General features: G+C 42.1%; 2 protein-coding genes across 8 annotated transcripts in view; one reads left to right on the top strand and one right to left on the bottom strand.

The window, feature by feature from the left end:
• Positions 1-42510, bottom strand: part of LOC112265557 (roundabout homolog 2) — a 79997-nt gene extending 37487 nt beyond the window's left edge. For both annotated transcript variants that reach the window (XM_024442963.2, XM_024442962.2), the window contains exons 1-2: positions 41972-42510; positions 10283-10609 (exon numbers count right to left, since the gene is read on the bottom strand). In XM_024442963.2, the coding sequence (XP_024298731.1) occupies positions 10283-10609; positions 41972-42032 (388 nt within the window). In that variant the 5' untranslated portion in view covers positions 42033-42510. The remainder of the gene's footprint in view (positions 1-10282; positions 10610-41971) is intronic.
• A 15183-nt stretch (positions 42511-57693) lies between these two features.
• Positions 57694-125924, top strand: LOC112265556 (endothelial cell-selective adhesion molecule). 6 transcript variants are annotated; one of them, XM_024442958.1, is made up of 8 exons: positions 57745-57830; positions 58012-58215; positions 110982-111127; positions 114236-114437; positions 114777-114932; positions 124204-124326; positions 124421-124547; positions 124745-125924. In XM_024442958.1, the coding sequence occupies exons 2-8, from the start codon at positions 58161-58163 to the stop codon at positions 125628-125630; spliced, it is 1695 nt and encodes a 564-aa protein (XP_024298726.1). In that variant the 5' UTR covers positions 57745-57830; positions 58012-58160; the 3' UTR covers positions 125631-125924. The 6 variants fall into 6 exon arrangements, with proteins under 6 accessions (XP_024298724.1, XP_024298725.1, XP_024298726.1 ...); XM_024442956.1 differs by lacking the exon at positions 58012-58215 and having other exon boundaries at positions 57694-57830; XM_024442957.2 differs by having other exon boundaries at positions 57711-58215.
• Positions 125925-126263: the final 339 nt, after the last annotated feature.

The raw sequence follows: 126263 nt of genomic DNA, 5'->3' as shown, positions 1-126263 counted from the left end.
GCTTTTGTCATTGACGTCAACTTTTCTAAAAGTTTAAATGTCACTTCTGTTACCCATTTGTTTCAAAAGTAAAGTCTTGTACAGAACATTAAAAAGCTTGTCAGAATTCTTCATCATCAACTGGAGTTTTTTCTGTCTCAGATTGTAATACACCCACCACATCTGAATCTAAGATACACAAGGCCTATCAGCTCATCCAACTAGTAGGAGTTGCTCACCTACAGTCTGGGGTGAGTTAAGTACATAGGCAGGGGGGAGGTTTCAGGGGACATTTAGAAGCACGCGGGGCCTGGACATCTGTCCCTTCAGGGGTCTAACGGAACCCCGACCTCCCATCCCACCCACAGAACAAGGAGACCAACACAAGATCCCCCCTCTTAAGACGAGAGATGGATGAACTATAACCTGTCAAAGCACACACCCTTCCCAACAGTCTGTTCAGTAGTCCCAACTCAGCTGGCTGCTTGTTTGAAAAGCTTCAGATAGCTGAAGGCTAATTGAAAGTGGTGTATTATTTTTAGAGCTCAGTCTGTAAAGGGCCGGTGCAGAGACGAGACCGGGAGCACAGAGACCATCACTACCCAGCCATGTTGAGGGAACTGAAGAGAAGACATGGCTATAGAGCCAATGAGTTAATCCCTTTCATTTCACAGAATTCACACACTATTATAGTTTTATTAAATAATGATGGCACCACAGGAATCTCCTGATATTCTCAGACAGATGGCCAGGGAACTTCCTAAGGTAAAGTCCAAAACACAGTATTTCTACCAGACCTGATTCACACGGATGGTGAGTAAGTACTAGGACTTCCTGAATCTGAACTATCCCAACCTTACCTTACGGTGACAAGAGTGGAGAACGGGGCACCTAATGTCCTGGGCTGGCCTGAGGATAAATAAAACCCATATTCACCTCCTGCTATTATTTCAGCTCATTTTAAACCGTGTGGTTAAATGACTAACCATTATGCTATATGTTTACTACTATAATAACTGTTACATTTTAGTCATTTAGCAGACGCTCTTATCCAAAGCGACTTACAGTAGTGAGTGCATACATTTTTTCATGTTTCAGGGATATACAGATTAAGAGATTAAGAATATCCCCAGAATATTCACCACTGTATCTTTAAGTGACATTAATCTCAATATATAGTGTTTAGCAAGAGTGCAGCTTTAGTGCAGTCGAAGTGGCCATCTGTTAATGTTTTGAAGGGGGGAGTTGGGAGAGTAGTCATGGTAATAATGGGCTTCATAAAAATAAAGTAATGGTCTGAATTGCCGTGTGGCCCTTGTCAGTCAGTTCACTATGAACACCACTACACCAGCAGACTAAACATCAGTCAGTGATCAGATTCACTGAACAGTCTAAAGGCAGGATGGGAGGAATAGGGTGATTGAGGAAGAGTGTAGGGAGAAGGTGAGGTTGGAAGGGGACTCGAAAGGTGGTGTAGGGGACAGGGTTGAGAGGTTGGGCAGAGTTTGGGGGATTTGTCAAACGGGATGTTGGAGGGACAGAGTGCAGGTTGACTCTAATTGGGATGAGTCTTGTCCTTGAGGCAGAACTGAGAGATATCCGCTAGATGCAAAGTCAGAATTGTCTATATTGTAAAAAAAATAATGAAAAACAAAAAATTTGATTTTTGGTATTAATTTAAATATATATACTTGCTACAATTGTGATATGTAGTTGTCTCAACGAGATATCTTAAGATAAACACACTAATTGTAAGTCGCTTTTTGCCAACACTGCATACGACTATACCAGTCAGCTAATACAGGACTATTATAAGCCCAGTGCACTACAGGACTATTATAGGCCCAGTGCACTACTTCTGTGAAAAAAATATTTATTTAGTTTTTTTATATAAAAAAAACAACTGTATTCTGCTTTTTCAGGGCACCCTCAGCACCCCTACTTCCCAAGGCAGGTCCTAGAATAAAGTGACCTGATGGTCAGCCAGCCATTGTTCTTTTGTCTCAGTACAGTAGGAGTAAACCGATTAGAGGTGGTCTAATGCCATCTCTGCTACTGCTGTGTCATGGCTAATAGAGCCAGCGGGATTGATTTAATCCAGCCATTGTCTGTGTCTACTGAGGTTAAAGAGGGACTCAGGCAGTTCTAGGTCTCTTGAGCCCGTTGTGTTTGAATGCTTGGACGAGCGGTAAACTCATGCCTACAAATTCATCCTTAGGCACTTGTTAAAGCCAACTCGATTATTCAAAATCTTGAATCCTTTATGTAAATAATTATGACAAGAAAATGAGTAATGTAAAGTAGTATCCATGATATCTGTCCATACAGAAAGCATCTCGTCTGCATTTCTTCTTCAGGGTTTACATAAGAGACCGGTGGCAGAGTTGTAGTGTAGAAGAGGCCAAGAAACAAGCTGCAGCCAAAAATGTAATTCCTTCATAAAAAACCCCATCAGGAGAAGACGGACGTCTCTGTAAAGCCCTTTAAGCAAGTAAAAAAATAAATAATGTTAAACTTTATTTTTAATTCAGCTCAGATATTGCTACAATGGAAAGGCAAATACCTGTGGAAATTTGTGAAAAAAATTAATAATAAAATCACCCGATTAACTCTTTAGTCATGTCCCAGTTTACCCATTTGCTTATGGCCTTGCCTACACCTAGCGACTTGTTTTTTAATTATCTGAGCAAAAAAAAATATTACATTTGATTTGGAACGGCAAACCAGACGATTAAAAAAAAAAGGGTAGATTTATATAAAATAATATACATTTGAAGGGCAGAAATAATTACATTTTAAAGCATTAGACCTCACTAAAGGCTTCAGTCATACAAAATATATATTTACATCTGAACTGTTCTGCCTTATTATTATACGACCATGCTGGTCATTTATGAACATTTGAACATCTTGGCCATGTTCTGTTATAATCTCCACCCGGCACAGCCAGAAGAGGACTGGCCACCCCACATAGCCTGGTTCCTCTAGGTTTCTTCCTAGGTTTTGGCCTTTCTAGGGAGTTTTTCCTAGCCACCGTGCTTCTACACCTGCATTGCTTGCTGTTTGGGGTTTTAGGCTGGGTTTCTGTACAGCACTTTGAGATATCAGCTGATGTATGAAGGGCTATATAAATAAATTTGATTTGATTTTGATTTGAAATGGTTCTCTAGCAGATTAGTAAGAATGTCTCACCCCATGTTCAAGAAGGGCATTTACCCTTTGTTCAGATTACAACATTTCCCTTTCGGTTATTTGAAAATGAAATACTCTCCAAAATGTCACTATTTTTAAAACAAGCCATAGAAAGTTGGTTGCAATTTCAGGTTAATCCACCAGAAAAGACAGAACAAATATTATGGTTAAACTCAAATATACTAATTGATTAAAAAAAATATTAAAAAAATAATAATAATTATACGGTATAATCTTTGTAAATTATATCTTAAATAGGACTGGTGGAATTGTCACACATGCAGCTTACAAAAATATGGATGTGTGTCACGCCCTGACCTTAGAGAGCCGTTTTATTTCTCTATTTGGTTAGGTCAGGGTGTGATGTGGGGTGGGCATTCTATTTTTTGTTTTCTAGGTTTCATTATTTCTATGTTTTGGCCGGGTATGGTTCTCAATCAGGGACAGCTGTCTATCGTTGTCTCGGATTGGGAATCATACTTAGGCAGCCCTTTTTCCCCTCATTTCAGTGTGGGTAGTTAACTTTGTTTGTGGCACTTAGCCATGTAAACTTCACGGTTGTTTCTGTCGTTTGTTGGCGAATAAAATAAAATGTACGCTCACCACGCTGCACTTTGGTCCACTTCCAACGACACCCGTGACAACATGTCTGATCTACCCAAAATGACATTTTATGAAATATATTAAATGAAACAAACCAAAAATTCAGTGTGTGTAAAACCACCACACTAGAGCAGATAGCCTAGAAACAGTGCATTCGGAATGTATTCAGACCCCTTGACTTTTTCCACATAGGTATGTTACAGCCTTATTCTAAAATTGATTAAAAACATCCCCTCAGAATGCTGCCACCACCATGCTTCACCGTAGGGATGGTGCCAGGTTTCCTCCAAATGTGGCGCTTGGCATTCAGGCCAAAGAAACCAAATCTTGGTTTCATCAGACCAGAGAATCTTGTTTCTAATGGTCTGAGAGTCCTTTAGGTGCCTTTTAGCAAACTCATTTTTTGTTACCCTTCCCCAGATCTGTGCCTCGACACAATCCTGTCTTGCTTTTTGCTCTGACATGCACTGTCAACTGTGGGACCTTATATAGACAGGTGTGAGCCTTTCCAAATGATGTCCAATCAATTGAATTTACCACAGGTGGACTCCAATCAAATTGTAGAAACATCAAGGATGATCAATGGAAACAGGATGCACCAGAGCACAATTTCAAGTCTCATAGCAAAGGGTCTGGGAGGGATCTTTACTTTACATTGTAGAATAATAATGAAGACATAACTATTAAATAACACATAAGGAATCATGTTATAACCAAAAAAGGGCGATCAAATCAAAATATATTTGAGATTCTTCAAAGTAGACACCTTTTGCCTTGATGACAGCGTTGCACACCCTTGGCTTTCTCTCAACCTGCTTCATGAGGTAGTCACCTGGAATGCATTTCAATCGACAGGTGTGCCTTGTTAAGTTGATTTGTGGAATTTTCTTCTTAATGTGCCATTTGAGCCATTCAGTTATGTACAGTATACAGATGATAGCACTATTTGGTAAAAGACCAAGTCCATATTATGACAAGAACAGCTCAAATAAGCAAAGAGAAATGACAGTCCATCATTACTTTAAGACAGTCAATCTGAAAATTAAGTATTTTGAAAGTTTCTTCAAGTGCAGTCGCAAAAACCATCAAGCACTATGATGAAACCGGCTCTCATGAGGACCACCACAGGAAAGGAGACCCACAGTTACCTCTGCTGCAGAAAATAAGTTAATTAGAGTAACCAGCCTCAGAAATTGCAGCCCAAATAAATTCAATTCAAGTTCAAGTAACAGATAACATCAACTGTTCATAGAAGACTGCATGAATCAGGCATTCATGGCCGATTTGCTGCAAAGAAACCACTACTAAAGGACACCAAAAAGAATAAGAGACTTGCTTGGGCCAAGAAACACGAGCAATGGACATTAGACCGGTGGAAATCTGTCCTTTGTTCTGAGGAGTCCAAATTTAAGATGGTTTGGTTCCAACCGCTGTGTCTTTTTCAACAAGACAATGAACCAAAACACACCTCCAGGCTGTGTAAGGGCTATTTGACCAAGAAGGGGAGTGATGGAGTGCTGCATCAGATGACCTGGCCTCCACAAATCACCCGACCTCAACCAAATTGAGATGGTTTGGGATGAGTTGGACTGCAGAGTGAAGGAAAAGCAGCCAACAAGTGCTCAGCATATGTGGGAACTCCTTCAAGGCTGCTGGAAAAGCACAGCAGGTTAAGCTTTTAATACATTTGCAAAATAAATCTAAAAACCTGTTTTCGCTTTGATATTATGGTGTATTGTGTAGATTGAGGAAAAATATATCATTTAAATCAATTTTAGAATAAGGCTGTTACCGAACTAAATGTGGGAAGAGTCAAGGGGTCTGAATACTTTCCGACTAGACTGTATCAACAGAACACAAACAGATATAGAATTTTCAGGAGTCTATGACAGTATGATAGGTATAGTCTTTTAAGCAGGCGTGTTGACTAATTAGTCTGGCTGGTGGTATTCATGAGATTTGGGTGGACAACAACAGCCTTTAACAACCCTGAAAGCCAGCCATCCTAGTAGCTCCTCAGTGATTTAAGCCACAGTGTAACAGCTGCAGCAGTACTAATTACTGCTCACACTTCTAACACTATCCTCAACCCACCACAACCTGGTGGGGAGGGGTGAAGCTAAGAACACCAGTGATGCTTGTTTTTCTCTGGAAACTGTTTTGCTCTAATATTTGATGTTCTTCTGTTTATTTGTATTTATTAAAAGGATCCCCATTAGCCGTTGCCAAGGCAGTAGCTAATCTTCCTGGGGTCCAGCAACATTAAGGCAGTTATGAGTGTGGAAATATCACTTATTATGGAAGCTGAACTAAAGCTGGCCCTATTTTTGAACATGTGCTGTGATGGAGGTCAGTGAGCCATGAGCAGTTAGAGAGGCTGAGGTGGCTTGGCTGGCTTTGTGCTCTGATGAAAGACAAGATGCAGGCAAATTGCTGTTTTGTGTTTTTAACAAGGAGACATTCCCTAATCTGTTACGCTCGTTTTTTCTAATCAACACACTCCGCTAATCCATTTCCTAATGCCAGAAAGGGTCTGCATTCAGCCCAGTGTCACGCCACACTGACACAATTACAAGGGGAAAGAGAGAAAACAGCATACCAAAGTCGTAATTGGCTTTATCAAATCAAATTTAAAAAAACATTTTTATTTATTTAACTTTAGGGTAAGGCATAAGATTAGCAGTGTGTTTAATGTTAGGGTTAAAAACAGATTTTAAGAAGAGGAAATGTAGAAACAGGCTGGGTTCATGACTGTGTGTGGTAACTAGTGACAACTACTTGAGACTGAGGGCCATGATAATAGTGGGGAGGGCCATGATCATAGTGGGGTGGGCATGTAGCCTAGTGGTTAGAGCGTTGGGCTAGTAACCAAAAGGTTGCTGGATCAAATCACCGAGCTGACAAGGTAAAAATCTGTCATTCTGCCCCTGAACAAGGCAGTTAACCTACTGGGGCGGCCGCCCCACCGAGACCTGTTGCCGAAAGAAACAAACACCCACAGGTCATGAGCAGTGGTGTAAAGTACTTTAGTACAAATACTTGAAAGTACTACTTTTACTTCACTACATTCCAAAAGATAATTACAGTGCCTTGCGAAAGTATTCGGCCCCCTTGAACTTTGCAACCTTTTGCCACATTTCAGGCTTCAAACATAAAGATATAAAACTGTATTTTTTTGTGAAGAATCAACAACAAGTGGGACACAATCATGAAGTGGAACGACATTTATTGGATATTTCAAACTTTTTTAACAAATCAAAAACTGAAAAATTGGGCGTGCAAAATTATTCAGCCCCTTTACTTTCAGTGCAGCAAACTCTCTCCAGAAGTTCACTGAGGATCTCTGAATGATCCAATGTTGACCTAAATGACTAATGATGATAAATACAATCCACCTGTGTGTAATCAAGTCTCCGTATAAATGCACCTGCACTGTGATAGTCTCAGAGGTCCGTTAAAAGCGCAGAGAGCATCATGAAGAACAAGGAACACACCAGGCAGGTCCGAGATACTGTTGTGAAGAAGTTTAAAGCCGGATTTGGATACAAAAAGATTTCCCAAGCTTTAAACATCCCAAGGAGCACTGTGCAAGCGATAATATTGAAATGGAAGGAGTATCAGACCACTGCAAATCTACCAAGACCTGGCCGTCCCTCTAAACTTTCAGCTCATACAAGGAGAAGACTGATCAGAGATGCAGCCAAGAGGCCCATGATCACTCTGGATGAACTGCAGAGATCTAGAGCTGAGGTGGGAGACTCTGTCCATAGGACAACAATCAGTCGTATATTGCACAAATCTGGCCTTTATGGAAGAGTGGCAAGAAGAAAGCCATTTCTTAAAGATATCCATAAAAAGTGTTGTTTAAAGTTTGCCACAAGCCACCTGGGAGACACACCAAACATGTGGAAGAAGGTGCTCTGGTCAGATGAAACCAAAATTGAACTTTTTGGCAACAATGCAAAACGTTATGTTTGCCGTAAAAGCAACACAGCTCATCACCCTGAACACCCTATCCCCACTGTCAAACATGGTGGTGGCAGCATCATGGTTTGGGCCTGCTTTTCTTCAGCAGGGACAGGGAAGATGGTTAAAATTGATGGGAAGATGGATGAAGCCAAATACAGGACCATTCTGGAAGAAAACCTGATGGAGTCTGCAAAAGACCTGAGACTGGGACGGAGATTTGTCTTCCAACAAGACAATGATCCAAAACATAAAGCAAAATCTACAATGGAATGGTTCAAAAATAAACATATCCAGGTGTTAGAATGGCCAAGTCAAAGTCCAGACCTGAATCCAATCGAGAATCTGTGGAAAGAACTGAAAACTGCTGTTCACAAATGCTCTCCATCCAACCTCACTGAGCTCGAGCTGTTTTGCAAGGAGGAATGGGAAAAAATGTCAGTCTCTCGATGTGCAAAACTGATAGAGTCATACCCCAAGCGACTTACAGCTGTAATCGCAGCAAAAGGTGGCGCTACAAAGTATTAACTTAAGGGGGCTGAATAATTTTGCACGGCCAATTTTTCAGTTTTTGATTTGTTAAAAAAGTTTGAAATATCCAATAAATGTCGTTCCACTTCATGATTGTGTCCCACTTGTTGTTGATTCTTCACAAAAAAATACAGTTTTATATCTTTATGTTTGAAGCCCGAAATGTGGCAAAAGGTCGCAAAGTTCAAGGGGGCCGAATACTTTCGCAAGGCACTGTATGTATGGAGTAAAAAGTACATTTTCCCTGGCACCCAAAAGTACTTGTTACTTTAAAAAAAATGGTTAGCAGGACAGGAAAATGGTCTAATTCACTCCCTTATCAAGAACATCCCTGGTCATTCCTACTGCCTCTGATCTGGCGGACACATGCTTCGTTTGTGAATGATGTCTGAGTATTGGAGCGTGCCCCTGGCTATCCGTAAATTAAAAAGAAAAGAAAATGGTGCCGTCTAGTTTGCTTAATATAAGGATTATTATTTATACTTTTAGAAAACGCTAATTACATTTAATTATACTTATACTTAAGTATATTTAAAACCAAATACTTTAGGAATACCTATGTGAGAATGCTGTTCATCGACTACAGCTCAGCATTTAACATCATAGTACCGCCCAAACTCGTCATCAAGCTCGAGACCCTGGGTCTCCACCCCGCCCTGTGCAACTGGGTACTGGACTTCCTGACGGGCCGCCCCCAGGTGGTGAGGGTAGGTAACAACATCTTCACCCCGCTGATCCTCAACACTGGGGCCCCACAAGGGTGCGTTCTGAGCCCTCTCCTGTACTTCCTGTTCACCCACGATTGTGTGGCCATGCACGCCTCCAACTCAATCATCAAGTTTGCAGACGACACTACAGTGGTAGGCTTGATTACCAACAACGACGAGGGTCCTCGGAGTGTGGTGTCAGGAAAATAACCTCACACTCAACATCAACAAAACAAAGGAGATGATCGTGGATTTTAGGAAACAGCAGAGGGAGCACCCCAATATCCACATCAACGGGACAGTAGTGGAGAGGGTAGTAAGTTTTAAGTTCCTCGGCGTACACATCACGGACAAACTGTGTGGTGAAGGCGCTGTAGCGCCTCTTCAATCTCAGGAGGTGGAAGAAATTTGGCTCGTCACCAAAAGCACTCAAACTTTTATAGATGGACATTCGAGAGCATTCTGTCGGGCTGTATCACCGCCTGGTACGGCAACTGCTCCACCCACAACCGTAAAGCTCTCCAGAGGGTAGTGAGGTCTGCACAATGCATCACCAGGGGCAAACTACCTGCCCTCCAGGACACCTACACCACCTGATGTCACAGGAAGGCCATAAAGATCATCAAGGACAACAACCACCCGAGCCACTGCCTGTTCACCCCGCTATCACTCAGAAGGCGAGGTCAGTACAGGTGCATCAAAGCAGGGACCGAGAGACTGAAAAACAGCTTCTATCTCAAGGCCATCAGACTGTTAAACAGCCACCACTAACATTGAGTGGCTGCGGCCAACATACTGACTCAACTCCAGCCAATTTAATAATGGAAAAATTGATGTAGAAATGTATCACTAGCCACTTTAAACAATGGCGCTTAATATAATGTTTACATACCCTACATTACTCATCTCATATACTGTACTCGATACCATCAACTGCATCTTGCCGATGCCGTTCTGTACCATCACTCATTCATATATTTTTTATGTACATATTCTTCATCCCTTTACACTTGTGTGTACAAGGTAGTTGTGGAATTGTTAGGTTAGATTACTCGTTGGTTATTACTGCATTGTCGGAACTAGAAGCACAAGCATTTCGCTACACTCGCATTAACATCTGCTAACCATGTGTATGTGACAAATAAAATCTGATTTGAAGTTGGATTTTACAGGGTGACTTTCACTTCTACTAGAGTCACTTTCTATTAAGATATCTTTACTTAAACTCAAGTATGATAATTGGGTACCTTTTCCACCACTGGTCATGGGTGACATATACAGCAAGTAAAATGACAATGACTTACTGGCTACTTCCAGCGAAGCGTTGTGACTGACAGCCTCTCCTAGGTAGTTACGTGCCACACAAGTGTAGACGCCCTCATCTGGTTTAGAGCGTCGTCCGTGGACGATACGCAGGAAGAAGAGGGAGCCGCTGGGAAGGAGCATGCGGTGAGACCGAGGGTCATCCTGGTCTGTTTCCACCCGCTCACCGTCCTTGTACCACTCCACAGTGGGGTTAGGCCTCCCCTCTGCCTTGCAGTTAAGGGTGGCGGGCTCCCCCTTGGACACGATCAGGTCAGAGGGGTTCTCCACGATCCAAGGTGGGCCGTCCTCAAAACGTGCCCGGGACCCTGCAAGGTGAAATAAGGTTACTATCCATATAGCTGTCTATTAGTCATTCATACTGTAGCCCAAACCTGCCTTCTCTGAAAGAAAACATCACAACACAATGTAATCCCATTGAGAAAAAAGGCAATAGAAAAGCCCTGACAGGCAAACCCAAATCCATCATCTCCACTGACATGGACGTAAGGATGCATGAAGTCTGAGGGAGAGGCAGATGGGTTGGACAAGAGAGAAATACATCTGTCGCTCTCCACTGAGATCTGCTACTGATGCACCATGATAGTAAAGCTGACAAGGCTCAGAACTTTAGTACTGAAGATCTCATGTTTCTCCCCAGGGTGGATTTTGACTCCGTAGAGATAAATCACATCTTTATTTCACCTTATAGACCTCTATTATTCTACTATTTAATTAGACACCTTTTCAGACAGCCCCTTTAGCATAGTTAAGGAAGTATCCTTGTATACTGTTCACACCGTAATGACTACATCATACCATATAGCCTTTTAACCACATCCATTGAGATGTCAATTGTCAGTAATGGTAGGTACGGTAAATCCTGCAGAAGAAGACAGGTTTATTCTGATGGGTATTTTCAAAAGGAGGAAGAAGCCACAGGAGATCTGGCCAAACTTCTGAGATGGTAATAGCCAATCTCAATGTCAATCAGGATTTCAGCAGAGAAGACATGAAGGCCAGTGAGACGCTAACTAAAACAGAGAGAAAGCCAATAGAGAGTGAGAAATAGAAAGATTGAGAAAAAGAGAGAGCACTCTCCCATATCCCTCCCTCTTGAGATCCATTACTGTTACCCTCTGCTGTATGGGAGACGAGTACTTCTCCAAGCCAAGGGCTTTAGCTAAGCTTTTAGAGTAGATGCTCTAACAATGTGCACTACAGTTGTGTCTGGAATGTGAATCATTAAAATGAAGTAAAAAGGCCTCCAATGTGCTGTGTATGAACAGATTGATTGTAAAAAAAATCTCAATGGTTCACCTTTGTTTAATTGTGATCTTATGTTTTCCTGTCCATTTGTTTTTTGCTTACTTGTTTGCCTGTTTATAAAACTTCTTCAACTGAATAGACCAGCAATGAAACAGTTAAGATTTTCTGAATCCAAAATGTTCACCATGCCATTGAATATCATGAGTTATTTTTACTGCAGTCAGTCTATAATCTCCAGTGAAGTGAACATCTTCCATTACCAGAAGTATTTGGTGGGGAGGAGCATACAGCAACATATTGACATACAGTGAGCTCCAAAACTATTGGGACAGTGAATGTTTTGTTGTTGAAATTATACAATGAGTAGGAGGTCAAAGTGCAGACTGTCAGCTTTAATTTGAGGGTATTCATCCATATCGGGTGAACCGTTTAGAAATTACAATACTTTTTGTACATAGTCCTCCCCATTTTAGGGGACCACGTATGTGTGTACCCTGTCGTGTCTTTGGCTATGTCGGATGAAGTGATATGACATGCTATTCTATAAAAATAATTTCTCCGTCATTGATATTACCTGATTGAGCTAATCATGTAAATGTAATCAACTAGAGTCGGGCACCACAAAATAATATTTATCTTCCGAATAAACTCTTAAAGACCGAGTAATATTTTACATCAATAGCAGTCAATATTAATCGTCATCGTAAATCAGTCTCATCTGAAAGTTGTAAATTCTTGGTTATCTGCACGAACCCTGGCTAACAAGTGGAATCAGCAATACAAAAATTGGGTTTAATTATTTATTTACTAAATACCTAACTAATCACATAGAATTACACATACACATATTTAAATCATAACTTGATTACAAATTACGTCATAAAGGAAAACGGCCCTAGCGGGAGGAACAGATATGACAGCTGGTTACACAAAAGGGGCTGGGTTTGAGTGAAAGAGCGGGAAGACTGAGGAACTGAGGGCGAAGCTGTGCTATCGTAAATACAGTATCTTATGCATTCTAAATTACCGCCCATTTGGAAAAGGAAAATGCAATAAATATTTACTCTGAGCTGCGCTTCGGTAGGTTGGTGGTAGATGGTTGGGCAACACGGCCTTCCGAGTCCTTTGTCCTTTGAAGAATGTCTCTGCTGGTAAATTGAATACGTTGTAGTAACGTCGTTGTGTTGTGGACGGGATACTCTGTCTGTTCTTTCCTAACCCTCGTTTGCAGCGGCTGTTGCTAACTCAACGGCTAGGAGGTATCACTTCTGTAGTGAATAAGAGTTCAAAGTTCATACCATTCGCAACCAAAGCTCACGCTGATGTTGGCTTCGTTCTGTAGTTATTATCGGAACCATTCTGACATCGGACCCTTGTCCTCACAACAGGAAGTTATATTTTCATCAAGGGCTTATATAGGAAGGGAGAGGAGGGCGTGTTTGAAAAGTGTTATACCCCATGTACCTTCACAGGGGCGGGCCACTGATTGAGCCCTACCTTATGAAAACCCAAATCTCACATTTTAGAAGCTAAAATCACATTTCATCCCATCACAAATAATTTCATATTCAAATATTTAAATTGAACAACAATTCCATGTGAATCCGATAACTCTGATGTGTAGACTTTCCACTGTAGAGTTCGTCATCGTATCATTGATGAGAATGTCTCAGATGACAACCGAACTGACATCATATTCATTAAGTACCACCGCATATGTTCCATTGATAGGATTACCAGGATTACCAGAATATAGTTAATTTCCCCCCACCTTCTGATGTTCCCAGAATCTATGTTAACCAAGGGTTTTGCAAATGTAACATCAGTAAGGTAGAGAGAGGAAAAAGGGGGAAGAGGTATTTATGACGGTCATAAAACTACCCCCAGCCCAACGTCATGACAACCCACATAACTTTTGACTAAGTATTTAGTCACATTTTCATAGCACACAATGACTACTACATCAAGCTTGTGACTACAAATTTGTTGGATCCATTTGCTGTTAGTTTTGGTTGCGTTTCAGATGATTTTGTCATTGTGCCAAGTAGAAATGAATGGTAAATAATGTATTGTGCCATTTGAGTCACTTTTATTGTCAATAAGAATAGAATGTTTCTAAACACTTCTACATTAATGTGGATGCTACTATCATGATTATGGATAATCCTGAATGAATCGTGAATATCATCCCCCTCAAATATGCTAACCTTCCCAGTTATTGTAATGGTGAGAGGTTAACATGTCTTAGGTGTATGATATTTGTGGGTCTATAACTTCCTCACTCATCATTATTCACGATTCATTCAGGACTGTCTGTAATCATGATAGCATCCACATTAATGTAGGAGTGATTAGAAAACATTCTATTCTTATTGACAATAAAAGTGACTAAAATGACAATAATTTACGAATCATTTCTATTGGGCACAAAATTATCTGAAACAAACAGCAAATGCATCCAACAAGTTTGTAGAGTGACAAGCTTAATGAATTATATATATATATTTTTTACCTTAATTTAAAAACAGGAAGTCACCATTGAAACCAACATCTCTTTCGCAAGGGAGCACTGCACATACAGTTCCTAGACAAAAATAAAAAAAACAGCACAACAAACAAAGCAAAAAAGCCACCATTCCTCAACAAATAGTTGGCCAATCAATATTTTTAAATTGCTCAAGAAGCATCAGAGCGTCCAATTGCAGTGTATTTTGCAGTTTGTTCCAGCAATGAGGTGCATTAAAACTAAAAGCAAATTTACCTAATTAGGTGGAGACCCGAGGAACCTCAAGAGTTAACGAACCCTGTGAGTGGTTTTAGTATTGAATTTTTGTTTTAAAAAAAATACTTTAACAATGAAGTCAAGTAAGGGACACTTGTGTAGTAGGGCTTTGTAAACAAAAAGGGAATAATTAAGTGATCTGCGAAAAAAAAAGTGCTGTAACCGGGCCGCTAACCTTAGCTTTATGACTAGCAGCATAGCTAGCTAGCTAACAAAGTTAGTCCAAGATGATTTGCACTGGAGCCCCCTGTCAGGAGAATTAAATTAGCAGTTCCAGCTGTATCCATTACACTATGTTTTGGGACAAACTGGATAACTCAGAGTTCCAAAGCGGCAATTGTTTGCTTGCTGAGGATTATAGGATTGAAGTGGAATGTTTCCCATTTCTACGCCGGTGGCTGGACGGCGTTCACGCTTGATGGATGTATCTCGGCCTTATCGTTTGTCATCGTCCGGAGTTCGTTCGCCAGGTGAGCCATCTCCTGCCTCTCTTTTCCCATCTGATAGCAGAGTTGAAGGAGCACAGCAAGAGGAACATGCCAATCAACGATGGTCGCATGTCACGAGCTGTGGAAGCCGAAGACTACGGCATCCTGCAAAGCAGGCTACACTCCCAACGAGAGGCCTGGAGCGGATACAAACGAATAGTTGCCGTCCTGGAGCCTGATCTTCCTGCACCTTTGACACTTTAAGTACCTGTGTCTGCAGCCACTGTACCTACTCTGTCCCCTCCGATTTCAAAGTCAACGATGGGATCCTTCCGTCCCTGCTCTGGATCAAGCGGGGCTTCTCCATCTGTGGGACGGCTACACCGGGAGATACGGGCTCAAGTTATCATGCCTCTTGCCCGTCCTTAAAGGATTAACAGAATCCTGTGAAGAGTGGGAAGATTTTTTCCAGCTGTGATTTTGGGCAGCTCGATGGTAAGAAATGCGACTGTTCCTGGTGCAAAAACAATGTCCTATCCCGGAGTGAGAGTAAAATTACATTACTAAGCTGCTCCACGCCAGAACATGGGAATCAATTCCATAGAAGTCCATGTGGATTTTATTGACATTATGAAGGGCAGCTCTGAAAACAGTTGAAACTGGATTTTAAAGAGCTGATTGATTCTCTGCTAGACACTAATGAAAAAGACCCATCATATCTGGCCCTGTGCCCTCTCCGAATCGTGGCATTGAATGCTTTAACAGGATCCTTTATCTTCACAACTGGCTATGTGATTATTGCAGCTCAAATGGGAGTTACTTTTGTTGACAATTTCAATACTTTTTGGAAATAAAACACGTTTTATAAGGAGGATGGGATCCACCCGAATAAGTTGGGTTCCTGGATCTTTTCACAGCTGTGTTGAGTCAATGACTATACAGGGACCCAAGCCCAGTGCAGTTAATCCCTACCATTGTGTCACCGAGTTGTGATAATGCGTCAGCAAATGTACATTATACCTGGGGCATTGATAGACAGAATGTAAGTAACCTAATGTATGTCCCTTTAAAATGTCCTGAATGTCTCTGCAGATCCTACAGCTATTGTATGCAGTAATCATGTGCCTATGAACCAGAGTTATACTGTTAACAATGAGGCGGTGTGCCTTAGTAGGAAGTCCACCGTCTGCAGCTCACCATGCACTAACATAAATAACATGAGCATGTCTACTTCTGCTAAGCTTCTGTCGTGTCTTTGGCTATGCCGGATTAAGTGATATGACATGCTATTCTATAAAATCCTTTTTCTGTAATGAATATTACCTGATTGAGCTAATCATGTAAATGTAATTAACTAGAAAGTCAGGGCACCACAAAATAATATTTATAGAGCTTTTATCTTCCGAATAAACTCTTAAAGACCTAGTAATATTTTACATCAATAGCAGTCAATATTAATCTTCACCTTATTTCAGTCTCATCTGAAAGTTGTCAATTCTTTGTTATCTTCACAAACCCTGGCTAACAAGTTGAATCAGCAATACAAAAATTGGGTTTAATTACTTATTTACTAAATACCTAACTAATCACACAGAATTACATATACACAAAATGAATCATACCTTGATTACAAATATCATGAAGGAAAACGTCCCTAGCTGAGGGAACAGATATGACAGCTGGTTACACAAAGAAAAGGGGCTGGGTTTCAGTGAAAGAGCGGGAAGACTGAGGAACAAAGGGAGAAGCGATGTCTCTATCATAAATACAGTATCTTATGCATTCTAAATGACCGCTCATTTGGAAAAGGAAAATGCAACAAATATTTACTCTGAGCTGCGCTTTGGTAGGTTGGTGGTAGATGGAAGGCCGTGTTGACCAACCGAGTCCTTTGAAGAATGTCTGTGGTGGTAGATTGTATACATTGTAGTAACGTTGTTGTGTGGTAGATGGAATACTCTGTCTGTTCTTCCCTAGCCCACGTTGGCAAGCTGCTGTTGCTAACTCAACGACTAGGAGGTATCACTTCTGTAGTGAATAACAGTTCAAAGTTCATACCAGTCGCAACCAAAGCTCACACGGAGGTTGGCTTAGTTCTGTAGTTGACATGTTAGTCCTTTTAACGTATGGACCGTCGTCCTCACATCCTCGGAAGAGGAGGTTACATTTTCGTCAAGGCTTTATATAGTGGAGCAAGAAGGGTGTGTTTGAACATTTTTATAACCCATGTCTCTTCACAGGGGCGGGCCACTGATTGAGCAGAGCCCTAACTTTATGAAAACCCAAATCTCTCATTTGGAAGCTAAAATTACATTTAATCTCTTCACCAATAATTGTATATTCAAACAATTCCATGTGAATCCGATAACTACAATGTGCAGACTGTCCACTGTAGAGTTTGTCATCCTATCATTGATGAGAATGTCTCAGATGACAACCGAACTGACATCATATTCATTAAGTTACCAGAATATAGTTTATTTCCCCACACCTTCTGATGTTCACAGAATCTCTATGTTAACCAAGGGATTTTTAAATGTCACATCAATAGGGTAGAGATGAAAAAGGGGGGGGGGGTAGAGGTATTTAGGACTGTCATAAACCTACCCCCAGGCCAACATCATGACACTTCCCAGTAAAGCAATAAAAATAGCCGACATGTACTCTGACTAATCGCTGAAACGCGCTTAGATAATACCTTTGATTATACAGTTGTAGCAATAACTGGTTATAACATCTACAGAAACGACAGAAATGCCAAATGGTGGCAGTGTGGCTGTTTAAAATCAGAAGCACATTCTTGTAAAAGCTTAGAGAATACAATGTTAAATGCTGTTGAAGTAATACAGCTACAGGTTTCTCTACCTCATCTAAAGCCCATTCCTGCTATAGAGCACCAAGTGCTAACAGTCAGTGCCTGGATAACATGTGAAATACTTGATAAATGTATGTGATTAACTCTACCCACATGTACAGTCGTGGCCAAAAGTTGAGAATGACACAAATATTAATTTCCACAAAGTTTGAATGAGTAGGCCTGTCAAAACCTTTGACTGTTACTGGAAATAGTGAATTAGAGCAGTGATGACTGCAGGTATTTACTTCAAAAGTAGCTACAAATATTAAAATGTATTCAAAGACTTTCCAAATGTATTTAACCTTTATTTAACTGGGCAAGTCAGTTAAGAACAAATTCTTATTTACAATGACAGAATACCCCAGTATAAGGTATATATACAGTTGTGGCCAAAAGTTGAGAATGACACAAATATTAATTTTCACAAAGTTTGCTGCTTCAGTGTCTTTAGATATTTTTGTCAGATGTTACTATGGAATACTGAAGTATAATTACAAGCATTTCATAAGTGTCAAAGGCTTTTATTGACAATTACATCAAGTTGTTGCAAAGAGTCAATATTTGCAGTGTTGACCTTTCTTTTTCAAGACCTCTGCAATCTGCCCTGGCATGCTGTAAAAGTAACTTCTGAGCAACATCCTGACTGATGGCAGCCCATTCTTGCATTATCAATGCTTGGACTTAGTCAATTTGTGGGTTTTTGTTTGTCCACCCACCTCTTGAGGATGGACCACAAGTTCTCAATGAGATTAAGGTCTTGGAGTGTTTCCTGGCCATGGACACAAAATATTGATGTTTTGTTCCCGAGCCATTTAGTTATCACTTTTGCCTTATGGCAAGGTGCACCATCATGCTGGAAAAGGGCATAGTTCATCACCAAACTGTTCCTGGATGGTTGGGAGAAGTTGCCCTCGGAGGATGTGTTGGTACCATTCTTTATTCATGGCTGTGTTCTTAGGCAAAATTGTTAGTGAGCCCACTCCCTTGGCTGAGAAGCAGCCCCTCACGTGAATGTTCTCAGGATGCTTTACTGTTGGCATGACACAGGACTGATGGTACTGCTCACCTTGTCTTCTCCGGACAAGATTTTTTCCGGATGCCACAAACAATCGTTAAGGGGATTCAGAGAAAATGACAGTCACAGTCCTCAGCAGTCCTATCTCTGTACCTTTTGCAGAATATCAGTCTGTCCCTGATGATTTTCCTGGAGAAGTGGCTTCTTTGCTTCCCTTCTTGACACCAGGCCATCCTCCAAAAGTCCTCGCCTCACTGTGCATGCAGATGCTCAGGAATGGCAGCAGGCAGGTGTGAGTGCAAGCTCTGTAATGGTGTTGCCCCGATCCCGCAGCTGAATCAACTTTAGGAGACGGTCCTGGCGCTTGCTGGACTTTCTTGGGCGCCCTGAAGCCTTCTTCACAACAATTGAACCGCTCTCCTCTTCTTGATGATCCGATAAATGGTTGATTTAGGTGCAATCTTACTGGCAGCAATATCCTTGCCTGTGAAGCCCTTTTTGTGCAAAGCAATGATGACGGCACGTGTTTCCTTGCAGGTAACCATGGGTGACAGAGGAAGAACAATGATTCCAAGCACTACCCTCCTTTTGAAGCTTCCAGTCTGTTATTTAAACACAATCAGCATGACAGAGTGATCTCCAGCCTTGTCCTCGTCAACACTCACGCCTGAGTTAACGAGAAAAATCACTGACATGATGTCAGCTGGTCCTTTTGTGGCAGGGCTGAAATGCAGTGTAAATGTTTTTTGGGGGATTCAGTTCATTTGCATGGCAAAGAGGGACTTTGCAATTAATTGCATTTCATCTGATCACTCTTCCTAACATTCTGGAGTATATGCAAATTGCCATCATACAAACTGAGGCAGCATACTTTGTGAAAATGAATGTGTCATTCTCAACTTTTGGCCACGACTGTATAGATTACCTCGACCAACCGGTACCCCTGCACATTAACTCTGTACCGGTACTCCCTGTATACAGCATCGCTAATGTTATTTTACTGCTGCGCTTTATTTGTTAATATATTTCTTATTTTTAAAACTGCATTGTTGGTTAAGGGCTTGTGAGTAAGCATTTCACTGTAAGGTCTACACCCATTGTATTCAGTACATGTGACAAATAAAAATGTTTTTGATATCAATAGAGAAGTATATCTTCTGGGCAATTTAAATATTGACTGGCTTCAAATCAAATTTTATTTGTCACATACACATGGTGTAGCGAAATGCTTGTGCTTCTAGTTCCGACAATGCAGTAATAACCAACAAGTAATCTAGCTAACAATTCCAAAACTACTACCTTATAGACACAAGTGTAAGGGGATAAAAAATATGTACATAAAGATATATGAATGAGTGATGGTACAGAGCGGCATAGGCAAGATACAGTAGATGGTATTGAGTGCAGTATATACATATGAGAAGAGTATGTAAACAAAGTGGCATAGTTAAAGTGGCTAGTGATACATGTATTACATAAAGATGCAGTAGATGATATAGAGTACAGTATATACATATGAGATGAATAATGTAGGGTATGTAACATTATATTAGGTAGCATTGTTTAAAGTGGCTAGTGATATATTTTACATAATTTCCCATCAATTCCCATTATTAAAGTGGCTGGAGTTGAGTCAGTGTGTTGGCAGCAGCCACTCAATGTTAGTGGTGGCTGTTTAACAGTCTGATGGCCTTGAGATAGAAGCTGTTTTTCAGTCTCTCGGTCCCAGCTTTGATGCACCTGTACTGACCTCGCCTTCTGGATGATAGCGGGGTGAACAGGCAGTGGCTCGGGTGGTTGTTGTCCTTGATGATCTTTATGGCCTTCCTGTGACATCAGGTGGTGTAGGTGTCCTGGAGGGCAGGTAGTTTGCCCCCGGTGATGCGCTGTGCAGACCTTACTACCCTCTGGAGAGCCTTACGGTTGTGGGCGGAGCAGTTGCCGTACCAGGCGGTGATACAGCCCGACAGGATGCTCTCGATTGTGCATCTGTAGAAGTTTGTGAGTGCTTTAGGGGACAAGCCGAATTTCTTCAGCCTCCTGAGGTTGAAGAGGCGCTGCTGCGCCTTCTTCACGATGCCGTCTGTGTGGGTGGACCAATTCAGTTTGTCTGTGATGTGTACGCCGAGGAACTTAAAACTTACTACCCTCTCCACTACTGTTCCATCGATGTGGATAGGGGGGTGTTCCCTCTGCTGTTTCCTGAAGTCCACAATCATCTTAGTTTTGTTGACGTTGAGTGTGAGGTTATTTTCCTGACACAACACTCCGAGGGCCCTCACCTCCTCCCTGTAGGCCGTCTCGTCGTTGTTGGTAATCAAGCCTACCACTGTTGTGTCATCCGCAAACTTGATGATTGAGTTGGAGGCGTGCGTGGCCACGCAGTCGTGGTTGAACAGGGAGTACAGGAGAGGGCTCAGAACGCACCCTTGTGGGGCCCCAGTGTTGAGGATCAGCGGGGTGGAAATGTTGTTGCCTACCCTCACCACCTGGGGGCGGCCCGTCAGGAAGTCCAGTACCCAGTTGCACAGGGCGGGGTCGAGACCCAGGGTCTCGAGCTTGATGACGAGCTTGGAGGGCACTATGGTGTTAAATGCCGAGCTGTAGTCGATGAACAGCATTCTCACATAGGTATTCCTCTTGTCCAGATGGGTTAGGGCAGTGTGCAGTGTGGTTGAGATTGCATCGTCTGTGGACCTATTTGGGCGGTCAGCAAATTGGAGTGGGTCTAGGGTGTCAGGTAGGGTGGAGGTGATATGGTCCTTGACTAGTCTCTCAAAGCACTTCATGATGACGGAAGTGAGTGCTACGGGGCGGTAGTCGTTTAGCTCAGTTACCTTAGCTTTCTTGGGAACAGGAACAATGGTGGCATGTGGGAACAACAGACTGGGATAGGGATTGATTGAATATGTCCGTAAACACACCAGCCAGCTGGTCTGCGCATGCTCTGAGGGCGCGGCTGGGGATGCCGTCTGGGCCTGCAGCCTTGCGAGGGTTGACACGTTTAAATGTTTTCCCCACGTCGGCTGCAGTGAAGGAGAGTCCGCATGTTTTGGTTGCGGGTGGTGTCAGTGGGACTGTATTGTCCTCAAAGCGGGCAAAAAAGTTATTTAGTCTGTCTGGGAGCAAGACTTCCTGGTCCATGACGGGGCTGGTTTTCTTTTTGTAATCCATGATTGACTGTAGACCCTGCCACATACCTCTTGTAGAATCTCAATTCAATGGCTCAGACACTTTGTCTCTATACTGACCCTTAGCTTTCATCAAGCTGCCCACTCAAGAAAAAGCTTCAAACTGTAACCAGTGCCTGAAACCTGGTTCAGGTTACCAGTAAACCTACGAGGGTAGTTACAAACAGCACAGGAATGAAAACATGTATTAATTACATCTTTACTAATGCGCTTTTAAGCAGTATCCAAATCCATCAGATATAGTGATCAATGCTGAGCCTAATATAGTTTATAAGAAGTCATACAATACGTTTTGTAGTGATAATGTTGGTCTGTGGTGTGTAATGAGGTTCAACCAGATGCTGTACTTGACACATTTATGAAATTGCTTATTCCAGTAACTAATAAGCATGCACCCATTGAGAAAATTACTGTTAAAACTTAAATCCCAGAGGATTGATGAGGAATTGAAAAATGGTATGGCTGAGAGGGATGAGGCAAAAAGAATGGCAAATAAATCTGGGTGCACAACCGAGTGGCAAACGTACTGCAAATTGAGAAATCATGTGACTAAACTGAATAAATATAAGTTTCTATACTACGAAACACAGAAATTATATAAAGAATGATAGTAAAAGCTCTTCTGCATGTGTAACGGCTCATCGAAAAAGGACACAGTGCCGTTCTTTCACAGATTATTCTGCAGACATACACACAACACAATGTGTAAACTTCAGAGCAACTGCAAAATCCGTCATGAAATCTCCTTCAAAGTTTAACAACTCTTGCTTTTTATAATCGTTGTAGATATCAAATCATTACATCTGTAACAACATGACTACAGAGGAGCGCTCAACTTATGACTCCATCTGCCATAACACAGCACTACAGCACATGGGCTTCATGTGTACAGTAACATTGTTCCATAACAGTTTGGGAGCACGTACCTGCAGACATACACAACACAAACACATCCAATCACACAACATATAAAAAGGTTCATTTACAAGAAAACCAACATTTGAAGTATCCCAAAAGGATGAAGTGGAAGGAAAGTTGGCCAAACTCTCAAACCAACTACTGGCTGTAGGAGGCCTTTCTACACATCTACACTGTGTAGTACTAGACATCACCAATAAAGTACAATGCTCATGTAAAATAATGGAAACTGAAATCTTCACTAAACGATTGTGTGAGTCACAACTATAGTTTTGCTTAATCTCTGAAGGCTTGGATCAGTAACTTCCAAATATTTGCTTGAATATTAAGATCAGGGTCACTTAGTGTAGATAAATATGTTGACAGGTTTGACGATTTGCCTAACTGCACTAGGATTGTCGTTGTGAGTGTAAGTCACTAGTGACAGTAAACTGAGTCACTAGGCTGTTCAGACTGTCCAATGGCAGCAGAAAAGCGTGTCTGATCACTGGATCTCTTCTTTATCGGAGTCTTGAGACCAGTGGTTCTGAGGTCACACCTGAAGAAGATTCCTCATCTCTACTAACTGGTAACTGTATTATCCAATCTCGAGTTCTTCCTTCAGAGTCCACAAGTTCCTGACCAGGTAAAGAGTTCTCGCTCGTTCAGAAATGGAATTCATTCTCTCTTCTGCATAGGTCTGCTCCGCTTTCCTCTTTGTGATCTGATTCTCCCTGTGTGACACCTTGTTCAGATACGTCCCGCTCCATTCCAGATAGTGAATCTTGACTCTCTTCTTGAGGAAAGGAACTCCCTTGTCTTGTTTGATACTGAATCAATCATCACATTTTGAGCACCGGAACTTGGAGTCAGGCCAACGGACATGGATGAAGAGAGGCCAGAGACTGCACTGTCATCATCTACTGGGAAGAAGTTGACCAACATGATCAGGTTAAGATGAACTACTTTTTCCCTTTCCAGTGGCTGCATTACATATTCTGTATGTGTGAGTGACTGGATTCTTGTCCGACCACAGTATAAATTGTTGATTCCCAGCGATCCGCCACTTTCCTGTGTCTTTGTTTGCCAATAGTACTCCATCACCGACTTATTTGGCAGGCCCCTTGACCTTTCTGTTGTAGATCTCAGTTTGTCCATTTTGTGCTTTTGCAGCATGTTCCTGCGCTATCACCATAGCATCCTTCAGATCATTAGAGATCGACATCACATACTTGTTGTAACTGGTAACAGCTGGATCGTTCAGAGTGTTTCTGAAAAGCACATCTACTGGCAGACAAGGCATCCTTCCATACATCAGGTAGAAGGGGGCGCACCCTGTTGTCTCATGGGTGGTGCAATTGTACATGAACGTCAATGTCTGCAGGTGTCTCGGACAGTCTTGCTAAGTGTTCGGTGCTAGAGCTCGGATCATGTTGCCAAGTGTCCGATTGAAACGTTCCACGCTGCCATTCCCCATCGGGTGATACGGTGTCGTGTGTGACTTCCTCACACTAGAAACTCTGAGTAACTCACTGATCAACGGACTCTCGAAACTTGCCCCGTGGTCACTATGAATTCTCTCAAGAAATCCATACACAGAAGTATCGGTCCCACAGGATTCTTGCCACCTGCTTAGCGGATTGGGCTCTGTAGGGAAACGATTGAGCTATTCTTGTAAATTGATCTGTTATCACTAGTACATCAATGGACTTCTTGCTTGAATCTTCAGCAGAACAGAAATAGATACAAACCAGTCGTAGCGGCCTAGTCAAGGTGTTACTTTCCAGTGGAGCCCTGCCATCAGGCTCAATGGTCTTGCTGACAATGCAACGGTGGAAACCAAGGACATAATCCCTAACATCTCTGTCAAGGTGCAGCCAGAAGAATCTGTCTAGCTAAGTCTTCTGAACTGACCCTGATGACACCGTGATCATGAACACCTTTCAGGACTTCTGCTTTGAGAGACTCAGGAACAACGTACTGGAACCGCTTTGTCTTCGATAGCTGATCTTGTGAGACTCTGTACAGTATGGCATTACCTGACAACAAGCGTATCCCAGCTCTTCAAGTATCTGATGACTAACAGGATCTCTTGCTCTTTCTCTCCTAGAAGGCCTGCGTTGTCTCCACATTGAATAGCACATGAGAAAGGGTCCGGTCGTTGAGTTGCTCATCAAGAAGCTCCTTCTCAGAGTAGTCAGGTAAGGTGTCTTGACCAGGAGGTATCAGTTGAGGTAAATGATGAACCATTTCAACAGCACATGTTCTAGCTCCTGTTTCCCAGTTGTCATGTGACTGGAGTATGGCTTGACACCTCATCCTCTGCCAAGGACTGAGAACATGTAGACAGAAGTGGAAGTTCTGTGAGCTTACGCAGTTGAGGTTGCCTTTGAGACCACTGCATCACCTGAGAGCATCATGGACTGAAGTGTTTGACACTGCTTGAACAACGCTAAGGAGGTTTTCATAGGGCTCATGAAGCAACCTGTGGCCGACACCTTTGACAAAGGGCACTCAACTCAGAGCATCAGCAACCATATTGAGGACCTGGCATGTACTTGATATCAAAATCTTTACTGGCGAACTTGGCCACCCAGCACTGCTCACAACAGTACAGTCTCAGCTTGGTCATTAATGTGAGTAAGCGGATTGTGGATAGTCCAAACAGTAAAGACATGAGCTTTCAACCAGTGACTGAAATTGTTGCAGATCGACCACTTTGCCAGGAACTCTAACCGATGAGCTGGGTAGTTATTCTGAGACTGAGACAAGGACTTGCTAGCAAATATAATGGGTCTGGCACAAGTTTCTCCATCTTGCAACAGGACAGCACCTATGCCATCCAGGGACGCAACTGTCGACAACATGAACGAACGGGAGAAGTCGGTGTGCCAACACCACCGTGTTTACTAGAGATGTCTTAAACATTTTCGAAGGCCTGCTCATGTTTGGGTGTCCAGTCTGACTTTCGACGCTGTGAGGAGGGCTTTACTTTGACGACCCTTGGGTTCTCTTTGATCCAGTCGACAATGAGAAGAGAAGTCTGGCTATTGCGGCGAAACCTGGCAAAGTGTTGGTTGTAGTTGTTTACCATGACAAGGAACCACATCCATTTCTGTGAAGGAGTCACACCATCAAACTCCATCAGATCAGCACTGCTCATCTTAGAGATGCTGTTGACTTTACTAGGGTCCCCATTTTCATAAATTATGTGACCAAGGAACTTGACAGACTTCCTGAGGAAGAAGCACTTCTTTGGGGCCAACTTCATGTTGACTACGAAGCCTGCTAAAGACCATCTAAGTGTTCCAAGGCCGACTTCTCATCTGGGCCAAAAACCAAACAGATCATCCAAGTAACACAGCAAACTCATGAAGTTCTGATCTCTGAAGATACTTGTCATCATGCGCATGAAGCTTCCAGGGATGTTAGAGACCCTGAGGTAGACAGTTGTATTCAGAAGAGCCCCATAGCTGTTGTGAAGGCGGAATACTTCCTGTCATCTTCGTGCAGTGGCATGTTACAGAACCCAGAGGTGAAATCCATTGTGCTGAATAGAGTGTTGCCGCCAAGCGCAGCCAAGCAGTCTGCCTGGTGCAGGAGAGGATGTGCCTCCTTTAGGGTCATCTTGTTCAACCAGTAGAAGTCTGTACAGATACAAAATTGTCTCCATTTTTCTTCCAGATTTGCACCAGGGGAGCTGCATACTGTTACACCCCCCCTCACTCTCCCTGCCTCCTTCTCTGTGTTTGTGCTTTTATTTGCAGATTGGGGACACGTGGAGCTGATTGGGTTGTTAAGGTGACAAGTTGCACCTGGGTTTGGGATAACTAGAGATAAAAGTTCCTGGTGCCCAGTCCTGGCTCTCCCTCTCTCCACAAGCACCATTTTGTTTTGCGATCTGGTTGATTATGTTTTTTGATAGGTGCACCCTTCAACACATTTTACCTTCATCCATACATCTCCATTACACCCCTCACAGGTTAGTTTTCCTTTGTAGTTTTATACTTGGTTAGTTATTTAATAAATATTTTGTTACTCCTTAACTGCCAACATGTGGACTCCATCTAAGACCATCTAAGACCATCTAAGACCATCTAAGACCCAGGTTGTGACAATACTCACGTGTCGATTTCCGGATGAGATCTTTTTCCTCTCTCGCTCAAGACCTGGCGCAACTTCTAGTATTGACGTGGAGGCACTCTTCGGAACGGAAGCCGGAACAGGGTTATCAGTCATGCGGATTCTGTGAACAAATCCTTTAGCTTCTCCACAATCAAGATGGTGACATGAGAAGATATCCTCATAGCGAACTACTAGGTCAGCCATCTGACTTGCACTTCAGACATCACAGGAGCGAGATCCAAATCACTCAACTCGAGCAGTCTCAGTTTCTTTTCCGTGGAACATGTGTCTCATGTGGCCCGTCACATTGGCCTCAGACGTGGCTTGAGGACAGCCGACCAGGTGGACTGCATTTTGTTCTGGTTCGCCATCTTGCATTTCCTCCCTTGCTACACATGGGAAGACATCTGCAAGCTTCACATTGCGCTTCAGTCACACAGGACGGCCAGACATGTTGACCAGCTTCAGTGGGACCCATCAGTCTCCCCACAGAGGCGTAACAAGCCTTGACACCATGATCCCCTGTGGTGCTGAGCGAGACGTAGTAGGTTCTGTCATCACCAGACTGCCAGGAGACAACAGTGGTTTTCGTGATAATCACGACCAGGATCATGGCAAATGGCTGAGCTTTGATTCACGGAGGATGTGCTTCATCATGTTGACCTTCTACTACCAAGATTGGAACAACCATCTTACATCCATACATTTCCATGTTTAAAAAAACCTGGGGCATGCATGTCTCGTATGACCAGGAGTAAAACAGAGGAAGCACAGACACTCTCCCATGCAATGAGACTTGAGTGACTAGTATCATAACAGACCCTGTAGGCCTGTTCTCTGGTACGATGTTGAGACCTTGGGTTGTGTGCAAGGGAGATGAAGCACGGCTTTGTCACTGCACTTTCTCTAGCATTAGTACTAACATACCCATCATACGACCCATAATCTTCTCACCCGACTGCTGCTGTGCGTGTTGAACCAGGGCAGGAACGGCAGTGTGCAGAACTTGATACTGTTGACTGAGTTGGAACAGTGTGACACAGATGACGTTGAGCCGGAACAGGAGCAAAGGAGGAGTGTGAGGCATAACATTTTATCATTAGCTCTGTTGTGTGACATTGGGACATGCAGAGCAGTGGCATGACTCTTCAGCTGTGAAACGCTCCTTTGTTTCATTAAGGCTATCTGCTCCCTCTGGTACTCATTGATCCTCACCTGAACATCTCTGGAATTCCACTCAAGTGCTTTGCAGTTGAACCTGCAGGAGAGCTCCGGATCAGGGCAATGTTCCACAAAAATGCAGGCTACTTGTTGACTTATGTTTTCCATCCTCCCACCCTGTCTGTGTAAACCCTGTGTAAACTAAATCTGCTACTTTGTTGAGCCTGATCCAGTAGTCTACCGGGTCCTCCCTCAGTTTTGGCTTGGTAGAGTAGAAATCTTCAAGCGGTAGACATGATGACGTGTCACTAAAATAGGAGGATATGATAGATTAGATCTGGGTTCTGTTTAACATCCAACGACTTGTCACAAGCCTTTTTTTTGCCTTTTCAAATAGCCTGTCATATCAACCCACTCTTGAACTGTGTACTTGTCAGAGCTTATCACCTCTGAACACTCTGGGTTCTCTCTTGGACTTGACCTGGATGGTCACATGTGGAACTTCATGTCTTACTGAATCAGTTGCTGACGTTTCTCGTCATGCTGTACTGTGGAGCTCACCACTCGCATCTATGGCTCCTGCTGACAACAATCTGGCTAGTCCCCTATCTCCACTACTAACTGGCTTACACAATAAGGTGTAGTATGGCATCTGTATCGATACTGGGCGTGGACGTGTATGAACCTCCCCTCAAAAACGGACCCATAGGAGAACAACCTGGGCTCTGACCTTGTCCCGCTCGGCTATCACTCAGCTAATGACTGATGTCCCCACTCCCTGACCATGAAACCCACTGGGCTTCGCATTGCTACCTGTATGCTCGCCAAACCAAAACACCCCTCCCCTTTGCAATAGTAATATAAAATCGTCAACTATTTCACTATCAGTTGTAAATGTGAGCCATGACACCACCTTTAGATTAAACAAATGTAGAATAAAAAAAAGATGAACAGAAAAAAAAGAAACTCAACACTGAAAGTACAAAAACAGCAGTCCAAAAGGCCCCGAAACCAAACATCTGACCAGAAGAGCACACTTGATCTTCACTTCCCCCGGTGATCTGCTTCAGGCTGATCTTGAGATTCCAACGGGTCACGACACCAGTGTAACGGCTCATCGACAAAGGACACAGTTCTGTCTCTTTCACAATTAATTATGCAGACATACACACAACACAATGTGTAAACTTCAGAGCAACTGCATATGCCTCATGAAATCCAAGTGACATGAAATAAAAATGTACACTTCTAGGTGACACCTCATTAGCAAGGAAAGTACAGGACGGACACTAGCTAGCCTTTAGTGTACAGCAACGTGCTAACTTTGCAAATGTCAATAAAATTGTAAATACAGGACAACGCTAACATGTCAACATCGATAGTGATAAAACAATACAATTTTCAACCTAACATACATAAGATGGAAACTGTGTGATCACGTGCACATATATGCAGTTGCACAAATAACACAGCAGTTGGCTCCAAATCTATATACAACCTGGCTGCTTAATTATGACAAAACTCATACAACTAAGAACGTCTATTTCAACCCTGTTACACATGCTCGTCGTCACCAGGGTCTTGACCTGACTGGAGCTCTGCGTCATAACCGACTTCAATGCTCAACGTCGATGGCCACTGACATGCTGGAGAAGTGTGCTCTTCACGGATGAATCCCAGTTTCAACTGTACCTGGCAGATGGCAGACTGCATGTATGGCGTTGTGTGAGCGAGCACCCCATGGTGGTGGGGTTATGGTATGAGCAGGCATAAGCTACGGACAACAATTGCATTTTATCCTAGGCATTTTTGATGCACAGAGATAGTGTGATGAGATCCTGAGGCCCATTGTAGTGCCATTCATCAGCTGCCATCGCCTCATGTTTCAGCATGATAATGCACAGTCCCATGTTGCAAGGATCTGTACACAGTTCCTGGAAGATTAAAATGTCCCAGTTCTTCCATTGCATACATACATACATACTCAGACATGTCACCCATTGAGCATGTTTGGGATGCTCGGGATCTACGTGTACAGTCGTGGCCAAACGTCGAGAATGACACAAATATTAATTTTTAAAGTCTGCTGCATCTGTATGATGGCAATTTGCATATACTCCAGAATGTTATGAAGAGTGATCAGATGAATTGCAAAGTCCCTCTTTGCCATGCAAATGAACTGAATCCCCCAAAAACATTTCCACTGCATTTCAGCCCTACCACAAAAGGACCAGCTGACATCATGTCAGTGATTCTCTCGTTAACACAGGTGTGAGTGTTGACGACGACAAGGCTGGAGATCACTCTGTCATGCTGATTGTGTTTAAATAACAGACTGGAAGCTTCAAAAGGAGGGTGGTGCTTGGAATCATTGTTCTTCCTGTATCAGCCAAGGTTACCTGCAAGGAAATATGTGCCGTCATAATTCATTGCTTTGCACAAAAAGGGCTTCACAAGCAAGGATATTGCTGCCAGTAAGACTGCACCGAAATCAACCATTTATCAGATCATCAAGAACTTCAAGGAGAGCAGTTCAATTGTTGTGAAGAAGGCATCATGGCGCCCAAGAAAGTCCAGCAAGCACCAGGACAGTCTCCTAAATTTGATTATGCTGAGGGATCGGGTCACCACCAGTACAGAGTTTGCTCAGGAATGGCAGCAGGCAGGTGTGAGTGCATATGCACGCACAGTGAGGCGAAGACTTTAGGAGGGTGGCCTGTTGTCAAGAAGGGCAGCAAAGAAGTCACTTCTCTCCAGGAAAAAACATCAGGGTCAGACTGATATTCTGAAAAAGGTACAGGGATTGGACTGCTGAGGACTGGGGTAAAGTCATGTTCTCTGATGAATCCCCTTTCCGATTGTTTGGGGCAGCCGGAAAAGAAGCTTGTTCGGAGAAGACAAGGTGCTAACAGCAGTCCTGTGTCAAGCCAACAGTAAAGCATCCTGAGAACATTCATGTGTGGGGTTGCTTCTCAGCCAAGGGAGTGGGCTCACTCATAATTTTGCCTAAGAACACAGCCATGAATAAAGAATGGTACCAACACATCCTCCGAGAGCAACTTCTCCCAACCATCCAGGAACCGTATGCCTTTTCCAGCATGATGGAGCACCTTGCCATAAGGCAAAAGTGATAACTAAATGGCTCGGGGAACAAAACATGGATATTTTGTGTCCATGGCCAGGAAACTCCCCAGACCTTAATCCCATTGAGAATTTATTTGTGGTCAATCATCAAGAGGCAGGTGGACAAACAAAAACCCACAAATTGACTAAGTCCAAGCATTGATTATGCAAGAATGGGCTGCCATCAGTCAGGATGTGGCACAGAAGTTAATTGACAGCAACGACTGTGTGTTCCAGTTCCCACCAATATAGAGAAACTTCGCACAGCCATTAAAGTGGGACAACATGACACAAATCAACAGCCTGATCAACTCTATACCAAGGAGATGTCACCCTGCATATGGTGGTCACACTAGATACTGACTTACTTTCAGAAACAACGCCCCTACCTGTAATTAAGGAGGCATCTGTCAAACAGATGCATATCTGCATTCCCATTCATGTGAAATCCAAAAATTAGGGCCTAATGAATAGATTTCAATTGACTGATGAACTAACTCAGTAAAATATTAGAAATTGTTGCGTTTATATATATTTTTTCAGTGTATAATCAGGATGTTTGAATTATGAAGAAAGGGAAAGCTGCACACACAGAGCTCAGATGCAATAAATGTTTTCCAATGTTGTTTAGACCAAGTTGTCTTCATCAGGGTATAATGACAAAAACTGCAGGTCACCACTTTATATAGGGTTTCAAAGGACACACAGGTTTCTGTTATCATGGCCGGCTGTGGCATGATTTCATTGGTCCATTTACAAATAGTACATATAAAAAGCATGAATGGATAACATACGATCATGGATACAATTAGGCTACAAACACAATATTATTTCTAATTGATAGCAAAAACACAATAACCCCAGGAATGATTTCATATCAAAGTTCTGACTGAAGGGAGCGAGGGTCTTTAAATTAAAAGATCCAGGCGGCTTCACCTCTCCTAGGTTGGTTGACGTGTTTGATGCCAATATAGCGAAGGGACAAAACAGGGTAGTTCGCTTCCAAAATGTGGTCAGCGACTGGGTACGTTGAGTTTTCACCTAATGGTCCTACGATGCGCAAATATTCGTACTTTTAGTTTGTGCTTCATTTTGTCCACTTTTTTTTTTTTTTTTTTTACCAAGGACAAGTTACAAGATAAATAACTGCCTTAGTGGAGGGTGTGATAACACCTTTGAATGGTATCTGTTTCCCCTGTTTGAAGAATCTACATTTGTAAGTGCCATTGCATTGAACACTTGTAGTTTCCATCCAGTAGAGGGGCAAGGAGAAGTTGTGCAGGTGTATTTTGGGGTGGTAAATCGAAGTTTACCAATTGATCTATGAGATTTCTGCCCTACAAGAATACGACCAAGGGAGGGTCTGAAAACACATTAAATAGAGACTATCATGAGATCTTATAATGTGCCAACATTTGAACGATTCCCTATATTTGTTCAGAGCACTTTGAATAGTGCGTAGTGAGAAAGCAAAGATGGTTATTTTTTTCAAAACTGTCTTTGAAAGGAGATCAGTCTCGATTTGTTTAGGATTTTCTCAATGGCAGTATTGATCTGACAATTTTTGTACCCCCTTTCATAGAATTTTCTTTGCATCTCAGCCATGTTTCTGCAGCTTTGTGATTCTTTTAATTCGACAGAATTGGCTGTAGGGCAAACCGTTTTTCAAGGGAAGAGGGTGACAGCTATCAGCCCTCAAACTGTTACATCAGTGGGTTTCTTGTAAAGATCGGTGTATAGAACATTATCCTCACAAATAATCAAAAGATCAAGGTAACTGATTTGACGTGTGTCAGATTGCATAGTGAATCTCAGGTGCTCATAACAAGAGTTAAGAAAAGTATGGAATGTCTAGAGCTGTTCTGCATGCCCCTCCATAGAACAAAAATATCAATGTACTGTTTACGAATAATAATGTTGGGCAAACAAAAAAATAAAAACAAAGAGGATTGACAAGACTGTTTCTTCATGTAACCCACATACAAATGAGCATAGTTAGGAGCCATAGGGGATCCCATAGCAGTACCCTTCATCTGGATAAAGAAATCATTTTGAAACATAAAGGTTGTGAGTACTATTTCAGCCAATGTTATAATGCATGCACTAGAGGGTAGTTCATCTGGGTCACATTGTAAGGCTGCTTTGATGTACAAAACCAGGCTATTTTTGATTTGTGGCAAGAACATTGTGGGTGGCAGTTGAATGCACCTTTCAGACACAAAAACACTAGCAACCAATCATGTTTGTGACAAAGAGAAAAACCTGTAATTGGCCATGTCGGAGGGTTCTATAAAGTGGTACAAATATTCAGCTAATGCTCATGGCCAGTGGCGATTGAAGAATGTAAATCTTGGTGTGGGAAAAAATATATATAAAAAACTAATTTGGGGGGGGCCATGCCATCCACTACAGTAAATAATACATTAATTGCACTATAAAACCGTGACAAACTGTGCCCACAAACTGTTAGGGCCTACATAAAACAGCAGAGTCGCAGCATCTTACCACTGCTTCACCTGGCTATCAGCGGAGCCTTGTTCGGCACCGAATGTTAATTCAGCCTCATTTACTGGCTTTAAAACAAAACATAGCTGACTTGCTTAAACAAATGTGTTTTTTACTGACAGTTTAGATGTACAAACTATGGCATAAGAGGACAACAAGCATATAAGAGGCAATCCGTAATTTTGATTAAGACATTAATGAGCGAGCTTGGACAGATGTAGTCAATATAACAATTTGTTCAGCATTTTTTAAATGTATAGCGACAGAATTCAGATCATGGGCCATTCTTACAGTGTTCTCCCTGTACACCAAGTCAGAACCGTAGGGTTAATAAAGGGGGCATGAGCAGAAAATGAAAGCTCTTACAATATTAGATCATTAAATTTTTCTAAAAACAGGTTATAGGCTACATGTGCACGAAAGTCAGAACAGTAAGCGAAATTATGAGGGGAAAAATAAAACAAATTATTAGGGTGAGGCACATGGGCTACTAACAGCTTACTACACAACATACACTTAGTATTACTTTCTTATCTACAGTATGCATATCTCCCTGGCAGATTACATAATTTATGCAGCAGCATACAAGACATTTTTGGACTTCGTCATCAGTCTGGCATTCTCTGGATTTATGGGGCTTTCAAGACAACTGGGAACTCAGAAAAAGGTTGAATTATGACATCAGTGATCTTCAGGTCATAGTTCTAGAAAAGAGGCCCGAGTTCCCGATTTAGAATTCCGAGTTGGATGAGCTTGGGTCTGCACAACGCATCACCGGGGGCAAACTACCTGCCCTCCAGGACACTTACACCACCCGATGTTACAGGAAGGCCATAAAGATCATCAAGGACAACCACCACCCGAGCCACTGTCTGTTCACCCCGCTATCATCCAGAAGGCGAGGTCAGTACAGGTGCATCAAAGCTGGGACCGAGAGACTGAAAAACAGCTTCTATCTCAAGGCCAGCAGACTGTTAAACAGCCACCACTAACATTGAGTGGCTGCTGCCAACACACTGACACTGACACTGACTCAACTCCAGCCACTTTAATAATGGGAATTGATGGGAAATGATGTAAATATATAAACAATGCTACCTTATATAATGTTACTTACCCTACATTATTCATCTCATATGCATACGTATATACTGTACTCTATATCATCGACTGCATCCTTATGTAATACATGTATCACTAGCCACTTTAACTATGCCACTTTGTTTACATACTCATCTCATATGTATATACTGTACTCGATTTCAGCTACTGTATCTTGCCTATGCTGCTCTGTACCATCACTCATTCATATATCCTTATGTACATATTCTTTATCCCCTTACACTGTGTATAAGACAGTAGTTTTGGAATTGTTAGTTAGATTACTTGTTGGTTATTACTGCATTGTCGGAACTAGAAGCACAAGCATTTCGCTACACTCGCATTAACATCTGCTAACCATGTGTATGTGACAAATAAAATTTGATTTGATTTGATTTGAAAAGAGACCCTTAAACCCAGAATTGGGACCACACACCTACTCCACAGCAGGCTAGTGATTGCTTTGCAATGCTTGCAGTTAGCCACTGATTCCTTCCAAACCACTCATTGTTGAATTAGTGATTTCCATGTTGACATGATCAGTCCAATCAAAGCTACTGTAGCTATAATGTGATTTGATGTCATTTTATCGGTGGCCAATGACCTTGAGCCTTCTTGGATGGACACTTCTAATGTAACTATGGCAGCACACAAGGGGTTTAAATTGTTGAGCTCTACCCTTAGATTTGGCAGTTACATAGTGTCACCATGAGTGACAGAACACTAAGCCAATCAAGGCGCAACTAGAGAACATTACCAATACACTCTGTATTTTCCGCTGGCTGCACCAATACAGAAAGCACTGAGCTAGGCTGAAAATCTGCATTTTGGAGCTGCCTTACTCAAGAAAGCAAGACACGAAAAAAAGAGACCATGTTAATATGGGGCTTTATTAACTCAAAGATTTTTTGCAAACTGATATGTGACACGTATTAATGCCAAAATAACATGCAACCAAAACAGTCGCCACTGCTCATTTGGCCTGGAAAGTGTTCAACCACATGAAATAAATGGCATGTTGGGTCCACAGAGTTCAATGTGCATATGGAACTCTTGAAATGCTTTGGTGTGACTCGATTTGCCCCAAAATATGATTCTAGGTCAATCCTGTTTCCAAATTAACTAACAAAATAATTAAACACACTAAAGGATGAACAGCTAAGGGAAGGGCATATTTATAAACCCACATAAATGAATAAATTACATAAAACACAGAACAGAGAAAATTCTTAAATCTGTGCTGTCACAAAATGCTCCCATTGGTGTTGATCCAATAAGTGGTTATGTAAGGTTTATGTCATTGTAATATGACACACTGGAGAAATAATGTAGATACACCCATTTCACAATCAGACTAGTCCTTCACTCCACATAGCCCCTGATAGAAGAAGCTTTCAGTGCTATTAGGCTCCAGAGGTTTAAGGTACTGCATCTCAGTGCTAGAGGCGTCACTACAGACCCTGGTTTGATCCCGGGCTGTATCACAACTGGCCGTGACCGGGAATCCCATAGAGCGGCGCACAATTGGCCCAGCATTGTCCGTGCTAGGGGAGGGTTTGGCCGGGGTAGGCAGTCATTGTAAAATAAGAATTTGTTCTTAACTGACTTCCAAAGTTAAATAAAAATATATTAAAAAAGCTAAATTCTAACGCAGGAGCACAGGTTGTCCATAAGACAATTGTGGGCAACCTTGAAGTGTCTTCCAGAGGGAGGAGCCCATTTAATGAGAGGCTGTTGGCCTCAAACAAGGTGATCACGCTCTACTAGCCTCTTAAGGATATCTCCATGCTGTAGCGAAGGTTATGTACAGAGTATCTGTCTGGTGGACTGTATGGCTACTAAAGGTTCCTGTACAGTGGGGCAAAAAAGTATTTAGTCAGACACCAGTTCTCCCATTTAAAAAGATGAGAGAGGCCTGTAATTTTCATCATAGGTACACTTCAAATATGACAGACAAAATGAGAAACAAATCCAGAAAATCACATTGTAGGATTTTTTAGGAATTTATTTGCAAATTATGGTGGAAAATAAGTATTTGGTCAATAGCAAAAGTTTTCCACCATAATTTGCAAATAAATTCATTAAAAAATCCTACAATGTGATTTTCTGGATTTGTTTCTCTCTCATTTTGTCTGTCATAGTTGAAGTGTACCTATGATGAAAATTACAGGCGTCTCTCATCTTTTTAAGTGGGAGAACTTGCACAATTGGTGGCTGACTAAATACTTTTTTGCCCCACTGTATCTCTGGTAGGAAGGAAGAGGAAACTTAAAGCAAACAGCTAGCTCTTGTTATGGTCATACCTCATTAGATAGATGTTGTGTAGTTTTCCAGAATGAAGCTGATATGCTCTCCTCTTGTTAGGTTAATTAATAAACCACTAACATTTACATCTACTACTCACATACTGTGCAACGGAACCCAGAGAGCTAATCACATTATAGATAATGAGAAACTCATTATGCAAGGATGATGGGTCTAAATAACATCCATAGTCATACACTGTAGATTTACTAAGATATTAAAAGCTATTCATGGAGAACATGAAACATCCACAGGAGAGCAAGCAACATAGCCCTGTCGGAGTGACTGCGAAAGTAGCCAAGCACTGATAGCTTGTCTATTGAAGTGGCTCTAATTGCACCTTCAGACACCCACCCACATGTTGGTTCATGGCTTCTCAAACATGTCTGCCTTATTAAGACAGCAGAGTTAGCAGGAGGAGAGCTTAGGGAAAGATCAAGACCCATCTTTACAGCCCTGTTAATCCAGGCTATATTTGGCCTATGGCTGCTAGTTATGACATTACGTAATTGGGTTTCTTTCATTAATTAATATTTACAAATATTAAGTACGAGTCAGTCTCTTTCTTCCCCAAGGGCATAAGTGTACCCCCATCATGCTAATATGGTGTGAAAACAGCAAAACCAGAGGGAGAACTAGGTCCTGTTTCACTTCAAATCCTGTTGTTGTTCAGGGTAAGAGTAACCCTCTAGGTCTGCACTGGGAACACAACTCTTAAAACAGAGATGCTGCACCCCCAATCCTGTTCCCTATCTTTTTCACAGTATACAAAAATCAGGGGAGACAGAGTGTACCTGTTGGGTATGGGTAGTAGCACTAAGGAACTACTATACCTGGCACACAAGGATACATTGAGACACCAATCACACAAATTTGTAGGGGCTGCTTACCTTTGAAGCTGGTTGCTATGCACTGAGATTTATTCATGAAGCTTTCACTTCTTATACCATTTACATAATGGAGTGGATCCAAAAGCCCTTGAGAAGAATTTGAGAGTCATAAGGAGAAAGGTTTGGCTACTCTTGGCATGCTGTCAAATGGTCTTTAGATGGCAGACTCATAATAATGCTCTCAGTCCTAAACCTGTAGTCTTCCATTGACTCTTTGTGTGCATGTTATGTGTGCTACCGTCTCATCTAATATACATCTGAGACAGGGCCTTTGCCTGGCAGCTGCCCTTACAGCCCATGTCTCATCTCAGTGATGTCATCCACATGTCCCAGAAGCAGGACATTATTCAGTGATATGACTCAAGTCAGGCTGTGTACTGAACAGTAGTAGGCTGTGGGCAGACACTGTTGTGGTTTTATCATCCAGACCATAGAACATTTTCATTAAGTGCAGCTCTGAGAGGGTTTGGGCAAACCTGCAGCTATGATGTTCCACTAGCTAAGTAACCAGGGGGAGGAGGAACTGGACAAATATCACTGTAAGCTATTTCATTAACTGTTGCCTTTAGAGGGGTGTTTAGCATTGGATTAGTAAAACACCAAGCACACCAAGTGCTCTGAATTAATTCAACTTAAATGAACTGAAATAGCAGTGATTTGTCATTACAGAGAGTAAGCGGTTTAATTCCAACCTGTATCAGATTGATCAGTCAGTGTGAAACACTCTGGTGAGGCAAGTTAAGTGCCGAGACTGCAACCAATATGTTAAGCAGAGGCAGCTAGCTCTGGCAACTCTGTCTCGCTCAACCCCTGAGGCACACACCCTCTTTCTGCCTTCGATCAAATGCAATTTGTGGAGGATCCCTATTTTTTTTTACAGACTCAAACAGAGGCCTAGGAGGACACATTCAACACACTGTCAAGTTCAAAAACAACTTGGGAAAGTATTGGCATTGATAGACTCCAAAGAGAGATTGGAGACCATGCATTAACAGCCTGACTGAAAGTGGAGACCAAAGTCAACTAAGACCCCTGCTGCTAAAATGATGCAACACTGTCCTCAATGCACCCCTGTAATACACCAGCGTCTATCTATCATGTGTATGTAAAGTTGTTGTTTTTTATATTATTTTTGTTTAACATGACTGTGGTCTCAATTGTACCAGAGTAGTTCATGTTTTTGACATCAATCATCCTGTCTCATGGACATTAATTTCAAATATTGTAGTACTTATCCTCTGTAATCATTTCATCATAAGATTGCCAGTCTCTCAAAGGATCATAAGAAATCTTGAGGTCCTAAAGTAGCCTATGACATGGATCCTCACAGTGACTGAGGCAGCTGCATTGATGTTCCATGAGTCTGTTGTCCCTGTCAACAGAACACTTAAGACATCTGGTGGAAACATGCATAATAAAGAAACCTCAGGATATGTGAAGCATTTCACTCAATACACGTCACACCATATGGCACCAGTGTGCTCTGACAGAGACTCAAAAAGAGTTTGATGGGAGGGGTGTCTGGGGGATAAAATGTAAATTACACACAGGCACGCACAAACGCACGCCTATGACATCACTTTTTTTAAATAATTTAGTTATTTTTCATGGGTCGTAAAACTTCTGGATTTTTAAACGAAAAAATGTATATAGCGTAAAGCAAAAAAAGTGGAAACATATTTTAAGCAAAAACATGAATACTTGCATTGCAAGCCAAAACAAACGATATAAATGATTTTTAAAAAGGGAGAGCAATCTGCTCTGCTTTTTTCGCAATTTTTCCTCATCCATGCTTGCATTTCTTAGGTTTGAGTCACATTTCTATGGTTACAATCTTTTTCCCCCTATGCTTTTATTTTTAAACCCTGTTCATGTGTGGGTGGGATTTTGAAGAGGCACGAACTAAATTGGTTACTGTTGGTCAATACATTTGGAGTGACAGTTCAACAACCACATCCACAGTCCGTGAACTCAAAATAACAACTGTAGGTTTGTTCGAATTAATGGACTTGCCTAGTTAAATAAAGGTTAAGAACAAATTCGTATTTACAATGACAGCCTACCGGGGAACAGTTCAGGGGCAGAACGACAGATTTTTACCTCGTGAGCTAGTACCCACCCATGCTGGCAGCTACAGCCTGGCGCTAGTTCCCCTTTCATCTGTGGCTAAAACTTGTAAAAGGAAGGGGTAATTAACGTGTAATATTGGTCACCGTGACATACCAATTATTAGCTAACGTTACTGCTCAGGGGAAGCACGACAAGCCAGTGTGAATGACCAGTGCACCGGTTTTGTAGAGGTGCTTCCCGATGGCTGTTGCTTCCCACTGGGCAGCAGTATGGTCACATGTCGCCGGCAGTAACTATGACCAATTTGATTAGGTTGGCAGCCTACATGAGAAATAAATTGTAACATCGGTAGTGACCATCGAGGATGCAGTATACTGTTCAATGGGGGAGTATTGGTGCAACTGGGAACAGCAACAAAAAATGAGGACAAATATTGACGCCAGTGATCTTCAGTTCGGGGGTCTAGAAAGTTGCCAGAGTTTCCGATTTGGATTACTGTTCAAAAATATTTTTCCCAGCCAGAGCTCGTTTTTTTTCTCCTTCGGAGTTCCCAGTTATTTTGAGTGCGACATATGCACTGCAAGACGGCAGTTTTTCACCGTGGCACAATGCAATTCGCTTACGGAGCACTACTGTCCCGCAGTACGGCAAGTGATGTAGCTAGGTAGAGGGTGGAAAGCGTTGATGCGTTCTGTGGGTGTGGTCGTTGAACTCATTCTAAATGAATTGACCAATAGTAACCTATTTAGTTCTCCTAAACCCCACCAGACGTAAACATTGGTTCAAAAATAAAAGCGTAGGGGACAAAATATTGTGACCGTGGAAATGTGATTCGAAGAGTAGACTTGCGAAAAATAAGCATGGGTGAGGAAAGTTTAACAAAACGGAGCAGATTGGATGGAAACCTGCAATCTTTGTATGTGAGTAAAGTACATATCGGATAAAAAACTATGACAGGCCTGATGCAAATTTTCCAGAGAAGGTGAGCTCTTTGAATCGGTAAAATTAATAATGGGAGAAATGTCAGTGGAAACGCTTTTATGCGCAAGTATCGATATAATAACCATCGCATCACGCTATGACAAGTGTGGTACTCCCACTACAGCTTGTCGGGAAAAATGCCGTTTATTAAACTACAGATTAAATAAAGTTATGATGAACTTCACAGGGTGGTGTAAATTATGAGCTTGATGATCCTTTCCAATAAATATTTTGGGTCTTATATTGACATGATAATCGAGGCTTGGCACACAAAAAAAAACTAATCATGTAGGACATACAGTGCAGTTGGCTAAAAGGTTCTGCCTGGTCAATCCGAAATCTGCAGTGACCGTACAGCATTTACTGTGATAAAGCCTCCGCAGAAGTCAAAGCATTCATACTTATTGCGTTGTGGAGCAGAGCTGTTGTCAAGTGTAAAAGTATAGCATCCGTCCCTCTCCTCGCCCCTACCTGGGCTCGAACCAGGGACCCTCGCGCACCCATCTAACTAGCTGGCCATTTCACATCGGTTACACTCACCCCCCTTTGACCTCATTTTCCGCAACAACCAGTGATCCGGGTCAACAGCAAACACAATTACATTCCATAATTTGGTGTTATGTTGGTGTTAGAAAACACTGTTTCATGCACTGCTCCAGAATCTTCCATAAGTGTTCGATTGGGTTGATCTGGTGACACACACACTTTAAACCCCCCTATGCTCCTTTGAGAACCAGTCACAGATCTCTTGTTCTAGCCATGGTAGCCAAAATAACGGGCAACTGGTTTATTTATTTTTTAACATAACCCTAAAACATGTTGGGATGTTAGTTGCTTAATTAACTCAGGAACCATACCTGTGTGGAAGCACATACCTTGTATCCCTAATTTACTCAGTGTTTATTTTATTTTGGCAGTTACCTGTACTTGATGCATCGGCTACGCATACAAGTTGAGAAGATGAAAAGTTCATATTGTGGTTTCTCACTTACCTGATGCGGTACAGATGATTGATACCGTCAATAGCAGGACATGGGTGCTATGTGTCTCCATATTCTTGGAGTTTGTCAATTTTGCGTGGTGACAGGTTGGTCTATGTCCAAACTAATTTTCAACCCTCTGTCACATTCAGTATCCAAATGTATCAGAGGTAAACAATTAGTGCTTACTACGAACTCAGTTGGATTTTTTCAAGCGGTTAAAAATCGCCCCGCCGTACTTTGACAACAGCTCTCCGGACCCCATGCCAATTTCGCCTGAAGAAATGCATTGTAACATCACTTCGCCCCAACACATGCACGCAAAATCATAATGAAATCATCTTGTAGCTTAACGTCCTCGGCAAGTCTTTCTACCATAAAACAAGAAATCGATACGTAAATATATTAATCTTCTATAAAATACAAACAGGACAGCTTCGTCTGAGAAGTTGCGCTCCCGCTCGAATCTCTGTATGTGTGCCCTGTTCCTGGAATAAGAGATGACCAGTTTACGAATGTCAACTGACGCACATGCTGAACTGAGTAAACATATCTCCGCTCCGAAACCTTCGCCAATATAAGGAGGTATTCTTAAAGAGACAGGAGCAACATCTGTGCAGGCTCTGATCTGCCTGATCCCCCTTCTGCGCTACGCATGGCTAGATGACAGTGAGATGATTCACAACCTAAAGGTCTGCATTTCAGCCATGTCAATCTTTACAGTAATTGCAGGTGTCAGTTTCCTTAGAACCCAACTCATATGGTCCTAACATTGTATGGCAAAGCAATTATAGGTAATTCAATAAACATAATCATAGCCTGTCAATTGGCTGAAATGATTAATGTAATGTGTTGCCTTTAAGTAGGCTAACACAAATGGATGAAAACTACATCGCAGAGGGCACATGTTGTTATTGACCAACAGAACTGTAATCAAGGGGATAATTATGAGGATTGTTATGGTGGTGACTTCAATCATTTATTGATGATCACTAAGTTATTGTTGCTTCTCCTCCTGTTGGAAGATAATTCTAATCATACTGATGATGATAAAGGAGAATGTTATTCTGCTCCTGCTACAGTACATGTACCTCTGATGATGATGAAGATAGCCTTCCACTGTGATAAACAGTCCAGAACAACGCAGCCCTTTAACATTGCCTGCCACAGAGCTTCCACAGGCCCCAGATTCCATAGTGATTTATTAAACAGGTGCTGGTTCACACCCACTCCTTCCTCTCATTGATCTGCAATCTGCCTCTTGCAGAGCCTCTGATGCCTATACTCTCTGGGGAGGACACACTGCTCCCCAGGGCAGGCTCAATCTCTCTGCCCCCACCCTACTCCACCCCAGCCTCTGTGTGCCCCTGGCCCATGCCTTCTCAATGCATTGTCTATATGTCTCTTACGGAGAGCCCAACATGATGGAGAGTGCTCATGGACAACCAGGCGCCTGCTCTCCCTTTGTCCCCCTGAATGGGGCTGGAAATTGGGCTACAGATGAGAAGTCCAGACGCCTGTCCCGGCAAACGACACAAAGAGAGGCCACAACGGCATTAACCCCCAGCTCCAATGGAAGCATGGACCTTATCAAAGTCTACAAAAGCTAAACAGAGCAAATGGAAACATCTCATTACGAGTCCTAGTGGCGTCATTGGGTGTCAGTCTAGATTTAAACAACAACTGCCGCCAGTGGACACTGTCTTCAGGTGGCGGAGGTTCTTTTTTTACTTAACCAGGCATATCAGTTAAGAACAAATTCTTATTTACAATGACAGCCTACCCCAATTGTGCACCGCCCTATGGTACTCCCAATCACAGCCAGATGTAATGCAGCCTGGATTTGAACCAGGGACTGCAGTGCCTTAAACAGCTGCGCCACTTGGGAGCCCAATGTTATCAATGCACTCATGCCTAATTCTTATGGGTTTCATACATGATGCACTCAAAATAAATACATTACCTTTTGTGCCTTTGAGGGAAATGTATTCTGATTGGAAAAAGCTTATTTTTACTCATGCATTTAAAAAGAAAATCTCCCTTTACTCAACATTACCTGAGAGCTGTTATGGTTGTTTACTTAAGATTTAGAAATGTGCATTTTGGTAGATGCCATTTTTATATATTTTGATTTAACTATAAAATAATAAATGTTGTTAATTGTAATAACCAAGAGTCCCGCAGCATGGGGTAGAGTATGTGGATGGTGGGGAAAGTGTGCCAGGGTACAGATGATGGGACAGGCTAGTCAGTGTGACTCCGGTAAAGAATGTGAGGTTCAGTTGTCCAACCTCTGCCCAAGTCTTGATCTCATGTCTCTCAGATCACCGTTTGGCTCCATACCATAACCTGGAGACCCAATCCAGAGACTAGACTACAGACAACTACATTTTCCCTTTTAAACAAACTGTATATTCTGACATGAAATGTACAACTCAAACAACTCTAGACCCTGGCACTGAACCCATCACTTACTTACACTCACTAACCTAATGCCTGAAACTAGATCCCCTACATACTGGTCTTAGCATGCAGAAAACAAATATTGTGAGGATCTCTTCTGTACTGTTCAACCAATCCAGTAAATGTGGAGGAGGAGTTAAGATGGAGTGCCACCTTGTTAACGTCCAAAAGCGGAAGTTGTATCACAGGCTCTTTCAATTTCCCCTGAAAACTGGAACATCCGGTTGTTGGGGGCTCGGCAGAGGCTATACACTCACTACAACTGTAAATGTGAGCCTCTGATCATGGTTGGTGGTTCACTGTACAGTAAAGAAAACTCATTCAGGGATCCTAGTTTCTCTCTCCCTGCCTATACTGGGCTCACCTCGTCATGTTTCTCTTCTCGCACAGAGAGAGGGTCCTTAGCTGTCAACCTCTGTGGTAACTGATCAGCCAGTGTCATTAGTCACTGGTCCAGACCCTTTTGTCTTCCCCTCCTTGACTGCCTGGCTGTGCGAGGGACCTTCAGTCAGCCTGGAGGACTCAGCCTGCGTCCCAAATGACTCCCTATGTAGTGCATTACTTTTGACCAGGGCCCATAGGTCGGTCACTGGTCAAAAGTAGTGTGCTATGAAGGTAACAGGGTGCTATTTGGGACACAGCCTCAGCCTGGGGTTTATTTATAGACCTGGTGTCACCGCCATGCAGGGCCAGTGGCAGGCCATTTACATCCAATACAGTAGAGTGCAAAGGTAAGCAACTAATATTACAACTGCACTTGGTGCCCAGCCCAGCTTTTCCCATTTCAAGCCCTTCGATACAGACAACCTGAACGTACATTCTCTTATCATGCCCTCAAACATCAGTTGCAAATTGTAGGAGAGTTGTATTTGTATTGAGCCACCCCAGAGGGAGTGAGGAGCTTTGTATTACTAGTTCTCCTTTCTCATCAGTCTACCTGACCAGGAGTGCTGACTGCTATTGGATCTCCTCCACTATGTGTTAATGAGCCATGGAAACCACTTACTTGCTCTTTCTCTGGCACAAGTGACTGCAAGTCTTTCTGCTATATAGTTGTTCCAGCTTTGAGAGTATAATCTGTTGCACAAGGATTGCCTTGTATTAAAGTTGCACTCTCAAACGTTGTATAATTTCAGCCACCTGTGTACTATGTAATCCATTTTGTGTGATATGTTAAAGTTGACAATTTGTATGATCTATGATTTTTGCAATTCGTGTGATGTTAGAATCCAATTTGTGCAATATGATACACATTTGTTGTGCTTAAGATCAGAGTGCATTTTTAAGCAAGAGTGCAATTGCAGTCTCAAACTGTTCTTGCTTTTACAGCCACAATGCTGCAAGCAAGTCAGCTGAGGCTGTATGAGAAAGAAAATATGTTTTACAGGTTCAGCCATAGTAGTACAGCGAACGTGGAGCAAATTAGGGCACAAACATATTTTTCACCTTTGGTAGTGTGTTACTGGCCCAATTGCTCTAACCTCTAGGCTACCTGTCTGGCCTAGAGATCAGAGAGAGATCAGATGCATAGGGTCATAATGGGTTGTAGTCATCATCATCATCATGTCCTTTAGTGCTCTGCTCAGATAGATGGACATCTGTGTAGCACGTCATACCATACATTGCCATATGAGACTACATATGGGGCTAGTCAGGCCCAAACAACAGTTGAAAAAGATGTAGATCGGGATAGGGAGCAGGAGGGAGGGAGGGAGAAGCAGGGAGGATGGAGAGGGAGAGTAGTGGAGGGGAAATAAACCACTAGGATTACTCTCAAAGGATGTTCTCTTATGAAGTATAAAAGGCTCATAGTGCCCTCTACTGGCCATTCTGCCCACAAGCAGTCCTCTCATGATAAATTCAACACATTGCCTTGTCATGAAATGTGAATAGGTTCCGTATTATATTGAACAACACATTGTTGTACTGTACTTAAATTGTACTTATGGTTGGTTGTGGCTAAGGGGTTATGGTTGAACCAGCACTGCATCGCAGGCACTGTTGCAGCCGGCCGCGACCGGGAGACCGATGGGGCGGCGCACAATTGCCTCCTTAGGGGAGGGCTTGGCCGGCAGGGATGTTCTTGTCTCATCGTGCACTAGCGACTCCTGTGGCGGGCCGAGCGCAATGCACGCTAACACGGTGGCCAGGTGCACTGTGTTTCCTCCGACACGTTGGTGCGGATGGCTTCCGGGTTAAGCGGGCGTTGTGTCATGAAGCAGTGCGGCTTGGCTGGGTTGTTTCAGGGGACGCACGGCTCTCGACCTTCGCCTCAACCGAGTCCGCATGGGAGATGCAACGATGGGACAAGACGATGGATACCACAAAATTGGGGAGAATTAAAAAATAAAATAAAAAAGTTGAACCAGGATGCGGACATGAAGCTACTGTTAGGGTTGTGGTTGAGGCCAGGGTTATGTGGACATGAAGCTACTGTTAGGATTGTGGTTGAGGCTAGGGTTATGTGGACATGAAACTACTGTTAGGATTGTGGTTGAGGCCGGGGTTATGGGGACATGAAGCTACTGTTAGGGTTGTGGTTGAGGCTAGGGTTATGTGGACATGAAGCTACTGTTAGGGTTGTGGTTGAGGCTAGGGTTATGTGGACATGAAGCTACTGTTAGGGTTGTGGTTGAGGCCAGGGTTATGTGGACATGAAGCTACTGTTAGGGTTGTGGTTGAGGCCAGGGTTATGTGGACATGAAGCTACTGTTAGGGTTGTGGTTGAGGCCAGGGTTATGTGGACATGAAGCTACTGTTAGGGTTGTGGTTGAGGCCAGGGTTATGTGGACATGAAGCTACTGTTAGGGTTGTGGTTGAGGCCAGGGTTATGTGGACATGAAGCTACTGTTGTGGTTGAGGCCAGGGTTATGTGGACATGAAGCTACTGTTAGGGTTGTGGTTGAGGCCAGGGTTATGTGGACATGAAACTAGAGTTACGGTTTGTGTTGTGGTTGAAGCTAAGGGGTTATGAGGAATTTAAATTAGGGATAGGTTTAGGGATGAGTAACCCCGCTGGTAACTGACTAATCTGAACCGGGATATGTTATTTCTTTCATGGATTCATTTTTCCCACATAAGCCATCAGCGAGATCAACTCACCTGTAATATTCCAGTCTACCACTAGAAAGCATAATAACACAATGTTTGGGAACCTTTCTACCAAGGCTTATCATCACCAGAAGGATCAAAGTTTTAAAGGCTTGGTATAATGTTTACTTTGTATGAATAAAAATGAATAAATAATGTCATACACAAGTGGCAAAATAAAAACCGTAAACAGTCATAATACCATATGGGAGCAGAGCCATGGACCTCAGTGCTGCATGCAACAAATAACTCAGACTTTAGAAGGCTGAGCTGATAGGATTATATGAAGCTCCACAACAGCCGTGATGCTTTGATTCAAGGCTGGGGCATGCTGAGGCCTGCCTGAATAAGACCACACTCCCTGCCCTCCCTCCAGATCTAAGATCACATTCCCTCCAAAGCTAAGATCACATTCCCGCCGGATCTAATCTGCTGTGTAATGTCATGTCCCACATACACAGAGATTAGGCCCACACAGAAGGCCCATCTCTGTCAACACACAGTGGACACACAACCCCTCAGTGGCTGTCTGCCAATGTTTCTGATGCTGCTGCTGTCATGGCGACTCCTCTGGCTGCCCTCTATGCATCTGAGATGTGACTCTTTGGCTCTGGGGAATAGAGCTATAATAGATGTTAGCTAACAGACAGATGTATGCCGCCGGTCCATTTAGAGTGAGAATGTGGGGGCCAATTCTTCAACTCTACTGGGCAGATGGCAGACAGCCTGTATGGCGTTGTGTGGGTGAGCGGCTTGCTGATGTCAACGTTGTGAACAGAGTGCACCATGGTGGCGGTGGGATTATGGTATGGGCAGGTATTAACTCAGGACAACGAACACAACTGCATTTTATCAATGGCAATTTGAATGCACAGAGATACCGTGACGAGATCCTGAGGCCCATTGTCTTGCCATTCATCTGCCGCCATCACCTTGTGTTTCAGCATGATAATGCACAGCCCCATGAAAGGATCTGTACACAATTCCTGGAAGCTGAAAATATCCCAGTTCTTCCATGGTCTGCATACTCACCAGACATATCACCCATTGAGCATGTTTGGGATGCTCTGGGTTGATGTGTACTACAGCATGTTCCAGTTCCCGCCAATATACAGCAACTTCACACAGCCATTAAAGAGGAGTGTCCACAGGCCACAATCAACAATCTGATCAACTCTATGCAAAGGAGATGTGTCCTGCTGCATGAGGCAAATGGTGGTCACCAATGTTCCCTCTAAACTGCGCGTGGGCGTGCAGTAGCCCCGAGACTGCCACGTAGCTCCCCCAGGACTGCCATGCAGAAGAAATACTGTATCAGCCCACAGAGAGAAGCACCAGATTGAGCTTACCTCAACTTTCTAGAGTTTCCCCTGTTAATTAACACTATAAACGTTTCCTCTTACTGTGGCAATTGTGATCAATTCAATGCAATATTAGCCACTTTCAATGCAACATACCAAAAAATGTTGTATGCAGAACGCATTCAGCCTCTACTCTACACAGACCAGTGCCGCATAACCAATCAGAGCTGCAGTAGGCCTATATGCAAATAGACCATTGCCATATATGGATCTGTGCCATTTACTTTGAACTGGACTATGTTTACAGCGGTGGTCTTGAGTAGATGTGTTTGTTTTGAGATCAAAGCGAGAGCTTCATGTAGCCACGTGTGCACATTTTGTTCATATCCTTTGCTAGTTAGCGAGTTATTAGCCCAGTTATAGATAATTTGTAGTCAGCAATAGGGGAGGGATTGCTTCCTACAAGAGCATAACACGTGTACATTTCTGGACCTCTTTAAAAAGCGAGACAGGTAAAGAGCTTTTTTAATATCTTAAAGCGGCAGCATTGCATTTTGAGACAGGCTTGAATAAGCTAAGCAGCCAATAGGCAGAGGGTAGCAAAATTTGTCTGATTCTCTGTAACAATGGTATGTGAATAATAATGCATGTTATTTTGTAAACTGGTTTCTTGTATCAAACAACACCATTTTCAATCACTTCCTTGTCTGAAGGAGGATAAACAGATTAATGTCAAGCCCTGCATGGTTGGCCTACATTATGAACAAATAGCCACAGTAGCCTACTTGGCCACTTAAAATTGTAACTTAAAGTGGGTACAGCCTCAGTGTTCACAACGTTCAAGTTTGTGCTCCTCAGACCTGAAATTTGCACAGTCCTGAGAAAAATGAAAGGGAACATTGGTGGTCACACCATATACTGGTTTTCTGATCCATGCCCCAACCTTTTTTAAAAAGGTATATCTGACCAACAGATGCATATCTGTATTCCCAGTCATGTGAAATCTGTAAATTGCCGTTCATATGTATATTTGGTTGTTTTAGTTTGTTTTTTGAAGACAAGGAAAAGTGAAATATACATAAATTAAATAACTTCATTATTATTTGTAGATCAGTCAGTCAGTCACAATTTACCCATGATACATTACGGTTTGATGCTCTCGAACACGGCCATTATCGATCATCTGGTGATTGCTCACAAGCAGGTAGGCTACAGTAGTCAGGAATGATAGTAGTGTATGTGTAAAGGTGGGGAAGATATTGTCTAGATTAAGCGCACAGGGGAACATGTTAACGTGGATTGATGACAGAGACAGTCAGAGGTGTGAACATTTAGTTTTTCTCCTCTGTCTGACCTGTTGGAATGAGGGCAGGATGGTGGAAAGGGAGAACAAAGATACACATATTCAGAAGCCTGTGCATTGATATGTATTAGAGACATAGAACCAGCCCATGCCCTCTCCTAATAATCCTGGTGTTTCATTCATAGTCAAGTCATTCACATAGTCCCCTCCAGTCATGGCCTCGAGATCCTTCCTCTTTAGTGATCAAGCACAGGAGGCTGCTGATGGAGGACGGCTCATAATAATGACCGGAACGGAGCAAATAGAATGGCATCAAATACATGGAAACCATGTGTTTATGTATTTGATACCATTCCACCTATTCTGCTGCAGCCATTACCTTCAGCCCGTCCTCCCCAATTAAGGTGCAACCAACCTCCTATGGATTCAAGAATTGTAACCCTACTGTGACTGTGGGGTCTGTATATTACAGTATAAAATTACTGTGACTATAATGCTGTACACTAATACATTATGAGGGTGGTTAAATGCATCAGCATTGCCACAGATGATGAGAGATATGGATAAGATGCATTAAAATAGGCTGAAATTCTAGTATGTTTAACTTTGGGAAAGGCATGCCGCTAGCGGGACACCACAACATCCGGTGAAATTGCAGAGCGCGAAATTCAAACTACAGTATTATAAATATTTAACATTCATAAAATCACAAGTGTAATACATCAAAATAAAGCTTAAGTTCTTGTTAATCCAGCCGCTGTCAAATTTCAAAAAGGCTTTACGGCGAAAGCACACCATGCGATTATCTGAGGACAGCGCCCCACATACAAAACCATGAAAAACATATTTCAACCAGGCAGGTGGGACACGAAAGTCAGAAATAGCTATATAATAAATGCCTTACCTTTGATCTTCTTCTGTTGGCACTCCAAAAGGTCCCAGTTACATCACAAATGGTCCTTTTGTTCGATAATGTCCTTCTTTATATCCATAAAAACTCAGTTTACCTGGCGCACTTCAGTCAATAATCCACCCAGTTTCCCTCCATCAAAACGCATACAAAATGATTCCCAAATGTTACTAATAAACTTTTCCAAACAAGTTAAACAACATTTATAATCAAACCTTAGGTACCCTAATACATAAATTAACTATACAATTTAAGATGGAGAATCGTTAGTCTTTACCAGAGAAAAATACCAAAGAACACGCTCTCAGAACGCGCTTGGAAACACTACAGCCAAAAACTGTTGACAGTGGAATCCCTAGGAACTGCAATCTGGGAGGGCTTCGCCTTATAATAAAAGTGGGAGTTTGTCCTCGGGATTTCGCCTGCCATATCAGTTCTGTTATACTCACAGACATAATTTTAACAGTTTTTAGAAACTTTAGAGTGTTCTATCCAAATCTACCAATTATATGCATATCCTAGTTTCTGGGCCTGAGTAACAGGCAGTTTACTTTGGGCACACTTTTCATCCGCACGTCAAAATACTGCCCCCTATCCCAAACATGTTTTAAAATCAACAGGTTATTTTTTATGTAATCACGGAATCCAGAACCAAATCTCATGTGTGCTGGACATGATAGTCTGTCATGAGACAGACCGGTATTTGTGCAATTGACCTATTTGGCATCTGTCTGAATATTTTTTATTTTACATTTATTTAACTAGGCAAGTCAGTTAAGAACAAATTCTTATTCTCAACGACAGCCTAGGAACAGTGGGTGAACTGCCTTGTTCAGGTGCAGAACAACAGATCTTTTTACCTTGTCAGTTCAGGGATTCAATCTTGCAATCTTTCGGTTACTAGTCCAACGCTCTAACTACTAGGCTACCTGCCGCCCCAATAAATAAAATCCATCTTTCAGTGAGGAGATGCTTTTCAGAGAAAGATGTTGAGACTGGGGGTTCACACAAGGATTGAGAGGATTGGGGGATATCTTCCTCTCAATTTCTAATTAAAATGAAAACACTGCAGGATATTATCTGGTTGTGAAAACGGATGTGCTGCACCTCTTGACCACTAGATGACACTAATCAATCATACATTCATAACAAACTACCCGGTGATAGATTCTCTGATGCATTTGAGTTCCACTAGTTCAGAAAATGAGAAAGTGAACTGAGGAACAAAGCACAAAGTTTAATTGAGTCATTAATCATGTCAGACCAGATACACTATCAAAGCATGGACCCGACAGTCAAGGACAGAGAGGCTCATATTCCACCTGGCATTGAGATAAGGGGTTCTTCGCACTTGAACGTGTTTAACAAAGAACTTCTTCAGGAAGTCAACTGCAGCTCAAAATTAAAAGATGCCAAATAATTAGGGAGTGCATGCCATTGAAATAAGCTATTGCACAGAATGGATGGACAACAATGAAGTACTTCTTTTTAAAGTCCCAGTGTAGTCAAAAACATGATTTCCCTATGTTTTATATATTTCCACTCTATGAGGTTGGAATATATTGTAAACATGATGATAATGCCCTTTTGGTATAAGATCGTTTTGAAAAGAGTGCCTGAAAGTTCTGCCTGTTTTGGTGGGATGGAGTTTTACCCTTCTATGGATGGTGACATCACCTTGAGGTAAATTAGTTAAGACTAATTAGATAGTTCCAAACCTGTGTGCCAATAACAGCTCGTTTTTACTTTCCCCCTCCCCACTTAGACCACTCCCAGACAGCCCTTGCTAAATTCTTGCTTAAGAAATTGCCCTTTGCTAAGAAGTTGTTTTTGTTGATTTTTGACCAATTTAATTGACAACATTCACAGTTAGGTACTTACTTGTTACCCAGTAATGATCTGATATTGAGATAAAAACATCTGCATTGGACTTTTAATTATATTCACACAAAATATATTTTAAGGCAATCCAATTCCACAAATCAGTTGACATAATGTACATTTTGTGGTTCCTTAAACAAAGTAACAATGATATAGAGGCTAGGCCTAATCTATAAAGCTTGCCCCACAATTGGGAATATATGCGGAGTTAAAAAGAGTGCAGGCTTGGAATGTTCCCACTGTCCAGTTTGAGATTAGTACCTCTGTCCATATACCCACCATGAATTATCAATAATTTACACTAGCCATCAGCATCAAGTTTCCTTGGTATGTTAATGTGAATAAGCTGAGGGTGGACTTCAAATACTAGCTATATCTTTTCAGTAGGCTTTTCAGATATTCTTGGAGTTTTTTCCTATCTGGTGAGAGTAAAACATGAGCATCAGTTACATAGACAGGTCATGTTGAGGTCATGTCAAGCTCTCTCTCATTTACCTATACCTGTCTACTGGAGAATGATGCTCAGACAGTTACATTTCACTTCCATTCAGACTAGCGAGTGACTGACTGGTGTAACATAACAACTGATGTTATTAATTGAAGCTCTATTTTATAGCCAGTGAAAATCTTCTTTGTGAGCTATGACCTCAAAAAAATGCAGTCAAATTGGCTGACAATGTTAAAAAGCAGGAAAAGCAGGACCGAAAATATGAGGCAATGAAAAATTCAAGAGTCTGCCAGTCAATTATTAACTCTAAGTTCTGGAACACAGGTCTGATGTGATGAGGTAGTGGGTTGAGGTTAGCAGTGGTGGCAGTCATGGTCGTTGTGTATTTCACTGCAGGTCGAGGTGAGGACAGATCAGTCTTAAAGATGCTGGATTTGATATCATGTAATAAATCCATTACATCCAACAACTAAAACTACACATGGGCCCCGCAGACATTAATATTTCACCTGACAACCCATTTATGAGCTGAGGCAGGACCTCAGACTTACACTACAACTTAAAAGCCTAGCTCATGCTCCTGTCTGTCCTCTCACACAACTATCTGTTAATGTTTCCTGGGGATTTTTACATGCGAAAGAAGTGTGTCCTATATATAAACTTTTAAATGAGACTCAGGTAATGCACTTCAATTGATTTGGCATTGAATGAATTTCAGTATGAACTATATCCCTGAAATGTTTTATCTATGGCATTGACCTGATTATACATTTCAGTACAAATCAGGAATAATTGTCTCCATGCTCATTCACAGCGTTATTCCATACACCCTGTCCATTCTGTAGGCCTATACATGCCACTGCCATGCTTATCTTCTTAGCTTGTATCCCCTTAGCACTTGACCTTAAAGGTCCAATGAAGATGTTTTTATTTCAATATCAAATCATTTCTGGGTAACAATTAAGTACCTTACTGGGATCATTTTCAATTAAAATGGACAAAAAGAAACCAAAATAGCTTCTTAGCAAAGAGCAATTTATCAAGCAAGAATTTTGCTAGGACTGTCTGGGAGTGGTCTGAGTTGGGAGGGGACAACTGAAAACTAGCTGTTATTGGCAGAGAGCTTTGGAACCATCTTTCTTTTTGGTCTTAACTAATTTAATACTTGGTGATCCTGGCTGAAATTTCAGCAGGTCTTTTCAAACAGCTCTTACACTAAAAGGGCATTATCATCAATTTCACAGTATTATTCCAAACTCAGTGTAGAAATATACATAAAACACAGAAAAACACTTTTTTTTAATGCACTGGTCCTTTAACAACTTTCTTCACCGTTAATCAAATCAAAAGTATTTATAAAGACCATTTTACCTCAGGAGAGGTCACAAAGTGCTTATACAGAAACCCAGCCTAAAACCCCAAACAGCAAGCAATGCAGATGTAGAAGCACTGTGGCTAAGAAAAACTCTCTAGAAAGGCTGGAGCCTAGAAAGAGACCTAGAGAGGAATCAGGCTCTGAGGGGTGGCCAGTCTTCTTCTGGCTGTGCCAGGTGGAGATTATAAGAGTATAAGAGTACATAGCCATTAAGGCCAGATTGTTCTTCAAGATGTTAAAAAGTTTATAAATTACCAGCTGGGTGAAATAATAATTACAGTGGTTGTAGCGGGTGCAACAGGTCAGTACCTCGGGAGCAGTGAAGGCTGGTGACTTGAGAAATAGAGGAGGATGGGAGACCCATGGTATAGGTGCTTAACACACGGAGATGAGTGTGTTTCAAAAATTGTCAAAGACTAATTATTTTAACCTAAAGCATTTAATAAAGACATTATAGTACCATATTATGGGGAATGGGAATGAGAGGGCTACTTACACCGTGTTGGAAAGGGATCACAGCAGTGATTGAATGAGGGTATGAGGCATGAGTTGAGGTGTTCAGAGACTTGACCAGCGCAGGACGGTCAACACACTACACAGTTAGACAAAAGAGCTAAGAATTACTTAGTCCAAGCAAGGAGGAAAATCATTGATGTGTAATAATGTGATTGTGTTTGTGATTGACTCTACATACAGCAATGATAGAAAATGTATAGGGGTACTCACAGTGCTTGGAGGGGAAACATTCAATGTGCCAGTGGATGAACGGGCACATGAGATGTGGCTTCAGTTCATGTCAGGAGAAAGTTTACAAAGGTAGTGGAGTGGAGTAGTCATCACCTCTTAATCAGGGAACAGGAGGGGACTTAGCTATAAATACAAATAGCAGATACATTCCATTACAGCTGCGCCATTGTAGGTCTGGACAACGAGTTTCTCTATGAACTTAAACTCAGACATCTCAAAATTCATAAAGTCAAACAAACACATAACTGACAACTGCAAGCAGACTGGTTCCACCATAGGTCCCAGAGCGGTGGTGCAGTTTTCACCCCCTGGGACCTGGAGTTTTCACCTAACTAGGAAAACTCTGGACCCTATAAGGTATGACAGTGATTAATCAGTTGTAAAAGGGTTTAATATGGGCTATGATGGTACCAGTTTTTCCTAATCAGGTCACATTATATATATTTTTTACTCCTGAAAAAAACTATTGGCCCTGTCTAACTGCAGCTACCTTATATTTGTTCATATAAATTCTTTTTTCAACATTCACCTTCTGCTACCATTTCTGTCAAGCCGTCTACCATACAGTTTTACGCACACGTTCGATAAATCCAACGTAAGCACTACAGCGAACGCACTCCAACTGCCTCTGCAACCGAGTGCCGCAAGGCAAACGCAGAGTTTCATTGGCAATGAATGTAATTCTGGTGTACCAAAATGCAGTGTTACTGTCGGTGTGATAGAAGCGTTCATATTTTAATGGACGATGCGATGGAAGCTGTCAAATCATTCAGAATTGTTTTTGATATCCCAGAAAAGACAGTTGAACTTTCAGCAAGTAAAGCATCTTAGCGTGAAATTACCTCTGCAAGCTCCTTGTAGTTGTCCTTGTTGGCGGAACTTTCCATCTCATCCTGTCCTCTAAAAGCACATTCTTACATGTCCAAAAACGCAGTCAAGGCCAGCAATACAGGCAGCTTGATGAAAGGCTCCCTGTTAATCAGCTATACTTTTGATACCGGGTGATATTGAATGGCCTCACATTATCATCCTTCATGAAACTGATCTGAGGAAGAGGTCGACCCTCGCTTTTAATTCACACCTTTTCGGTGTACCCGAGAATGAAAGGGGTTCTTCAACAAAAAGTCCACAACATTTTCGGCAGCGTTGGCTATTCTACCATTCTGGCACAGAAAACTGCACACTCCCACTGGTACAGTTAGCAAGGCACATGTTTTAAAATTGCACTAACTGGACACAAAAATAAAGTTCTAAAACCAAGAAAACAATTTATAATATACCTCCTCAGTCTCCTGTCATTTGAAATATATATTTTTTAAATGGAATAATATCCCAAAAATGCTCAACTATCACTTTTCACTCTTAATCTCTATCCAACAATGTCACCATGATACTCAACACATAAAACCCCCAAAATGCTCTGTGGCACAATCCCAATACAACTCAATAGGTTAATTCTCTGACCCTATTTCTATGATTGGATGGACAACATGTCAGTTCATACTGCAAAAGCTTTGATTGGTTGAAGGATGTCCTCTGGAAGTGGTCATAATTACCATGTATGTCTATGGAAGGGGGTGAGGCCTACAAGCCTCCTGGGTTATGTATTGTAGTTAATGTAGCCAGAGGAGGATGGAAGCTAGCTGTCCTCCAGCTGCACCATGGCGCTACGCCAGACAGTGCTGTTGAAGTTACTGCAGGCCTTCGTTGCAAAAAAGTTTTATTTAATCAATTATTTGGTAATATATTTAATATAGTTTTATCTAAAAAGGATAACTTTTTTTATGTTTCACTATATTTATTTTTATGAAATTTCACTTAGGAGGATGGTTCTCCCCTTCCTCCTCTGAGGAGCCTCCACTGCTCAGGAGTAAATGTCAGTTGGCTTTTCATAGCAGAGTATTCAGAGGTCAAGACAGCAGGTGTTGTAGAGAGAGTCGAAAACAGCAGGTCTGGGACAAGGTAGCACATCCGGTGAGAGGGAGCATACTTAAATTCACACAGGTAGCATGCCCAGTGAGAGGGAGCATACTTAAATTCACACAGAACACCAGATAAAACAGAATTACACCAGACAAGACAAAACAGACTACATTACAAGCCTTATTTCATAGTAATTAATACTATAAATTATCAATCTTGTGTAGAGATGTCACACAGCAGACAGTACAAAAACCACCTGTGCAAAATTAAGCCATGCCCATAATGATAGGGGCGGGGCTTGTCATGTGCGCAAAGGTGCAGGCGGGTAGTTGGCAGATTGTAACGGTTCACTTCGAGGACGAGGAGAGGAGAGGAGAGGAGAGCGCTGTCTACATTTCAACTCTGGGAGCGAGGGGACGCCAGCACAAATGTAAGGATTTGTGGAGTGACAGGGGTAAACTCAAGGGAAACCGAGTTGACTTATCGATAAATGGTTACGTCTTTGACCGTGTACGGTGGAAGTGAACCAGCGATAGTGCTCTGCAATATTTTCTCGCAGGACGGGAAAACTGAAATAATTCATAAACCATTACCTTTCCATACTGTCGAAGTTCTGCTTCCTGCATTCACTTTCGCGAGATCCGAGCGGAGGACAACCCATCGAACAGGAGACGAACTTCAAAAAGACAACTGACGCCTACTACCAAATTCGCTGTTCGTCCTGTTGCTCGCACCGGGCACGTGCGTTTAATGTTGGGTGATGGCGATATCAGGGAGAGTCCGAGCGCTCCTATCATTGTTATGGTTTTTTCAAGGTAAGCTCATTTTGTTTCTCAACTAGTCAGTCTATTTACCATTTTTGTATTATGTAAACAAGTTTGTCACATTTAACACTATTTCAAACATAATTGTCGTTCCAGCTCTGCGTCATTTATTTACACATAGGCGGAATGGTCATCAAAGGCTTGTGGTAGAAGTTATTTTTTCACATTGAACTACATTTTAGTCATTCTGTGTAGCTTTCAGAAGATGTGACATTGGAAAATTCCTCAGGCGATGTCAAAAACATGTCACAAATTGTTGATAAGATTTGGAACTGAGAGGGATGTGAGGTAGGCTACCACCTGTTTTATAAACATGATTGCACCTATGAATACCTAAAATCAGGTGTGAAGACCTCGCGCTCTAGTCTAGGGTTCTAGCCTGATGAAAAGCATATCTTGGCTCCAAATCTACATGATTAGATATCAACAGATCTATTAGATTGATTAGAAATGTGGGAACAACTGTCTGTCCCAAAAGCATTTGCAGGGTTTGTTACAATAGTGTTATATATGTAATAGTGTAATCTAGTTTTGTATTTTTTTTATCTTCAAAAAGTCAAATTACCCCGTGAGATTTAGCCCCTGAAATGAAGTTATCTAGTACATGGAGTAATAAAATATATCCTACATGTTTTTTTAGGTTGCAATTATTTGTCTTGTTTCAAAGCACCATTGAACCATGTGTTGGTTTCCTCAATAGTTGAGGGGAGAAAGGTGTGGTTTGCTTTTCTTACCTATCTAACTGGCTACATACATTTTTTTAACCTGTCAGGACAGTTGCAACTATCAAAATGCACTGTGATTCTGATGGTAGAGATGTATATTTGAATCAGGTTTACTCACAGTTAGCCTATTGCAGGGATCATCGACTAGATTCAGCCGCAGGCCGATTTTCTTTTTCTTGAATGGAACATAATTACAAATCATTTGTAGAGCGCAAATGGATCACAAGAAGCTCAAATAGATATAATATCATTAAAAGATTTACAAAATTCAAAGCTGATATGCTGGTGTTTTTAGTCTCTTTAATCCCCCAAAGTAAAATGTAAATTATTTGGGGGGCCGAATAAAACCACCTGCAGGCCGCCAGTTGGGAAGCCCTGGCCTATTGTAACCCATGTTATGTTGAGGAACCCCCATACTAGATATGTGATTGACTCCCAGCAACAGTGAGATGAGCATTGTGGTTGTCACTAAACTGTCCAGACCACGCTGCTGAAGTCAAAGGAAGTTGTAATCCGCTGATTTGCCTTGGTGTTTTTTAACAAGGACAAGGTATAGTTTCACTGGCCGGCCTGCGTGGCGGTATAGCTTCACTGGCCGGCCTGGGTGGCGGTCTTGGCTGATGAGATTAAAGCGCAAGTGATGCTGACTGACTGGCTGGGACTGGTATTAAAATGGCAAACATGGCGTTAGAGGGGAAGAATGGAGAAAATAAGCAGTGGAACTGGCTTAGATGTCCACATTTGAATTTGAGGGCTCTAGGCCAGGGATTTTCAAACCTCTCCTCGGGGATCCACAGCTGTTCCATGTATTTGAACTATTCCACAGTTAACACACCTGATTGTAGGATAGCCAAGATTAGGGTGACTAAATCTCAATGGAGGCCATGGAAAAAAATGGTAAAACAACAGGAAAATACCATTGTCAGCTCACATTTGAACTCGTCATCTTTCTTCTCGAATCCAGAGGACATAAAACAATATAGAGGTTAGATAGATATTGATTTTGAGACATTATATTATATGCTTTATATGTTAATGCTAAATTCCTATTTTTCAAATATTTCTCAGAAAAACAAGCTGATCTCTGTGGAATGTCAACGGAGCTTTGAGCGTACGACAAGCTTTTTATTTTGTAACCCTTTTACATTTAATTCAGCTTGTATCATGCTAATTTAGCTTTTTGCGACCTGTGGAAAGAACTTTGAAGACGACCACCACAACATGTAATATCCCCAAAGTCGCTGCGAGAAGCAGGTTAGGTTACGAAATCTGACTTTTTGCATATAATGTTAATGATATGTTAGAGAAATACCCCACTGACCGATTCAGAACATGAAGAATCATATTTGTCTTTGTAAAATGCATTTTATAACATAAGGAAGGAACATTTCAGAATTAAAGCGTGTTTTCACCCACTCTAGGTAGAGTGGGTAGACACCCTCTATGTCAAACCATAACAGGAGATATACTGGACTGTCCTGAAATATGTGCATTTATGTTCGGTACACGTGAGCAATTAATCACTAAGTAATCGTAGTGTTTTATGGTAGGCAAAAATCTTTGGTAGCAAAGATGATTTGACAGTAGTACGGTTCCTCCCCTCCTGGAACGGAGGGAGCCAGTGCCTCAGAATTAGCTCCTCTCTCAGCAGAGATCATTAGCAAGGCTAATGCCCAGTTAGATGGGACAATTATATATATATATATATATATATATATATATACCCCCCACAACGCAGCCAGGATGTGTAGCACCTACGCAGTCAATATTTCACCTCATTAACTCCTACTGACAGTGAATAGCCGAACATCTTACACTGAGTTGTTTTAATATTTGTATTTGAATATTTATGGTAGACTCCTGATTCTTTCCATTCTGTTAGTTGTTTGAGCTCCCTTCAGAATAGCATACAGTAGCCTTATTTTATACACTGCCAATCTGTTGATGTGTCTGTCTGAATTAGCAGAAAGACAAAAGTAGCCTACAATGGTTGTGTTTTTAATGGGTTGAAAATAGGCCTATAAATAGGCCTGTCTTTGTGGCATGAATAATACTCAGTCGAACATATAGTACTGCGATTTATGTTGTCTGTCGAGTCTACTATGGTACAGTGTAACTTTGTGGGGAAGGAAACAGAGAGGTTCTGATGGTGAAGCTGAGTCTGACAATTGAGTGCAGTGAAGCGAGGCTGAGGCACACTGATTGACTGCCGTCAAGGTGGCGGTGTTGGTGCTGCCACAGCCTGACAGGAGCCCTTCACCACATCTCCATCTATATCCTGTCCTCATGTGACTAATGATGCAGTGGAGGGCAGGCAGGCATCAGGCAGGGGAGGGGAGGGTGGGAATGTGGGAGAGGGCAGATAAGGAAAGGCAGGGCAGTTAGTGCAGGCAGGGCAGGGGGGGGAAGGTGGAGGAGCGCAGGCAGGGAAGGTGGGGAAGGGCAGGCATCAGGCAGGGCAGGTAGGAGAGGTCAGGTTAGGGAGAGGGCAGGTGTCAGGTTAGGGAGGGAGACTGGAAGGCAGGAGACTGGAAGGCAGGAGACTGGAAGGCAGGAGACTGGAAGGCAGGAGACTGGAAGGCAGGAGACTGGAAGGCAGGAGACTGGAAGGCAGGAGACTGGAAGGCAGGAGACTGGAAGGCAGGAGACTGGAAGGCAGGAGACTGGAAGGCAGACATCAGGCAAGGGAGGGCAGGTAGGGAAGGGGAGGGGGGAACGGGAAGGCTCAGGTTGCCAGGGAGATGAGATGAAACACAGGCCAGTGAGGCCATGCCACTATCATCCCACTCTATCAATTACTGACTGAGACAATGTGCTCCTTGCTTTGGCCTCAATAGTCTTTCAGTTCATTTATTCACCTTTAGGTGTTGATTTTTATGTCATTAGGTTTGACTCAATTTCACTTTTCATACATTGATGTCCAGGGGTTAATAGTATCATATTGAAATGTTGGATGTTCTGGACATGTGACAGTATGTAGAGGTAAGATGTGTAGCATGCTGCACACCATAGATCAGAACAAAACCACATTCAGTTGAGATTTATATATATTTTTTTTGCAATTCATTAAAATCGTGTTGAATCTAGTGGGAGGCTGGGGTGTTCTAGTCTCAGCTTCCTGAATATGTCATTAAGATAGAGGATGTACAACTGTTATTCCCTTCTATCTCTCATGCACCAACACAAACAGCCCTTTGTTAAAATGGAAACGTCTGGAAAAGCATCTTTCATTTACATTTTAAAATGTCTTGCCATTGATTTCCAAGGCAGGTTACAAAGGTGTGAAAACCTGCCTTTATTCTGTTGGCTTTGTTGTACAGGTAAGAGATGGGTTACCGGGTCAAAGAGTAGAGTTTTGTAGTGAGTTGGTGGAAGATTATTTGTTTGTGTGTAATTGTAGAGCGATGGGATCCGTTGGTGTAATAGCAGAGGATGGGTCTGTGGTATAGAGCTGGTAGAGTTTGGTTAGCTCTTTAATGGTAAATGACAGGTTTGTAAAGCTAGATGGGTTTGTCAGGGGAAAGGGCAGAAGATGGCTGAGCTTGAACCGAGGAGGGGTTTTGGCTATGGGGAGATGAGAGATTAGTATTCGTTGAGGAGTGAGAGAGTAGCATGCGTTATCCTCTCTGCAGGCCTCAGGGCCAGGTGGATGGGGTAGATTAGGTGTGTGACCTGGTCTTAGGAGGTGGTGCCTGGTTTTAGGAGGTGGTGCCTGGTTTTAGATCTTCCAGACCTGGTTTTGTGAGGCTAAGGACCTTCTAAGGAGGGTTCCTGGGGGAAATCTGGGAGCCTACTACGGTGGGAGAGGGTGAGAGAAAGAGTGTGTGTTTTACATTTGGCTACAAATTCCCCTCCTGTGTGCTACCTTTCCCCCCTACTAGAATCCCAATACTTTAGTGAAGACAGCTTCTCCATCTTAGAGTGGGAGATCAATAATTTCCAGGGACATGTACTTATCTGCTGTGACCTAAATGCCGGAACTGGATAAGGGGACTCCTACAGTAGGTACACCTATAGCTTATCTCTTGGCATTAGTACTGTAGACTAATTTATCACTGACCTCAACCGAGAGTGATTGGGTGGCAGGTAGCCTAGTGGTTAGAGTTATTCTGTTCTTGGAGAGAACAGTCTGTGGCTGGGGTCAATTTATTTATTTTTATTATTATTATGTTTTCTTCTTGGGCCTCTAACTATATCTATTGTTTTTATTTTTGTTGTTGTGATTTGGATTAATCCCCTCTACCACACGGAACCCCACTAATCTACTGACGGAACGCAAGAGGTGGCTAACAACAGACCTCCATCCTATGCTAGCTTGCTACCGATGGCCTGGCTAGCTGTCTAAATCGCCGTGACCCCCAACCAACCTCTCCACTCACTGGACCCTTTTGATCACTCGACTAAGCATGCCTCTCCTTAATGTCAATATGTCTTGTCCATTGCTGTTCTGGTTAGTGTTTATTGGCTTATTTCACTGTAGAGCCTCTAGTCCTGCTCACTATACCTTAACCAACCTATTAGTTCCACCACCCAGCATGCAATGACATCTCCTGGTTTCAATGATGTTTCTAGAGACAATATCTCTCTCTTCATCACTCAATACCTAGGTTTACCTCCACTGTATTCACATACTACCATACCTTTGTCTGTACATTATACCTTGATGCTATTTTACCGCCCCCAGAAACCTCCTTTTACTCTGTTCCAGACGTTCTAGACGACCAATTCTCATAGCTTTTAGCCGTACCCTTATTCTACTCCTCCTATGTTCCTCTGGCGATGTAGAGGTGAATCCAGGCCCTGCAGTGCCTAGCTCCACTCCTATTCCCCAGGCGCTCTCTTTTGACGACTTCTGTAACCGTAATAGCCTTGGTTTCATGCATGTTAACATTAGAAGCCTCCTCCCTAAGTTTGTTCTATTCACTGCTTTAGCACACTCTGCCAACCCGGATGTTCTAGCTGTGTCTGAATCCTGGCTTAGGAAGACCACCAAAAATTCAGAAATTTTAATTCCAAACGACAACATTTTCAGACAAGATAGAACTGCCAAAGGGGGCGGTGTTGCAATCTACTGCAAAGATAGCCTGCAGAGTTCTGTCCTACTATCCAGGTCTGTACCCAAACAATTTGAACTTCTACTTTTAAAAATCCACCTCTCTAAAAACAAGTCTCTCACCGTTGCCGCCTGCTATAGACCACCCTCTGCCCCCAGCTGTGCTATGGACACCATATGTGAACTGATTGCCCCCCATCTATCTTCAGAGTTCGTGCTGCTATGCGACCTAAACTGGAACATGCTTAACACCCCAGCCATCCTACAATCTAAACTTGATGCCCTCAATCTCACACAAATTATCAATGAACCTACCAGGTACCTCCCCAAAGCCTTAAACACAGGCACCCTCATAGATATCATCCTAACCAACTTCCCCTCTAAATACACCTCTGCTGTCTTCAACCAAGATCTCAGCGATCACTGCCTCATTGCCTGCATCTGTAATGGGTCAGCGGTCAAACGACCTCCACTCATCACTGTAAAACGCTCCCTGAAACACTTCTGCGAGCAGGCCTTTCTAATCGACCTGGCCGGGGTATCCTGGAAGGATATTGATCTCATCCCGTCAGTAGAGGATGCCTGGATATTTTTATTTTTTAATTTTTTTTTAAATGCCTTCCTAGCCATCTTAAATAAACATGCCCCATTCAAGAAATTTAGAACCAGGAACAGATATAGCCCTTGGTTCTCCCCAGACCTGACTGCCCTTAACCAACACAAAAACATCCTATGGCGTTCTGCATTAGCATCGAACAGCCCCCGTGATATGCAGCTGTTCAGGGAAGCTAGAAACCATTATACACAGGCAGTTAGAAAAGCCGAGGCTAGCTTTTTCAAGCAGAAATTTGCTTCCTGCAACACTAACTCAAAAAAGTTCTGGGACACTGTAAAGTCCATGGAGAATAAGAACACCTCCTCCCAGCTGCCCACTGCACTGAAGATAGGAAACACTGTCACCACTGATAAATCCACCATAATTGAGAATTTCAATAAGCATTTTCTACGGCTGGCCATGCTTTCCACCTGGCTACTCCTACCCCGGTCAACAGCACTGCACCCCCAACAGCAACTCGCCCAAGCCTTCCCCATTTCTCCTTCTCCCAAATCCATTCAGCTGATGTTCTGAAAGAGCTGCAAAATCTGGACCCCTACAAATCAGCCGGGCTAGACAATCTGGACCCTTTCTTTCTGAAAAATTATCTGCCAAAATTGTTGCCACCCCTATTTCTAGCCTGTTCAACCTCTCTTTCGTGTCGTCTGAGATTCCCAAAGATTGGAAAGCAGCTGCGGTCATCCACCTCTTCAAAGGGGGGGACACTCTTGACCCAAACTGCTACAGACCTATATCTATCCTACCGTGGCTTTCTAAGGTCTTCGAAAGCCAAGTCAACAAACAGATTACCGACCATTTCGAATCTCACCATACCTTCTCTGCTATGCAATCTGGTTTCAGAGCTGGTCATGGGTGCACCTCAGCCACGCTCAAGGTCCTAAACGATATCTTAACCGCCATTGATAAGAAACATTACTGTGCAGCCGTATTCATTGATCTGGCCAAGGCTTTCGACTCTGTCAATCACCACATCCTCATCGGCAGACTCGACAGCCTTGGTTTCTCAAATGATTGCCTCGCCTGGTTCACCAACTACTTCTCTAATAGAGTTCAGTGTGTCAAATCGGAGGGTCTGCTGTCCGGACCTCTGGCAGTCTCTATGGGGGTGCCACAGGGTTCAATTCTTGGACCGACTCTCTTCTCTGTATACATCAATGAGGTCGCTCTTGCTGCTGGTGAGTCTCTGATCCACCTCTACGCAGACGACACCATTCTGTATACTTCCGGCCCTTCTTTGGACACTGTTAACAACCCTCCAGGCAAGCTTCAATGCCATACAACTCTCCTTCCGTGGCCTCCAATTGCTCTTAAATACAAGTAAAACTAAATGCATGCTCTTCAACCGATCGCTACCTGCACCTACCCGCCTGTCCAACATCACTACTCTGGACGGCTCTGACTTAGAATACGTGGACAACTACAAATACTTAGGTGTCTGGTTAGACTGTAAACTCTCCTTCCAGACCCATATCAAACATCTCCAATCCAAAGTTAAATCTAGAATTGGCTTCCTATTTCGCAACAAAGCATCCTTCACTCATGCTGCCAAACATACCCTTGTAAAACTGACCGTCCTACCAATCCTCGACTTTGGCGATGTCATTTACAAAATAGCCTCCAATACCCTACTCAACAAATTGGATGCAGTCTATCACAGTGCAATCCGTTTTGTCACCAAAGCCCCATATACTACCCACCATTGCGACCTGTACGCTCTCGTTGGCTGGCCCTCGCTTCATACTCGTCGCCAAACCCACTGGCTCCATGTCATCTACAAGACCCTGCTAGGTAAAGTCCCCCTTATCTCAGCTCGCTGGTCACCATAGCATCTCCCACCTGTAGCACACGCTCCAGCAGGTATATCTCTCTAGTCACCCCCAAAACCAATTCTTTCTTTGGCCGCCTCTCCTTCCAGTTCTCTGCTGCCAATGACTGGAACGAACTACAAAAATCTCTGAAACTGGAAACACTTATCTCCCTCACTAGCTTTAAGCACCAACTGTCAGAGCAGCTCACAGATTACTGCACCTGTACATAGCCCACCTATAATTTAGCCCAAACAACTACCTCTTTCCCAACTCTATTTAATTTTAATTTATTTATTTATTTTGCTCCTTTGCACTCCATTATTTTTATTTCTACTTTGCACATTCTTCCATTGCAAAACTACCATTCCAGTGTTTTACTTGCTATATTGTATTTACTTTGCCACCATGGCCTTTTTTGCCTTTACCTCCCTTCTCACCTCATTTGCTCACATTGTATATAGACTTGTTTATACTGTATTATTGACTGTATGTTTGTTTTACTCCATGTGTAACTCTGTGTCGTTGTATCTGTCGAACTGCTTTGCTTTATCTTGGCCAGGTCGCAATTGTAAATGAGAACTTGTTCTCAACTTGCCTACCTGGTTAAATAAAGGTAAAATAAATAAAATAAAAAATAGAGTGCTAGTAAGATCGAATCCCCGAGCTGACAAGGTAAAAAATCTGTTCTGCCCCTGAACAAAGCCTAGGAACAGTGGGTTAACTGCCGTCATTGAAAATAAGAATTTGTCCTTAACTGACTTGCCTAGTTAAATAAAGGTCAAAAAAAATACTCTGTGTTCAGTCAGCCTACTGACACCTATCAGATCATAGCAAAATAAGAAATCACGGTCTACAGACCAGTACTCAATCATGAGGCATCAACGCCAAAGGAAGCATTTCAAAGCTGCAGGCTAAGTTTAAATCTAGACTTGGGTTTCCTCTATTGTAATCGCTCCTCTTTCACCCCAGCTGGCATACTAACCCTGATTCAGATGACCATGCTAGATTACGGAGACGTGATTTATAGATCAGCATGTAAGGGTGCTCTGGAGCAGCTAGATGTTCTTTACCATTCGGCCATCAGATTTGCCACCAATGCTCCTTATAGGACACATCACTGCACTCTATACTCCTCTGTAAACTGGTCATCTCTGTATACCCGTCGCAAGACCCACTGGTTGATGCTTATTTATAAAACCTTCTTATGCTTCACTCCCCATTATCTGAGATAGCTACTTCAGCCATCATCCTCCACATACGACACCCGTTCTGCCGTTAAAGGTCCCCAAAGCACCCACATGACTGGGTTGCTCCTCTTTTTCAGGTTGCTGCAGCTAGCGACTGGAACAAGCTGCAAAAAACAGTCAAACAGGGTAGTTTTATCTCCATCTCTTCAAAGACTCAATCGTGGACACTCTTACTGGCAGTTGTGGCTGCTTAGTGGGATGTATTGTTTTCTCTACCTTCTTGCCCTTTGTGCTGTTGTCTGTGCCCAATAATGTTTGTACCATGTTTTGTTCTGTTGTCATGTGTTGCTGCCATGCTATTTTGTTGTCTTAGGTCTCTCTGTTGTGGTGTCTCTTGCATGATGTGTGTGTTGTCCTATATTTTTTGTATTATTTTCAATCCCAGCCCCCGTCCCCGCAGGAGGCCTTTTGGTAGGCTGTCATTGTTACTAAGAATTTGTTCTTAACCAACTTGCCTAGATAAATAAATAAAAAAATGTGCACTCTGCCCACAAAATGAGGTGGAGACTGAGCTGCACATCCTTACCTCCTGCCAAATGTATGACCATGTTAGAGACCCCTTCAGATTACACAGACCCACAAATAATTAGAAAACAAATGCAAATAGTCCGGGTAACACACAATGCAAATAGTCCGGGTAACCATTGGTTACCTTTTCAGGAGTCTTATGGCTTGGGGGTAAAAACTGTTGAGAAGCCTTTTTGTCCTAGACTTGGCACTCCGGTCCCGCTTGCCATGCGGTATTGGAGAGAACAGTCTGTGGCTGGGGTCTTTGACAATTTTTAGGGCCTTCCTCTGACACCGCCTGGTGTAGAGGTCCTGGATGGCAGGCAGCTTTGCCCCAGTGATGTACTGGGCCGTACGCACTACCTTCTGTAGTGCCTTGCGGTCAGAGGCCGAGCAATTGCCGTACCAGGCAGTGATGCAACCGGTCAGGATGCTCTCAATGTTGCAGCTGTAGAACCTTTTGAGGATCTCAGGACCCATGCCAAATCTTTAGTTTCCTGAGGGGGAATAGGCTTTGTCGTGCCCTCTTCACGACTGTCTTGGTGTGTTTGGACCAATCTAGTTTGTTGTTGATGTGGACACCAAGGAATTTGAAGCTCTCAACCTGCTCCACTACAGCCCCGTCGATGAGAATGGGGACGTGCTCGGTGCTCCTTTTCCTGTAGTCCACAATCATCTCCTTAGTCTTGGTTACATTGAGGGATAGGTTGTTATTCTGGCACCGCCAGGTCTCTGACCTCCTCCCTATAGGCTGTCTCGTCGTTGTCGGTGATCAGGCCTACCTCTGTGTCGTCAACACCATCATTAAGTTTGCTGAAGTTGTGCCTGGCCATGCAGTCGTGGGTGAACAGGGAGTACAGGAGGGGACTGAGCACACCACCCCTGGGGAGCTCCAATGTTGAGGATTAACGTGGCAGATGTGTTGCTACCTACCCTCACCACCTGGGGGCGGCCTGTCAGGAAGTCCAGGATCCAGTTGCAGAGGGAGGTGTTTAGTCCCAGGATACTTAGCTTGGTGATGAGCTTTGAGGGTACTATGGTGTTGAACGCTGAGCTGTAGTCAATGAATAGCATTCTCACATAGGTGTTCCTTTTGTCCAGGTGGGAAAGGGCAGTGTTGAGTGCAATAGAGATTGCATCATCTGTGGATCTGTTTGGGCGGTATGCAAATTGGAGTGGGTCTAGGGTTTCTGGGATAATGGTGTTGATGTGAGCCATGACCAGCCTTTCAAAGCACTTCATGGCTACGGACGTGAGTGCTACGGGTCTGTAGTCATTTAGGCAGGTTGCCTTTGTTCTTGGGCACAGGGACTATGGTGGTCTGCTTGAAACATGTTGGTATGTCAGTGAAGACACCTGCCAGTTGGTCAGCACATGCCTGGAGCACACGTCCTGGTAATCCGTCTGGCCCCGCAGCCTTGTGTATGTTGACCTGTTTAAAGGTCTTACTCACGTCGGCTACGGAGAGCGTGATCACACAGTCGTCCGGAACAGCTGATGCTCTCATGCATGCCTCAGTGTTGCTTGCCTCGAAGCGAGCATAGAAGTGATTTAGCTCGTCTGGTAGGCTCATGTCACTGGGCAGCTCAAGGCTCTGCTTCCCTTTGTAGTCTGTAATAGTTTGCCAGCCCTGCCACATATGACGAGCATCGGAGCCGGTGTAGTATGATTCTACCTTAGCCCTGTATTGACGCTTTGCCTGTTTGATGGTTCGTCGCAGGGCATAGCGGGATTTCTTGTAAGCTTCCGGGTTAGAGTCCCTCACCTTGAAAGCGGCAGCTCTACCCTTTAGCTCAGTGCGAATGTTGCCTGTAATCCATGGCTTCTGGTTGGGGTATGTACAGTCACTGTGGGGATGACGTCCTCAGTGCACTTATTGATAAAGCCAGTGACTGATGTGGTGTATTCCTCAATGTCATCGGAAGAATCCCGGAACATGTTCCAGTCTGTGATAGCAAAGCAGTCCTGTAGTTTAGCATCTGCTTCATCTGACCATTTTTTTTATAGATCGAGTCACTTGTGCTTCCTGCTTTCATTTTTGCTGGTAAGCAGGAATCAGGAGGATAGAGTTGTGGTCTGATTTACCAAATGGAGGGCGAGGGAGAGCTTTGTACGCGTCTCTGTGTGTGGAGTACAGGGGATCTAGATTTTTTTTCTCTGGTTGCACATTTAACATGTTCATAGAGATTTGGTAGAACTGATTTGTTTCCCTGCATTAAAGTCTCAGGCCACTAGGAGCGCCGCCTCTGGGTGAGTGGTTTCCTGTTTGCTTATTTCCTTATACAACTGACTAAGTGCGGTCTTGGTGCCAGCATCTGTCTGTGGCGGTAAATAAACAGCCAGGAAACGTATAGCTGAGAACTCTCTAGGCAAGTAGTGTGGCCTGCAGTTTATCACAATATACTCAACTTCAGGCGAGAAAAAAAAATCTAGAGATTTCCTTAGATTTCGTGCACCAGCTGTTGTTTACAAATATGCACAGACCGCTCCCCCTCGTCTTCAAGTGTGCTGTACTATCCTGCCGGTGCAGCGTGTATCACGCTACCTGAATATCCATGTCATCATTCAGCCACGATTCCATGAAGCATAGGATATTGCAGTTTTTTATGTCCCGTTGGTTGGATATTCATGATCTTAAATCGTCTAGTTTATTGTCCAATGATTGCACGTTGGAGAGTAATATTGACGGTAACGGCAGCTTTCCTAGTTTTCTGCGGGTCCGGACGAGGCATCCGGCTCTTCGTCCTCGGCGTCGCTTCCTTTTGCGAATAATTCGGATGTCTGCCCTGTGGGTTGTTTGGAGAATATCGTGTGAGTCCTGCTTGCTGCTGTTGTTGTTGAAGAAATCTTTGTCTAATCCGAGGTGAGTGATCGCTGTCCTGATATCCAGAAGCTCTTTTCTGCCGTAAGATACGGTTGCAGAAACATTTTGTACAAAATAATTTACAAATATCGTGGGAAAAAATACATAATAGCACAATTGGTTAGGCGACCGTAATACGGTGGCCATCTCCTCCAGCGCCATCTTGAATCTAGCACCTGTACATAGCCCATCTGTGAATAGCCCATCCAACTACCTTATCCCCATACTGTATTTATTTATTTATTTATCTTGCTCCTTTGCACCCCAGTATCTCTACTTGCACATTCATCTTCTGCACATCTACCATTCCAGTGTTTAATTGCTATATTGTACTTTGCCACCATGGCCTATTTATTGCCTTATCCTACCTCATTTGCACACACTGTATATAGACTTTTTCTACTGTATTATTGACTGTTTGTTTATTCCATGTGTAACTCTGTTGGATGTGTCGTACTGCTTTGCTGTATCTTGGCCAGGTCACAGTTGTAAATGAGAACTTGTTCTCAACTAGCCTACCTGGTTAAATGGGTGAAAGGTAAAATAAAAAATACCATGTTCTGCAGTCCTGTGTGGGCAAATATCTGTCCAAGACCAGCATGACATGCAAAGTAGCAGGGCAGTGGAGAGGTGAGATGAATCATAACAGAAACATAGGCTACTGCGTGTAGTGGTTGCAGAGAATAGGGGCTTGCTCTCTCACTTCACGGTTCAATGGTTTGGCGTTTAAAGATTTATAACTGTTACAAAAACTATATTCTCCTTTAGGCTATTGTTTACTGGTGCACTGTTAAAAAAGAACGTGTTATAAAAAAACACAAGATTAAATGTTTTAACATGCTGCCACTTTTGTGTGTGTTGGGAACCTGAAAAAGTGTTATTACAGGTAGACCTAATTGATCTGTTAAATTGAGTTAATTAAGATGAGCACTTTGGTCATCATGGACATGACGGGAAGCTTTAGAGTAGTCCTGGGCGATATATCAAATGAATTTGAAGAATCCAAATATATGTTTCGCAAGAATACATTTGAAAAATGTAGTAGGGTGGGTAAAAAAAGTTTTTTTTAAAAACTTGTGCACAAACACGCGCGCACACAAATCATAACCATGGACAGCCACATGATATTTAGCGCCATTGATTGGACTAAAATGTTTTTGGTATTAAGTTTGTTTTCAGTGTATTAAACTAAGCATATATACAGTAGCCTTGTTGATTTGATGTTGTATGTTTAATTTGAAATGTTTAATTTGAAATGGTGCTTTAATAGCGGTGCTCCTGTTTTCTTTGTGCTGACTTGTGGTAACTCTGTGTTTCTAGATTGATAGCTGTTTAGTAAACTGTAAGAACATTAACATTGTATGCAATATTTGCTTTGTGGACTTCACAGGACAGATGTTGCTCTCCGGTTTTGTGATGAGAAAAGTATAGTTTAATTTATTCTGCCACTGTGTGACTGCTGTCTTTTTGTTGTCACTGCCTTATTATATATCACAGTGGCATATGAACGAATGGGTTATATGCGTTGTTTGCTCTATCACAACAAAGGTTGTAATATGGCTTGTTTACTGGCTTGGCTTGTCTTCATTAGTGATTTTACCCCACGCACCGCTACTGGTATGGGCCAACAATTATTTTTAGTTCAGGTGTAACACTTGGACTAAAAGTTGAGTAAACAACAAAAAAACTCAGTGGAAACAGTTATTTAATAGATTTAGTTTTACAGTGTAGGGGGCTTAGGTGTTATTTGTGACAGACTTGTAAAAGTCTGCTTTAAACAATGTACATTTTGTCAAAATACATCGAGTCATCATAATTTACAGCAACATTTGCTAAAGTTGCCCAATTACCGGAAGGGATGGGGGCAACTTTGTGTCGCGTGCGATGCTCAAGTTCAGAACGGCTGTCCAGTCAAAATCCACACAGCTCTGAAGTGCAGAGCCAGAGCTCTGACATTATGTATAAGTAATGTTACTGTACAGCCACTACATTCCAATTTAGGAGCTTATTACTGCCCAAATCAGCCATTTTCAACCTGTATACGGGTACAAGTGTAAAGGGTTAACCTGTCTAACGATACCCTTTTTATGTCTCAACCCCGAAAATTGATGGAGAGCAGACCTTACTAAAACGTTAGTATCAATGCCCAGTTTCTGTTGCGTGCGACACTGCGGTACCATGTACCACTAGCAGCATTTTAGCCACAGACTGTTATGTGCTAGCTGTTTAGTCTGTTTTTATAAATGTGCAATGAGCATAAGAATACGCATTTATATAAGCAATGGCAAATTGTTCTCATTCTGAGAAATAAGCATATTCTTATCCAGGTATGCCACTTGAAAAAACAAACTGGACAGCCTAGTATGGTGTTTAAACAGTTGGAGATGGACAGGAGGTGTGTTCATAACAGTTCTACCTTGTTAGCTAGCAAATGCATCCAAGTTGGCTAGACTTGGAAAATAAAGATTAGCTGGCAATTCACTAGTACGTGGGCTTGTGCTTAAGAGATTGTTTGAGACCAGTGTTAGTGTTCTATAATGCCTGCTACAAGACCTTGATCATTATTAGGGGATGTGCATTGTGCGTAGTTCTGGTAAATTTGTAACAAAAACTTATTTTTATAGACTTGAATGCCAGATGAGTGGTTATTGCAAAAAAAGCAGGTTAAACTATTTTGATACAATTATAAAATAGTGGAACGTATGGTTGTGGAAGGCTTATTTACCCTAGGTATAATTTCACAAGCCCTGAATTCATTAGATTATTTTTTGCCTGTTTGATATGCAATGTATTGAGCTTTAATTGTGCAACAAAACTTTATTTAGAGAAAACAACATTAAAAAAATGTAGACATCGTTAATCGCCCATCAGTTTGGAAAAAATAAGATTGTTACGCCACATCGCCCTACATTAGAGACAGGAAAACATGGTTTGTTTTAGAGACGTGGAGGAAAACTATTCCATTAGGTTTTCAGAACTTATTAGAACAGCCATTTCCTTGAATTTGCTTCAGGCTAGTTTAATCAAATTAGCAATGGCACGAGGTACAGCCTGTATAAGTGTGCTTGTGTGTCTGTGTGTGTAGTTCACACTATGTCTTTGAAGGTAGTCACATGATCTGTTTACATATTCCACTAATACTATTTATTTGGATTGTCTCCCAATCAAATTGTCTGTCCAGACTATAATAGTTAACTATGTATGAACTTGAATGCATTTGAACTTGAAGGTTCCAAGCCAATGTGTTATTTGAATCGGGCCTGCTTTCTCAAAGGTAAACCTTGAGTAGCGGGGATTAAATTATGGTAATACACTATAAATACAGATGTGGACACCCCATCTAATGAGTATATGTGGATATTTCAGCTGACAAGTGTGTAAAATTGAGCGCACAACCATGCAATCTCCATAGACAAACATTGACAGTAGAATGGCCTTACTGAAGAGCTCTGACTTTCAACGCGGCACCGTCATAGGATGCTACCTTTCCAACAAGTCAGTTTGTCAAATTTCTGGACTGCTAGAGCTGTCCAAGTCAACTGCAAGTGCTGTTATTGTGAAGTAGAAACGTCTAGAAGCAAAAATGTCTCAACTGTGAAATGGTAGGCCACACAAGCTTACAGAACGGGACCGCCTAGTGCTGAAGCGCATAGGTCGTAAAAAATCATCTGTCCTTGGTTCCAACAGAAACTACCGAGTTCAAAAGTGCCTCTTGAAGCAACATCGACACAATAACTGTTCTTCGGGAGCTTCATTAAATGGGTTTCCATGGCCAAACAGCCTAAGATCACCATGCGCAATGCCAAGCGTCAGCTGGAGTGGTTTAAAGCTCGCCGCCATTGGACTCTGGAGCAGTGGAAACAACACGTTCTCTGGAGTGATTAATAACGCTTCACCATCTGGCAGTCCGACTGACGAATCTAGTTTTGGCGGATGCCAGGATGTCGCTACCTGTCCTAATGCATGTGCCAACTGTAAAGTTTGGTGTAGGAGGAATAAGGGCTGGTTTTCATGGTTCGGTCTAGGTCCCTTAGTTCCAGTGAAGGGAAATCTTACTGCTGTTCAAGACGATTCGGTGCTTCCAAGTTTGCAGAAACAGTTTGGGGAAGGTCCTTTCCTGTTTCAGCAGGACAATGCCCCTGTGCACAAAGCAAGGTCCATACAGAAATTATTTGTCAAGATTGGTGTGGAAGAACTTGACTAGCCTGCAGTGAACCCTGACCTCAACCCCATCGAACACCTTTGGGACAAATTAGAACGCTAGGCCTAATCGCCCAACATCAGTGCACGACCTCACTAATGCTCTGGTGGCTGAATGGAATCAAGTCCCCGCAGCAATGTTCCAACATCTAGTGGAAAGCCTTCCCAGAAGAGTGGAGGCTCTTATAGCAGCAAAGGGGGGACCAACTCCATATTAATGCCCATGATTTGGGAATGAGATTTTCCACATACTTTTGGCCATGTAGTTTAGCTTATTAAACGGGAATCCACCCGCCCACCCAGGCCACCAGCAGCCAGCCATGTCCCGGTGCCTAATGCAACTGTGTTTGGAATCAAAGCGCAGCGCAGTGGCCAGATTAAGACGTGTTCTCTGTACGGTTGGGATCAGCCTGTCGCAAACTTCCTGCCTCCCCCTTAAAGCCAGCTTGGGCTGATAATAAGATTAGAGTGTGGAGAGACAGCTTAGTGACCTGTACTAAGATACATCAGCCATCCCTCATCTAATCTCCATGAGTGCCACAGGATTGAGCAGACTGGCTGGGGATGGGTTGGCTCCGAGATGTAGTTGGGGTTATGAGCAGTAAACATCTCTACTCAGCCTTTACACACAAGCATATGCAAATGTCGGCTTGGGCGGTGTACTGTGTACAGTCGTGGCCAAACGTTTTGAGAATGACACAAACATACATTTTCAGTCTGCTGTCTCAGTTTGTATGATGGCAATTTTCATGTCCTCCAGAATGTTATGAAGAGTGATAAGATGAATTGCAATTAATTGCAAAGTCTCTCTTTGCCATGCAAATGAACTGAATCCCCCCAAAAAACATTTCCACTGCATTTCAGCCCTGCCACAAAAGGACCAGCTGACATGTCAGTGATTCTCTCGTTAACACAGGTGTGAGTGTTGATGAGGACAAGGCTGGAGATCACTCTCATGCTGATTGTGTTTAAATAACAGACTGGAAGCTTCAAAATGAGGGTGGTGCTTGGAATCATTGTTCTTCTGTCAACCATGGTTACCTGGAAGGAAACGCGTGCCGTCATCATTGCTTTGCACAAAAAGGGCTTCACAGGCAAGGATATTGCTGCCAGTAAGATTGCACCTAAATCATCCATTTATCGGATCCTCAAGAACTTCAAGGAGAGCGGTTCAATTGTTGTGAAGAAGGCTTCAGGGCGCCCAAGAAAGTCCAGCAAGTGCCAGGACCGTCTCCTAAATTTGATTCAGCTGCGGGATCGGGCACCACCAGTACAGAGCTTGCTCAGGAATGGCAGCAGGCAGGTGTGAGTGCATCTGCACGCACAATGAGGCAAAGACTTTTGGAGGATGGCCTAGTGTCAAGAAGGGCAGCAAAGAAGCCACTTCTCTCCAGGAATATCCTCAGGGACAGACTCATATTCTGCAAAAGGTACAGGGATTGTACTGCTGACGACTGGGGTAAAGCCATGTTCTCTGAATCCCCCTTTTGATTGTTTGGGGCATCTGGAAAAAAAGCCTGTCCCAGAGAAGACAAGGTGAGCACTACCATCAGTCCTGTCATGCCCACAGTAAAGCATCCTGAGACCATGTGTTGGGTTGCTTCTCAGCCAAGGGAGTGGGCTCACTCACAATTTTTTGCCTAAGAACACAACCATGAATAAAGAATGGTATCAACACATCCTCTGAGAGCATCTTCTCCCAACCGTCCAGGAACAGTTTGGTGATGAACTATGCCTTTTCCAGCATGATGGAGCACCTTGATAACTAAGTGGCTTGGGGAACAAAACATCAGTATTTTTGGTGCGTGGTCCGGAAACTCCCCAGACCTTAATTCCATTGAGAATTTGTGGTCAATCCTCAAGAGGCGGGTGGACAAACAATAACCCACAAATTTACTAACTCCAAGCATTGATTATGCAAGAATGGGCTGCCATCAGTCAGGATGTGGCCCAGAAGTTAATTGACAGCATGCCAGGGCGGATTGCAGAGGTCTTGGAAAAAGAAGGGTCAACACTGCAAATATTGACTCTTTGCATCAACTTCATGTAATTGTCAATAAATGCCTTTGACACTTATGAAATGCTTGTAATTATACTTCAGTATTCCATAGTAACATCTGACAAAATATATAAAGACACTGAAGCAGCAAACTTTGTGAAAATTAATATTTGTGTCATTCTCAACTTTTGGCCACAACTGTATATATACCTTATACTGGGGTAGTCTGTCATTGTAAATAAGAATTTGTTCTTAACTGACTTGCCCAGTTAAATAAAGGTTAAATACATTTGGAAATAACCATGGAATGTTTTTTCAATTCCGACAATACCAGTCATTTTTTGTTGAAGTTTTTGAATACATTTTAATATTTGTAGCTACTTTTGAAGTAAATACCTTCACTATATACAGTACCAGTGAAAGGTTTTGACAGGCCTACTCATTCAATGGTTTTTCTTTATTTTTTACTAATTTCTACATTGTAGAATAATACTGAAAACATAAACTATTAAATAACAGGTATGGAATCATGTTGCAACCAAAAATGTTAAACAAATCTAAATATATTTTAGATTCTTCAAAGTAGCCACCCTTTGGCTTGATGACAGCTTTGCACAGTCTTGGCATTCTCTCAACCAGCTTCACCTGGAATGCTTTTCCAACTGTCTTGAAGGAGTTCCCACATATACTGAGCACTTGTTGGCTGCTTTTCCTTCACTCTGCGGGCCAACTCATCCCAAACCCTCTCAAATGGCTTGAGGACTGGTGATTGTGGAGGCCAGGTCAACTAATGCAGCACCCCGTCACTCTCTCCTTTTTGGTCAAATAGCCCTTACACAGCCTGGATGTGTGTTTTTTGGTCATTGTCCTATTAAAAAACCAATGATGGTCCCACTAAGCGCAAACCAGATGGGATGGTGTACTGCTCTAAAATGCTGTGGTTGCCATGCTGGTTAAGTGTGCCTTGAATTCTAAAGAAATCCCAGACGGTGTCACCAGCAAAGTATCCCCACACCATCACAACTCCTCCTCCATGCTTCACGGTGGGAACCACCCATGCAGAGGTCATCCGTTCACCTACTCAGCGTCTAGCAAAGACACGGCAGTTAGAACCAAAAATCTCAAATTTGACCAAAGGACAGATTTCCACCAGTCTAATGTCCATTGCTCGTGTTTCTTGGCCCAAGGAAGTCTCCTTCTTATTGGAGATCTTTAGTAGTGGTTTCTTTGCAGCAGTTGGATCATGAATGCCTGATTCATACAGTCTCCTCTGAACAGTTGATGTGTCTGTTACTTGAACTCTGAAGCATTTTTTTGGGCTGCAATTTCTGAGGCCGGTAACTCTAATGAACCTTTTGTCTGCAGCAGAGGTACCTCTGGGTTTTCCTTTCCTGTGGCAGTCTTCATGAGAGCCAGTTTCATCAGCGCTTGATGGTTGTTGCCACTGCACTTGAAGAAACTTTCACAAGTTCTTGACATTTTTTGAATTGACTGAACTTCATGTCTTAAAGTAGTGATGGACTGTTGTTTCTCTGCTTATTTGAGCTATATTTGCTATAATATGGACTTGGTCTTTTACCAAATAGGGTAAATAGGTCTGTATACCACCCGTACCTTGTCACAACACCGCTGCTTGGCGCAAACGCATTAAGAAGGAAAGAAATTCCACAAATGAACTTTTAACAAGGCACACCTGTTAATTGAAATGTATTCCAGGTGAAGCTGGTTCATGCAACCTCATGAAGCTGGTTGAGAGTGTGCAATGCTGTCATCAAGGCAAAGGGTGCCTACTTTGAATAATCTCAAATATAAAATAAAAGTTTTTTTGGTTGCTACATGATTCAATGTGTTATTTCATAGTTTTGATGTCAACACTATTATTCTACAATGTAGAAAATAGTCAAAAGTAAAGAAAAACGTTCAATGACATGGTTTGTCCAAACTTTTGACTAGTACTGTAGATATGTATAACTTTATGAGCTGGATTGCCTGTCTGCAATTTTATTATTTTCGTTTGCACTTGTTGCCACATTTAACTAGAAACCTCCATGGAAATTCTCTATTACTTGTGCTTATTTTGTTGGCATTCTGGTCGTAGACACCCAATGGGGTTTGGCGCACCCTTGTGTACTGAACTGGTAATACCTTTAATTCCGATGTAAATGAAGGAATGTATGAGGATATTATCTGGATGGTGCACAACACTGACTTCTTCACAGATACACCTCACACACTTTCTCCCACACTATACACACTAACAACCGCAGATTGTATGCATTCACACACTAGACGTCGACCGATTAATCGGAATAGCCAATTAATTAGGGCTGATGTCAAGCTTTCATAACAATCAGAAATCTGTATTTTTGCGTGCTGATTTGCTAATTTTATAAAACTTTTTTTTTTAAATGTATTTTCAAAAAAAAAAGTTTTATTTTTTTATACCTTTTTGTTCTAAACTGACTTACTTAGTTAAATAAAATTCTTATTTTCAATGACCGCCTAGGAACAACAAGGCAGAACGACGGATTTTCACCTTGTCAGCTCGGGGGATCGAATCTTGCAGCCTTAGATAACTAGTCCAACGCAATAACGACCTGCCTGTTACGCGAATGCAGTATGCCAAGGTAAGTTGCTAGCTAGTATTACACTTATTTTATAAAAAAACAAATCATAATCACTAGTTAACTACACATGGTTGACGATATTACTAGATATTATCTAGCGTGTCCTGTGTTGCATATAATCTGACTGAGCATCTAAGTATCTGACTGAGCGGTGGTAGGCAGAAGCAGGTGCGTAAACAGCCATTCAAACAGCACTTTTGTGCGTTTTGCCAGCAGCTCTTCATTGTGCTTCAAGCATTGCGCTGTTTATGACTTCAAGCCTATCAACTCCCGAGATGAGGCTGGTGTAACCGAAGTGAAATGGCTGGCTAGTTAGTGCGAGCTAATAGCGCTTCAAACTTCACTCCCTCTGAGCCTTGGCGTGGTTGTTTCCCTTGCTCTGATGGGTAATGCTGCTTCGAGGGAGGCTGTTGTGTTGCTGGTTCGAGCCCAGGGAGGAGCGAGGAGAGGGACGGAAGCTATACTGTTACACTGGCAATACTAAAGTTCATATAAGAACATCCAATAGTCAAAGGTTAATGAAATACAAATGGTATAGAGGGAAATAGTCCAATAATTGCTATAATAACTACAACCTAAAACTTCTTACCTGGGAATATTGAAGACTCATGTTAAAAGGAACCACCAGCTTTCATATGTTCTCATGTTCTGAGCAAGGAACTGAAACGTTAGCACATATTGCACTTTTACTTTCTTCAACACTTTTTTTTTGCATTTTTTAAACCAAATTGAACATGTTTCATTATTTACTTGAGGTTAAATTGATTTTATTGATGTATTATGTTAAAATAAGTGTTCATTCAGTATTGTTGTAATTGTCATTATTACAAACAAATACAAATCGGCCGATTTAATCTGCTTTTTTGGTCCTCCAATAATCGGTATCGGCGTTGAAAAATCATAATCGGTCGACCTCTACTTGACACACACAACTTCCACTAATCTCTGCTAATTATCTCACTCTCTCTCACACACACACACACACACACACACACAGTTACTTGCCCCAACACACTAGGTTGCTAACTTATCTTCCCTGTTGAACTGTGGGAGAATTAAAGACTTAACCCCTCTGTCGCCAACTGTCACAGACTGTCGTCACAGGCTGTCAGTAATAGGATATTTAATGAACTAAATTTGCAAGCTTAATCGAGACCGAGTGAATTAGTGTTTACAGTATACTATACTAACTCCCCTACTTTTTGGTTATGGCAGGTGCATGCATGTTCACTCTGACAGTTGCATATACAGTGCGTTCGGAAAGCATTCAGACCCCTTGACCTTTTCCACATTTTTGTTACGTTACAGCCTTATTCTAAAATGGATTACCAAGGAAAAACAGGTTATTAGACATTTTTGCAAATTTATTTTAAAAATCATCTGAAATATCACATTTTCATAAGTATTCAGACCCTTTACTCAGTGCTTTGTTGAAGCACTTTTGGCAGCGATTACAGCCTCGAGTCTTCTTGGGCACACCTGTATTTGGGGAGTTTCTCCCATTCTCTGCAGATCCTCTCAAGCTCTGTCAGGTTGGATGAGGAGCGTCTCTGCACAGCTATTATCATGTCTCTCCAGAGATGTTAGATCAGGTTCAAGTCTGGATTCTGGCAGGGCTACTCAAGGACATTCAGACACGTGTCCCAAAGCCACTCCTGCAACTGTGGTCCCAGCTCTCCCATGTATTTGCTGTGTGCTTAGGGTTGTTGTCCTGTTGGAAGGCAAACCTTTGCCCCAGTCTGAGGTCCTGAGCGCTCTGGAGTAGGTTTTCATCAAGGATCTCTCTGTACTTTGCTCCATTTATTTTTCCCTCGATCCTGACTAGTCTCCCAGTCTCCGCTGCTGAAAAACATCCCCACAGCATGATGATGCTGCCACCATGCTTCACCGTAGGGAGGGTGCCAGATTTCCTCCAGATATGACGCTTTGCATTCAGGCCAAAGAGTTCAATCTTGGTTTCCTCAGACCAGAGAATCTTGTTTCTCATTGTCTGAGTCCTTTAGGTGCGTTTTTGGCAAACTCCAAGCAGGTTGTCATGTGGCTTGAGAAACATCTCAAGAATGACAAATGGAAACAGGATACACCTGAGCTCAATTTCAAGTATCATAGCAAAGGATCTGAATACTTATGTAAACAAGGTGTGTGTGTTTTATTATTTATATATTTGTATTGAATTAGCAAACATTTCTAAACCTGTTTTCGCTTTATCATTATTTTGTATTGTGTGTATGCCCCCCCCCTATTCATTTTAGAATAAGGCTGTAACGTAACAAAATGTGGAAGACGTCGAAGGGTCTGAATACTTTTCAAATGCACTGTATGTGCATATAGAAAGCCCTTTCTCCCTGTGAGTAGTAGGGGATCGTGAAAATACAGCACACTGTACAGTATCTTTTGTTTTCTGTATGTGTACATATGCACTCAGCTGTAAGATTACCCTCAGATGACCCTGTGTCAAGAGTGATTGTGTTCCGTGTGTGTGTGTGGTCTGTCCATCACACCTGTCCATTTTAAATTTTAAAAATAGCTTCTACACCCCGTACCATCAGGCTGCTGAATAGCAACCACTAGGCAGCTATCTGCTTCAGCTCCTGCCCCCTGGATTTCCATTCACTTCTCTTTTTGACCTGCACTGTTGGAGCTTAAGAATTTCACTGTACCCTGCAATAACATCTGTGACCCTGTGCATGTGACTAATAAACTCCTATCTCCTCAGTGGTGACCTGTAAATCTCAGGTGCCCATGTCTCTCCAGCTCTGGAGTTTGATGGAAAGATGGCTGAGCGCAATTAACGGTTGCCTGCCCAGTGCACCTGCAGTATATTCAGTGCCAGGTGTAGAGTGACGGATAGGAGATGTGTTTGAACACTATGTTATGATAATAGCCTCTTATTAATAGTCTATAGAGGTTATATTCTATATCAGATAGATGGACATGGCTGTTGCTTTATTCTTTTCTCAGTTGTTGGTTTTGTCGACAACTTGTCTCTAAATCTAAAATAAGATCACAGTAAAATTGTTGGTCTTACATCCCCCAGGATGCTACTTTTACTGTGTGAATGTTTTTTGTACAAAGTTATTGTTTTAAAGGTTGCATACATACAGTGGGGAGAACAAGTATTTGATAACCTGCGAAATCGGCAGTGTTTCCTACTTACAAAGCATGTAAAGGTCTGTAATTTTTTATCATAGGTACACTTGAACTGTGAGAGACGGAATCTAAAACAACAATCCAGAAAATCATAATGTAATTTTTAAGTAATTAATTTGTATTTTATTGCATCAGAAAAGCAGAACTTAATATTTGGTACAGAAACCTTTGTTTGCAATTACAGAGATCATATGTTTCCTGTAGTTCTTGACCAGGTTTGCACACACTGCAGCAGGGATTTTGGCCCACTCCTTAATACAGACCTTCTCCAGATCCTTCAATTTTCTATTGGGTTCAGGTCTGGAGACTGGCTTTGCCACTCCAGGATCTTGAGATGCTTCTTACGGAGCCACTCCTTAGTTGCCCTGGCTGTGTGTTTCGGGTCGTTGCCATGACCCATCTTCAATGCTCTTACTGAGGGAAGGAGGTTGTTGGCCAAGATCTCGCGATACATGGCCCCATCCATCCTCCCCTCAATACGGTGCAGTCGTCCTGTCCCCTTGCAGAAAAGCATCCCCAAAAGAAATGTTTCCACCTCCATGCTTCACGGTTGGGATGGTGTTCTTGGGGATGTACTCATCCTTCTTCATCCAAACACGGTGAGTGGCGTTTAGACCAAAAAGCTCTGTTTTTGTCTCATCTGACCACATGACCTTCTCCCATTCCTCCTCTGGATCATCCAGATGGTCATTGGCAACTTCAGACGGGCCTGGACATACGCTGGCTTGAGCAGGGGGACCTTGCGTTCGCTGCAGGACTTTAATCCATGAAGACGTAGTGTGTTACTAATGGTTTTCTTTGAGACTGTGGTCCCAGCTCTCTTCAGGTCATTGACCAGGTCCTGCCGTGTAGTTCTGGGATGATCCCTCACCTTCTTCATGATCATTGATGCCCCACGAGGTGAGATCTTGCATGGAGCCCCAGACCGAGGGTGATTGACCGTCATCTTGAACTTCTTCCATTTTCTAATAATTGCACCAACAGTTGTTGCCTTTTCACCAAGCAGCTTGCCTATTGTCCTGTAGCCCATCCCAGCCTTGTGCAGGTCTACAATTTTATCCCTGATGTCCATACACAGCTCTCTGGTCTTGGCCATTGTAGGGAGGTTGGAGTCTGAGTGTGTGGACAGGTCTTTTTTTGTTTTAGATTCCGTCTCTCATAGTTGAAGTGTACCTATGATTTAAAAATTACAGACCTCTACATGCTTTGTAAGTAGGAAACACTGCCAATTTTGCAGGTTATCAAATTCTTGTTCTCCCCACTGTACGTAAATAGACATGTATAGCTTCTCATCGTGCATATGAATACTAACATTGTTTTATGTTTCTTGGGTGGCTGCATCTCATCTCCTAACAGAACTGCGTTTAGTCTCAAATCCTCTGCTGCCTCACCCTCTTATAGCACATGCCTGTTGATCGATTAAACCATTGCTTGGTGTGGCAAGTTTCCCAATCTTCTCCGGAAAATTACACATGAAATCTAGTTAACATGTATTTTTGGAACACTTCATGTGATCATGTATTCAAATGTTGTCACGTGTTATCACATTAACTTCACATAAGATCACGTGATCACATGAAAATGTGTTATTTGAACACTTCAAGTGAAATTATTTGTTTCTTCTGTAAGGGCGCGGCTGCTATCTTCAGCAGTTTGTAGAGAAAGCCCAAAACAACAATTAATCACTTTTTGTCATTGACTACTACAGTGGTGAAATAGCATGTGTGTGGCGCACATTTGAAGAATTTTAGACATGTAAAGCTATCACCAAAGGATACACCCGTCAATCAAGAAATGCTTGGCTCACTTTTTTTTTTTCAATCATCGATTCCATTATGCATTTTTCAGTGTGTGCTGCTTCTGTCTTCTCCCATCTATATCATAACTTAATGGGTCATGATTTAGTGATGAGTCTGGCTGATTTCATAGCAGGATATCTAGGCTAGTCAGAGCTGGGTCTATCCCACCAACTCTCCAATGGTTGGTGCAATAAAGGTTAAGGAGTCTAGAGGTCTCCATTCTCCTAATGAGGCAAAAGCTCTCCATTCTCTCCATTCTCCTATTACAGGTCTCCATTCTACTACAAAGGCCCTTGAACCCGTCCTCTGTCGACCCACAACCTGGTACACACTTGGGGCGCTATTTGAACAAACCTAACACGATGGGCAATCTAAGCACTGGTGGTAGCGGTGTGTGTGTGTGTGTGTGTGTGTGTGTGTGTGTGAGAAATACTTGAGCTATTTTCAGTTATGAGCTCGATAGCTGGCAGTAGTTCAGGAAGGCTGGGTTTTGATTAATAAAACAGTTATAGGTGTGACAAAGGCTCAGCCAATCGAGGCATTCCATGGCTTGATACTCAAATCAAATCAAATTTATTTATATAGCCCTTCGTACATCAGCTGATATCTCAAAGTGCTGTACAGAAACCCAGCCTAAAACCCCAAACAGCAAGCAATGCAGGTGTAGAAGCACGGTGGCTAGGAAAAACTCCCTAGAAAGGCCAAAACCTAGGAAGAAACCTAGAGAGGAACCAGGCTATGTGGGGTTGCCAGTCCTCTTCTGGCTGTGCCGGGTGGAGATTATAACAGAACATGGCCAAGATGTTCAAATGTTCATAAATGACCAGCATGGTCGTATAATAATAATAATGCAGAACAGTTGAAACTGGAGCAGCAGCACGGTCAGGTGGACTGGGGACAGCGAGGAGTCATCATGACAGGTAGTCCTGGAGCATAGTCCTAGGGCTCAGGTCCTCCTCCGAGAGAGAGAGAATTAGAGAACGCACACTTAGATTCACACAGGACACCGAATAGGACAGGAGAGGTACTCCAGATATAACAAACTGACCCTAGCCCCCCGACACATTAACTACTGGAGCATAAATACTGGAGGCTGAGACAGGAGGGGTCAGGAGACACTGGCCCCATCCGAGGACACTCCCAGACAGGGCCAAACAGGAAGGATATAACCCCACCCACTTTGCCAAAGCACAGCCCCCACACCACTAGAGGGATATCTTCAACCACCAACTTACCATCCTGAGACAAGGCTGAGTATAGCCCACAAAGATCTCCGCCATGGCACAACCCAAGGGGGGGGCGCCAACCCAGACAGGATGACCACCATACTGCATGCATTTGTCTCAAGATCTGTAGGTTATTGACGGTCTTTGCGTTGTCATCTCCAATTCGGCTGGGGGCATCGAATATTATCATTTTAGGCCATTGTGGATTGATACTACAGTTTATTAAATAGCATAGGCTACAGTAATGGGTGATGGCAACAGTAAAAAATATGGAGTGTTTCCTCTGTTTGGTGTGTTGACAGTTAACATTGTTCTAATTGGCTTCAATGAGTATAGGCCTTTACGCATTGCACTTCTCCTCAAATAAAAAACACTAGGCTCCCGTAAATTGTATGTGTGAGGCACGTTATCAATAAGCAAGATATAGCCTAGGACTACTGTTGATATGGCATCATAGGACTGAAACATTTGAATAGTCTATGTTTGGAGGAAATCGTCTTTGGTAACCAGAGGCACTCTTTGGAAATGAGGATGGAAACAAACCGAATGGAGTATGCACTGCAGGTAGGCCGATGTAAATTGTGAATAATGCAAAAGCTCTTTATGGATAGGCTCGTTGGCTAATGCATGGTCAGGAGAAGACACCAGACTCATTGCTGTTGAACCAGCTTTCGTTATAGTAGGGTAAGGGTAGCCTAGTTTTTTTTTTTATCAAACGAAATGGAAAACAAGCAATTGTTACAGGAAAATACCTTAAATGTTTCTAAATACGTGTCACTGTATTATCTAATGTCTGGTTCTACAATGGGCATATAGCCTACATGGAGTTTTTTTTTTACGCACATCCAAAATAATAACAGGAGCTGATTTAAAATAATGTTCAATAGCCTAGATAGATTAACAAAAAGGCATGTCTGCTCACTGTTTTGCTGCTGTCAAACTTGATCTTTTATGAAAGCTTTGGTGATTTTAAGATTTATTTCAAAGCGGTCTCACGAGTCTTCACTACTTGGCGAATGCATAGGGTATGACAAAAAAAACTTAATTGAGAGGACGGGAGGCTCTGCTTGGTTTTTAATTAAATTAAACGAAATGGGAAAACATTTGTTTCTGCATACAAGATTTACGGCCACAAAAAGCACATCTCTTGTTCCATGTGCATATAGGCACTGTGCGTCACGGCTAGACAGGCTTCCACTGTCCAAATCCATGTCATAACCAACCACGTTACTGCTAAAACCAGCTTTTGGTTAGTATTAAATATCCCCACCAGCACATACTAAAATTGGCACTTGGACACATGTTTTTAAGGACACAAAAGCTCAAAAAAACAGATCAATTACCAATCCTGGCAGTAGGGTTTGGAAATAGAAGAGTGCCGGCTTTAACAGGTTGCAAATTGCAAATGAGCCTGTGTTTGACAATTGAGCTGTCTTAACACCAGCTGAAAATAGAGCCCTTAGTGTGTCAGCTGGGGAGTTAGACGAACCATAAAGACCCCCAAAGAGGATTGGGACCAAAAAAACTTCATAATCTTAAGATTTTCACTCTTGTCTTTAAACATTACACAGAGACACAAGGTCAGAGAGGGAGAGAGCACTTAAGTTTACAATGCACTCTCTCATTCACGTGCTGCTGCTGCAGGTTGGTTAGCCTCAGTTAAAGGCCGTGTGAGACCCAAGAGGCTTTAAAAGCCTGTCTCTGTTCATCTATTGTGACAGGGTGTGTGGACGAAACATTTGAATCCATTTAGGCTGTGACATCATCCATACTGATTTACACTCCTCTCGCCACAACGAATTACACCGCCACCTAAATTAGTTTGAAAGGCTATTAGGAATTATTATTATCCGTCTCGTCTGTTTACCTCCTTGATTTAAATGTGATAATGTGCAGTCATGGACTGTGCACATGTTTATACAACATACTGTGACTTTATCATGCACCTTTGGTAAAACAGTATGCAAACTTGTTATATCAAACATAAAGTACAGAATTAGACCTAGCTTCAATCTTTGATTTAGAATAATCCCCAGTGCCATTTACATGTAAAGTGGTCCCTATGGATTCTTCTAAATGGTGTGCGCTGGTCTCTCCAATGAGATGTATTATCAGTGAGTGACATTCCTTGGTGATGTCCCTCATTAACCCCCTTGATTATCTCTCCTCTACTTTCCTAGAGCTTGACAGACAGAGCAAAGGTCCTCTTAAATCATCTTTGATTTAATGTTCTTATCACATATTCCATTGACCTGTAGTTAGGACCTCACCGTGTTCATTTATTTCAATATTAAACACTATAAATACAAAATGGTGCTTTGAAAACTGCCTAGGAAACTGGTTTAATTGGGAACTGAGTAGCAACAGCAGTTATCTGCAGGGCTCAGGTGGGGCAATGACTGACTAAAGTATTTCCAATGTTTTCCAAGTACTAGGTTAAGCACTGTGTTATGTCTCTCAGCGTTGGCTAAGCTCCACTGTGGGGGGGTCACAGCTCCACTGTGTGTGTGTGTCCTGGATTTGAGTGCTGGCTTGGCATTGATCATGGTGTCTGTGTTTAGTTTTCTGCGTCTGTGTGTGAGTACTGGCTTGGCACTTACCATGGTGCAGGGCCACCTGAGCCCTGCTCCCAGGGTTTTACTGCCTCCCAGCAGCATCCCAGCTAACTATTCTAGGGAGAGAGACTGTTTTTGTAATGTTCCCCTAATGTTTCAGTGTCCAGTTTTCCGTTAGTTAGGGGAAGAGTCTATCTCTGTTAGCAAAAACATTCTGAGAATTTTATTTGGGTGTTAAAGTTAGAACATTCCCTTTCATGTCAAGCAGAACTTATCTAGAATGTGGTTTCATGGGATGTTGCAATAACATTAATGTGTCCAGTTTTCTGAGGGTTAGGAGAATATTCCATCAACGTCCCAGAAAACATACACAGCAAATGGTTGCAATGTTCTCATAATATTCTAGACACATTTCATAAGAACATTGCAAGTACATTTATGTGTAAAAAAAAAAAAGAGAGAATATTAATCAAACATGTTCTCAGAATTTACAATATTAATGTTCTAGAAACGTTTCATGGGAAAGTTGCAAGAATATTTCTGTGTATCAGTTGTCAAGATGTCGCCTGATGGTCCCAAAGAGACGTTCTCCCCCCCAATTTTTTTTTTTTTTACACATCACGCCTTGTTGCCAAGCACATCAAGGGAAACCACATCTATTCACAGCTCTTTTTTCATCCTGTTGGCAAGGTTAGGGATACTCATACTGCTTTAAACACTGTTTTCAACTGACATATTTTACACACTTTGAGACACCTGATTTCATTGTGCATGTTCATTTATACAGTATTATTCAGCATGTCCTTACCTGGGATTTGAACTCACAACCTCTTGGTTCCTGCCATTCAGGTCTTCCTGCTACTCCACCATGTCTGTCAGGTATCAGTTAATTTTACTTCTCTCTCTCATCATTTGATTTGATTAACTTCTTTAAACATTTTAAGGGCTTTCTGTATAATTGTCTAATGTTAGTGGGGCATATAAACCTATTTTAGTGATATTCCTGCATCACTATGATCAATACACGTTTTTATTGAGTGTACTTTAAGTGCATTCACCCTATTGCTAACGCTTCGATGTGGTGGCTGTTGTCGTTGTGTTGCTGGTTCGAGCCCAGGGAGGAGTGAGGAGAGGGACGGAAGCTATACTGTTACACTGGCAATAAAGTGCCTATAAGAACATCCAATAGTCAAAGGTTAATGAAATACAGATGGTATAGAGGGAAATAGTCCTATAATAACTACAACCTGAAACTTCTTACCTGGGAATATTGAAGACTCAATGATAAAAGGAACCACCAGCTTTCATATGTTCTCATGTTCTGAGCAAGGAACTGAAACGTTAGCTTTCTTACATAGCACACATTGCACTTTTACTTTCTTCTCCAACACTTTTGTTTTTGCATTATTTAAACCAAATTGAACATGTTTCATTATTTACTTGAGGTTAAATTGATTTTATTGATGTATTATATTAAGTTAAAATAAGTGTTCATTCAGTATTGTTGTAATTGTCATTATTACAAATTTAAAAAACACTTCAAAATTGGCCGATTAATCGGTATCGGCTTTTTTGGGGGTCATCCAATAATCGGCATCGGCGTTGAAAAATCATAAATCGGTCGACATCTAGTTCACAGTACTCAAATGTTCCTGCTACGCCACCGTGTCCATATCAGTCACTGATTTCACCTGTATTCCTACACCTTGCACTTCAAAGTAAATCTCTATACACTCAAGAAAACATATTTTATTCATCATAGTGATTTAAAGAGTAACATTAAAACAGAAAACGCTAAAAGTAAATCAAGTTAATCTGACTTCTCATCAATTATTTGATGTATTTACTTTAGCAATTGAAGGGCTTTCAGTAGTGTTGTCTAATGTTGGTGGGGCATATTAACCTGTGCCTAGGGTAGAGGGTTTAGGAGGGCCTAAGTATACTATCCCAATAACCACATGCTCTAGCGCAGGGCTGCCCAATCCTCTTCCTGGAGATTTACTGTCCTGTAGGTTTTCAGTCCAACCCTAATTTAGCAATATCTGAGTCAGCTAGTTAAGATCTTGTTGAGCAGCTAATTAGTAGAATGAGGTGTGTTAAATTAGGGTTGGACTGAAAACCCACAGGACAGTAGATCTCCAGGAAGAGGGTTGGACAGCCCTGCCCTAGCGCATTACTCTCCAACCGTGTTCCTGGAGATCTATCCTCACTCCAAACCCAGTTGTAACTAACCGGATTCAGTTCATTAACCAGCTAATTATTAGAATCAGGTGTGCTAGATTAGGGTTGGAGTGAAAAACTACAGAACCGTAGCTCTCCCGGAACAGGGTTGGAGAGCCCTGCCCTAGAGATATACCTTATTGGGAGAGTGGTTAGGGCATTTGCTGTTGGTGGCCTGGGTTGAAGATCTGCTAGAGTAGTCACCCTACTCTCATGTTCTTAGCAATATACAGTACCAGTCAAAATTGGGACACACCTACCCATTCAAGGGTTTTTCTTTTTACTATTCTCTACATTGTAGAATAATAGTGAATTATTATGTATTAACCTTCATTTAACTAGGCAAGTCAGTTAAGAACAAATTCTAATTTACAAGACATCAACACTATGAAATAACACATATGGAATCATGTAGTAACCAAAAAAGTGTTAAACAAATGTTTAAAATTTGAGATTCCTCAAAGTAGCCAGCTTAGCACACTCATGGCATTCTCTCAACCAGCTTCATGAGGTAGTCACCTGGAATGCATTTTAATTAACAGGTGTACCTTGCTAAAAGTTCATATGTGGAATTTCTTTCCTTCTAAAAGCGTTTGATCAGTTGGGTTGTGACAAGGTAGGGGTGGTATACAGAAGATGGACCTATTTGGTAAAAGACCAAGTCCATATTATGGCAAGAACAGCTCAGAAAAGCAAAGAGAAATGACAGTCCATCATTACTTGAAGACATGGGGGCAGTCAATGTGGAAAATTTCATCAAGTTCCGTCGCAAAAACCATCAAGCGCAATGATGAAACTGGCTCTCCTGAGGACCGCCACAGGAAAGGAAGATCCAGAGTTACCTCCGCTGCAGAGGATAAGTTCAATAGAGTTACCAGCCTCAGAAATTGCAGCCCAAAAAATGCTTCCGAGTTCAAGTATCGGACACATCTCAGCATTAACTGTTCAGAGGAGACTGCATGAATCAGAATATGTGGGAACTCCTTCAAGACTGTTGGAAAAGCATTACTCATGACATTCATAGAGAGAATGCCAAGAATGTACAAAGCTGTCATCAAGGCATAGGGTGGCTATTTGGAAGAATCTCAAATCTATTTTGATTTAACACTTTTTTTGGTTAATACATTATTCCATAAGTGCTATTTCATAGTTTTGATGTCTTCACTATTATTCTACAATGTAGAAAATAGTAAAAAATAAAACTCCTTGACTGAGTAGGTGTGTCCAAACTTTTGACTGGTACAGTACTGTATGTTAATGTAACTATTGCTGTTTTGAATTGCATTTATCAGACATTACTTGCCCCGAAGAACTCATGCTGTTTCGGAGGCAAAGGCCTCCAAATTCACTGACCTGGTACTAGATGGGTGTACCTAATAAACTGGCCATGGAGTGTATATTGCTAAGAATGTGAAAGTATGGTGACTCCCCTAGCAGGTTTCAAACCCAGGCCATCAGCACCAACAAACACCCTAACCACTGTCCCAATGAGAGATATACTTTTGGTAATGTAGTATATGGACACCTGCTCGTTGAACATCTCATTCCAAAATCATAGGCATTAATGTGGAGTTGTTCCCCCCTTTGCTGCTATAACAGCCTACACTCTTCTGGGAATTCTTTCCACGAGATGTTGGGACATTGCTGCTGGGACCTGCTTCCATTCAGCCACATGAGCATTAGTGAGGTCAGGCACTGATGTTGTGCTATTAGGCCTGGCTCGCAGTCGGTTTTCCAATTCATCCCAAAAGTGTTTGATGGGGTTTGAGGTCCGGGCTCTGTATGGACTTTGCTTTGTGCATAGGGGCATTGTCATGCTGAAACAAAGGGCCTTTCCCCAAACTGTTGCCACAAATTTGGAAGCACAGAATCGCCTAGAATGTAATTGTATGCTGTAGCGTTAAGATTTCCCTTCACTGGATCTAAGGGGCCTAGCCCTAACCACAAAAAACGGCCCCAGACCATTAATCATCCACCAAACTTTACAGTTCGCACTATTCATTGGGGCTGGTAGCATTCCCCTGGAATCCGCCAAACCCGGATTCTTCCGTCGCAGTGCCAGATGGTGAAGCATGATTCATCAATCCAGAGAAAGCATTTCCACTGCTCCAGAGTCCATTAACGGCGAGCTTAACATCACTGCTCGGCCATGGAAACCCATTTCATGAAGCTCCTGACAAACAGTTCTTGCTCCTGACAAACAGTTCACGTCGCAGCAGAGCCATTGTTGCTCCGAGATATTTCCACTTCACAATAACAGTACTTACATTTGACCTATTTTTTTAATTTTATTGTCAATTGCATACACACCTATATGTGTCCTCTGAATCACAGAGGTGCGTGGGGCTGCCCCATTGGGCACCCGGGGAGTTGTAGCCTAGTGGTTAGAGCGTTGGACTAGTAACCAGAAGGTTGCAAGTTCAAACCCCTGAGCTGACAAGGTACAAATTTGTCGTTCTGCCCCTGAACAGGCAGTTAACCCACTATTCCTAGGCTGTCATTGAAAATAAGAATTTCTTCTTAACTGACTTGCCTAGTTAAATAAAGGTTAAAAGAAAAACATTTTTTTAGGATTCTAAGATGTATTGCATCCATTTATGCATGGTTGCATCACTGCCTGGTATGGCAACTGCTCGGCCTCTGACCGCAAGGCACTACAGAGGGTAGTGCGCACGGCCCAGTACCTCACTGGGGCCAAGCTTCCTGCCATCCAGAATCTCTATACCAGGCAGTGACAGAGGAAGGCCCTAAAAATTGCCAAAGACTCCAGCCACCCCAGTCATAGACTGTTCTCTCTGCTACCACACAGCAAGCTGTACCGGAGCGCAAGTCTAGGTCCAAAAGGCTCTTTAACAGCTTCTACCCCCATGGAAAATGACCCCAAGCATACTTCCAAAGTTGTGGCAAAATGTCTTAAGGACAACAAAGTCAAGTTATTGGAGTGGCCATCACAAGGCCCTGACCTCAATCCTATAGAATATTTGTGGGCAGTACCTGAAATCGTATGCGAGCAAGGAGGCCTACAAACCTGACTCAGTTACACCAGCTCTGTCAGGAGGAATGGGCCAAAATTCACCCAACTTATTGTGGGAAGCTTGTGGAAGGCTACCCAAAACGTTTGATCTAAGTTAAACAATTTAAAGGCAATGCTACCAAATACTAATTGAGTGTATGTAAACTTCTAACCCACCGGGAATGTGATGAAAGAAATAAAAGGTGAAATAAATCATTCTCTCTACTATTATTCTGACATTTCACATTCTTAAAATAAAGTGGTGATCCTAACTGACCGAAGACAGGGCATTTTTACTTGGATTAATTGTCAGGAATTGTGAAAAACTGAGTTTAAATGTATTTAGCTAAGGTGTATGTAAACTTCCGACTTCAACTGTACATTACCTCGATCACCTCGACTAACCGGTGCCCCGCACATTGACTCTGTACCGGTACCCCCTGTATATTGCCTCGCTATTGTTATTTTATTGCTGCTGTTTAATTATTTAACTTTTTCCCCCTATTTTTTTTACTTAACACTTGTTTTTTCTTAACCAACAATGCTTTAAAAAGTTAAGGGCTTGTAAGTAAGCATTTCACTTTAAGGTCTACCTACATCGGTTATATTCTGTACATATGACAAATAACATTTGATTTTGTAACGGTCATGAGCTAATGGTCATCACGGTGATCAAGGGGAAGCTCGTTTCCTTCACGGTGATTTCCATCTCTCTTATTGGGATTAGTCACAATGCATTATTCAAGTCCAATCCATCTGTGTGTGTGTGTGGGGGGGAATTTGAAGTCTGGCACAGATTTTGATATAGGGAGGAAGACTGTGTCCTAGTGCCACAGGCAGTTAGGAGATTTGGAGAATGGTCCTCTTTCAGTCCTGTATAGTGTTTTAAAAGGGCTGTTCTTCCCTCTACATAGAATAGCCCAATGTGATTTCATAGCTTCATAGTCTCTGAAGCCATATTTCAACATCAATCATGCATCTCACCACATGGGCCAGCGGAAAAATGTGTCCACTTTGGGGTGGCGAAGGTTTTAATAGTCTTATCTTATTCTCCCCATTCCTATGAACACATTGATATGATACCCACTCCCAAAAAAAGTTGCTTTCTATGTTTTTCACACCTTTTATATGTCTTGCTGTATGGGAGTCTATGCAATGCTATGTGAATTAAATGCATCAAATGTATTGGCAAGTTCAGGAAAATATCAGAGAATAGTTGTGTGTGTGTGTGTGTGTGTGTGTGTGTGTGTGTGTGTGTAGAAGATCTGCATTGCTCTATTTGCCGTGACCGCTAACCATGAACTAGGTGGCGCATTCAGTTGCCTTCATTTATTTTAAACCGTCGCAGCAGGGCAAATGATTCAGGGCTGACCCTAAAGCCTGGTCCTGGTGACGTCCCTGTAATGCTCTATTCCATTACCTTTTCCTCTCCTAAAACCTACCTGTATCCAACCTCTCCTTAGAAGGGACGTGAACTATTTTGATTTTATCTCTCACTGGCATGAATCTAAAATCAGCTTTCCTGGTGAAATATTTCTTTCTCCCTGAAGTGCTTTTCCTTAAGGTGTTTTTCCATTGATAAATGAATAATGTGATTTAGTGGTATTTGAGAGAGCCGGAGGGAGAGCGGTTGTGGGAGTTAGAGCCCATGTGTGCATGCAGAATCAATTTGAACACAATCAAAACTTTAAAGGGATTAAAGCGCCTGTGATGAGATAGCATACTCAAAATGGTTTAAAATAGCTGCAGAGATTTACGCTAATGTAATCCAATTTAAAGGAGCCTCCTTCAAATATTTATTATTTAAGAACCATCTGTTTGAAGCCCCGGGGGTCAGACACGTACAGTATATGCACAGTCTTCCACAAAGGCTATATTATTGTCCTACATCACTAACTGCCTCCCACCATCCAGATCCCAACTCACCCCCCCATATACCCCCATGTACCACTCAGTGGAGGCTGCTGAGGGGAGAACGGCTCCTAATGGCTGGAACGGAGCAAATGGAATGGCATCAAACACATGGAAACCATAGCTGTGTTTGAATACTCATACTAACGGTACTAACCATACTATTTGTGACAAATTGAGTATGTAGTATGCTTCTTGGTCATAGTATGGATATATTTAGTATGCCAAAAGTTCCCGGATGTCGTACTAAATTCTCCAAAATACGAAGTATACACGCAGTGGACACTATTTCTGTACTTTTAGGGCCCATAATGCTTTTCTTCAGAAAATGGGCGTGGTTTTACAACGTGTTAAGAAAATGTTGAGCATTACAGCAGTATGTACCGCTGGTATGTTAACTAGTTACATAATGTTAGTTGGCTACTAATACATCTTTCTATCTACTCCGATTTCCGAACACTCTCGTCTGAGTGTGCCAGAGTGCATAAATTCACAAGTTATTCTGAACGCTGACCACCTGTTGAATATGGCCGGTGTCAGTGAACGTCAGCAAAAAAAGCTTGATTAAATTGTTGCCAGCAGCACAGTTACAGTACAGTCACCAACGCTCTGGATAACATGAAAACAGCCCAACGAGGTCTGCTAGGGCGAGTGAAATGGTAAGCGTAAGGTGTTTTCTCATTTGTGTCTGGAAGTAGCTAGCCGATGTTACCCTGTTGGCTTGGGTGTTTGACTACCTTAGTGAGGTCAGAACGCTCGGATCAACCCTACTCCTCGGCCAGAGCGTCCAGTGTGCGCCACGAGAGTGAAATTTACGAACACACTCGAAATCATAAAATGTCTAGCTAGTCATTTGTTATGCTAACAAGCTAGCAAGAGGTTGTATTGCAACAGCCTCAACTTCCGGTATACAGGCGAAGCGCTAGTACGCTCAACTGAAATGATACTGTTCGTTTACAGTATACTAAAATATACTAAAAGTATATACTAAGTATGTAGAATACAGTATGTTAGTATGGTTATTCTAACACAGCTCATGTGTTTGATGCATTTGATACCATTCCACTAATTCTGGTCCAGCCATTACCATGAGCCTGTCCTCCCCAATTAAGGTGTCACCAACCTCCTGTACTCTCACTTTACCTTAATCCTCTTTTTACATAGCCAAACACAGGTTTAGCTTTGTGGAATGTCAGGACACGTTTTGTAATAAAGCCTCATATTTTCCCATCATTGAATGCCACTCAGTCTGAAATGTTACATCGGCCAATGCCCATTTATAAACTGTAGCCACCTTGCCACTCATTGTGCTGTCAGTCAGTCTCGCCTAGTCAGTCCCCTGTGAATCCTTCCCTCTCTCCTGTGAAAGACCTTTAGCCCTTCCTTGAGCGTGGTGCTGCAACTTTCACTAGCAGCTTCAGATTAGTGGTTAATTTGAAGTCTCCGTCAGCACAGAAGAGGGGAGGGAGAGAGATGGAGGAGGGTAACTTGAACACAAGACCCTCAGGAGATAAAGACTACGGTGAAAAGAGTGATTATAGTGAAAGATAAACCAACTGTCATTAAACATAACCACTTATCTTCGGCCCCGATGCTGGAGGGTGGGCATGGTTGTGTGTTTCAGCAAAGTACTGGAATCATTTCATTGTTTTACAGACAATTTCTATTTTTGAAGGAGCATCCAGGCTGTATCGCATCCGGCCGTGATTGGGAGTCCCATAAGGCGGCGCAGAATTGGCCCAGCGTCGTCTGGGTTTGACCGGGGTAGGCTATCATTGTAAATAAGAATTTGTTCATAACTGATTTGCCTAGTTCAATAAAGGTTAAATAAAAAAGATATGTTGTACTGATGGTGTTCAAAACGTAGTGAATATTGGTTGTTTTTCGTTGTGGATTTCAGAAGTTAAGCCTATATTTTTAACATGCTTGCTTGGATATAATTTAATTACCATCATGGATTATTATGGATTATTGATAATCTAAAAATGGAGGCACTTAAACATTTTGCCTGGCTACCCAGCCACATCGCTCCGGGCAAACGTCACACCCACTAACGTTTCTCCTCCACGATGAGTCTGGATTTGATCTCCTACCCGACGACTCCTCGAATGCGAACACATTGAAACCGTTTTGATTGGTCCCTGAAACCGATGGGTTGGGCCAGAGCCTGAACACACGTGGGTAGAGCTGCTTTTAGGATGTAGTCATTGGCTTTGATACTCTGATTGGTTAGAGATGATCCAATCGCTGATGACTTGTTTTGTACAACGCTCCTCACTTAGACATCAGCAGGAAAGGACTTCTATGGTGGCAGTCTAGCGATATATAGAGCAGTGGAATTAAATTGAGTATGCGTTACCAGGCTACAAAACATTGGCCATTGATATCAAATTAATCCACCACATCCATGTGATTCTAGTCTTTTGCTTAGTTGGTGATTCTTATAAAGATTTGCTGCCCCCTCTTGGCTGCTCATGGTAACTGAGACATTCTCATCGGTCTCTTGTTTGAGTTCGACCAGCCTGATGGATCAGGCAACCAGCTCGGCATGACCATGACAGTATTTGCTGAGATTTTTTCCACAGATTTTAGAACACTACATTTGCCTTTTTAAAACAAATATGACTAAAGGGCCCACTATACTAATGCCCACTATACTAATGCCTCATCAATAGATGAGTCTAGTTGTATTTCATAGGCAGGATGCATCTTTACAAAAAATATACCTTAATACAGTATAAAACCATGGTAGTTATTAAACATGCCAGTTGACAGTGATGCCCCGCCTACATTGTTTTACAGTGGCAGCTTTTCAAGGGTTTATCTCTTGATGGATGTAGATTCATGATGATACACCTTCCAGTGTGTCTCATCTCTCTGCAGCAAAACACAACCCAGATGGAGAGTGGAGACCGAGCCAGGGATTAGGGAAGATTTTCCTTCATTTAATAAGCAATTGAATGACACAGTTCTGGGGATAAACCTAGTCCAAGAAGAAGCGCAAGAATAGTCACAGGAATAAATAGCATTATCCTGCATTAAGGCAGAGTGTATCATTTCAAATAACCATTCATCATTCTAATCTACAACACAGTCCAATACTCGTTCGCATTAGGATACACTGTATTATTATCCACCAAGTCTGGAGGGCTTCGATTTAGCTGCAGATAGTTGTATAGAATTGTTCCCATAGGTATGCAAACTATGATAAAAATTCATGGTCATAAAGTATCACTCTAAATACATTTTTCCATAATGACGCAATCCAGCCTAATCCAATCACATCTTACATCTATTTTCCCATAGGGTTCCATGTAGAGTCCTCTGTGAAAATGGTTCTACATAGATAGCAAAAGGGTTCTACCTGGAACAAATAATGGTTCTCCTACACTCAAAAGGATTCTTCAAATTAAAACTGGGGGAACCTCTAAGTTCTTCAAAGAACCCCTTTTAATGGTTGCTCGAATAAACTTTTGGGGTTCTTTTTTTTTTTTACCCCCTCCCAATTATTAATCAGCATAACAATAACACTATTTTAGTTGTCAGTGTTTTATGATTTTAGTGGCAAAGCAGAAGTCAAAAATCGAGATGCGGTAAACTCCCAGCAGTTCAATCTGTATATTTTCTGGCGTGTTAATGTGTTGAAATCCTTCGTATCCATAGCCAGAATGATTTTCTAGTGCATGGTGATCGAACAGGTTTCCAGTTATATTAATCAGCCATGTAGGGAGGGTGAATTCTAGGAATACAAAAATAATAATTATACAGATGATTAACAAAACGTGCACACGACAGTATTCATGCAATGGTTTTTGTGGTAAATGTGAATGAAACCGCTGTTCACTTTTGACAACCGTTATCATACACGTACCTGGTCCATAATGTAGAGACCTCTGGGATCTTCATTGAAGAGGTCAGGGATGAGGAGGAGGATGGCTGCTGAGTCCTATAAAGTTTTAGAGAAACCAGTGGTATAAAGTACTTAAGTAAAAATACTACTTAAGTAGTTTTGAGGCATCTGTACTTTCCTATTAATATTTTTGACACTTTTACTCCACTACATTCCAAATTCCTAAGGCACTCGCACATCTGAGCAAACATTTTGCAGGTCAGTGATACTATCAAAAGCAGTGTGCGGTTTCCTTTTTCACTCCACTACATTCCTACAGAAAATAATTTACTTTTTACTCCTTACATTTTCCCTGACATCCAAAAGTTACATTTTGAATGCTTAGCAGGACAGGAAAATTGTCTAATTCACACATTTATCAAGAGCGCATCCCTGGTCATCCCTACTGCCTCTGATCTGGCAGACTCACTGAACACATGCTTTGTTTGTAAATTATGTCTGAGTGTTGAACTGTGCCCCTGGGTATCAGTAAATTAAACCATTTTTAAACTATAAAATCATGTTTGCTTAATATAAGGAATGTGAAATTATTTATACTTCTACTTTTGATACTTAAGTACTTTTTAAAACAGAATATTTTTCGACTTTTACTCTAGTATTTTACTGGGTGACTCACTTTTTCATTTTTCTTTTAAGGTATTTTTACTTTTACTCAAGTATGAAAATTGAGTACTTTTCCACCCCTGAGAGAAACCATTAATAAAAATGTGATAGCCTACATGTGATCTGCATAACATGCGACAAACCAATACCAATTGTACATACCTTTTTTGTGCGCCTCCTCAGTATACCTGCAGAAATAAGTAGGAAGTTCAGTCATCTGCACCCAATGCAGCTATAGCCGTCAACATATTCTTACCACTTTGTTGATTGACATCCGTTGCATTATGTCCATTTTCTGTTTTAGAAAGAATTTTAAAAGGGAGGATGTGCCTAACACAGCCATTTGCACAAATATGAAAGATGGAGGGTGTCATCATAAAACAATATCAATTTAGATCATACAAGGTAGAAACCTTACCTTAAATTGAGGTGATCTTAAAAATGTTCTGTTAAGTACCTGCACCTGCTGTTTTCGCAAATTCAAATCTCAATTTTTCAGTTGGGCAGGTAGTTCTTGGGGCTTGCAGGAACCTAAGGAGGTTCCTTGATGAACACCACCTCCTATGGGGTTCTTGGAAGTACTTTCGGGTGCATTTTTAGTGCCAAAGAACTTTGAGGATCTTAGAAGAACCCCTGTTGAACCCCTAACCTTTAGAGTGTATTGGGACAGGCGAAGAACCCTTTTATGTTTGCACATTTTTATCTAAGAGTGTAGCACTGCTCTTTTAGAACACACTCATTTCTCAGTAAAGATAATGCCCCCATCTCAAGCAGAAAAAAGTGTTTTTATCCCTAACAGGATTAGAGCCACGCCAAATCAGAAAAAACAATCCAGGGTCTATTATATTGTGGAATTACACTGGCTGATACAATGATGATGCTATTAAACTCATGGGTCATCCACTTACTTCAGTCAGTCTGACAGCATCAGCTTTGATGACTGTTATGGCAAGTTGGGACTTTCATTGGCGTAAGAGTGGACATTGGCATTCTCCATTGGCGCATTGGTTGTCATTTGTCTTGGGAATTTCTGTGGAACAACGGTCTCTAATAAACTTGTAGGTTCAATGCAAGTTCAGGTTCAGTACATGAATCAAGTAGTTTTATTGAGGCCTATCCATTTCTGTTAGTATATGTCTTCAAAACCTGTGCAGGCTAAGAGACTTGTCTGAAATGAGAAAATAAATGTAATTTAATGTAACTAATACTGCAAATATGAGAATGAGAATCCAGTCATAGCAACAGCTAGCAGCAGAGACGGTTGTCAAAGTGACCATGTGTTAGCCTACCTTATCTCTGTGTCCAGCTGAGCTGTTGAACTTGGGTCACGTGAAGCAAGAGTCAGTCAGGTTTGAATTATTGAGCCAGGGATTGTTTAGGGATTAGTCCATAGGTGCTTCACGGCATAAATTAAACAAGGGCCACCATAGCAATGGGGTCATTGATACCAGGGGAAATAAGTCACTGCAACTATAAGCCCAGAACAAGATGCCAGCACTTACGTCAGACCGATGCCCAGTTGCGCCCCCCCCCCCCCTCCCTCTTTATCTCGCTCTCTCTCGCTCTCTCATCCAGAAAGAAAATAACCGGGGTGCAGTCACACTGTAGCTGTTGTGCAGCCCCTAGCCTAGCTAGATGTACGTGTGTGTGCAGACCTGTCCCTCTTGCTGAACGTGTGTTTGCGTTTATGAGGACTGGGGGTTAAGACCCTCTTCTTATAGGGTTATTGTTTTTGTGGACTAGGGATTTGAGACCGTCACGCTGAGGGGGTTGTCTGTCCGTGTGTGGAGGGGGTTATTCTGTGTGTGTGTGTGGGACCTAGCTCCAAGCTGGCGGATCGGGAGGACTCCGACTGCTCGGATCAGATGATCCATCTTCAGCTGACCATCTCAGGGGACTGGCCAGCACCCTGTGAGTGAGCCTGCCCACCACCATAGTCTAGTTCAATCTCTCCTCTTTTTCTACTTCTTATCTCTCATTTCACTCATTCAATTCTCATCATCCAATCTTTCTCATTCCAACTCTCCATGCTCCTCTACTTCTCTCCACTTTTATTTTATCATCTGCTCTTCCTCTACTTTTGAATGCTTTGGTTGTAGGCTGCTGGATGATACTTTAGGTTTTATTGCTCTGCCTTATGTCTTTATGATTATACTGAGTGTAGTTATACAAGTTATTTATTGGCATATAGTCTTGATATTTTCTAGTAGGAGATATGGGCTAGACCTGGTCGTTAAATGGGATCTAGTGAGCAGTTCTCCAACAGTTCAATCAACTAAATGCTTGAGATTATTTTATGCATATCCAGATATTTCAATCATTTCTAATGCTTGACATTAGCATATGTCTCTTTAGAGATTTCAATCAACACATGTTTGACTATCGTATGTATTTTTTGATATCCCAAATGGTTCAAATGTTTGAGGTAAGCTTATGAGTTATTATGGTGACTGGTTATTTGGCTGACCAATAACCGTCAACCGTATTTTATTTATGTATCTGAAAAGTGTCATTTTGTTTGAGGTCCTGTAGGCTATATCATCAATATAACTATGTTACAGTTCAAGTTTACAGCAAACAATTCAGGGTTGTCTGACCGTGTACAACATCCCAAATGTGGGTAAATGATTGATTTGTGAGATCTGTGACCTCCATTTTGGTCTCTGTGGACCTGAGTCCAGCTGAATGTTGCCCAGATTACGTAAAAGCCCTCTCAAACAGCTGTGGAGGATGACAGAATTTTATCCACTATTAATCAAGGCACTGTAATTATTCTGCTTTTGATCTTATTTTTTTATATTTAATGTGCTCTGTCTTCCCCTTCAATTGATCTCATCTGGGCTTTGTAGGTTTACGTCTGGCCAGTATTTGTAGTGTTAGGGGGATTACCAGTAGCAGTGTTGAATTATGATAGCTGAATAAAAACAGATTGCAAGAGAGGGCTATACAGATATCAAGATGATGTCAAGGAAGACCTAAATGTGAATTTTGCTCCTGACCTCTTACTGTCATGACTTTCATGGGCTTCAAGGCTCGGTCATTTATGTGAAGCACCCTGTGACAAGTAGGGCTGGCATAATTACCGTGTCACCAACGGTTATGGATGAAGACCAGAATGAAAGTAAAATAGGTTTTTATTGTGGAACGAACAGCTGACCGGAGACGGGACAGCCAGACATTTGTGTGGATGAGTCCATTTCTGCTATAACATGGACTCTACAATGTGGTGAAACTTTGTTGCTCCTTGCTGAAAACAAGCATGGTGTTGTAGCAAACGAGTCATCCGTGATCTAGGTGACCCCCCTCCCTACAACAGTAGCAGCAGTCAGGAGAGGAGAAAATGTGCGTCTTAATGGTTATTATGGTGACTGGTTATTTGGCTGACCAATAACCGTCATCCACAATTCCATGACCGTCACAGCCCTAATGACAAGTGATGTCATACTTGAATATTTAACTGAACTGACAAGATTGGAAGAGTTTTGTTGACTGCAATTCACTGCTTAAAAAAGTTCAATGTTGGCAGATCTGTGGAAGCAATATGGCGGAAGCTTCACAACTAAATCGCCTTTACCTATAGGGCTGTGGCGGTCACGAAATTTCGTCAGCCAGTTATTGTTAAGCAAATAACTGTCGATCTCACGGTAATTCTCTGTTTATTAACCTAAACACATTTAGCATCTCCTGGCTTTCACACACAGCTTACAAGCCACTGATGCAGACCTTTGGAAAATCTACATTTTAAAAAGTCTAATAAATCCATGTAATATAGCCTACACCTTCACAATAAATCAATTATTTATTTCAGACAGGTTTAAAGAACATGTAGTCTATTTGAGAAGAACATAATAGCATACTCTTGAGTTGTCCTGATCTGGCTATGACAAATGGCTTTGGGCTACACTAGTTCATTTAGCAGATGAGATTTGCTTAGAATTCCGGTGCATTATTTTATAGTATGAAGAATACAATTGAACAAAGCTGAATAAAATAGGAAGGATTTTTTTCTCCAAGCGATTTTAGGGAGTGCGCACATGCGGCTATTCTGTGTTGAGTGGTTAACAAAGAAATAGGTACTTATATATGCTTAATTTAGAGTTACTAATGTAACTTTAGTTGTTCTAATAACTTTGGGCTATATGTTTAGATTTTGAATACATTGTAAGGCTGCATGATGCGACTAATAGTGATTTGAAAAAGTATGCTTGAAAGGCATGAGCTCTGCTTTGTTTTTTATGTGCTGTACACACCAGCCTATCATTAACAATTTGACAAGCATTTGGCAATACCTCCAATTTCACTGCAGCATCCCCTTTGTGGCCGTAATGCACCCTAAAAACATCCATGCCTTTTGTGGCCGTAGTGCCCTTGGCCCGGAATGCTGCATTGTACCCTTCTCCCTCGGTGCTGCGTGTTCCGAGGCATCTCTCACTCACATGACTCTCCATTATGTGATCGGGTCTTTCTCACAGGCTACAGGTGAAGACGGACACATTGGGGACGTAACTGCGTGAGTCCTTATCCAATTCCGAGGTACATATTGAATATATTTACTTTTCGTCAGCCAACAAGATGAGTAGGCCTAACGAACAGCAAAAGCACTAGCCTTTGTCAATCGACAGTCCCCTGTAGTACAAAAGTCAACCTATTCTGTATGAAAAATAAATACTCCAAACATAGTCTGGGACAGTTGTGGGATGCGATAGATCCCAAATGAATACAACCACTAGCATCAAAAAATAACTTTTTTATGCAATGTGGCTGATGCAACAGATCAGAACGTTTAGCTTAAAATGTTGACAAACTATTATTTCTTCACATAAGCACAGCAATGAGCACATGGCAGGAGGCTATATTCGCAAATGTTCCATTAGTAGAAAACACCATTATCAAAAGTGACATCAAATGTGATTATGCATGTAATGCTTTTATTATAAAGGTGCATTGTTATGATGAAAATTATCTTCCCCAAACTTGACTCACTCGCTGCTTATGTACAGCACCTTGCAAAAGTATTCACCCCCTTGGTGTTTTTCCTATTTTGTTGCATTACAACCTGTAATTTAAATGTATTTTTATTTGGATATCATGTAATGGACATACACAAATTAGTCCAAATTGGTGAAGTGAAATGAAAAGAAAAAAAATAGTTTCAAAAAATTAGGAAAAATGGAAAGTGGTGGGTGAATATGTATTCACCCCCTTTGCTATGAAGCCCCTAAATAAGATCTGGTGCAACCAATTACCTTCAGAAGTCACATAATTAGTTAGATTGCACACAAGTGGACTTTATTTAAGTGTCACATGATCTGTGTATATATACACCGGTTCTGAAAAGCCCCAGAGTCTGCAACACCACTAACCAAGGGGCACCACCAAGCAAGCAGCACCACGAATACCAAGGAGTTCTCCAAAGAGGTCAGGAACAAAGTTGTGGAGAAGGACAGATCAGGGTTGGGTTATAAACAAATATCAGGAACTTTGAACATCCCACAGACATCCCACCATTAAATCCATTATTAAAAAATGGAAAGAATATGGCACCACAACAAACCTGCCAAGAGGGCCGCCCACCAAATATCACGGACCAGGCAAGGAGGGCATTAATCAGAGAGGCAACAAAGAGACCAAAGACAACCCTGAAGGAGCTGAAACTCCACAGCAGAGATTGGAGTATCTGTCCATAGGACCAATTTTAAGCCGTACACTCCACAGAGCTGGGCTGTACAGAAGTGGCAAGAAAAAAGCCATTGCTTGTTCGCAAAATGGCATATGGGTGACTCTGGTCAGATGAGACTAAAATTGAGCTTTTAGGCCATCGAGGAAAACGCTATGTCTGGTGCAAACCCAACACATCTTATCACCCCGAGAACACATCCCAGTGAAGCATAGTGGTGGCAGCATCATGCTGTGGGGATGTTTTTCATCAGCAGGGACTAGGAAACTGGTCCGAATTGATGGAATGCTGGATGGTGCTAAATACAGGGAAATCCTTGAGGGAAACCTGTTTGTCTTCCAGAGATTTGAGATTGGGACTGAGGATCACCTTCCAGCAGGACATAGTAGTTACTCACGCTCAATGTTAACGTTTTTTGTCTTATTTCTTGTTTGTTTCACAATAAAAAATATTTATCTTCAAAGTGGTAGGCATGTTGTGTAAATCAAATTATACTAACCCCCCAAAAAAACATTTTAATTCCAGGTTGTAAGACAGCAAAATAGGAAAAATGCCAAAGGGGCTGAATACTTTCACAAGCCACTGTATGCTGTATGCAAGTTAGGCTCTACACCCCTTGTATAGCGGATTTATGTGCTTTATTTTAAGAAGTTATTTGGCCACTTCAGTTGTGATACAAACCTTGTGAAAACATATAGGCCTATGGGCTAGGCTACATGCGGTGATTTGAAAAGTCTCATAAATAGGCATTGTTCTGATGCTGGGCATCATTCACAAGTGATAATATATAATTAACACGTGATAGGCTAGTATTGTTACCAATCAGACTATTCTTGATTTAATCTGGTCTTTACCTATACTAAATAATATACAGTGCATTCGGAAAGTATTCAGACCCCTCGACTTCTTTCACATTTTGTCACATTAGAGTTATTCTAAAATGAATTAAATCGTTTTTTGCCCTCATCAATCTACACACAAAATCCCATAATGACAATCCAAAAACAGGTTTTTAGAAATGTTGGCAAATTTATGACAACAAAAAACTGAAATAACACATTTACAGTTGAAATCGGAAGTTTACATACACTTAGGTTGGAGTCTAACTTGTTTTTCAACCTCTCCACAAATGTCTTGTTAATAAAAAACTATAGTTTTGGCAAGTCGGTTAGGACATCTACTTTGTGCATGACACAAGTAATTTTTCCATCAATTGTTTGCAGACAGATTATTTCACTTATAATCCACTATCACAATTCCATTGGGTCAGAAGTTTTACATTGTCGTGGCAGAATCAGGATTCTTGAGGTAACATTTATAAATAAGATTTTTTATTCATTTTATTGCATTCTTATGTGAATGTCATTAGAATGTCTTCTTTTGGATAATACTGTTTGCAGTTTGCAGTTATCCCTTTCCTGCTAGGGCTAAGTTACATTGGGCCCCAGAGAGGGGAAAGGTTAGTCTTATCTGTGAATGTGTCTGTAAACTATTCCTAAACCATGTGAAGGGATGGTGTGATAAATGGGGAACCAGATAGGTGGCTCCACAATGTCTGTGTGCCAGTCACTGTGTCTGTGATCTTGTCCAGGAGGGAGTGTCTAAAATGACAATTGATATATATACCATTGGATGAGGTAATGTCTTGTTACTATTTTGTACCAAGAACAAGATAAGAGCTTCGTTTAGGAGACCAAACTGAATGATAATTTATAGCTAAATACTGTCTGGCGATGGGATACTCCTCAAGTAAAATCTTTCTTTGTGTAATGTTCTTAAGATCTGTTATTTGTCATGTCGACTAGAGGGGTGGATCTTTGCTATAAAGGATCGCAGTTGCCATTATGTTGACACTCTCATTCATTTATAGACACTGAATTGATCTGAGAGTCACAGGGTTGTGATGGAGCTCATATAATTAAAGATGGACTTTATGATAACTCTGACTTGTGTGTGGTTTGCTCTCGTGATTTGGTAATACAGGAAATTTCCACAACATACAGTAAGTTGACTGTGCCTTTTAAACAGCTTGGAAAATTCCAGAAAATGATGTCATGGCTTGAGAAGTCTGATAGGCTAATTGACATCATTTGAGTCAATTGGAGGTGTACCTGTTGATGTATTTCAAGGCCTACCTTCAAACTCAGTGCCTCTTTGCTTGACGACATGGGAAAATCAAAAGAAATCAGCCAAGACCTCAATGTTTTTTTTTTAAATTTTTTTAGATCTCCACAAGTCTGGTTTGTCCATGGGAGGAATTTCCAAACGCCTGAATGTACCACATTCATATTCACATTCATATTCACATTCAAACAATAGTACGCAAGTATCAACACCATGGGACCACGCAGCTGTCATACCGCTGAGGAAAGAGATGTGTTCTGTCTCCTAGAGATGAACGTACTTTGGTGCGAAAAGTGCAAATCAATCCCAGAACAACAGCAAAGGACCTTGTGAAGATGCTGGAGGAAACCGGTACAAAAGTATCTATATCCACAGTAAAACGAGTCCTATATCGACATAACCTGAAAGGCCGCTCAGCAAGGAAGAAGCCACTGCTCCAAAACCGCCATAAAAAAGCCAGACTACGGTTTACAACTGCACATGGGGCCAAAGATTGTACTTTTTGGAGAAATGTCCTCTGGTCTGATGAAACAGATTGAACTGTTTGGCCACAATGGCCATCGTTATGTTTGGAGGAAAAGGGGGAGGCTTGCAAGCCGAAGAACACCATCCCAACCGTGAAGCACGGGGGTGGCAGCATCATGTTGTGGGGGTGCTTTGCTGCAGGAGGGACTGGTACACATAACAAAATAGATGGCATCACGAGGGAGGTAAATGATGTGGATATATTGAAGCAACATCTCAATACATCAGTCAGGAAGTTAAAGCTTGTTTGCAAATGGGTCTTCCAAATGGACAATGACCCCAAGCATACTTCTAAAGTTGTGGCAAAATGGCTTTAAGGACAAAAGTCTAGGTATTGGAGTGGCCATCACAAAGCCCCTCTACTATTATTCTGACATTTTACATTAAATTAAAGTGGTGATCCTAACTGACCTAAGACAGAGAATGTTTACTCAGATTAAATGTCAGGAATTGTGAAACTGAGTTTAAATGTATTTAGCTAAGGTGTATGTAAACTTCCGACTTCAACTATACATAAGAATTTAGACCCTTTACTCAGTCCTTTGTTGAAGCACCTTTGGCAGCGATTACAGCCTGGAGTCTTCTTGGGTATGACACTACAAGCTTAGCACACTTGTATTTGTGTTTCTGGTGTTTCTCTCAAGCTCTGTCAAGTTGGATGGGGAACGTCGCTGTACAGCTATTTTTTTCAGGTTTCAGGTCCAGAGATGTTAGATCAGGTTCAAGTCCGGGCTTTGGAAGGGCCCCTCAAGGACATTCAGAGACTTGTCCCGAAGCCACTCCTGTGTTGTCTTGGCTGTGAGCTTAGGGTCATTGTCCTGGTGGAAGGTGAACCTTCGCCCCAGTCTGAGGTCCTGAGCGCTCTGGGGCAAGTTTTCATCAAGAATCTCTATTTTTGTTCCGTTTATTTTTCCTTAGATCCTGACGAGGCTCCCAGTCCCTGCCACTGAAAATCATCCCCATAGCATGACGCTGCCACCACCATGCTTCACCGTAAGGATGGTGCTCGGTTTCCTCTAGACATGATGCTTGGCATTCAGGCCAAAGAGTTAAATCTTGGTTTCATCAGACCAGAGTCATGTTTCTCATGGTCTGAGTGTCTTTAGGTGCCTTTTGGCAAACTCCAAGTGGGCTGCCATGTCCCTTTTTTCTGAGGAGTGGCTTCCGTCTGGCCATTCTGCCATAAAAGCCTGATAGGTGGACTGCTGCGAGATGGTTGTCCTCCTGGAAGGTTATCCCATCTCCACAGAGGAACTCTGGAGCTCTGTCAGAGTAAATATCAGGTTCTTGGTCACTTCACTGACCAAGCCCCTTCTCCCTTGATTGCTCAGTTTGGCCGGGAGGCCAGCTCTAGGAAGAGTATTGGTGGTTCTAAACTTCTTCCATTTAAGAATGATGGAGGCCACTGTGTTGTTTAATGCTGCCAACATTTTTTGGTACCCTTCCCCAGATCTGTGCCTTAACACAATCCTGTCTCGGAGCTCTACGGACAATTCCTTCGACCTCATGGCTTGGTTTTTGCTCTGACATGCATTGTCAACTGTGGGACCTTATGTAGACAGCTGTGTGCCTTTCCAAATCATGTCCAATCAATTGAATTTACCACAGGTGGACTCCAATCAAGTTACAGAAACATCTCAAGGATGATCAATGGAAACAGGATGCACCTTAGCTCAATTTCGAGTCTCATAGCAAAGGGTCTGAATACTGATGTAAATAAGGTAGTTTATTCATTTATATATATATATATACACACACACATTTGCAAACATTTATAAAAACTTGTTTTCACTTTGCCATTATGGGGTTTTGTGTGTAGATTGATGTAATTTATCCATTGTAGAATAAGGCTGTAATTTAACAAAATGTGGAAAAAGGCAAGGGTACTTTTCGAATGCACTGTATGTGTGAAATTTGTTTTGATTTAGAATGGACCTTTATCATGCACCTGTATTGAAAAAAAAAGGTGAGTAATAAATATAGAAGGCTTAGCCTATAGAAAGCTGATGGGATCCTCTTAGTAGAGGCCATCACTCACACAATTGCATAGGCTATTGAAATGTTGCACACATGTTTTCATGGGCTTTTATGAAGTGTTTGATTAGATTTTCATTGATGTCAGAGTGATTAGAGGGACAATAGAGTGCTGTGTACCAGGCAGTTAGCAAGTTTGGTAGGCTACTAATGACCATCAGCAGCATCAGAGCTTGGAGAAGCCTAATTGCCATGACTCGTGACCGGCAGTGTGGCGGTAATACGGTCACCGCAACAGCCCTACTTATACCAATTCTTCACATATACCAACACTAAAGGATTAGGGGTAGGGAGTGTATTGGAACCAGCTGTGTGTTGATGCTGTGTCGGGTGAGTTTTAGTGACTGTGTGTTTGCTGTGTCAAGGTGACTCCCAGCGGGTGGAGATGCCCAGGAGAGAGAGAGAGGTGGTGAAGGGTCAGATGGTAGTCCTACAGGCCTGGTACAGCCCCACATCTGATATTGGCAGGAACAGCGTCATCTGGAACTTCATGGCAAACGACTCCAAGCAGGTATGTAAGGGATCTCCTCTTCCTCAGACATCATGCATGGTTTCCACAGAAACTACTGACGCTGGATCTTTTCTGATGAACTTTTCCCTGAGGTTTTGTGTCTCTCTCATTGGTGCTTTGTTGGTGTGTGGTCTAAAGGAACAGACTAGTGTTGAAGAAACTGTTTATGAACTGTTGAAGAAGCTGGTTGATTATTTCAGGGCTGGGAGCAGTTCTGCTTAGGTATCAGTCAGTTTTAGTTTATTCTCTGAAGTACCGGACCAACCTCCCATTCTCAGTAATCCAATCCCCTTGTAATCCCAGATCTGTTCAGCCATGCGGCAGGTAGCCTAGCAGTTAGAGAGGGTCCCACGTTCGACTGGAAAAATCTGTCGACGTGAGCTGGATGCCATTCCCTGCTATTGAGCAAGGCATTTAACCCCCTACAACAACAGGTGCCCAGTGTGGCAACCTCCTACACCTCTCCAAGACCTGTATGTGTGTCTTTTGGTGGGGTTGGGTTGAAAGGATCTTGTGTGCAGTTGACCAATAAAATAATCTTAATGGCATCTACAGTGCCTATAGTAAGTCTACACCCCCTTTAACTTTTTTAAAAACATTTTGCTGCATATCATAATTGGATAAGTCTCCACCCCCTGAATTAAAACTTGGTGGAAGCACCTTTGGCAGCCACTAGAGCTGTGAATCATTTTCATTAAGATTCTACCAGCTTTGCACTCTTAGGGCAACCTATATCCATTGTTTTTGTCAAAATTGCTCAGGCTCATTACATTTGGTTGGGGATCATTGATAGACAGCGATATGTAAGCCTTGTATCTCTTTTTTTTAAGCAGATTTAAGTCAGGACTGAGACTCAGGAACAGTCAATACCTCTTGGAAAGCCATTCTGGTGTGTCTTTTCAAAAAACATTAATGGAATTGTGGCGCAGAAAAATAAACCTATCCAAGGGTCTTCAGAAGACTGAGGTGGATTTTTCTCTAACTTTTTACCTGGGCTTTGCTCCTTTCATATTTATTTTGATCCTACCAAACTCCCCAGTCCCTGCAGGTGACAAGCATACTCATAACAGGGTGCTACCACCACTGTACTTGAAAATACAAAGGGATCAACAACATTGCATTCACTCCATATTACTGGCCTGTATGACAAAGTGAAAAGAAAGAAACCTGTGTTCAAAAATCCACTCAATCATCCATTCTGTTCTGTTTTTCAGTGAGACAACAACACACATTTTTATACCAAAGACACACCAGAATGGCTTTCCAAGAGATGTTGAGTGTTCTTGGGTGGTCTAGTCTCAGTCCTGACTGAAATCAGCTTAAAAAGGTTTGAATATCGCTGTCTATCAATGTTCTCCAACCAAATTTAATGAGCCTGAGCAATTTTGAAAAAATATGGATATATGTTTCCCTAAGATTTGTGTAAAGTTGGTAGGATCTTAATTGGAATGATTAGAATTTGCAATTGTAATGGCTGCCAAAGATGCTTCCACAAAGTATGATCTTAGTGGGGTATTCAATTATGATATTGCAGTTATAGAACATTTTCTTTGTTTGGGAAATGTTCTTTAACTTTCTTTCATGTAAATGTGGAGTAGGTTGTGTAGCTCTTTACAAAAAAATCAAATCTAATAAGGGATTAAATTCAAGACAACAAAATGTGAAAAAAGTTTAATGGGTGTAGACTTTCTACAGGTATTGTATGTACATAGAGCAACTTTTTTAATACACATTACAGATAACAAAAGGAGCTTCTTCACACTAGAATATGTAAAGCTGAACAGCTCAACATGGAACAATGCACTGATTGGAGACTACACAGTTGAAAGCTGTCAGATCTTTTTTGTTTTTGTGCTTAAATATTTGAGTTTTCACCCAAAATGAAAAAATATATGATGAAGAAGATTAATAGTTCAAAGTTGGTTGGTTTGCCTCTAATCTCGTCCACCAGCCGGCTCTCTCTGTCGAGCCGTCTGGTTTCACAGCACCTCAGTGCATCCCAATCTAGCATAACCCTTAGAACCTCCCCCCCTACATTGGGGAATTCAAAGTGCGTACACATCTTAGAAAGTGGAAAATCTGAAAATACGCATCTTAGAAATAGTTTTTGCATATAAACTTTATGCCCGAACTCAGAATCAATTGGTCTTCCCAAAGATAACATGTGATAGAACATACATTTTGATTGGTCCCATCTAATACAGCTGTAGCAGGCTCGCTCCCATTCCCACCATTTAAATAACCACAACCCTTTCAAGTCCCACTGTGGCACAGTGTTACCAGGCTCTATGTGCCAGAAATTTGAGCCTGGGGATGAGGTTAGTTTACCTCCACCTTTTAGAGTTTGGCTTATTTATATATAAAAATAAATGTAACCATTATTTAAGTAGGCAAGTCAGTTTTAAGAACAAATTCTTGTTTACAATCATGGCCTACACATGTAGTTGTGTGAGACTATATTAGGATTATTTTCAACATCAAGACTGATGGCTCCTTACTTTTATAGATCCAGACTAAATTTGTGGTAACAATGTGGCCTTGTTGCATGTATGTCCTGTATGTTTAGAAAACGTGTGTGTGTGTGCATGTTTCTTCAGTGATGGTCTCAGTAGTTTCACTGGCCCTGGCCTGTGAGCTTATCTCTAACAGAAAATCAGTCTAAAAATTCTAACTCCACCATCTGCACATACATATCAGGATTATCTTTATGAAGGACGTTGACTTCTGTTGTATGGTTAATCTGTGTGGCTGTGTAGACTGTCTATAGATGACACCGAAGATCGTATTTCAGCTCAATATCAGTATTGTATATCTAGAGAACCGGTATTTATGTAGTTACTTGCATTGGTTTTCATTACAAAAACTCTCGTGTTGCAAAAATGCTAGTCTCTCTCCTCGACAAGCAACACAAATGCTGGCTCGAAAAAGGCTAACAATATGTAGGGTTTAGATACAGTATGCTGGCGCTACTAGAAGGCTTCTATGGAATCGAGTACTCATCCGTGTAAATAATTGCTGACAGTACATTTGGTTCCTGAATTGCAATAGGGAACACAATCTACCATTGCGTTCCCTATTGTAAACTATTTCCCATGTCTGTCTGTCTAGGTCATCTCCTACAGTAATGGTGAGCCAGGGATAGGTAGTCCTGAGTTCAGGAAGCGTGTTGGGTTCAGCCTGTCCATGCCTTCGTCCAATCTCTCCATCTACATCAACAACACCCAGGAGTCAGACTCCGGACGATACCTCTGCAATGTCATCATCCCTGGAGCCGCCGGTCTCTCTGGAGAAATGCGCCTCAATGTCAAAGGTACCGACCGGACGCCTAGATTCTGGCACTTTCCAAAAAATGTTTGGGCCAGGCCTCAGATGGAAACACAAAAGTGTAAACTGTACAGTTTGTACATATGCACTGGGCTGTCTCTCTAATATTTTCCCACAGCTTCAACAGATGGATAGTGTTGGCAAATTTCCTTTACCTTAGGCAGTGTGGCCACCATTCTTAGAAATACAATACCCTGTTCAATTGAAATGGATTAATACAATACTTCAGGAGGTCAAAAGGGGGTCAATTGTAGTAGACTAAATCCTTTCATTTGTTTCTCAACTCTTCTGTTGTTTCTAACTATCTGTTCTCTCTCGCTCTCAGTCCCTCCCTCGCCTCCAGTGTGCACGATGACTGGGTCATCTGTGCTGAATGGCAATGTGACACTAAGCTGTAAGTCCAGTTCGGGCGAACCCATCCCTCATTACAAATGGACCAAGAATGCCCCCATGTCAGAGGTCTTCTTTTCCCCCATGCAGAGTGAGTACTCCCTTATCTTTACCAATAATGTTAGCCAATCACATTACCTCTCTGCCTCAGTTACGTTTCATCCTAATACTAAGTAGTCCCAATCAGTATGGATTCAATTCTTATTGAGTTTACTAAACACCTTTCTAATATTGAATTGCACTGCCTTTTGAATTGCACTGCCTTTTGACTCAATTTGTTGGTACATGGACTCTACCAGGTGTTGAAAGCATTCCACAGGGATGCTGGCCCATGTTGACTCCAATGGTTCCCACAGTTGTCAAGTTGGCTGGATGTGCTTTGGGTGGTGGTACATTACACACCAGAAACTTTTGTGTATGAAAAACCCCAGCAACGTTGCAGATCTTGACACACTCGAACCGGTGTGCCTGACACCTACTACCATATTCTGCTCAATGACACTTCAATATTTTGTCTTGCCCATTCACCCTCTGAATGGCACACACAAAATCCATGTCTCAATCTGTCTCAAGTGACATCAATAAGGAATCGTAGTTTTCACCTGGTCATCAGTCTGTCATGTAAAGAGCAGGTGTTCCTAATGTTTTGTACACTCAGTGTATGTACTGTATGAGCTGAGGATCACAAAAGATAGCTCACCTCCATCAATCACCAATGTATAGCATTTAACCATGTGATGCAGAGTAGCCACAACTAACCAGCACTGAAAACACCTGCCACTACTGTGGATGGGTGCAATATATTTTTATCCAATGCAAACTGTCACCTTCACAGCAGCTCCATATGGGTTATTTTAGTAAGGAAACCTAGTCAGTTGTACATCTGAATGCATTCAACTGAAATGTGTCTTCTGCATTTAACCCAACCCCTCTGAAACAGAACGTTGCGGGGGGATGCCATAATCGACATCCACGTCTTCGGTGCCCGGGGGAACAGTGGGTTAACTGACTTACTCAGGGGCAGAACGACAGATTTTTACCTTGTCAGCTCTGGGATTTGATCCAGCAACCTTTCGTTACTGACCCAACGCTCTAATCACTAGGCTAACTGCCGACCTGCCTGTCACTAAGATTGTCAAAATGAGAACTAAAATAGATAAATTGATACGCTCCTTGGCCAATAGAATCAGAATTGGGCGGCCTGTGTAAACACAGCCATAGTAGCATATTGTTCTTCCATGTTTTTACTGGTATATGTGTTCAGAAAATGTTGAGGACTAATGTGTGGTGTGTTGGTGCCTGGCGGTGGGATTGCGGATTCTCTTTTTTTTTTCTTTGAAATGCCATAGCATGCATCACTTAATCCTCTTTATAGACTGGGAAACGTCACCACATACACACTGCATGCTCATGTCAGACTTGCAGAGGGAGAAAAATATCAAATTGAGGTTTATTTCTGATACGATACTGCACATATGCCTATTATTTTGTGAAGAGTTGTAGAAATACAGTGGAAACAATTATTGTGAAAGCACCAGCTGTTTCTGAGCAATAATGAGGCTTACACTGATTGACCCAAGTATTGGAATAGCTCTTTCTCTGATCTCCTCGCTTCTTCTATAGATCACCCATCTAATACACTATCTGTTTCAATGCCTGATTGACACAATATCAAGGACTATGGGTTTGAATGCACCACCAAACACACGCAGACAAATCTGCATAATCTCTAGGAGTTGAAAACACTCTGATCCTCTGTATTTTTCTCTTTGACCTGGCATATGCTCTCTGTGACATTGAGCCTCCACCCCCGTGCTCTACTGGCATTCTAAAGGGCTCTACTTTTGACTAAGCGTAAGGGGTTGGTATTATCAAACCCAAGTGTTAATTTTTATTGTTTTGGTCCAGCAGCAGTAGGCTAATTCTTTTCGCCAAATTTGGCAACTTTCAGTTGTTTTATGGTAATAACTTTGTCAGTAGTGGCACATTGTCTAGCCTAAATTGCCCATATGCCAATGGAACAAGAGATGTGATTTATGACACCATGTGACCCGATTCTACCTAGAAGCATTGAAGCAAATAGTCTACTTGTTTAATTTCATTTGATTTAAAACCAAGCTTATATAAAATATTATCTTTCGTAATGGTATATCAATGTAACTGCAAATGTAATCATGCTTATAGAACAATTGACATATCCATGCATGGATCGCACATGATGCAATGCAATTTACCCTACTGTAGCCTATATAAGGCCTTTTCCGCTTACGAAAGTGCTGTGTAAGATAATTCCATACTTATAATGCATACATTTCTAACATATTTAGCAAATAAACTAGATACATTTGTTATTACTATTAGAGCCTATTAGGTCACTGTTGTTTTTGAAAAAACTATACTCCACCAATCACAATGGACTAGGATGAACATTCATGCCCTCCCACTGAATTGAATTAATGAAACACAATGTCAAAGTCTGTGCATGCCTTGAATCCACCACATTTTATACCATAGAGCATGTTAAAATTAGCTATGGAGTGGTCAAGCCCTTGCCACACCTACAACTTACTAATTAATCAAAAGCCATCCCTTTTACGTCACCTCCAGGTATTGCGTTCCCCCGTGAAAATGGCAACAATATTTCTGACACACCGTGAGCTATTTTGGTTTGTTAAAATGGCGAGCTTCCCTCAATCAATCAGCATGTCTCTTGCTTCAATCTAAGATGCTGGGTTTATATTGTCTCCTTCTCTACTACCCCTGTCTCATCACTCTTTTCTTGCAAACTTTTGCAACTATCAACTCCCTTGTAAGGGCTAGGGGTTGATGTCTCTTTTCCCTATTTATTCGCTCTCTCTGTACCAGCCCTTCTTCTCTCCGTCACTGTCTCTGTTACTCTTCTCTCCTGCATGACCACAGAATGGAGAGCCTGCCCCTCGCCCTTGCTTGTTCTAGGGTTCATGGGTAAGGGTTTCACAAATACACCTCCAACCCACTCTAGGATGCGGAAGCCTGTAGCGCCCCACAGCCTATATAATATTAGAGCTCGCCAGCTTGTAGTCCTAGAAAACGGAAGTGAGTTACCTCTGGTTTGTTCAGCCATTCCTATAGGGGAAATGAATTGGGAAAGAATGGGGTTTTGGGATAATTGGTGAAAATAAGGTCTGAGGTTAACACGGGTTTATATGTTTTGATCTATGAGATATCAGCCAGTTAACATGACTTTTATGAAGCCTTTAAGTTTGAGTTTTGATTACAACATTCACAAATGTGCTGTTAGCTGACAAAGATTCTCATAGCTCGTATAAGATATCCTAAGCCTGTGTTTACCACAAACCTTATTTTCGCCGTTTATCCTAAAACCCTCAAAGAAAACATTCATCCCCCCCATAGGCTTTGGCAAATGAGCCATAACTGAGTTTGTGCCTACGAAAAGATGCCATTACTATTTCTCTCTATAATCTTGCTGGTGTTGAACCTTTAGAAGAATTTAATGTTATTCATCCAAAAGCATGTCTGTGTTAATCCTCACCAATGACTTTGCCTTGTATACATCTGCATTGCCCTTATGAGCTCAGTCGATCTGAGATTCCATGTCTTTGACCAGGCTGGTTAGACTTGCTTGATAGAATATTTTTCCTTTGGTATGGATCAACTGATACCACCCTTTGTTCCTTAGCCATCTGGCCTGAAGATTAAACTACTTCATAACATAGCAACCACTGAACTGTAGGTTAACCTGTTCATAACATGCTCAAATAATACAATGTAAAAGTATGAAAATCCACAGTAATTAATATACTAATATAAAATAAATGGTACATGACTGTAAAGGCAACAATAAAGTCAAGTAGTGAAGGTAAAGGTAGGCTACATATGAAGGCCATGGATAAAGTGAAAGCCTCGACTTTCTCACGATGGCTGTCATTGGTCCATTGCATCGAATGATATACATTCAATGATTCAATCAAACCATGATTGCAAGGTGCACTCTGCTGCATTTGCTGAGATCATTGAGTTTGGATTGAATCCAGAATAAGTGTTTCCTTTTTGTCTTGTACGTAGACTAAGATTGTGTCTTAACATTCTGAATATGTATGAAACATGAGAAGGTGCACAATTAAGTTGGCATAAATACTGTCAGTTTGTTTGTGTTCTTGCGTTCTTAGATCTTGGCTGTAGAAATGTTGGTGATAGTCACTTGCTACTGTAGTTTTACTGTAGTTATTTCCTAGTTTGATTTCAGTGTATTTTTATCAGTACAATACATTCTTGGTATAGACCTGTAGGTGATCTGATATCACCAATCTCTGTCTTTGGATCTTGATTGCAGTGCAATTTTGAGAATCTGCCAAGTTTAAGAATGAGATCTGTCGTTAATCTGTAGCAATTCTGTCTTGTTCCTCTCGTCAGAGTTACTAATGGCAGGTGCCTATTGAACACACCTACAGGCACGTCCATCTGGCACACAAATCACTGTCAGGCCATGTACTTAGTATAGTTGTATTGAATCCTCATTGATGCAAATTATATCTCCCCAAGAGGCTTTGTTTATTCTGAAATAAAAGTATGCATTTATGGGTAAGGGTTGGCAGCAGTTACTCTTCCTGGGGTCCAGCAAAATGAAGGCAGTTTGAAGTTAGTAGTAGCACCGTTGTGTAGTCTGTGTGCTTTGCGTGCGTAATGATTTTCCCCCACCCTCCCAGAGAGAACAGCAGATGGTGCATGCTGAGTTTATCAAACAAGAATCCCAGCCAGCAGTTCACTCCTAGACTTTGGGACAGGGACAAACAGCTGTTTGTCACAATGACAATTTAGGACAGAGGACATTGTATGCAATAGTTTATTTATAGGATTTTCTAGTCTGGTCATTAGTAAAGGTACTGATATCCTATTGTGAACTTTAGCTTCTCTACTTGAGCAGCGCTGGTTGACTTACTGGGTTGCTTTGATAAACCATTTATGATATGCATCAGGACGTATGAGGAAGATATATCCATTTGTTTTCCCTCTTGATTCTTTATATTGGTATATATGGGTGGAGGCTCCAGCTGCTCAAGTCATAGACTGTTCTCTCTGCTACTACACAGCAAGCGATACCGATGCACCAAGTCTGGAACCAACAGGACACTGAACAGCTTCAACCCCCAAGCCATAAGACTACTAAATAGTTAACCAAATGGCAATGACCCCCCCTTTGCACGAACTATTTTTGACTCATCACATATTCTGCTGCTACTGCTTATTATCGATCATGTTGCCTAGTAAATTTTAACCCTACCTATATGTACATATCTGCCTCAATTACCTCATACCCCTGCACAGTGGTTTGCGAAAGTAATCACCCCCATTGGCATTTTTCCTATTTTGTTGCCTTACAACCTGGAATTAAAAAAAAAAAAATTTTGGGGGGGGTTTAGTATCATTTGATTTACACAACATGCCTACCACTTTGAAGATGCAAAATAGTTTTTATTGTAAAAAAACAAACAAGAAATAAGACAAGAAAACTGACAACTTGAGCGTGCATAACTGTTCACCCCCCAAAAGTCAATACTTTGTAGAGCCACCTTTTGCAGCAACTACAGCTGCAAGTATCTTGGGGTATGTCTCTATAAGCTTGGCACATCTAGCCACTGGGATTTTTGCCCATTCAAGGCAAAACTGCTCCAGCTCCTTCAAGTTGAATGGGTTCCGCTGGTGTACAACAGTCTAAGTCATACCACAGATTCTCAATTGGATTGAGGTCTGGGCTTTGACTAGGCCATTGCAATACATTTAAATGTTTCCCCTTATACCACTCAATTGTTGCTTTAGCAGTATGCTTAGGGTCATTGTCCTGCTGGAAGGTGAACCTCTGTCCCAGTCTCAAATCTCTAGAAGACTGAAACAGGTTTTCCTCACGGATTCCCCTATATTTAGAGCCATTCATAATTTCTTAAATTCTGACCAGTTTCCCAGTCCCTGCCGATGGAAAAACATCCCCACCGCATGATGCTGCCACCACCATGCTTCACTGTGGGGTTGGTGTTCTCGGGGTGATGAGAGGTGTTGGGTTTGCGCCAGACATGGCGTGTTCCTTGATGGACAAAAAGCTACATTTTAGTCTCATCTGACCAGAGTACCTTCTTCCATATGTTTAGGGAGTCTCCCACATGCCTTTTGGCGAACACCAAACGTGTTTGCTTATTTATTTCTTTAAGCAATGGCTTTTTTTCTGCCCACTCTTCCATAAAGCCCATCTCTAGAGTGTACGGCTTAAAGTGGTCCTATGGACAGATACTCCAATCTCCACTGTGGAGCTTTGCAGCTCCTTCAGGGTTATCTTTGGTCTCTTTGTTGCCTCTCTGATTAATGCCCTCCTGGTCTGTGAGTTTTGGTGGATGGCCCTCTCTTGGCAGGCTTGTTGTGGTGCCATATTCTTTCCATTTTTTAATAATGGAATTAATGGTGCTCTGTGGGATGTTCAAAGTTTCTGATATTTTTTTATAACCCAACCCTGATCTGTACTTCTCTACAACTTTGTCCCTGAACTGTTTGGAGAGCTCCTTAGTCTTCATGGTGCCGCTTGCTTGGTGGTGGCCCTTGCTTAGTGGTGTTGCAGACTCTGGGGCCTTTCAGAACCGGTGCGTATACAGTGGGGAGAACAAGTATATGATATGCTGCCGATTTTGCAGGTTTTCCTACTTACAAAGCATGTAGAGGTCTGTCATTTTTATCATAGGTACACTTGAACTGTGAGAGATGGAATCTAAAACAAAAATTTAAAAAATAACATTGTATGATTTTTAAGAAATGAATTTGCATTTTATTATGACATAAGTATTTGATACATCAGAAAAGCAGAACTTAATATTTGGTACAGAAACCTTTGTTTGCAATTACAGAGATCATACGTTTCCTGTAGTTCTTGACCAGGTTTGCACACACTGCAGCAGTGATTTTGGCCCACTCCTCCATACAGACCTTCTCCAGATCCTTCAGGTTTCGGGACTGTCGCTGGGCAATACGGACTTTCAGTTCCCTCCAAAGATTTTCTATTGGGTTCAGGTCTGGAGACTGGCTAGGCCACTCCAGGACCTTGAGTGGCTCCGTAAGAAGCATCTCCTTAGTTGCCCTGGCTGTGTGTTTCGGGTCATTGTCATGCTGGAAGACCCAGCCACGACCCATCTTCAGTGCTCTTACTGAGGGAAGGAGGTTGTTGGCCAAGATCTCGCAATACATGGCCCCATCCATCCTCCCCTCAATATGGTGCAGTCGTCCTGTCCCCTTTGCAGAAAAGCATCCCCAAAGAATGATATTTCCACCTCCATGCTTCATGTTTGGGATGTTGTTCTTGGGGTTGTACTCATCCTTCTTCTTCCTCCAAACACAGCGAGTGGTGTTTAGTCCAAAAAGCTCTATTTTTGTCTCATCCGACCACATGACCTTCTCCCATTCCTCCTCTGGATCATCCAGATGGTCATTGGCAAACTTCAGACGGGGCTGGACATGCGCTGGCTTGAGCAGAGGGACCTTGCGTGCGCTGCAGGATTTTAATCCATGAAGACGTAGTGTGTTACTAATGGTTTTCTTTTAGACTGTGGTCCCAGCTCTCTTCAGGTCATTGACCAGGTCCTGCCGTGTAGTTCTGGGATGATCCCTCACCTTCTTCATGATCATTGATGCCCCACGAGGTGAGATCTTGCATGGAGCCCCAGACCGAAGGTGATTGACCGTCATCTTGAACTTCTTCCATTTTCTAATAATTGCACCAACAGTTGTTGCCTTCTCACCAAGCTGCTTGCCTATTGTCCTGTAGCTCATCCTAGCCTTGTGCAGGTCTACAATTTTATCCCTGATGTCCTTACACAGCTCTCTGGTCTTGGCCATTGTGGAGAGGTTGTAGTCTGTTTGAGTGTGTGGACAGGTGTATTTTATACAGGTGCAGTTAATACAGGTAATAAATGGAGAACAGGAGGGCTTCTTAAAGAAAAACTAACAGGTCTGTGAGAGCTGGAATTCTTCCTGGTTGGTAGGTGATCAAATACTTATGTCATGCAATAAAATACAACTTAATTACTTAAAAATCATACAATGTGATTTTCTGGATTGTTGTTTTAGATTCTGTCTCATAGTTGAAGTGTACATATGATAAAAATTACAGACCTCTGCATGCTTTGTAAGTAGGAAACACTGCCGATTTTGCAGGTTATCAAATACTTGTTCTCCCCACCTGTATACTAAGATCATGTGACACTTAGATTGCACACAGGTGGACTTTATATAAATAAATATGTGTCTTCTGAAGGTATTGGTTGCACCAGATCTTATTTAGGGGGTGAATACATATTCACCCACCACTTTTCCGTAGCTTATTGTTTTCGAATATTTTGAAATTAGTAATTTTTTTCACTTCACCAATTTGGACTATTTTGTGTATGTCCTTACATGAAATCCAAATAAAAATAAATTTAAATTGCAGGTTGCAAAGCAACAAAATAGGAAAAAAGCCCAGGGGGATGAATACTTTTGCAATGCGCTGTAGTTATCGTTGTGTCTCTCTGCGTTGTTGGAAAGGGCCCGTAAGTGAGCATTTCACTGTTAGTCTTCACCTGTTTTTTTATGACGCATGTGGCAAATACAATTTGATTTGATTTGGAAACGCATCAGATGAAATTATTCTCTTGTGACGTTTCCAATCGGCTTTTGAGAGGATTTGCTTGATAAGACCTGCCCCACATATGTTTATTATTCTCTAGTATCCCCAGTGTTACATATTTACAATAGAGCATCCCCATGCCAGCTATGACAAGTGGACCACAGCAACTAGGATTATGTAAACTGAGTCCAGTTGTAAAAAGCCACAGGTTCTGATTCATCATTGTGGAGATTCTTTGTCTGGTGTTTAACCATTTGCTAGTGAAGTCTCTCCATATAACCACATTATTTATCCCCGGGACAGAAAAGAGATATCATCAAAGAGGATCTATACTGGTATAAAGAACAGCCCATCCCACTGGGCACATACAAGTTGACTCAACATTGTTTCCATGTTATTTCAGTGAAATTATGTTGATCCAATGTGGAATAGACATTGAATTGACGTCTTTGCCCAGTGGGATGTGACTCCCTCGGACCAGGATACCCCTCAATACTTATAGCTTCGGAACCAAGAGAGTATTGCACTTGGTAGAGTGTGTGTGTGTGGTCTAATTATATTTGTATACATACTGTAGCTACCCTTGTTACCTAGTGTAACTGTCTACATTACTGTAGATTGAGAGTGTGTTTGAAAGGTGTATAACGTTTTGTGCACTGTACATCATCAACATATTCATGTACTGTAGAGGCAAGAGTGTAACACTGTCTTTCTCTTTCAGATGAGAGGCAAGGTACCCTCAGGTTGAGTAACCTCACTAAGAGCATGTCAGGGAAATATGTGTGCCGAGCTAGCAACACTGCCGGTTCTGACACTTGCTCTATCAACCTGGAGGTCTTCACCTGTACGTGTAGGAAAGTAACACACACATTCTCATATTAGTACATACAGACTGCTAATGTTTCCTGTTTGAAGCCTCTGTGTGTCCTCTTCCACAGCCTCTAATTCTGGAGCGATTGCTGCTGCTACTCTGGGGTCCATCGTGGGACTGGTAGCCATCATACTCTTCCTCATCTTCATGCTGAGGAGGAGAGACCATGAAGAGGAGATAGCCAATGATATCAAGTGAGATTTTTTTTGTGTGTGTTATCAGAAAATCAGGTGCAGTTGTTAAACACCACGGGATGTACAACTACTAGGACTTTACCGTGGACAATGCAGTTGTTCTAATTCAATTTCTGCAGGTTCATGGTTGGAGGATGTGTGTAGCATGATATGATCTTGGTTGGTGTTCTCATTAGCTGTCTGTCTATCCATCACAGGGAGGATGCACAGGCCCCCAAGCGTGTTTCCTGGGCAAAGAGTGGCACAGGCTCAGACATCATCTCCAAAAATGGCACGCTGTCATCCATAGCCACTAGCCCCCATCCGGGAGACCCCCAGCAGCTCAAAAACTTCCCCCACCCCACTGCACCGGCCTCTGACACAGGCTCTGTGCTCAACGCCTACCGCCTTCGGCCTGGAGAGCTCAACCCCCTGCAGGGCCTCCCAGGGTACATCAGTGGCACACTTCCACCCAGGCACACCAGACCCCTCTGTGTTGCTAACAACATTGATGTCACCTATCCACAAGGGTACAGTCGACCCCCCAGTTCTAACCACATCAGTGGGACTCCACCCCCTGGCAACACCCGGCTCCTCAGCACTAGTATCATTGTTGACACTCCTCCCCATGGGTTCAGTCAACCACCCAGTTTTAACCATGTTGGTGTCACCTCTCCACATGGGTACAGCAGACCCCATAGTTCTAACAACATTGGTGCCCCCTCCCCCCAGGGGCACAGTCGACCCCCAAGTTCTAACAATATCGGCGCCCTCTCTCCACATGGGCACAGCAGACCACCAAGCTTGAACCACATCAGTGGCAGCTCTCCACACAGGCACAGCCAACCCCCCAGTTCCAACCACAGCCGACCCCCCAGCATCAGTAGCATGCCTCACTATGGACACAGCAGATCCTCCAGTTCTAACGGTGCCCCACCTCATTCCCCACCTGGCCACATGGTCACAGACCCCGACAAGACTGAGGGGGCCCAGCCCCAGGTACCACGCCCTCTCACCTCGCCCATCAGCTCCACCACCCTGGCCTGTATGGGGGCTGTGCCCGTCATGGTGCCCGCTCAGAGCCAGGCTGGATCACTGGTATAGCCCACTGGAGGGTCTCCCGTTTCACTACTGAACACAAACTGAAGCAAATGGATAAAGACTTCCTCAAAGGAAGATTGCATAGAGTAGAGAAGGATTTGCTTGGAATTAAAAACACTTTTTTTATTGTGATCGTTCAAAATGATGTTCGGAGTAGAAAGAAGAGCTCATGCTGAAGAAGACACTTGTGGAATCTCCTGTATTCAAGTCTGCACAAGTTCAAATACTTAATTGATTTGTTTTTATTCTTTTAGCTGTTTTCAAATCTGTTTTGCTAAATAAATGTTTTTGCTTTTATTTGCCATGCTCAGATTCTTTAAGGTTAAGACAAGGCCTATTCTATATTCTTTAAGGCCTTTTATAAACTGGGTGGTTCGAGCCCTGAATGCTGATTGGCTGGCAGCCGTGGTATATCAGACCGTATATCTTTTTACTGCTCTAATTACGTTGGTAACCAATTTATAATAGGAATAAGACACCTTGGGGGTTTGTGGTATATGGCCAATATACCATGGCTAAGGGCTATATCCAGGCACTTTGCAGCTTGCATAAGAACAGCCCTTAGCCTTGGGATATTGACCATACACCCCCCCTCGGGGCTTATTGATTCTCTAAAACACCTTTTTTTAGCAAGTT

Source organism: Oncorhynchus tshawytscha, linkage group LG13 (genome assembly GCF_018296145.1).
Source record: "Oncorhynchus tshawytscha isolate Ot180627B linkage group LG13, Otsh_v2.0, whole genome shotgun sequence".
Lineage (NCBI taxonomy): Eukaryota > Metazoa > Chordata > Actinopteri > Salmoniformes > Salmonidae > Oncorhynchus > Oncorhynchus tshawytscha.
This window is presented reverse-complemented; position numbering and strand designations above follow the sequence as displayed.

What these genes read in the sequence shown, in the direction of transcription:
- LOC112265556 (XM_024442956.1), top strand. Translation starts at nt 57,704, where the DNA reads ATGTGCGCAAAGGTGCAGGCGGGTAGTTGGCAGATTGTAACGGTTCAC. An exon ending in TGGCAAACGACTCCAAGCAG is followed by an intron (nt 111,128 to 114,235) that starts GTATGTAAGGGA and finishes CTGTCTGTCTAG; the next exon opens with GTCATCTCCTACAGTAATGG. An exon ending in CAACCTGGAGGTCTTCACCT is followed by an intron (nt 124,327 to 124,420) that starts GTACGTGTAGGA and finishes CCTCTTCCACAG; the next exon opens with CCTCTAATTCTGGAGCGATT.